Below are 142132 nucleotides of genomic sequence, written 5' to 3' on the forward strand. Positions count from 1 at the left end.
AAAAAAAAGAGCAGAAGCCGCAATGAGAACAGAAATAACTAGGTTTATAGGTCATAGAAATGTCTTTAATATGTAACAAACAATTGTTAGACAGTGTCTATTACGCGTTATCCTATACGCGTATTTAGCCTGGCACTACTTTTGTTGCCGTTCGCTTCTGTTCAAAGCTTATCTGATTTCACCGCATGTCGAACAGAAAAAATACGGACTTTGCGCTTATCGCGAGTCACTCCTCACATTCCTATTAACCGCAGAGCTGTACAAAAAATACGCGTTCTCGTAATATACTGACCGAAACTGGGATGGCGTATATCACACGTTCGTTTTCTGTGAAAATTATACAGTCATCTGATTAAATTTTCTGATTAAAAATGAGGACTTCTTTCTGTAACACCGCGTAAGTAACAACTGTTAAGTTAAGGAACGTCTAGAAATAAACCTGATGATGGCAAGCGGGGTCCTGCTGAAACGTCGTAATAAAAGCATCATTCTATGAATTGCATCTTGTCATCATTGACTGCTTCGACCAACGAAAATTTAATCATACAACAAACACAGTCACGAAATTCAAAACTCATCTACACAGTCATCGTATTATACGATTTTTAATCAATAACGTATATATTAGGGTAAGCCAAAAAACTAACCTATCGAATCTATGGTCTTAAAAGAAATTTTCCATTGAAATAACAAGCAAAAATTTTTTTTTTTTCATATAAAACGCTGTAACTATTGAACCGTTTGAATTAAAAAAAAAATTTCCAAGCATATTTCTGCAGGACATTGAATTCTGTGAAAAAAAAACCCAGGAGTTTATTTTTTAGACTCCAAATTCGTATACTTACGGACCGTGAAAGTCGAAGAAAAGCGGAAATATGCAGTATAGCGTTAATACATAATTATAATCGAACTTTAACGAAAAATAAAGAACAAAAACAATTTATTTTGCAAGTAGTGCAATTACATCGCCAGCAATATCCTAATTGTAACAAAGTTTTATCAACAATTAAAAAGAATATTACTGTTTAAAAGTACAATAAAAAATAAATAAATGATTTAAAACTCTACTACTTTGACGAATCTGGTTTATAAACAACATCTTTCACACGCCTTATTTCATTTTGGTTTAAGTATTTTCATTTAGTATGAATATTTTCGATCGTAGAGCCCTAAAATTGTATATTTCTGCTTTTCCTCGACTTTCACGGCCCGTAAGTATGCTAATTTTAGAGTCTAGAAAATCGACTACGGGGTCTTTATTTAGAGAATTTAACGCACTACAAGAATATGCCTTGAAACTTTTTTTTATCTCTAAACGTGCAATACTTACGGCATTTCTAATGAAAAAAAAATTTTCTTGCGTCTTATTTAAGTGGGAAATTTCAAATGGCCAGCTACACCTTTCAAAATTGAGCTACCGTTGTTATACACAATAAGTGTGCGGCGTAAGGATTAAGGCACAGCTGACCCGGCTTGTAAATTTCCATTCCGTGAGGTCGTAAGTACTTGCAACCTCGCTTACAACGCTTCCGAACGTTCAACGTTCAACTAAGACCGCTGATTTCATTGGCGCGTTTCGTTAGTTCCGTCCAATGAGGTCGCTTACAAGTAGACACAGACTTCTCGTGGGTCGTGAAAAGGCTCCTGCTACCTGAAAATTTCCTCGTCCAATCGTGTCATATTTACGAAAAGCTGACCGATGGAACTGGTTTTCCCGAATCACGTGTCTGCCTTTACACGTCTCTATCTCCGTGCCGGAAGTGAAAGAAATTCTGAAATCGTAGAAGCGTTATCGGCGATCTACGTTAGCAACGACTGAGATAAGTACGTGCGCTTTTATTCTAGCTACGGTTTAAAAATTTTCCCAGTCGATTCCTACCCCCGTTCTCGCACGATTCGACAAGGAAATTTCCCCGCTTCTGACCGCACGAAATATATAGATATATATATATGTGCAAATATATATATATATGAGAGGCCAGGTCAGCGGGGCCTCAACGCCCCAACATAGAGCGTCCGAAACTGCTGTGCCGGGACCGGGAAGAGAAGAGAGGCGCGTGAAACGCGTAGGTAAATCTCCGATAGCTTGTAATATAATTATCGCCTGTATAGTTTAGACAGGCAGGACACGAGGAGGAGGGGGGGGGGGGGGGGGGGCAGAGAAGGGCGTCGCGTGCTACGGGGATAATTAGAGGGCGACCGGAAGGGGTTAGAAGGGTAATGTCATGCAAATATACCTCATGACTCGGTGCTGCACCGGGAATAGAGTGCATTAATCCGCTAATGCACACGGGCGCCAGAAAATTAGATTCGGCCAGATTTACCCGCGAAATGGAAATGGCACCACCGCCTATCCGTATATATACGTATACACCCGGCGGACGAACCTGCACCATGAATATATTTCACCTCGATGTCGTCCGAACCTTCGAACGCCTGATATATTGCGTAAATCATCGTTTAAATAATCACGAAGCTCACAATCGAACAGATCCCCGCCTATGCGATGCGTTTTAATATGCGCAAAACCTGCCTAATCCACGCAGTAAAATACCCGCCGGGAGTTTATTCGTTCTCTTAGTTTCGGTGTAATTAAAAACCATCTTACCGCGGAATGAATTGCCGCTGTATTGTTTTCCTCTGTTTACTTTCGAAACGTATTTTTTCTCATTTTTACGGATCACGATACCGAGTCTCGGTCGTTCATTGTCGGCTCGACCACCGCCGTAAACCGTTCGTAAGCAAAGGCTTAGCCGGCCACCTGTACACATAATACAGCTAGCTGAATTGGTAAACAGGAATTCTCGATTGGCAACAACTTCCGTGTGCGATGGTGGTGTAATGGTCAGCATAGTTGCCTTCCAAGCAGTTGATCCGGGTTCGATTCCCGGCCATCGCACGTCTATTTTTTTATCACACATTTCCATTTTGCTCTCTTATCTTCTTAATCATGTTCGCATCGATCAATCTCCGTTGACTCGACCCCTCATTCATCGAACATCGAACTTTTTTTTTCGGAGTTCTAGCTTCCGTTCGAATAGTTCTAGAGTTCTTTCCAAGTTTTGAAAATAGTTCTGTCGATTTTGGTAATGAAAATCGAATTTAACACTCGGGGGGCCAACTTCACAAAACGAAACCCTCGGTCAATCGAAAGAAAGAAAGAGAATGAATATTCTTTAAAAATTTGCCGTGTTTTTATATCAAGTGTCAACCGATTCCGATGTGAGAGAAACGTTGCACGATTTTCGACTACTCTTTTTTTTCTCCTATCCGATAGAACCTTAGTTCATCCGAACGCTCAATGATCTGAAGGTTGGCGCGAAAGATACATTGTTGCTCACTGCAATATTGCAAGAACTGCGCGTATAATCGAAAATTGACGATTTTGTAAAAAAGATATAAAAAAAAATCATACGACGTCTTTCAGACGTTTTGATTATCCGAACCAGTCTCGGTTCAAATTGCTTCGGATAATCTAGGTTCTACCGTAGTTAAATTCTTCGCAGTAAATAGATCCGAGTCTACTCTCGCCGTTCGCGGTAAATACAAGGAAAAACTAGTGAACTTCCAATGTCTCTGCGGAACGTTCCGAGATGCGTCATATCCGTGAGATACACCAATGCATATCCATATAACACATCGTCTTATATAATATCGTAGTAAATCTTCCTGGTATCGTCCGAGAATCTGCTAGAGGAAAAAAAGAACGTCCTTTCCGATTCGCAAGCCTCGGTAGACAACTAGACAAGTTTTCATTGAGTCGAGGAAAATGTTATAATTGATTTCCTTTTACTTGTACACTCAAGTCCACACTCAATTATGCCTGTAAACTTATGCGAAGGTTTTATCGTGGTGTTATCCACGTCGGTGGTAACGAGTATTTCGGCAGGATGAAAAGTGCGGAATACGTGGCGTATGTGAATAAGATATTTCGAAGCGTGATACGTACCTTCAACCGTTGATCATCCGATCCGATCCGATGCGAAGGAAGCCACTTCGATGCTGCAGAATTCACTTTCCACCACAAATTCACACTACGCGATAAAACATACCGAGAAGAAACACTTTTCAAACCAACACGTAAAACGTTAATCACCAATCTTATTGCGAACGCGAATGTGCGGCGTAAAGTTCGCCGCAAACCGAATAAACAAAGCACTGGCGATGAACGAGTCGTAAACAGAAGCCGATCGAAGCGATTCGAAAGAGCGACTTCACGGGACTGGCGAGTCAGCCGAAGTTTCGATTCTGTTGTTTGTTTACCTGTCGCCCTTTTCGTTTCGAAGACCATAAATTTAGTGGAAATTTACATACTTGTATTCATGATCGACGCAGCGTCACCGTTCCGATTGATTTTACAACTTAATTCTCCACAATGTACGATCGTTTCAGACGAAAGGTCGACTACGGTCCGCCATCTTACGAGCTGCTCGCAACCGCATCTTGCAATTGTTTTTTTGGTCATTGGTGTAACTTGTGTAGATGGCTGAATCACAACTCGGTTTAGATCTGATACCGGAAGTGGACGATTTATGAACGGCGCTGTATTAGATGGTCAAACTTCGTACAAAACGTGCTGTTGCGGAAAAACTCAATTCTCGATTCCACTCTGACTAAATAATGCAGAGACTCGCACAACACTGACAAACGGATGAGCCTTTGATTTTATTTGCCTTTGATTTGCATCCTGCTTTACCCTAGAATCTTAATCGGGATTTACCAATTGAGACGAGCAGAAGTTTCTACGCATTTTTGGTACCAACTACATTGCTTTATATGTTTGAAATTCGAATAAATTTATTTAGCAGGAAAAAATAATATCGAAAATGTAATTATCGGAAGAAAAAGCGGCGACGAGCATACCAGATTTTTTCAAGAACTTCTACCTAATTTATAATTTCATGCGAAATTTGATGCCCTTTCATATGCCGATGAAAAAAATATACCTTCCGTTAGCAAAAAAAAAACCCTAATAGGCCTTGACCCGATTTTGGTGGCTCCACTTAAGAAATATCTGGTGCATTCGTGTTTTTCCCTCCTCTGAACTTTGAATATATTGTATGAAACGTTAGTGTCCTGCTTAGCTTCGGCGTATTGGCCCGGGGCGATCAAAACGGGTACCCTACATACACACTCACCGATATGTGATTCGCGACTTGTTTTGCTCTAGCCTCGTTGCAGGTATTACAAGTCCTATGACCTTCAATACGACTGATAGGTTGTAGATAGGCTTAATATTGAAAAGTGAAACTTTAAAAATCCAGATATAATCAACGATAGCACTGAAGGTCAGGCATTTTGAAACTCGTCTTATTGTTAGGTTATCTATAATCGGCCTATATTCAAAAGACTTCATTCGGTGACTCATATAGTGATACATTGAGTCAATAATTACAACTTGGACCTACACGACAGAGCTTGTAATGCTTTGCTGAATGAAATGTAATTTACAAAAGTCGATGTAACGATCATTTATCGCTTATAATCTTTGTAAATATAAATTGAAATGAGCTTCGGGAAGCCTGAACAAACGTTGACGTTGCAGATTTTCTCAGATATTTTAGAGGGCTAACAATAAGTTATTATCGGCATAGATAACAACGTGACTAATCCTGTATATGTTCGATTTGTGGAAGATAACACGTTTGCCAATATTGCGGAAGCGAAAGAGGACCGTTCACCTCGTCTTCCGTCGAAATACTTCTCGTTATTTGTGTTTCGGAATGTGTATTGATGCGGCATTGAATACTTTAGATCGTAGCTGCTTGCCGATTCTACGCCTGAGACTCGAATATTGTGACTATTAAGAATGTATATACTTTCAATAACTACCGGGGACGCTCCTTGTGGACACCACGCTTTCAGGGCTTCTTAAAAGACGTCAAATGACGCGTGCAATGACGTGGAATAAGATAAGATGCACAGTACTTACATTTCTACTTGCAGCTGGTAAACTTAAATGTATATGCAAGGTTGCCAGATGTCCCTGCAGACTCTATTTTAAGCACGTTTAGTCAAAATAAACTGACCAGCGTACAAACGTTGTTTGTCCAGTTTTATAATAATCTGACAGGAATAAATACTGACAGGAATAAACATAACTGGAATAATATCTCAACATTTCGCGAAATAATATTTTTAACAATAAATTAAATTGGGCCGAAATACTTTTGACAATTGTCATCCACGTGTGAACGCATCTCTTTTAAATCGATTAGAAGTTATTAACAAAGAATCGCGTGACTCGTCGTACGTGTTAGATGTGGCTCTCGAGGAAAATACAAGACAAAAGGATTACTTCGATGTAGAATGTATGTGCATGTGTTTACCGTGAGTCTTTGCTGATTCCGATCACTCCATAATTTGTTCGGAGTATACGGGATGCAGAAGTTGCCAAATTTCATCCAATACCCACGATACCCGGTCACGTACGCAGCGCTAATTTATGACGCATAGGTAATAATCGAATCGAAAAAATCTAAAAATCCTCTGTTCTAGGAAACAAACGACGAGATTGGAACGTTGACGGGATAAAAAGAACGCCAAGGCAACGAAACGTAGCGAAGTGAAGCGCGTGTCGCCATCTGCCGGTGCATCGCAGACTCGGCTAGATGCCTTTGTCTTTTCTCTCCTACCTTCATACCCCGTGCCAAAGCTTCCCCCGGCGATGCATGCATATTCAGTTGCGGACGGACCGTCACAAGCGTTGCACGTAAGTGAGGGTATCGACTGTGTAAACAAAGTTGAGTGAAACTCGTTGTGTTTTGAAATGCGCGAAGTGCAGAGAGGGTGAAAGAATCGCTGCGCGTGCGTTTAAAAGTATAAAAAATAATAATGAATTTACCACGAACTTCATCAGCAGGCGGCATATTTTATTACTTTAGCTGAGCATTATCTGACGCGACCTCCTGTTCGACGCCAACGCTCAGAGAGGTAAGTTCTTGGAAGAATTCGCCAGAAAAGTACAGTTACGTTTGTTCCCTCTTACGTCGGAGCCACGTATGAATTTAACCACGCTTATGCAAAGTCAGAAACCGAGTTTTTCATCTCCGTGCCACCGGCACGAAGTCCGTTCATTGACACCTGATCACACGGGTAGAGAAAGGTCAGTGCGTTGGCCTTCATCCCGAGTTTCTCTACTCCGCGCGTGGGTTACTTTGAATTTCCGGATCTGAAACCGATGCGTTCGCGACACCGGATAGTCACCTGTAGCTGAAGACACTTGAAGATAAGAATTTGCCGCGCCATTTTGAAACGGGATTATACATATATATTCGTTGTATTTTACTAAGTTTTGAAGTTCGCAGTATTTACAGGTACACTGCCATTAGTTGAGCACCTAGATTTTAAATTAGTCACTACATGTCGATAAAAGCGAAAAATCAGTTATCACCGATAATCAGGGTCACCATTTGTTCATCGTATTTTGTTGTGTTGGCAGCACTAACCAGTGCAAACGAACGAAGCTCACGTGCAGGACTCCACTTTGTTGGAGTCCGCCTGATGGTGCGGCATGTGATTTTTATTCCGTTAGGTAATGCCGGTAATGCTAAGCTGCCCCTGACATAAGCGTTATTGACAAAATTCACGCTTTGATGGGGCAATAGAACTACTACAGAGTAGAAGAAAAGATTTTCCTTTTGTCCGGCAGTCTGATAGAAAAAACAAGACAGGGCTTATCAGATCTGACGTTTTGTCGTTTCGAGACTTTTCCTTGTGCAATGTCGTATAGCCTAATCCGACCGCAGCTTCGTAATCAACAAAAATTACCTTACTCACCAGACCAATTGTATGACATTTGCACTTTTCATTTCACAGCTACAGTCGCATGCAAAAGTGTCCGCCCAAAGATAATCTTATGATTAAGTAACGCTTAAAAGATGCAAAATGGAAACACAAATATATCGTCGTAAAGTTCTTTTATTATGCAATTAAAATATGTAATTCAAACATTGTTAATAACGGTTAACAATTATTTGTAACAAAAATAACACTCTTAGCTTCTTCATAAGTGTCCGGCCAAGCATAAATTATGCACTATATCCAAAGAAAAAATATAGTAACTTGAGAGAAAATAATTGAAAACGGTAATAAATGTAAGATTTTCTAGTACCTTTTGGTCATCGAATTTACCTTCTACCAAACAATTTAATTTTAGTTTCGTCTGAAAACAGCACTTTCTTCTAATCTTCAACAGTTCAGCTCTGATATTTTTCTGCGTATTCCAATCTGGCCTTCTTATTCTTTTTACTGATGCGCGACTTTTTTAAACCCTTTATAGAGATCATCATACCTATTGAACCAAGGCCGCACCGATGTTCTGCCATGATAGCTTTGAAGTGTATGCCTACCAAGTATTGATGAAAATCTTACATTTATTACCGTTTTCAATTATTTTTTCTCAAGTTACTACATTTTTTCTTTGCATAGAGTGCGTAATTTATGCTTGGCCGGACCTTTATGAAGAAGCAAAGAGTGTTATTTTTGTTACAAATAATCGTTAACCGTTATTAACAATTTTTGAATTACATATTTTAATTGCAAAATAAAAGAACTTTACGATGATGTATTTGTATTTCCATTTTGCATCCTTTAAGCGTTACTTAATCATAAGATTATCTTTGGCCGGACACTCTTGCATGCGACTGTATAGTATATAAGAAGAATTTTAAACAATCGAATGGTGATGAAGGATACTCAAATTTTGTACACATCATACGTCGGATATTCCAATTTTTTTCCCCTTCTGCTCACAATTTCAAGCGATACGAAACATTGAAACTGAACTGTATATTACGAGTATATGAATTTTAAGTTCTTTACTCAAAATATGACAGCGCACTTCTGGGACATCCATTTTTTTTACACCCTGTACGGTGATGTGTTTATATCTATGTGTGATATATCTATGAATTTGTTTCAAGGCTCCCTTAGGAGTCTGTCCTGAGAATGGAAGAGAAACATCGGAATATCCTACTCCAAGTGCAACCAGCGATCGTCCGTGATCTCGACTATCAGAATGTCCTTGACACGCTGGTTGCAAAGAACATCATCACCTTGGCATCCAATGAAGAGATTCTTAATGCAGGAAATCGAGAGTTGCAAATCCGGAAGCTGCTATCTCACCTACCGGGGTAAATTGCTCCTTGGAGTTTTTTTTTTTTTGTCTATTTAAAGTCTATATTAGTATTTCTTTAAAACATGTTTCCTCTTACAAACCTTACTCATATTTCTTCAAGCTTTAGATTAATCAGAGAGAACATTATCACCAACTTTTTTTATTAACATTGTTCAAACTCAAAATATTACACTTTTCTGCATGCATTGAATTGTTTCTCACAATTGCACCTTTTTTGTTTGCATAATCTTTAGACGCGGTCCGAAGGCTTATTCCATATTTAAAGAAGCTATGCGACTAAATTATGATTGGATCAGCAAAGAAATGGATGAGCTCGAAGAGAATTTTGACAGTGTAGATTCATTAGATGCTCCCGTAGGACAAAACGTCCCACACCCGCATCTTCCTGCAATTCCATCGCTAAATGTGTCAAGGACAAGAAAGGTTTATTAATTTTTTCACTTTAGTAATCTCATTATACTTTTTTAAAGACTATAATCTCTCAACTCATCAACATTTATCTTTTCGAATACTTTGAAATTTAGTTTAACTTACTGTAGATCTTTATATTATTGCTGTGTAATGTTTTATATTGTATGAATTTTCTTTAATCCTGTGCTTTCAAATGCGGCGTTGATAAAATCGGTAAGTTCTTATGGTAAATAAATTAGGTACATGCAAAATTGTAATTCATTATTTTCTGAACTATGAATTCAAGAATGCCGGTACCCAGTCTCAATCTAATTTAGTCTTTCTATTACAATAACTGGCATTTATTGCATAATATTTTTGACATTTTCGAGTTCTCAGGTTTCAAACCCCGATAAATTTACCACAAAAAAACAATATCATCAGAATATATTTTACTGTTATTTAAATGGTCAAAAACTACAAGCTAATCAACTTAGGTAACCTTCTTAGACTTCTATTTTCTAATCTGCAAGTTGATATATGCAATAAAAAAAATTCAATGGACTACAACATCAATAATTGGACATGTATTTTCAGATGGAACAGTTGCGCAAAGGACTGAAAGAGTTGAAACCAAGTAATTACCTGGCTCTCCATGCGCTGCCAGGATATGGTAAATCAACTTTGGTCAGTGAAACTTTACAGGACGATGATCTTGCTACTGATTTATTCCAGGTAATGCGATTGTCGAGAACTAATTAGTCAGTCGCTTGATTATATAAACGAAATTTGTACCAATTTTTAATTGACATTTACAAAAAAACAATCCTAATGCAATTAAGTTTTTAATATGAAAAAGGCTAACAAATTTTCTGTAATCAAAAACCAACTTTTATTCATTGCCCATGACAGAAGGAAATGTACTGGATTAAATTTGGATCGGAACAATCAGTCGCAGAGAACATACTCACTCAGTTGAACATGCTTTTTCACCGAGTGAGAAATCTGGATCTGTTGACAGAACCGACTAGTGAAGACTCTCTCAAATATTTTCTGAGGCACCATTTTTCCAAACATAATCATGCCCTGTTAATACTGGACGATGTTAATCGGCGCGAAATTATCGAAGCATTTGATTTTGGATGCAAGACTCTTGTCTTGACAACTGACACAGACATACTGAGAGGAAAAAAATGCGATATCATTGAGGTGAGTTTTCCTGCCTTGATAATGTTTGTACAATGCAAAAATTTACTATTGCCTGGAACGTAATTTCAGTTTTCTCTTATTTATCTATTTACTTTTTGTGCCGTCATGTCTAGCTTTGTTTTGATAATTCTTTTTCTCAACTTGTTTCAGATGAACGAGGGCTTCACCCCGAAAGAATCGCTTGCCTTGTTTGCCAAAGCTATCGGTGTCGATGCCTCGGAGCTGCCCAAACAGGCTCGCCAGATACACGAGGAATGCAAGGGAATGCCTCTTATGATCGCGATGTTTTCAGCCCAATTTGAAGATGTCAAAGAGAGTCTTATCGAAGGTGATAAAAGGGCTGACACGTGGTCTTACTACCTCGATGCATTGAAGAAGAAGAAATCTGCGTACGTATCATGAATAGCCAAGTGTTAATTTTTGTCTTGATTAAAAAAAAGAAAAAAAATCGTTACATCCCTGCAATATTTTTCGCGTTAAATTGAGCAACTAACAGCCACTATCCATTCATGTATTTCTTATTCATTGCAGCGTTTTGCAAGAGAGTCTCGACAAGTTGAAAGCGATATTCGAAATGTGCATAAATAAGCTTTCCAAAGACGAAATACATTACTATGAAATGTTTGCTATATTCCCTGAAGACGTGAACATCACAACAAAGGTTTGTTAATGAAAAAAAAAAGAATATCCAATTTTAATAAACTAAAAAAATGAACTAACTAATCTTACCATCCTCAATTATGCTCCTTGCAGACATTGTCAATATTTTGGGATCTGGATCCACCAGAAGTCGATTTGATAATGTCTAAATTTTGCAAAAAATCAATGGCCGTGAGACAGTGGCATGTACATCTAAAAACATATATATACGGTGTTCACAACTTGGTGCTGCGTCACCTTCGAGACAAATTGACAGCAGAATCCTTAATGAATCTCCATAAGACTTATGTGAATAAAAATTTTGAGGCATGCAACTGGAAATTGTCAAATCTCCCAAAGGACAATTACATCTATTCTTATATTGGACACCATATGGAAGAGGGAGAGTTACTAAAAAAATTTCCGGAAGTTTATCTTAATTTTAAATTCATCGAGGCAAAAATCTACCATATCGGTCCTGGTGATCTTCTAATTGATTTAAAAAAGTACAGAAAACACATTACCCAGGAATCTCCAGAGCTCTTGGATAAGGTTACAGATCTTGAGAAATTCCTCGTACAACAGGCCTCAACCCTCGCCGAATATCGAAGACGGAACTGCCTCGACCTTGTTCAAGTGGCCCTGAAACACCCATATTCGGGCTTTGTCAGAGACATGGCTGAGTCTCTGGCAAATGAGCGACAGAGCAGCCTCTATTTAAGCCATTTGAAGAACAACAATCAGAATTTGAATTCTCTGAGCGATGAATTATACATGCAGGTGCGATCTGTCGCTTTTACTAACGAAGCTAGTGTGATCCTCATAGGAAATGACATGGGAGAAGTTGTGTTGTGGAACTGCCACGACGGGCACCACGTTGTTTTTTATGGGAACAATAGGGATTATCCCATCAGAAAGATTATCACTCCGAGGAACGGAGAGTACTTTGTCTCTATTAGCGAAGACGGTACAGCAAAGTTATTCGATCTCAGCAAACAACGAGAGTTTTACATGAAAACTCTCAATCCTCGAACCAGGCAGAAGGACTGGAAAACAATGTACGAAAACGATATCAACCAGGATCACAGTAAATTTACTTTCGCAGTCAAGGATCAGAAAATTATGGATATTTCTATTTGCTCAAGTAGCCAGAAAATTGCTGCCTGTACCAAGAATGGGAACATCATGGTATGTTGGCCATTTTATTAATTTCTTAATCTGATATTTTGTCCAAGAAAAGCACTAGGTACTAAATTAAGAGAGAAACATGAACAAAATGATTAAAACCTGTGTCAAAACGTACAATGTTTGAAATTTGAGGTCAATGATTGAAATTTTATAACAGAGTTCATTCCTTGTTGTACAATATCGACCGTAATAGATACTTGAACAACTTTTTTCCTTCCTCAGGTATGGAAGTGGACCGGCGAAGTTTTAATTGATCAAATTTCAATGGCAGGGTAAGTTTTGATGAAAAATATCAATGTTTGACGATTGATCCTAAATTCGTTACAGACGTTTTGAGCATAACGTTCTGTATCATTTTTATAAAATGAGCATCATCCTAGCCGCACGATCGAATAATTGCAACTTCGCTTTCAGCAATTCAACGTTAAACTGCATTCTGTTCACGATATCCAGTACGAAACTTCATACCGTAAACCTAGAAACAGGAGCTCTGACTATGTATGACGCTACGCACGGCAATTACGTGACGCAATGTACCCTCTCCTCTGAGATGGTAAAAGTGATATCACTCCTCTCTGTTCCGGGGGTTGCCAATATTATGATTGGTTTGTTGGATAAAAAATTATTCTCCGTCACCTGGAAACTTGACGAAATCACAGGCTATCCTACATATCACGAATTTGCCAAACTTGCCGATGAAACGGTGACATATACTTGCGCAGCTTTGACTCAAGATGGCCGGTACGTCATCACTGCGGACACTGGCTGCTCTGTTACTATTCACAGTCTTCAAAACGGGTATAAAACAATAAAAACGTACAAGAAATCTGTTACTAGCCTTGATACTCAGTGGCTAGAGAATGAACGCTGTCACATGGTAAGTGATTTTGTTGCTCAGTACTCGATAGAATTTAGTTCCTTTATTATTTCTCCATTTATTTCAACAGATCTGTGCCGGCAGTCGTGATACACTTGTGCCAATGGTCCACAGGTGGAGATTTGACCCTACGGAGAATCCTGTTTCTCAAAGGTAAAGCATCCCCGTAGTACAAGAAATATGTTAAACTGAAACGTAAATGAAGAAAGATTGATGGCAATTTTTTATTTTTCTTTCAATTTTTCACTTTATTTTTATAAATTTTGTTCATCGGTCTACAAATTAATTTCATCGACATATTGCTTTCCTGCTTTCAGACTGCCCCTGTTTGACGCAATTGTCGAATCAGTTGAGAAAAATATTATTGCTGTAGCGACATCCAATAGAACAGTGCAGATTATTCAAAATGACAATGTTATCGCCGAGGCACCATCGGTTAACGCGAAGATAACTAATATAATGTTTTTTGAAGACAAAAATCGAGTCGCTTATGCGACTGAAGGGGGTCAAATATTCTTGTTTGACTTAAAACACAAACATTATGATCAAATATTGCAATTGTCGTATTCCGTGAGATTTATGACTATACTCGGAATCGAGGAGAAAAATGTAATCGTGTGCAATAATGGACCCGCGGATTTGCAGGTGCGAGATTTTCCATTTTATCTATTCTATATTTTCTATTTTTTTCTATTTCAGTTGTTTACTGTTCAGTTTAGACGGTTGATTAAGTTTTTCTTTCTGTTTTGTTTTTCAACTTACCGTTCTCCGAGTTTCAGATCTGGGAGGGTCCTGAGGATAACCAATTAATTGAAAATAGCGGATCTGTGATATTTTCCAAATATTTAAAAAACGTGAAACACGTGTTAACCGTAGCCAACGAAGTTGCAAAACTATGGGACCGGAAATGGCGGCTTCGAGTTAAGTACGTGCCGACAAAGATGGGTAAAGTGAGCTGCTGCTCTCTCAGCGACGAGGAGAATTATTTAGCACTAGCCAACGCCTCGGGATGTCTCACTATTTGCAAACTGGTGCCTAAGAAAGTTGGTAACACTATAGCGTTTCAAGAAAATACCGTCCAAAATTTGCCTGATGAAATAACAGCCTGTAATTTTTCACCCAACGGAACTTTACTCGCTGTCGGAATGAAAAGGGGTAAAATTATGGTAAGCAATTTTACTATATGATTGTTTTTGTTTTTTTTTTTTTCACCTTAATTTTACCACAAATTTGTTAATTTACATACGCGTTGAACAAGATGTTGAAACTGCGAAAGTTGAAACATCTTCAAAAGCGAGAGGAACAAGACTGATATATAATTATACTTTATTCTCAATATCCCCAATCAGATAATTGATGGAAAATCTAGTAAGGAGATACAACTATTAGATCTCCATCGTCGAGCTGTAAAACAGCTATATTGGGGACCTTCGAGCCTCAACGAACAGATTCTTCTCTCTTTGAGCAACGAGATGGCCTGGTGGAACATATCTCGAATTGGTGAAAGCTCGTCGCAGAATAATATAGCAGGTTCTAATCGACAAATTAGTCAAAGCTACACAGACCTGACGGTTTCTTCTAATTTGAATGTAACCACTGATCTCAATTTACCTCGCGAGCCTTTGAAGAATAGCCAAAGTTTTCAATTCAGTAGCGTTATACAAGAATCTGAAAATAAATCCTTGAACAACAACCATGATGATGCTACTGAAGAGGTATCAAATTCAACTGGCAGTGCGGTTTCAGCTTATTCGTCGGAACAGGACACAAATGAGATTAACGGCAATGGTCACAACTCTCCTTCCTTCTGTTGGTCTGATAAACGGCCAAAAGATTTCGATACACCCGGTTTGTTGAGCGTTATTAAACTTGACGGTAATTTAGCGACTAATGTATGCATTTCAAAAAACTTTAAAAGGTTCATTACCATTGATGGCGAAGGCTCAATTTATAACCTAGCTGTTATTGAAAAAAACGGAATGAATAAACATCACACCATTTCATAACAATCGATGACAACTGCCGTTAACAACGGTGGGCATTGGTTGAAACCAATTTTATTGTATTTAGTTCGCAATATCGCATCCCATTTCCTCAGATTTATAATACTTGGTATAAAATCACCGCTTCTGAGGTAACGGTGTGATTACTATAATTTTTTTTAATCATTCAAATCTTTTTTCTAATCTCTAGCAGTTTTATACAAAAAAAAAAAAAATTATTCAAAAATACACAGCATCATTCATTTCTAGTTTTCTCATTAAAACTAAAACAGAGAAAGAAAGAAAAGAGTCTTACTATTTTCAATAATCTCTTCAATCTTAATCACAAATTACTTTTTACCACTGCCGATACGTATTTCGAACAGTCAGATTCAGTTTATTTTTTTCTCCCAATTTTTTTTCATGAACAAATTACATTAGCCATTGATTTATGTATATAATACTGTATTACCTCATTGTATGGTGCATTTATTTTATTCTTAGTACTTTTGATATAAAGTTTTCCTTTGGAAACTCTATTTGTACACATCCTAATCAATCCTTTTTGGATAATGTATACTTTTTACTTGTATTTTACACTTGATTTTGAATAATTTTTTTACTGCTCTTGTCTAGGGTAAGATTATTAAAAGTAAATGAAACGAAAAGAAAAACATTGTGATATATACATATATATATATATACACATGCGCATACACATATAAATATGTATAATATATATGTAAGCCAATAATTATATTGTTGGGAAGGAATGAAGATTAGGGTGATAATCCACACATGCAAGATGCAGTTAACAACTGTAATATTAAAAATATGTACAAATTAGTGAAATACAGAGATATTACCATTTACTAATAATCTTATAGCTAACCTGAATCTATACAATTGCCGATAGCAAACCCTTGTGTACATCAATATAATAACCTTGATGCTAACAGCTCGGAGTCTTGTTACATACTGACTCTCACACGCGTGTCAATAAGCGACGCAGCCAAGCTTGATTACGCACAAGCTTACATCCCCCCTTTTTAAGACCGAGGGTATGTTCCGTCGGTGTAAGGAACCAACTTACTAGCATGAAAAATATTTGATTCCCTTTTTCTCAATCCACTGTCTAACAAGAACATTACATCAGAAATTTTCCCTTTAATTTTAAACGGACCTACTCTAATTGGATCTATTTTATTTTTATTTAATTTATTTACATTTTGTACATAAGCTAAGTCTCCTACATTGTAATTTATTTTCTTTACATTCTTATCATAGTATTCTTTATTTTTGTTGTGAATTTCTTTTGATTTCATAAAAGCTATTTCTCTATTGTTGACTAAGTTTGTTAAATTATTGTCGTTCACTTCTTTGGGTAAAAATGAATCGTTTAATCCTGTCAGCAAATAATTAGGAGTGAATCCGGTCGAACTGTGAATTGTGTTGTTGTAATCCTTTACACATTCTTCCGCCACCTGAGGCCATGATTTATTTTTATCATCATAAATTTTACACCTTATTCTGTTTACCAAAGTCTGATTTGTCCTTTCGTTTAATCCATTAGAGAATGCGCAATCCACTGCTGTAAAAACTAATGTTATTTTCTGTTTTTTTAAATACTGCTTAAACTGTGCTGAATTTATACCAGGATACTGATCTGATAAAACTAATTTAATGCTTCCATTTTTTTCTACTTTCTTGATTAGATTTATAAAATCTTTTGCAACTTGAGTCTTTGAGGTTATTATGTATGCAAATCTTGTGAAATGGTCCACCGCCAAATGTAAATATTTTTTTTTTTTTTTATTGCCTTTGAAACCTCCTACTGTGTCTATAGACACTATTTCGAAAGGTTCTTTTGCTGGTCCAAGTTGAGATAAAGGGGCTTTAAAGATGCCTATTCTCGATTTGTTTTTAATACATGTTTCACAGGCTTTACAAGTTAATTTTATGTGTTTATACATATTTTTGAAATAAAACTTTTGGCCAAAAGTTAAAATTAACTGTTTTGTGCCTATATGACCTTGATCAACATGTACCTTGATGATAAGAGACTTTCCAAATTCTTCAGTGATCCATATTTTTTCTCTATTATTTAGAATTTTATAAATTATTCCCCTTTTAATAACACATTTATCATCAGTTTTTAACTTTTTTTTATTTTCTTTGATATCCTCCAATTTTAGTAAGTTTGTAGTTTTTATCACAGAATCACTTATTGTATCCTCGTGTGATTCCAAAACCGGATTTCTAGACAAGCAATCGGCTTCAATGTTTTCTTTACCTGGATTATACACAATTTCAAAATCAAAATGTGAAATGTAATTCAAAATCTGAACTAGTTCCATATCATTACTTTTTTTTATGTTGAATTTTTCCAGTGGTCTATGATCAGTGAATACAACGAACTTCTTGCCTATCAAATGAAATTGCCAGTATAAAATGGCTTCTTTAATAGCTAAACATTCTATAAAGATAGCTTTCTTCTTTTTCTGAGCTTCTGTCAACTTTCTAGAAAAGAAAAACACCGACTTTAACGAGTTATCTTCCTGAGGCTGCTTCAATATTGCCCCAACTCCTTCGATACTTGCATCAGTGAAAATAAAAATTGGAGCCTCTGGATCAAAAATTGCCAAAGCGGGAACTGTGTACAAATATTCTTTTGTTGAATTAAAACTGTTCCTACACTCTTCAGACCATTCTAAGGATACATTTTTCCTTAACAAGTTTCTTAAAGGATCTAGTAAGCCAACATGATTTGGTATAAACTCCAGATAAAAATTTATCTTGCCTAGAAACTGTCTAATTTGTTTTTTTGTCGTAGGAATTGGAAACTTCTTAATAGCCACTAAATTATCGTTTATTGGTTTAATCATATTCTTTCCAATTTCGTGTCCCAAATAAGTTATTTTTTCTTGGGCGAACTGACATTTATTTTTATTCAATTTGAAACCTTGTTCATACAATGCTTGCAGTACTCGCTCCACATGATATAAATGTTCTTCGGAGGTTTTGGAGAACACCAATATATCATCTATGTAGTTCACTGTGAAAGCATCTAATTTATTTTTCCTTATTACGCTTGCTAAGACTCTTTGAAATATAGCAGGAGCCGATTTCAGACCAAAAGGTAAACATCTCCATTGCCAGTGTCCATGATGGGTTACAAAAGCCAATTTATATCTATCTTTTGCACGCACCGGGATCGACCAAAACGCCGAGTTTACATCAAATTTTGAGAAAAATTTACAATTTCTGGCTCGTATTGTGAGATCATCTATCCTTGGAAAAGGTTGTCTTTCTGGCACTACAATTTTGTTTAGCTCTTTAAAATCGATACACAAGCGTGATCTTTTTCCTTCTTCTCTCTTAAAAACCATGGTTACAGGAGCTGCATAAGGACTGCTTGACTCCTCTATTAAACCTGCATTCAACAAATCCTCTATTTGTCTCTCAATCTCTAATTTATCTTGGAAAGAGCATCTGTAAGGTTTCTTTGAAATATATCTATTTTCTGTCAATTTCACTGTGGCTTCATAATCTTTTACTATTCCTACATCAAACTTTGATTTGGCAAATATTATTTCATGTTTCTTTATCATATCCTCTATTTTATTAGTACTTATTTCATTATTGTTACTTTTCTTATCTAAGTTTTTATTTTTCTGTTGTTTCTGTGATATACACAAATTTTCGCTCTGACAGAGTTTGAATTTTTTTATTGAATCCAATCCCAGTAGAAAATCACAATCAATACCTTCCTTAACTATGAAAAACGGAAAATCTTCTTCTAAGTTACCAATTTTAGTACGTATTATTGCAATCCCTTCTGTTTTCGCCGTTCCAGCTACACCTTTAATAGTATCTCTCCCACCTATTATTTGTTTAAAATTTCTTTTATCATTCAAAAAAGAACCGTTAACCATAGAAATGTTGGATCCAGAATCATATAGACCGATTGCTGGGCAACCATTTGCAAAAAGCTTAATTTTAATAAGTGGGAGAACTATTCGTTTTTTGCTTCCTCATAACTTGCTACTACTTCCTGTAATTCATTATTATTTGTAACTTTTATATTTTCATTTTTAAAATTTTTAATTTGCCTATCTTTATTACGGCATATATTTTCTGGATGTAATCTATTTTTGAAACCCAACTTCTCACAAATAGTGCATGGTTTTTTTTCACTTTGCATTCTCTTGTTTATGTTATCATTTTTCGGATCGTTGATTTTACCTAGTTGTTTTAATTTTGACATTAAGTTTTCTATATTTGCGATAGATTTCCTATCTAACTTATTTTGAATGAATTTTGGTAAACTGATTACAATCATATTAATTTGTGTGTTTGTAGATAAGCTATCATCCGCTTCCAACAACAATCTCCTTTTTTTTAACGCATATTCTAATAACGAGCCGTTATAGAATTTAAAATTATAGGCATACGCTATATCCGTCCAGGATTGTACAGAGAAGGTATCAATGAAGGCGTTATTCCATGCCTCCCAATTTAACAAAGAGTTCTGCCTAAGAAATACATTATACCAATCTAAAGCGGATTTCTCTAAAAACAATCGTAATACTTCAGCGTATTTATTTTTTACAATCCCTACTCTGTCACATTCCTGCACAAATAAATTAATCCACACACTAGCATTTATATTTTCCGTGTCGAACTTTTCAATCACTATATCTTTTATCAAATCGCTAGTTTTTCTTTCAAATGTGACCGTTGACCGTTCGTTTACCTCTGACTCTTGCTCTGTTGTGATTTCTTCTAAGTATTCATCAAACAACACGACGTTTCCTTCTGTATCCAAGTAAATATTCTCAAGGTCTTCAGATAAGGTCAATACCACATTGCGAAATTTATTGCGGATCTTCAAACTTTTAACAACATTCTTCACTATTGGGTTTTCAAAAAGCTTTTTATGTTGAGCACTAGTCTGCTTATCTGCCGGAAACGAAAAAATTTCCTCTTGGCCGAGCAGCTGTATTCTTTTCACTTTAACTACGGTGCTTTTTGAATCCACACCGGGCTCCGAGACAAAATAAAACTTTGCTTTACTCTCCATTGTATAGATTTGTAAGCCAATAATTATATTGTTGGGAAGGAATGAAGATTAGGGTGATAATCCACACATGCAAGATGCAGTTAACAACTGTAATATTAAAAATATGTACAAATTAGTGAAATACAGAGATATTACCATTTACTAATAATCTTATAGCTAACCTGAATCTATACAATTGCCGATAGCAAACCCTTGTGTACATCAATATAATAACCTTGATGCTAACAGCTCGGAGTCTTGTTACATACTGACTCTCACACGCGTGTCAATAAGCGACGCAGCCAAGCTTGATTACGCACAAGCTTACATATATATTATATATATATATAAATATATATAAATAAATAAATATAAATTTATAACTATAAATAGGTTATGTATAGACCAGAAGTATGATTATCAATTTTTTTTTTTTTCACATCGCCGCCCGAATGAAAAACATGAAAATACATACGTCGATGGCTGATTGTAAGCACAAAAACATTGGATCTCAAAATTTGGTTCTATACGATCGTATCTCTAATAACAATGTCATTCGAAAATTTTTCCGCTTTTTCGCTACTGAAGAAATATTGATACTGTTCAACACGGAAATGCGATTAGGATTTAACTTTTATTTCCCTCATCATGGCTCATTTGTGGAGCATAATTAATTACTACAGTTGTTATCTAACACGCTCGATTATTTTCGTCAATTGCTCATTGATGATGATTAATTAATCGTTATTCTCAATTGCGCGATTCAAATATTTAATATCTTTTGGCACATGACTGAACTTAATCACGTTTTGTAAGAACCAGCAACAATAATTTTAATTTCAAATCGCATGCACGCAGCTGCGGGGCAGCCTTAGGAAATGTTACAATCTGAATTTTAACTCGATATACTTAAAATTGAAATCAAATCTAAAGTACAATAAAATTCTACGATGCAATGTTGTTCCGCTGAGCCATCGATATATGTATAATTCACTTATCGACAAGATATAAGCTTAAAAAATGTCATCTAATTTAGATAAAACCGATTATCACTGCACTAATACCATCGGTGACCTCGATGTGGTTTTCAAGGATAGGAACCTGGCTGTTATTGAACAAAGAGGAATGAATAAACATCTCACCAGTTCATAACAATCGATGACAACTGCCGTTAACAACGGTGGGCATCGGTTTAAATTAACTTTATTGTATTTAATTCACAATGTCGCATCCCATTTCCTCAGATTTATAATACTTGGTATAAAATCACCGCTTCTGAGGTAACGGTGTGATTACTATAATTTTTTTTAATCATTCAAATCTTTTAGAATCAAACAAGAATATTTGACCTCCTTCAGTTGCATAAGCGACTCGATTTTTGTTCTCAAAAAACATTATATTATTACATTATTATATAAATTAATTTGTAGACCGATGAACAAAATTTATAAAAATAAAGTGAAAAATTGAAAGAAAAATAAAAAATTGCCATCAATCTTTCTTCATTTACGTTTCAGTTTAACATATTTCTTGTACTACGGGGATGCTTTACCTTTGAGAAACAGGATTCTCCGTAGGGTCAAATCTCTACCTGTGGACCATTGGCACAAGTGTATCACGACTGCCGGCACAGATCTGTTGAAATAAATGGAGAAATAATAAAGGAACTAAATTCTATCGAGTACTGAGCAATAAAATCACTTACCATGTGACAGCGTTCATTCTCTAGCCACTGAGTATCAAGGCTAGTAACAGATTTCTTGTACGTTTTTATTGTTTTATACCCGTTTCGAAGACTGTGAATAGTAACAGAGCAGCCAGTGTCCGCAGTGATGACGTACCGGCCATCTTGAGTCAAAGCTGCGCAAGTATATGTCACCGTTTCATCGGCAAGTTTGGCAAATTCGTGATATGTAGGATAGCCTGTGATTTCGTCAAGTTTCCAGGTGACGGAGAATAATTTTTTATCCAACAAACCAATCATAATATTGGCAACCCCCGGAACAGAGAGGAGTGATATCACTTTTACCATCTCAGAGGAGAGGGTACATTGCGTCACGTAATTGCCGTGCGTAGCGTCAAACATAGTCAAAGCTCCTGTTTCTAGGTTTACGGTATGAAGTTTCGTACTGGATATCGTGAACAGAATGCAGTTTAACGTTGAATTGCTGAACTGCATAAAATGCAGCAACAGACTTGTTCCATTTGAACAAAAAAAAAAATAAAAAATACACAGCATCATTCATTTCTAGTTTTTTCATTAAAACTAAAACAGAGAAAGAAAGGAAATAGTCTTACTATTTTCAATAAGCTCTTTAATCTTAATCACAAATTACTTTTTACCACTGCCGATACGTATTTCGAACAGTCAGATTCAGTTTATTTTTTTTCTCCCAATTTTTTTTCATGAACAAATTACATTAGCCATTGATTTATGTATATAATACTGTATTACCTCATTGTATGGCGCAATGACACATCTATTACAGAATCTTGGTGATCGGTCAACTAAGTAAACGTATTTTTAGTTAACGTTTCGACCCGGATATGGGCCCTCCTCAGAGCGATTTATTTATTCAACTGTCAAGAACAACAAAAAAATTCTTTTTAAAATAATAATACTAGAAGTACAATCAGACAATAAATATTGTAGATGTAATACTCTTAGGGCTATTATATATTATTGGTTAGTAAGAACAATTTAATTAATTGAAAAAAGAATGGCCCAAAGTGTTATTACCTTTTTTTATAAGTAAGTGGACTAAGATGTAGTCGAATTCACAATTCACAATTGGTGGAGACAATGTTCTTTGAGTGACGGCAGTCAATGTCAATCTTCTAGTTATTTTACACGTAGGAGTTAATAGTTGGAAGTCATTAATTAAAAAGATTAAAGAACTATGTTTCTTCACAGTCAGTATGTCATTGTGTTAAAAGGTTTTTAAAGAAGGTCTTTTTAGCAGTAAAATTAATTTGCAAGTGTCCAAGAAGTGGAGGTAGGCTCTTTATGACTATGTTCCACATGTCTAACCAAAAATTATTGTTAGTTGAACCGATTCGGTCAACAGGTGAATAACGACTGATGGGAGAAACAAATATGATCCAGAGTGAAGGTGAGCCAAATATAAACAATTATACAGAAAAACAGCAAATATTTTGTGAAAAAAATTTATGTAGAAAGGACTGTGTAATGGGGACAAAAAATTTTTTTGTATCCAGTTAAGGTTAAACAATATTTGTTGTGTTGTCTTACTGCTGTTCCTAAAGAATAAATAGATCACACTCTTAATACTTTTAACCGATATCATCCACGATTACAATTTACTATCGAAACAGAAGAAAATAACGCCATCAATTTCTTAGATGTATTGCTGATACACAACAATAATAATATCAAAACAAATTGGTTCCACAAAAAAACCTGGTCACAAAGATATCTGAATTTTAATTCTCACCATCCAATGTCCTACAAAATAGGCACCATCATTAACCTAGTTGACCGAGCCATCAAACTTGCTGGTACAGAGTTCCAGAAAAAAAACCTGTCGCTCATATACAATATACTAAGATGGAATGATTATCCTCATGGCCTATTACACCAACATATTAATAAGAGACGCACCTACATCAACAACGTACCTGACAATAATATTGACTCTGCTCCCGCAGTTAACCGTCTATTCGCCGAACATAATGTCAAGTTTGTTGGAAAAAATTCAAAAGATTTACAACTAGTTTTTGATACGGGAAAAGATAAGATCCCCATGGGCAAACGATCCAATGTTGTGTATAAAATACCTTGCAATGATTGCAACCAAGTTTATATAGGTCAAACTGGCCGCCACCTTAACACCAGAATCAGGGAACATCAACGCAATGTACATGAGATTGAAGAACGTCACACGGCTCTAACGAAACATAGTATCGATAAACAACACACTTTTAATTACGACAATACAAACATCCTTTGTGAAGAACACAATTATTATAAAAGACTATTACTAGAAATGTGCAACATTGTAGGTCACACCAATTCCGTTAATCTTAGACAAGATGTTGAACATTTAAGTAATATTTACAAACCTCTAATCTCCGCCCACACAACAAATATTGTTTAACCTTAACTACATACAAAAAAAATTTTTTTGTCCCCATTACACAGTCCTTTCTACATAACTTTTCTCACAAAATATTTATTGTTTTTCTGTATAATTGTTTATAATAGGTTCACCTTCACTCTGGATTATATTTGTTTTCTCCCATCAGTCGTTATTCACCTGTTGACTCAATCGGTTCAACCAACAATAATTTTTCGTAAGACATGTGGAACTTAATTATAAAGAGCCTACCTCCACTTCTTTGACATTTGCGAATTAATTTTATTGCTAAAAAGACCTTCTTTAAAAACCTTTTAACACAATGACATACTGACTGTGAAGAAACACAGTTCTTTAACCTTTTTAATTAATGACTTCCAACTATTAACTCCCACATGTAAAATAACTTGAAGATTGACATTGACTACCGTCACTCAAAAGAACACTGTCTCCACCAATTGTAATTGTGAATTCGACTACATCTTAGTCCACTTACTTAATTCAAAAAAAAGGTAAATAACACTTAGAGACATTCTTATTTCAATTAATCAAAAGGTTCTTACTAATCAATAATATATAATAGCTCTAAGAGTATTACATCTACCATGTTTAAGTCTGATTACTTCTAGTACTATTATTTATTTTATAAAAAATCTTTTTGTTGTTCTTGACAGTTGAGAAAAATAAATCGTTCTGAGGAGGGCCCATATCCGGGTCGAAACGTTAACTAAAAATACGTTTACTTAGTTGACCGATCACCAGGATTCTATAATAGATTACATACGAGGTCGAGGATTCTTATTCATCAGTATGTATAATATACATATTACACACACACACACACACACACACACATATACATACATATATATAAATAAATAAATATAAATTTATAACTCTAAATAGGTTATGTATAGACCAGAAGTACGATTATCAATTTTTTTTTTTTTTCACATCGCCGCCCGAATGAAACACATGAAAATACATACATCGATGGCTGATTGTAAGCACAAAAACATTGTATCTCAAAATTTGGTTCTATACGATCGTATCTCTAATAACAATGTCATTCGAAAATTTTTCCGCTTTTTCGCTACTGAAGAAATATTGATACTGTTCAACACGGAAATGCGATTAGGATTTAACTTTTATTTCCCTCATCATGGCTCATTTGTGGAGCATAATTAATTACTACACTTGTTATCTAACACGCTCGATTATTTTCGTCAATTGCTCATTGATGATGATTAATTAATCGTTATTCTCAATTGCGCGATTCAAATATTTAAAATCTTTTGGCACATGACTGAACTTAATCACGTTTTGTAAGAACCAGCAACAATAATTTTAATTTCAAATCGCATGCACGCAGCTGCGGGGCAGCCTTAGGAAATGTTACAATCTGAATTTTAACTCGATATACTTAAAATTGAAATCAAATCTAAAGTACAATAAAATTCTACGATGCAATATTGTTCCGCTGAGCCATCGATATATGTATAATTCACTTATCGACAAGATATAAGCTTAAAAAATGTCATCTAATTTAGATAAAACCGATTATCACTGCACTAATACCATCGGTGACCTCGATGTGGTTTTCAAGGATAGGAACCTGGCTGTTATTGAACAAAGAGGAATGAATAAACATCTCACTAGTTCATAACAATCGATGACAACTGCCGTTAACAACGGTGGGCATCGGTTTAAATTAACTTTATTGTATTTAATTCACAATGTCGCATCCCATTTCCTCAGATTTATAATACTTGGTATAAAATCACCGCTTCTGAGGTAACGGTGTGATTACTATAATTTTTTTTAATCATTCAAATCTTTTAGAATCAAACAAGAATATTTGACCTCCTTCAGTTGCATAAGCGACTCGATTTTTGTCCTCAAAAAACATTATATTATTACATTATTATATAAATTAATTTGTAGACCGATGAACAAAATTTATAAAAATAAAGTGAAAAATTGAAAGAAAAATAAAAAATTGCCATCAATCTTTCTTCATTTACGTTTCAGTTTAACATATTTCTTGTGCTACGGGGATGCTTTACCTTTGAGAAACAGGATTCTCCGTAGGGTCAAATCTCCACCTGTGGACCATTGGCACAAGTGTATCACGACTGCCGGCACAGATCTGTTGAAATAAATGGAGAAATAATAAAGGAACTAAATTCTATCGAGTACTGAGCAACAAAATCACTTACCATGTGACAGCGTTCATTCTCTAGCCACTGAGTATCAAGGCTAGTAACAGATTTCTTGTACGTTTTGATTGTTTTATACCCGTTTCGAAGACTGTGAATAGTAACAGAGCAGCCAGTGTCCGCAGTGATGACGTACCGGCCATCTTGAGTCAAAGCTGCGCAAGTATATGTCACCGTTTCATCGGCAAGTTTGGCAAATTCGTTATATGTAGGATAGCCTGTGATTTCGTCAAGTTTCCAGGTGACGGAGAATAATTTTTTATCCAACAAACCAATCATAATATTGGCAACCCCCGGAACAGAGAGGAGTGATATCACTTTTACCATCTCAGAGGAGAGGGCACATTGCGTCACGTAATTGCCGTGCGTAGCGTCATACATAGTAAAAGCTCCTGTTTCTAGGTTTACGGTATGAAGTTTCGTACTGGATATCGTGAACAGAATGCAGTTTAACGTTGAATTGCTGAACTGCATAAAATGCAGCAACAGACTTGTTCCATTTGAACAAAAAAAAAAAATAAAAAATACACAGCATCATTCATTTCTAGTTTTTTCATTAAAACTAAAACAGAGAAAGAAAGGAAATAGTCTTACTATTTTCAATAAGCTCTTTAATCTTAATCACAAATTACTTTTTACCACTGCCGATACGTATTTCGAACAGTCAGATTCAGTTTATTTTTTTTCTCCCAATTTTTTTTCATGAACAAATTACATTAGCCATTGATTTATGTATATAATACTGTATTACCTCATTGTATGGTGCAATGACACATCTATTACAGAATCTTGGTGATCGGTCAACTAAGTAAACGTATTTTTAGCTAACGTTTCGACCCGGATATGGGCCCTCCTCAGAGCGATTTATTTATTCAACTGTCAAGAACAACAAAAAAATTCTTTTTAAAATAATAATACTAGAAGTACAATCAGACAATAAATATTGTAGATGTAATACTCTTAGGGCTATTATATATTATTGGTTAGTAAGAACAATTTAATTAATTGAAATAAGAATGTCTCTAAGTGTTATTTACCTTTTTTTTGAATTAAGTAAGTGGACTAAGATGTAGTCGAATTCACAATTACAATTGGTGGAGACAGTGTTCTTTTGAGTGACGGTAGTCAATGTCAATCTTCAAGTTATTTTACATGTGGGAGTTAATAGTTGGATTTAGGGGGACCTTTGGGGTACATTAGGCTGTAAAATTTTCTTCTAACCTAAGCTCTTCCCCCAATATTGACGAAGATACAGTCGATTATTCAAAAAAAGGCAAAATGGCATTTTTTTGCTCTTTTTTCATGTTAACGCTACAGGTGGAAAAAAAATTTTTTTGACATCAACCATGACAGATTTTTGTAGGAAATTTTCTGCAGAAAAAGAAACTGCCCTTCGGCTCGCTGTGCGACCAGTAGTTCCAGAGATATCGGCAGTTGAGTGAAAAAGGATCCTTTGGCATTCAAAATTCGATATCTCGAAGACAAATGGTCGTATCGAGGTTTAAAAAAAAGCATCTTGAAACTGAATAAACAGGCTATGCGACCTATGCATTGGTTTAGCTCGAAAAAATTTTTCCATGCCCGTAGAGCGAAAAAAAAAATTTAAAAAATTTTGAAAATTTTTTCTTCGTGCTTTATCCAAGGATTGCATGGCTAATAGTGCTTCGAAAAATTTTTAACCAAAAAATTCAAAAACTAGAGTCTTCAAGCTTCAAAAGCTTTGTTTTTTTATTTCTTGCACGACCATTTTTCACTGAAATACAGCCTGTTGAAAATCACCTAAAAATTTCGAAAATCTTGTTGTTCCTTTAATTTTTGCGAGAAGTATATATATAAATAAATAAATATAAATTTATAACTCTAAATAGGTTATGTATAGACCAGAAGTACGATTATCAATTTTTTTTTTTTCACATCGCCGCCCGAATGAAACACATGAAAATACATACATCGATGGCTGATTGTAAGCACAAAAACATTGGATCTCAAAATTTGGTTCTATACGATCGTATCTCTAATAACAATGTCATTCGAAAATTTTTCCGAGTTTTCGCTACTGAAGAAATATTGATACCGCTCAACACGGAAATGCGATTAGGATTTAACTTTTATTTCCCTCATCATGGCTCATTTGTGGAGCATAATTAATTACTACACTTGTTATCTAACACGCTCGATTATTTTCGTCAATTGCTCATTGATGATGATTAATTAATCGTTATTCTCAATTGCGCGATTCAAATATTTAATATCTTTTGGCACATGACTGAACTTAATCACGTTTTGTAAGAACCAGCAACAATAATTTTAATTTCAAATCGCATGTACGCAGCTGCGGCGCAGCCTTAGGAAATGTTACAATCTGAATTTTAACTCGATATACTTGAAATTGAAATCAAATCTAAAGTACAACAAAATTCTACGATGCAATGTTGTTCCGCTGAGCCATCGATATATGTATAATTTACTTATCGACAAGATATAAGCTTAAAAAATGTCATCTAATTTAGATATAATCCATTATCACTGCACTAATACCATCGGTGACCTCGATGTGGTTTTCAAGGATAGGTAATTGGTAAGTTTTTATTTCCGTGACAAAAGACTTTTCTCATAAGTTAGCCAATCTTAGAATAATTGATTTTTTTTATTATGTTTTTCACTCACATATTTTAACCAATCTTTTTTAAAACTAAAGCAACAACATACCCATGTAAATGTGTTTGAATTTGTTTAACCGAAAATGCTTTCGTCACGCCTAAATTTTATCTTTTTGGAAGAAAAATTGTATAAATTGAATTAATAAATATTCAAAGATTTACTTATAGGTATATCATGGTTCGATTTCGAATTTTCAAGTTGTATATGTAATTGTGTCAATTGCTCATACTTGTATAGGTATGTACATACACTTGCGGTACGTGTATTATTTACCTTGCAGGATATTGCGATAGGCTACAATTGAATAGTTCAGTGTGTCGTATGCAATTATACGGACGATGATTTTTTGTTCCAATTTAAATAGTATATTAAATGTAATTGTTAAGCTATGATTATACACATGAAAGTATTAACGGAATTTCCGATGACGTTTTTAAAGAAAGAATTGTTTACAAAATAGAATGATATGGAATGTATAATGATAGGAAAAAACTGATTACCAATATACTATTAATAATGTTAATTTCTCGGTGTATTTGATGCGTTGCCCAAGAGATATAACTATAGTATTTAGCGTACGAATAACCATTCTATTCGTCAATACGATACATACAACCACGTCCACTCGCGAAATGTAAATTGGAACGTAATATCGTATTCTTTAAAAGTCCAAGTGTAATAGTGTAATAAAATCGAATTGTAGTTTAGAGAATTAGTGTAATGATATAGTTTTGTCTAGCCTTATATTTTTCATATTCAAATATTTTACGCACGTCCTTATTATACGAGTAATTTAAATGTCAAAGCGAAATAAACAATTTTCGAATGGTTTTTAAATAATTGAGAAGAAAAATTCAACTATGTAAGTAGATTAATCGATTGTAACTTGTGGATAGTACGATAAAAAATGTTGAAATGAAATAACGTATCCCTGTTTGAAAATAATTAATATGTTTGTTTCTTGCCCAGATAATTGAAATACTTTTACACGTATGCAATAACTGATGGTTAAGAAAATTTTTACGTGTTCGTATTTAACATATTACAACGACTTACATAAAACGAACGTTGCGAATTTCGTGGATTTCTTTTTTTTTTCTTCTCTTATAAGTACTTTGTTATAAAAACCAAATGTTCTATTTGAAAAAATAAAACAGGACTAATTCTTTTGGAAAGATTTTCACAAGACGATTATTTCAAATGACACATCATCTAGATCTACCTGCGATTGAGTATGTGCATCGTTCGAGAGCCTCGTGAGTAATTTGACGAACTTTTACGTAACAAAGAAGTAATGGTTGGATGTGCCTTCGACTATCTCTGTATCCGTGTTATTTACAGTCAACCATCGTATCTACAGAAGATTATTATTGCAGAGTGAAGCTTATTCGACCACGTATGACCGCAACAAAATATTCGCTTGCAGTACGTATTTATACAGCGCGTAGGAATAAACAATTTTTTCTTCAAGTTCATTCAGCGGCTTTAGAGTTTAATTATCTTACTTGTGATAAAACTCGGAAACATTTGCATTATTTTCGCACGAAAACTTCATTATTTTCATGTAACAAACACTTCTCGGTAAAATCTAGCTTAACACGCAGTTCACTGGTAATCTGTAAGTTTCAATCTATTAATCTTGTTATCACTCGACGAATTGTTCATTATTGATCACAAGATATATTATGCATATAATTAGGTATGCCAAAATAATCAGAGTCAAAAACTTGGGCACAAAATCTGTGGGATCGGTTGTCAAATTTCCGTTTATCATTTTTTGACGTACCAATTTGTTGTTACAATAATGAGATTACAAAGGCTATTCTGTGTCTTCCCAGTACGTACGTAAAAGAGTCGAATAGTTATTTTAAAAAAAAAAAATGTCACATTTTCGAAAAGACTTATTTTGTATCATTGATGAATAAAAAGAAAAAGGTTCTGCGATTTCGCACTCAAATGACAAATGTTCCGAAATTTGTAATCCAAGAAACCAACTCAGCGAATTCTTGGATGATCAGCGTAAAATTGCGTATATGAACTCGCCGTACGTACAATTCGTTTAATTTTAAACACCAAAGTGAAGTTATTGTTAGGCTTTTCGACCTTCAATCTTGACGATGAACGAACGTACGAACACTACCGACAAACGGCCAATACAGAGCACAATGGTACGGTTGTTAATATTTATCGTTAACTAATCAGGTCTTTAATCAGTGATCAATTGCTTGCATCGGGTGCTGGAAGTATATTACAAACCACGGTGAATTTCGCTGTCGATCTTGACCACGAGCCAACGATCACTCGTAACGTCGTTTCTCAACCTATTATTCGTTCGGTCTTTTATAATTTTCGGTGGCAGTGTCAGGAGCTGAATTGTTACCAGGATGGTAATTTGCGAAGGAAACGAAGCCGAAGGAGACGCGACTCAGGGAGAAACGATCCTGAAGGATGTCAAAGTGTCGGATCGGAAAGGTGAGATCCAACCGGACGTCGACGTGTGCAGCATGCTGGCGCACGCTGGGGATTTTGGGAGGTACCAAATACTCCTGATGATGCTCTTTAGTCTGGTGAACGTTCTCTCGGCTTTTCACTACTTCGCCCAGACATTTATCACGATACAACCCGCCGATTTACGGTGCGATTCGATAAACGGGGACAGTAATTTAACCGATATTCTCAACGTCACGCAGGGACTACAATTAGCAGATGTAGGTGGAACTTAGGTGACGTATAAACCGACTTGGGGTACCGAGTGGACAAATTCCTTTTCTTTTACTCGTAGGATTTGTAGGTTTTTTTTTTGTTTGTTTTTTGTTTTTCGTTGCGAACAATTTGCGATTAATTGTCGGTGTGTCCGTGCACAGGTTCTGAAAATACGACCGAAGAACGGTGACAAATGCAAAGGGTATTACTTAGACATGACGGAAATCATCACCGAGGAAGAGACCGTAGAAAAATCTGTCTGGAAACTCGAGGAGTGCACGGCCTTTGACTACGACAGACATTTCGGATACGAAAGCATCGTCACCGAGGTGAGTTCAGCTACGGTTCTGGTACTAACATTAGTCACTGACATGGGGTCCAGTTGTGTAAGTAAAATGAAGAATGATTGAAGAAACGTTGGGGTATCAGATGGCCCATGTATGTATTGCTTATTGTTTTACTTTTATCGCTTGAAGAATTTCTTCCAAATTCTTAATCGTTTTTTGCTAAAACTGAGATTGGCGTCTGTTTCTGAATTGTTAAATTTTGTCTCAGAATTTTGTTCAAGTCGTAACTGTGCATAACGTAACGTTGTGTACGATAATAATGTTCCAAAACTGTCTCGAGGTCTGAGTAACCCCGTGTGAGTAATGTGGACGTTTCCATAGGTGTAAATGACTAGGGTTAAAAAACAAACGTTTAGAGGGAGAACGAAATTGGTAGAGCAGAAAATGAAGTAGAGAATATTCAGAGCTACACACTTCTCGAATATTCAAACCGTTCCAAATTAATATTGGACTTCGATGTACTAGCGAAATTAACGAATTATAAAGAACGATATCCTGTAGGTAATATTCCTGAAATTCCAGCCACACTAATTTCTCGTAGCTAGACTGGGTCTGCAAGGATGCTTGGAAAGCGGCGTTGGGTCAGTCGATGTACTTCGTTGGGGCTGTAGGTGGGACATTTATGATGGGCATTGCGGCGGACAAATGGGGCCGAGTGAAGGCCCTGATTGCCGCCTTCCTTTTTGCGATACTCGGCAATACGATGACCATATTATCAAGCGGCCTGGAGCTCTTTGCCGTTTCAAGGTTCATCGCTGGACTCGCAACCGACACGAATTTCGTTATGATGTATATAATCGGCAAGTAGCTTGAGGGTAGTAGCACCTTTTTTGAAAAGGTATCCTCCGTAATATAATTTCTCTCTGTTTCTATCGCCATTTGACACTCAGTCATGGAGTACATCAGGCCCAGCATGCGGACCTTTGGATTGAACGTTTGCATCGGTGTGTTTTACTGTCTCGGATGTAGCGTCGTACCTTGGCTGGCGGTTGGCTTTGAAACGTGGAGAAAATTCTTGGTGAGTTCTTTCACCCGAACACGAGTGACTCGCCATATTTCGCCGCTTGATTCACCTTCATTTCCTATTCTATCGTTTCTTTGGAATATTATTCACAACGATGGAGATGAGCGTCTCGGTCCCGATGGTACTGGTTCCCTTTTACTACTTCATCCTGCCCGAAAGCGCCTCCTGGCTTCTGACCAAAGGACGAGCTGACAAAGCACTCGAGGGCTTTCTAAGGATCGCCAAAATTAATGGCAAGGTTATTCCTGACGAGGTCGTCGCACGGTTTCAAGCGGTCCACAAAGACGGGGGAAAACCACCTCAGACGAGCTTGCACGAGCTTTTTAAAACTCCGAACCTAAGACGAAAAATGTCCATTCTGGTGTTCAAAACGTGAGCAAGTCTTCCTTACCGTTTCCTTTTTTATCCGTCGTTACTGCTTTTCTCTTCCGCTAACATTGCGCTTACAGGATGACTTTGACACTTTGTTACGACGCCATATCACGAAACGTGAACATAAGTGGCACCTCACCGTTCGAGATATTTTCCCTCGGTTCTCTCACCGTGTTTCCAGCCTGTTTGGTGATCCTGACATTGCAGGACAAAATAGGGCGGAAGGGACTTTTCTTCATTGCCGTTTTGCTCTCGGCATTTCTAACGTCTAGCAGCGGTTTGATGCATGCGTTCCTGAAAGATGCAGGTAACCACCTAGAATATCTGCTTTGTAAAATTTAATCAGAAATATGCAAATACCGTACACTTTTATGAAAAAATTATCATCGCAACGAAAATTTACCTAAAAACTTATCAACCGTTTCTTCTTTATCTGCGTCAGAGATACTATCCACAGATCTGATGGTCCACATGAGTATTGGTCTATCAGTGACTGCTAGACTTTGCGTTGTTATTGCTTTCAACTCCGGGTCCCAATATGCTGCCGAATTAATACCTACAGTGATAAGAGGACGAGGAGTAGCCCTGATTCATGTTGTTGGATACGCCGCCAGCTTCCTTAGTCCACTTCTCTTATATCTGGTTCGTATATTAATAACGTCTATTTCTTTACTACCGATAAGGCGGTCTAGGTATCATCATCGTAATTATCAACATACGCATCGGATTCTCGCTTCAAAAGGCAACCCTGGTTGAAAACGATTTCTACGATTTACTACGAATTTTTAAAGAATTTGGGATATTTCGTACAATTTTGTACAAAAAATTTATTTCTTACAAAATTGTAAATTGTATGCATAGTTTTTTCTAGGAACTTGTAAATTTTCATGAAAATTAGTATTTTTTCAGTAAAAAATCTATAAACTACTACAATTTTTAACGAAAATTAACAATTCTTTACGAAAAACCGTGCATATTTACAACTTTGTACGAAATAATACGAAATGTGCCAATTTCTATAAAAATTCGTGGTGGTAGAAATTTTCACCCGAGAAGAGTCAAAGTAATATCTGCAACTGTATTTGCGGGAATGTATGTCGGGTCACCTGTGATTAGGCGCTTTTCCTGATGGCGCGCTTCGTCGTGTCGCGTTTCGATTGCGTTTGGTAAACACGCGCCATATACCTATGCGTGTATTCTTAGCTCGGATAATTTTGCATCACCGTCGTTTAATTATAGCTTCGTTGTGCACGCGACAACGATGACGACAAGACATGCGCATCCCACCTATAATGTCAGTATTGCACAATCGGAAGTGTCAATTAGCGATGCGTCGAACAGTTTTGGCAGCCCGTCAATGTCAAATGTCAATGGCAAATTATGCCAAGGCCGGCCTTGAACTCGACCTTGAGAAGCGAAATCGCATTTCCGCATGGATAAGGTTGCTAGGGATGTTCGATCTCCTGTAGAAAAACGATCTTTGGATTGATTCAAATCGATCTTTTGATATCATGTGAAAAGATCGATTCTCCCGAAGATCGAGTCAGAACCGAACATCCCTAAAAGTTACAATATTTACGTCCACGTACGAAAAAATCGGAATTATAATATGGGATATAAAAATAGTATGAGCATCATTTCAAACTTCGTTTTCTCAAAAATTTTGTCAGTTATTAATAGTAAATTGTTTTGTTGTTATGTAAATCTCGCAGTCTAGGTTTTGGCAACCGCTGCCTGATCTTCTTCTCGGGCTGCTGTGTTTCATCTGTGCATCGCTCACTCTTTTATTGCCGGAAACCCTGGGACGAACACTTCCGGCAACATTAAACGACGGCGAGGTATTTGGCGAGGAGGATAGACCCTGCGATTTTGCTTGCTGCGGCGGTAGGACGAGTCGTCGTGGCCGAGATGAAAATCGGGACGAGCAATAAGTAGCAGCACCACATTGGATGCAGCGTAGCAAAACGTACCTGTATAAATAAAAATAATTCATCCTGACTGTTTCATTTCTGAGACCGGATTAAGAGGAGAAAATACGTGTACAAAAAAAAAAAAAAAACTAACATCCGCACAAAGTAAAATAAAACATCTTTGAAGTTGAATTTCTGTCTACGTATTTTACACTATAATTCGAGTTGACGATTGGTGTGAAAATAATCGCGAGAGACCCGAGCGAGCGATTACAATTCGTTGATCCAGTTAAGCTAAACCGACTCTGCGACAATTCCAGCGCGATTGACCTTCCGAATTGATTAGGTATCGCGACGCAGCGTGCTTCCAAGTTTCTAACGTCTGCGTCGTTTCACCGCTCGCCGTTTTGGCGCGCATGCGAAGTTCGGTTTGCTTCGCGAAGCAGCGGCGAAGCTCGCGGGGCAGAAGAAGGGGGGGGGGTAGGAGCGGGAAAAGAAGGGGAGCGCCGTACAAACCACTACACGAGAAATTGTCCATTCCGTATCCCACGTTATCCGGGCCGTGTCGGAGCTCCAGGGACACGCCGAGCGTATCTCTGCTGCGTTAGCTCCGAAATAAACAAAAATTATAATTTTAATACATTAGCTGTAGTAATAGTAAGAAGAAAATTACAAAAAATATACTAAATCAATGAGTACGTAAAATACGATTAAAATCAACGAGCAGAGTGCAACGGGGATACAAACGTTTGGTATAAGAAAATTAATATTAGACTGCAGGTGAAGAGAATTGTCAGGGGACTATTGATTAATTATAGTTGGGAGAAAAAAATTTTTAATATATAAATTTATTTTACATCAATCTGAAACAGATATGTCGGTCATATACAAAACTTCTATGGGTGTGATTGGTAAATTCGTGCCGGAGAAATTGCAGCCTTTGTGGAAACATCCAGCTGGTAGGTATATCCGGAGTGGATAGTGATTTGTGATTATTATATTATCTTAATTGGCTGTTAATTATTCTGTCAGATATTTGTAGAATGTTAATAAATAAGTCGTTAATCCGTCGATCAAGAAAGTTTGACAACACACGTCATAGATTTGCCAAAATCCTCGACGTTTACGCAACAACCGCATGCATTGAATAAATCCGAATTAATCACGATATATCGTTGCACGGTAGATAAGCTCGATAACGTTCTTCGGAAAATATTCTCATTCAAAACGAACAGTTAATTATTCGTAACCTCGAATGTCACCGCGAACCGATGCATCGCAGTGACGAGTGTCAGAATGTCAGTGTTATTCCTCATTCGTCGATGTCAGGGTCACGTGATCGCGCGCGTAGCGTTCCAATATCATTATCATTGTTCTTGCTACAACTCGACCAACTCGACTACGCGAATGCCGATGTATGTACTATTATTGTTATTTATTCATATTTTTCAGGTCCGCAAACGATCTTTTTTTGGGCTCCGGTATTCAAATGGGTGAGTGTTAAAACGGTTTCTATGAGAAGTAGTAGAATATACGCAATATCAGTATTTCGCTATCTCTAGTTTATTACTATCGTGAAGCTACATTGATATTACATGCTTGGACCGAAGAATTTCGGCATGTTTAAACAGACTGTACCGCGTACTTAAAGGTAGCGATACACGTGGAGCACGTCTATCTTTATATCGTTTCGTGTGTGTAACACATGCATTCGCAAAATCAAGCTGCATGATTGACAATAAGTACGATAAAAGACGACGTATGATAATGATACACTGCGTTTTATTCGATAAGAGAGAAGAAAATTAGGAATAGAAATGATCGGTTAAACACAATAATATGCATGTAAAAATGTATAAACTTTCAAGCTGGTTGGTAGAAAATTCCTGAGGCACGATTAGCTTCCGATATTTAATTACTCCAGTTGAAACTCGAACTACCCTCGTCCTTATCGAATGCTTAATATTAAAATACACGCGGGTTTGACTGACGAGATAAAAATACGCGAAGCAGCTTCTGTATGTATGTATACATACGTACTTATGACGTAGGCGCACAAGTGGTGCGTGTATGCACGTGTATATTGGTAGAAAAAAAAACATGATCTTTATTTAAAACAATTATTCAGCGTCAAACTCGTTGACGTAGACGCTCCGCCGCTTACGTAAGGTATGCTCGTTAAAGCGGTTTGTCAACTGGGCTGGGAATTATTGCCGGCCCTGGTGGAGGTGCGGATACGAAAGCCAAAAGGTGACGTTTCTGATTACGTCGCATTTTGATTACACGCACGTGTAGAATTCTACGATTACGCATCCTACGGTGTCTCGCCATTTCGATCTTCGTTAGGAGAATAGTCGAGCCGCCTGATTATGTTGCGAAACAGACCGTTATATAGAAACGACGGAAACAAGGAACGAGTTTCGCAGCGAATGCCATTCGTGCTGAAGTTTCGCCTCAATTCTTTTCTCTGAAAATCAACGATTATTGTGAGGATTCTGGATTTAAAAATATCTGGGTTGTGGATCTTGAAAGACTGATAATCCATTCCTGCTGCATTTAATAGAGTTCATTCGTTTGTTCACTAGATTACAGTTCAACTTGAACTTTATCGACAGATGTGCTGATCTGAAGTTACACTTTCCATTTGTAAAAGTAATAATCAGTTCATCGTACTATCAGTTACATGTCAATTTTGATTGATCGAGCAGTTTTCTATAAATTGTGATAAAATTGATACAGTTTAAAATATGTATGTATTTTTGATACCGCTGATTTTTGACATCTTTTTCTTTAAATGAAGCTTGTCAACATCTCTGTATTACGCCGTGAATATTTTTTGATTTGAATATACGCCTTGACTAAAAGATTGATAATCGTTATCGCCGAGTTCGTCTCTTATTTAACTCGTTATTTTTCTTCAATTACGTTACTTGTTTGTTTTTTTTTATTTTCCAGGGTCTTGTTATCGCAGGTCTCAGCGATCTTAAGAGACCAGCTAGTGAACTCTCGATATCACAGTCAACTGCTTTGGGAATGACGGGATTGGTCTGGAGTAGATACTCCCTTGTTATAATCCCGAAGAACTACTCTCTCTTCAGCGTTAATGTATTCGTCGCTTGCACAGCGCTCTACCAAGTATCCAGAGCAATAAAGTAAGCGTATAAATAACAGGAAATCGATTTCCCTTAATCATACACCTGTCTATAGACATCGTTAAGCTTTATTTGATGTTTCAAATTTCAGATACCGAAGAGATTTGGCAGCTCAAGAAGCTTTGGAGAGTAAACAACAGTAATTAGTAAATTCATAGACGACGAATATACGATGAAGGCATTCCTGGCAGCAGAGATAATGCTCTGGGCGATAAAAATGGACACAGACACACGCGCGCTCAAACATACCGACATACGTAAACGCAGGTAACTCTAGGCAATCGTGATAAATTATTGACCCTGAACTGTGAAAAAATTTCCAACTGTCGATCGAAGAACGGCAAACATATAAGAGTTAAACATACAAATGTACGCATACTGCATAGTGAAAATAATGTGTATATAATATAAGATACCGATGTGTATCGGTGTGTTACTTGTATTTTATACCTATACGGCAATTTAGTAACTCGTTGCCGGAAGCTGGTCTTCCCGCAGGTAAGATATAGACAAAGGTACATAATATAATATAATATAAAACATAAATATAATTATCATAGGAATAAAAATTCGATGTGTTCAATCCTAGATATAATCTATCGGATATACATCGCATGCATGCTTAGGTGCGTTACCTGAAAATTAAAAAAATTAAAACAATGGAACAAAAGACAAGAAGAAGTAGGAAAGAAAATAATAAAATTAAAATTGAACTGTTACCGCGTTGCATTTCTATTATCCTCTTGCCAAAATTGATTAAACGGCATTGTACTGAAACAAATTCGTAATATACAGATTTCTCCGCTATTCCAGATTTCATCCGGTATGAGTATAATAACAATCCTAATGGTTTAAATAATGTTCAAAGTATTGCTTTGGATTAGGATAATACGAACTGTTAGTAGTTGTCTCGTAAGAGTATTTTGTTATGATTCTGAAGAACATATGCTTCCATTTTACATGAGACTTTTCTCCGGTAGAAGAAAATGAAAGAAATTAGACTCTTATCACTTCTTGAACGCAAATTCGACATAACATAATTCGGTGACTATCAAAGTTCTAGGGGTTCAAGGTAACACGGATGTCACCCCAATGGACTAGTTTTTTTTCTTTCATTTTTCCCCAGTATTAATCGTAAGCCATGACTTGAGTGGAAAAAAATAAAAGCGCATCGTTCTTGTTGCCGATGATTTAAAAAAATTGTAATCCTGCCGGTTACCAACGAAAAAGAAATTCTCTCAAATTTCATTCAGACGAGATATAAAATATTTGGAAGAAACACCTCTAGTTTTAAATTTATTATCGTTGTCACGCATTCATCGACGCGTAATAAAAAAACTGCTCTAGTGAAAAAGATAACTCTGTCGGTAAGGTAGGAGAGCGCGCAGTTCCATATTTGGCCGCGGAGGGCGCGGCGTTCGTTTCGTCGCGGTTCGATGCGAGATGCGCAGAGTGGATCGAGTGTCGCCGATGCCCGGAGTTCGTGGTCCGCGTTTCGTTCGGTTGCAGTCATCTGTGTCGCCTTGGCCGTCGCGAGACGTTGATACAGAGTGTGGAAAACTGACCGGGCGATTTCCCTGGCAGTCCGAGATCGTCGAATCCTCGTAACCTCGTCAGCTGATCCTCTGGAAGCAATTGATCGATTACAGTGTCGTGGCGACGGACGAGCCGACTGACGACTGACGAAACGTCGTCCCGACTAAAAAACACACCTTAGATATTAAGTGTCAGATTATCCGACGCCATGTTCTCCGGTCTCACCAGCCAGGTGTCCAACTGGATGGGCAAGAAGAACGACGACGGCACCGAAATACCCGCCGAGGAAAAGCAGCCAGCCGCCTCATCCCCAGGGGCCGAACCCGAGTTCGAGGCCGACAAAAAGGACTCTAGGTATACACGCCGAGCTCGCACTCATCTCGCCCTAAGGACGAATCACGAAACGCCGTAGAGCCTCGGTAGTTTTCGCGACAAAATTCAAACGATATCGACGTATAAGAAACGCGACAACGAGTCGCGATTACGTCTTATTTTATTCCGAAGAAGGAAACCGGCGCATCGTCGATACCCTTCTTCGATTTTACCTTCTCTTTTTCTTCGATCTAAATCCGGAACTCCCAAACGAAGAAAAAAAATCATTAAACACATCATGCGCACAGCCTGTGCTACGATGTAATATCGTAATTTAATTCATATTATTCTAGTACAGACTATCGGATTTAGGGCGTAATTCGCACCGTTTGACTGTCCCTAATTCATCGTTAGTGAAACACGGATTACTTTCATGTCAAACGTTATCTAGTACGCAGTCGGGTGTAAATATTATTGACGAATCTGCATGTAAACTTTTGCATTATCAGTCGGTAATGGAGAGTGACGTCATACCCGACGATACATGTCAATAGTAGCGATAATCGTTCGTAACAAATAAACGTGCATATCTCTCCCTCTCGCTCTCATATCCTTCCTTTTTTTCATAGGGGAAAATTCTGCTTGCGCATTTATTCACAATTTTAGACTCGTGGTTCCCGAAAAAATCTTTTTTGACAATTAGTATTCAAAGCTTTGAAAATTGTATGAAATTTAGCGAAAAAATAGGTTGTTATTCTTTCATAAGTGGTTCAGATTATTATAACAACCGAAATGAAAAAATAATATATTCGTATCGAACGACCGTCGCGTCGTCGTCGTCGTCGTTCTCTGCAGCACAAGTGTTTTCTCGCATTGATTATTCAGTTTTGCAAACGTTAATTTTCTCTCCCGTTCTCTTTTTGCCCTTTTCTCGCGTTCTGTATTTCTCCCTTTGTTCCTTCTACGAGCTCAAGTATGAACAGCCCCTGAATACGATGATGTTACGTAAAAGGTATCGATTCATTCAGGAAGCGACAGAAGAAAAATTTATTGCCCATCTATCGAAGGGTGCAGTAGTTCGACCAAACAGCACAACGTAGGGAGGACAATATTTTGTGTACCAGATCGATCGTTCGCCAGATTTCAATCGATAGGTCTCCAATTGTATGGAATATAAGGAACTTCTATTGCGCAATCAGGAAATATTACAAAAAAAATATTTTTTTTTTTGCAAATTCATAAGTCTTCAAATATTCAACATAAACTGTAGTATTCTAGTTGAGACAAACTTTTTATAAAGGTTTTTCCTCTTCGTGGAATCATTAATTCCCGATTACCGAAATGCCGAACTAATCGTTCCTCCGAAAAAATGTAGCATTTTTAAATCGTGCAAGATTGAGAAGGGTACGACATTTCGCTCTTGAACTGTGCCGAATCTCGGGGCAAATTCGGAGTGGGGGAAGCCTGTCGGCCAGTCGTTAGCGAGCCGTCGGCCAAGGCGCACCGTCCGCACCTTCTTTTGTTTCCTCTTACCGACCTCCCTATCGATTGCGTTTGGTTTTCATCAAGATTCTGACCGAGTCGCTTTCTTTCTTTAAAATTTTCAGCCCAACGAAAGGAAGCAAGCTCGAGATGCTGGCCGGAGTGAAATCGCAGATGTCCGGTTGGCTGAGCGGAGGAATTCCGGGGCTGAGTCGCGGCGCCGGAGTCGCGGGACAAGCAGAAGGTGAGCTTCCGGCATCCTCCGAAACCGCAGAAAGCCAAACATCGCGGGAAAGCGTTCAGGGTTCCGCATCTGACCATGTAAAAGACGATGATGCTAGCAGGTGGGTTGCTGGGTATGTGTGTGTTCGGTGTTCTGGAATTAAAATCTAAGCTATTACGGTGCCCCGGACCAAGCAAGCGGAAGCCCCACCTTGCCGCTCAAAGTGGCGAAGAAAAATTGATAATTCAAACAGGCGAGAGCCATTTTAAGGCCCCTGTCAAGCCCGGTACTTAGAGTCTGATCTTTCTTTCGCTTTTCTTTACTTCTGGCTTTCCTTCCCTTGCACGGTTTTAAATTTAAACTTGTAAAGTGAAACATTCGTTTATCCTTGCACCATCATAAGGAATCCAATTTACTATTTGATATTTGGTTTCTCACCTCCTCTCACTGCACGATTTCTCTTCCGGTCATTGAAAGCACATCGAGCATGACCCTTTGTCTCTTTCCAATTAAGAATCCATCTGGCGCACGTACGGTCTAAACAATAAAGTATCGAAATTGAAAATAATTTATAGAACAAAGGTTCGAAAGCTGCCGGTTGCAGTCAATCAGACTGAATTCTATCGATACGGTACCTTTTAGACGTAGAAACTTTGAAACTGATGAATTTCAACTAGAGAATAATCCAACTACTGTTAACTTTACACAGGAGCTCGGGTCCTTCAAAATTAACTGTATAATATGATTCTGGTACTGAAAAAAAAAAAAACAACGGAAAAACGTTTCCATGGTCTTCCCAAAGTCATTAGCAAACTGAAATTTCTTTATTTGTATTTCTGGGTTTGTATTTTACCCTGCTAATCAGTGATATTTTTTGATAAACTCAGATCTATCGCAATGTCATATCTTTGTTAAACTTTGATTTTCTTACATCTTTGGTTCCCAAATTATTCCATTGAATTGTACGCCTGATGCATTCTCAAATCCTCCACAGTAAGTACTATTATTGTCATACAAGATCGTTGGCGTTATTCTGATAATTGTAGTCCTTGGTGTTTTTACTACATAATACCTTCGTCATTACTCTGAATTTCCGATTTCAGATAAAGCTTGCTTGGTCCGTTTCCGGTCTCGGATCGGTTATCGCGCTTGCTAGATTAGGGAAACAAAATGATTGCGGAGACTGACGCTGTTTTCCCGTTTTTCTCTTATTTTTCTTCTTCTTTTTTTTTTCTTTTCCTTTTAACGCCCTTTTTTTCTCTTTCGTTCAATTTCCGTTTCGCAGTGCGACTGGTGGTGCCGACAGCGGACCTGCCAGTCTCGAGGGAACTCCAACCGACGACAAGGACGGGCAGCAGGCATTTGGTGCTGGTGAGTTTAAACGAATTCTTTCCTCTTCTCGTAATTATCTTTCTCATTTAAGTATCCCTCATTTTTTCCACCATCCTCTTCCTTTTAATTCAAACTCGTTTTCTTGTAAGCAAATCCGTGGTTTGAGTATCAAGATAGGCGGAAACGAGAGCAGAGGGAGAATCTCGAGCTGATCTTAATTTACTCTGATTTACTGCAATCTCTTTAATCCCCGTAATCCGATCGCGTTCCTTCTCTTTCCTCTTCCCGAGGTCGGAATCCGAAAAATAACAATTCGGTACGCGGCGAGATTCATGATATTTATTTTTCATTACCTCGCCAACTTCTCATACAAATTCTCCCACTTACACCCTTCTATAATTTATTACACTCCCTGAAATTTGTCTAATTTCAAATTGCCGTGCGAAATTATTCTCCACGGAATAAAGTCGTTACCTAACCCATTCTTTCCCCGTTTAGGGTTCATCCACTTCTTTGTCCCTCGAATCTCTTTCTGCCGTTTCTCTCTTTCTTTCTCTCTCTCTCTCTCTCTCCCTTTTTCATTTGCGGAGAATCGTTTTAACGCGTCCACTCTTGGTCAGGATTTGGCGTTATATACACATTTGCGGGCCTACGAAAGCCTGAATAACGGGCGTGTACCTACGTATTAAGAATGAAATAGGACCTGGGATCTGGATCTCGAAGCGAACATCAACGCGGAATTACCCGGTGTCTCGTTATATATTTTTCTCCACGATTTTCTCCTCTACTCGGCAATTTTCTGCAGGCGACATTCTGCAGTCCGTTATTATTACGATCGTTTTAGTTTTCTTTTTCACCGCCGCCTCTCCATCTGATCACAAATCACACTTTCAGGTTTTTACAGAGTGCGGAGATTCCTCGAATCCGAATATACGGAGAAATATCAGGGATGGCCGTTATTGGTCAGGGAACATTTTATTCTGAAGACCCTTTCGAGAGTGGAACATACATAACTTAGTAAGGTTAAAAAATTTATAGGCAATCGGAATAGATCTACTTTCCAACATTTATACCTCAACTAATCTTAATCGTACGTGCGCTTATCTATTTTCTCGATTCGCAGTACGATCTTTATCCAGGTGGATGTTACGTTTTCAGACGCAAAAGTTATTATACATATATCTAGTTTCCAGAAAATTTCTTCCGCAGCTATGTAAATCCCTGCGGACGTAAATCTGCCGTATTTCTGCTTCTTCTTATCGTCTTCGCCATCGCTCACGCGAAGACTATTTCGCCTATGTTTGATCGTAAATTCACATCTCCGTAGTATGTTTAAACATAATTGAACGAAAGCCTTTACTGTCGAAAAAAGCAATCATTGTCGGGAAGAAAAGTCGAAAATAGAATCGACCGAATATAATTTCCTTGATGTTATCTCCGAGCTCATTTTCATCTCGAATGTGTTGGGACGAAGAAGGGAATCGACTCGGATTATCGACCTCAAAGTACAAATACCGGCAGTATGTAATTTCACCACTAAATTCTACACGGTGTTATATCAAACCCGACCGCGGACTGCAGACAGAGAGGATAATCATCACGTGCGACCTATTGATTTTGGCTACTGTACAAGATAAAGGGCAGCAGCCTGGATAAATTGGCCAGACTCGCGGTGAAGTTTGGCGAGTCGAGCTGATGCTTTCTTCGCCTTCGGAAAACTGTCAGCCTCGAAATAATGTCTCGTTTTCGAATGTATACAGATCGAGGCGAATGCAACTTCGTGAAAAAGTACTTCAAGTAGGGAAAAAAAAAACAACGGGGCGTAAAATTGTTCCGCAGTTTTAAATTTCGGCGCAAACCTCTCACCGAACGACTTTTCAGCGTCCATAAAACCTGGCACCGTGGGTAAAAAAATAAGAAGCACCTTAGAGAAGCAAGTCCGTGCTGTAAGCACCTCCGTAGTTCAGATATATTGATTTCCCTTCCACCCGGCTATAATGCATCTTCAGCACATTGCATAACGTCGATGCCTCGTTGCCGTATCCTACATACGTCGGAATTACACAATAGTGCCGTGATTCACGTACATATAACTGCGATATGCGCAGACCATTGTTCTTCCGATGCTGTTTTCAACTTGATTTGTTCTTCCGGCGTACGAAACTTGACTTTATTCTATCGTAAGAATGTGGCCCAGCTCAAGACGATTCCAACGACACCCCACAAGGTACCGTTCCAATCATGCGATCGTGAGATAATCGACGGAGACGCCGCGCGCCGCGGAAAACGGTCGATGATCGGTCGGTCGCTGCGCTCTCGCTGCGGACCGGTCGTGCGCGATGATAGCTCGCTCGGAAACTTTGTAACTTGATAACTCATCATTGAATTATTGCAATGGTACCTTGTTTGGTATCGTCGGACTCGTCTCTTTGTCCGCTAAAACTTCGTTCACATCAAAAGGTGGTCAATTTTAATTAGATTTTCACCTACTATGAACCGACAGACGTAATTGTTTGTACGAAACTAGCGAGTACGTCGATAATTGAAAATGTTTGTTGCAAAATTTTATTACAGTCTTAATTGAAAATCCCCTCGCATATTTCTACTTTAATTTTTGCCTTTCACTTTTGTATTTCTTTTTTAGTATCAACCAAAGCAATAGCCGGAGCGAAAAGCCTCGGTGGATTTCTTTACAGCGCAGTCAACAAGGCTGGAAAATCCGTGGTCGAAGCCAGTGCAAAGATCAAGAAAACGGTCGAGGAGAATGTGAGTAAAGAATTTTACCAGTTTGTTAAATTCTCGCTTCAATTGCACTCGCGATTAAAACTTTCTACACGACTGTTCTCCAATAAACCCCTCATCCTCTCTCTCTCTCTTTCTCTCTCTCTCTCTCTCTCTCTCTGCATTCGTAAAAATACTTTTGCGCAAACTTTGTTCGCATGTTTTTGCCAGGTTAATTTCTTTTCTCTTCATCTGTCTGCACTCCGCGCACGTAATATACGCACAGCTGCGTTTTTATTTGTTCTGCTCGGCAGACATCGAGTATGATCGCGCTCTGTCAAAATCACCTATGTCATCAGGAGTGTTATTGCACTTTGTGCTCCTCCTGCTGAATCTATTTCTTTTTCTTTTATCACTACGTTTCACTTATATACGTTCTCCGAAAGTCAGCATGATCCTCAGCCTCCCTGATAATCTTTTAAGATTTACGACCTGCAACGCCTCTCGGGAATGGAAAACTTATAAGACCGCCTCAGTCACCTCGGTATATAGAATAGGATAAAATACGTACTCATAATCTGGTTTAAAAGCTCGGGAAGGTATTATTTCATGGTACACGTGTGCAAAGGCTGTTATCGAATAACGGGCACATAAATAAATCATTAAAGGTGTATAATATATGTTCGAAAGTTGATGGTATCCAGATAAAAGTCTTTGTAGAAAACTGCAAAATTATAAATATGTATTTTCATTCGAAACTTGAAAAATCTGTATGCATAAAATTCTATGACAATAGTATGTTTTTTAATTTTTGCTCAGTTTTACGGTATATTTTACTTTTGATTTCAATTTAAAGAATTTGTACGAAATGTGTAACTTCTGTAACATTTTTGTTTTATAAAACTAGTCCAAATTTTTATATCGAATCTTTAAAAACCTTTAGAAAATTTCACCGAAAATTTATCGCCTTCTTTTCGAACATCAATAAATTTTTGATAATATTAACCTTGATATTCTCTTCCGAATTATTTCCGTGTTCTTCGCGTCAGCGAAAAAATAAAAAGTTACTCGTGCAAGTTCCGTAGAAGACCGCGGAACTTATCGGCTCTGAATTTTTTATGACTTTTTATTTTTGGGGGGTACTTGGGTGTGGGATAAACGTTGCTGCAGGCGGTTAAGGGACTGTTAAACGTACAGTCTAGGCGAAAAACTGCCAAGTCAAATATTTGACGATGAATCGCTACTTCAATATCACCATTATAAATAACTTTAAAGGGATGACACCATTGTTTTATTTCTTTAATGAAAAAAGTGATCGAATTTCGACGAATCGAGGCGTATTTTGTTCGTGATTGAATTCTCTATGAAAGTCGTCCGAATTCTTTTTTGTCCTCATCGTCAGCACCGCCCTTTGTCAGAAATAAATAACTAAAAATAAGTAACTTAAATCGAAACACAGTTCATTTGATATTTCATCAAGAAATTCCTGGCACGAAAAAAAAAAAAAAATTGCCATCTCGGCGCTTTGTAAAAAATTTAATCACGAACAAAGTAAGTTTTGGTTGATTGAAATCGGTCATCTGTAAGAATTATAATTCAATAATGTAATCTCTTATCGGAACAATTTATGATGATTGTTTTCAATTTGTATTTTTTTTTAAATTGAACGGATATTGTTTCTGATAAATTGAACTCAATCAACTGCAGCCGCACGTTTCAAACCTACCGCTATTTTATGTTTGTATTTCAGTCTGGACAACTTTCCTCCTTGATCGTAATTTTGATATATTCTTGAGAATGAATCGGGATTTCGTCTGAATCAAAAATTTGGAAAATAGAAACAAACCGAATGAAGTAACATTCCTTTAAGATGTGACAGAAACGATTGTAAAAAAAGATTCGAACAACACAAGCCAACAAAAGTAATCAACAATCTGAGAAACGGTTTTACGATTAAAACGCTCGAGGTGACAAAATGACTGGTATTTTTAAACCGATTCTCCTGAAATTTTCGTCCGCCATGTTGGATCCGCCATATTGAATTTTTGAAATCTGATTTCAGATTCGTAATAAGCGTTCCCAAAAACCACTGCATGCAGTGTTTCGACCGGGTATGGTGAAATAAAAAATTATCTTCCGCCATTTTGAATTTTTGAAATCTGATATCAGATTCGTAATCAGTGACCCGTAAAACCGGTCAACCGAGCACAATAACTTGCGACTCAAAGGGTTAAACGTTTCAACGATAAATCCTTGTATCAAATTCTGATTTCTTAACCTCTAAATGGTCGGCCTGGCTCTCTTAAGATTCCTCAGATAACTCGTACGTGTCGACTATTTATATCCCTAAATCATGCCTCTAAAAAAACATCTAATTTGAATATAAAAGTACCGGCCCTCTATTGGTTAAACGACATTGCTGGATATTTTCTAATCAATTGTATTTCCCCAGCGTGTTCCTGCCTTTTAATTCGTCGCGTGTGTACGCGCATCAAGCGTATGCAAGTCGCGTCCGTGAGTGCAAAGTGGGGTTTGCTGAACGAGAGGGATGAGAGGGTTTTCTCATTGATTTCAACAAGTGGAGCGAACCGATGCCGAGCTTCGTCACAGCTCGGTTTACGGCCTCGCATGCGTTCTGTAGACCTGCGTGCGTGTGTCTATCCTACTTGCCTGCTTACGTACAACTGGAACCAACCGTTACGTAGTAGGATTGAAACGGGGCGCAAACTGTACCAAAATCCTCCACCGCCATCGTCACACCGCGTATTGATCCGTGGCGTCTCCTCCTCATCCCGCGGGCTCCTCTCTCTCTCTCTCTCTCTCTCTCTCTCTCTCTCCTCATGCTCCCTTCCGCTAACTAACGGATGATACATATGTACGCGGATTTCTCTTCCATGTTCCTTTTTTTTTTTTTTTTCTCTTTTCTTTGTTCTCTTTCTCTCCTTCTCTGTCAACCCTTATTTTACTCGCCTCCATTGGATTTGTTCATTTTTTATTCAATTCCGACAGGGTCAGAGAGTCCCAGACATCGTTATACGTAAAATGGAAATACAATGGGGCGGGATTTGTATAAGCGAAATTCTTTAATCACGATTGACACAGTGTTTTATGTAAAATGTGGGACAACCGGGGAAAGAAATCGCGGAACTTACACCGGACGATTTCCTCGATGGTTTAAAGAACGCTTCGTCGCCGACATAGGACAGGCAAGAAAAGTTACACGTTTCAAGCCTGTGCTGCAATTTTTAAAAATATTACTTCGCCAAGTCAGTTGAGAGACATTTTTTCACAATCGGCAGTACGTATGTTTGTGAAATTTAACTTGTGTTTTCTGTCTGCTGGCGAAGAGTTTAAAACTGGAAGGAAATCGTCTGGTGTGTTTCTTCTTTCGAGCAAAAAATTATTTCTCTTTTTAGTTTAGTTTATAGTAGAAGATTTATTCGTTATTGTAATAAAGACGTTTCACCGTATCTCTGAATTTGTATAAACAAAAAAAAAAAAAAGGCAAGTTCTATTATCAGGGCTGTTACAAATATCGGAAACGACTGTAATTTATCGAGAAAACAATACCGAAGATTTGAATGAACAGCTTTCGATACAATGGCGCGGTAATTACCTCACGTTATTATCTTATCATTCCCCGATCGAATCTGCACGCGTATAGCTTGATTTCGTTCGTATTGTGATTAATGTTATCCACGATTTCATTTTATCACCCGGATGCGAAAGCAACGTCAAAGTATTGGCATTGTTGTTTCCATATTTCTGTTTTCATATTCGTTATTTCTATCAGATTATAGCCTCCGGAATATTCGAGTCGCTGAATATTAACGAATATCTAGTCAACTTTACCGCGGTAAAAACTTTTATCCAGTTTCATTAAAAACATCGAATTTGCAACTGACATTAACAATCCTGCGGTATAGAAATTGCAGGCTAACTCTTTAGTTTAAAATAGAGAATTTATTACAGTCGAACTAAGTATCATGCAGAATACAATGTCTGTTTTTCATTCAGTTGATGACATTTCAAATTGCACATCGTTGCTTGTAAATACTAGAAAAGAAAATCATAATCGAATGAATCGATCACTGAACCTGAAGAATTTTATTATTTATTATCTATTTGTTATCTGAATTTATTGCACGCATATTAATTAGTCACAACATCTTCTCCAATCGCATGCACTTTTGTATAAGGCGGAAGCTTTTCTTTGCGCGTGACACTTTCGTTACACATGTATATAAATATACCTACCCTAATTCTTACATGTCTATCAATCGATGTTCAGGTCAGCAATCAGGTAATCAATGCATTTAGTTAATGAAACGGATATTCGTTTAAAAAGCAATAAAATAAAAACAAACAGTATGTGAAATATTTCGTGGAAAACAATTTTCGACAATTGTAATTTCAGTAGAAAAACATTTCCAATCTATGGGAAAAAGATTGACGATGTTTTTTATTCGCTTTGTAAAACCGTTAAAATTTCAACAGAATTTTTCAAAAATACACATCACACGATACACAAAACAGGGCGAATTATTGACTACGACCACTAATTGTAAAAGTGAGCGCAGTTTGCCGTTGAATCATCAGACGGTATAATCGGCTAATTCTTCTTTCCAATCCTCTCTAAACCCTGATGTAAAAATAGATCGAAACCACCGTGCAGATTGACGGAACTTTGTTGAATTTGAAAAATAATTGGAGGGTTGTTTACCATCCGAAAAGGTTCGAAAAGCTTGCGGCACGGAACTTCCGGAATTATAACCAGAATTCCCCGCACGTTTTAAGGGTATTTTTATGACGTCCTGATCGACTGCTGGACGAGGCATCGAAAATAAGCCGACGGTATCGGAAAGCGTTTTCGCTATTCGAGTGGTCGGCAAACCTCCCTCAGCGTCTCCTCCACCGTCCCTCTTTCACTCTCTGCTCTTCTGCGATTCCAGACTTAACTAGAATTCGAGGGGCTGGAGGGCAGAGGAAAAAGAGAAGAGGAGAGCTGAAGTAGGGACGGATACCGATGACGTCACGGCCAACTGGGTCAGGTGCACTTCTGACCTACATTTTCGGTCTTTGGCTTTTCGGAAACATTTAACGTCGCGAATATATTTGATCGTTTGTTATTTTATTTATTTTTTTTTCTCGTTCTTCTTCTTCTTCTTCTTTTTCCGCCTCCCGTTCCGATCGATCGTCGACTAAATTCTGTTAATAACAAATATTTATCAGAAGAATCGAAAAACCTGGCATGGTTTTATTCATTCACAGAATTTCTATTAGTGGTGTATAATAACGGTTTTTTAACCCCATCAAGGTGCTTTATACGATAATGTTGTAATTGTTAATTGAGGATGTAATGTGTGTGTGTTTTTTTTTTTTTTTTTTTATCGTATACTTGTGTAAAACTACCGCGGAACGATTGATCCAAGCGTTTAATTTACAGCAGTTTGTTTGTTACATGTATTTTTAGATCATACTCGAGGAAAACGTGAGGCAGGTGAGAAAGCCAATTTCGTAAGGCATATGTTTTTTACTTAAAAGAGACGCGGGTGGGTAGAAATGAAAAAATGGGACGTTCGAAAAATACGAAAAGTCAAAATCCGACTCTTAGATTCGTTTGTAAGGAAAGTTTTTAATGGATGGGTGAAATTCTGCCGGTTTATATATTTTTCTTCGACGAAGATATCGCACTAATTACCGGAAAAAAAAACATTCCGCGAGCCAAAATCTGGAGAAAGTTGGAGGGGGGTGAGAAAAGAAACGGTGGACGGGAATTGAAGACGTGAGTTTGACGGTTCGAGGATCGTTGTTTTTGCTGTTTTTCCTTTATCACCCGGTTCCAGGGTTGAAATCAAACGATGGGAGAATTAAAGGGTGCCAAGTCGTGGATGATGGGTAATCCTAGCGTCTGACAATCAACGTCTCTTCACGACCCCGAGTCTTTTCACAGTCAAACTGTCCGATCAATACACCCCTTTTAGCCGGTTTAGCAAGTCAGGGGCTCTTGCATAACTCTTCGCGACGAGAGAAATGGAAATTTATCATTTTGCGCTAGTTTGCATTACGCCTATATACCTATATAATAAAAGAGGAAAATAGTTAAGGACTGAGCTGTAACCGGAACTAAAAATTTCTGTCAGTCTATCGGAAAAATAATCATGAATATTTTTTTACGCGCTCCCTAACTCATAAAACTCTGCTCTGAAAATCGATGCCGATGGGTGTGCATGATACTTATGACCAGTATATAACGCGGTAGGTATACTTACATGTATATAATTCTGGGGTCAATTTTAATGCCCATAATTCATGCAAGGGACTACTCGGATCATGCATTAAAAATCTTTTTACACCGTGATTTAGGTGATACGTTTTTTACCGAACGAGAAACAAAAGCCCAATAATATCCGAATTCAATCGAAACACTCGCCTCGGTAGTTTTTGAATCAGAGTGATTTTAAATTCTAATTGAAAAGTCGTCGCTTATCGGAGGTTTCCGTAACGAAATTACTGTAAAAAAATTACACGATAACAAGGGAAAAAATTGACACACTCACGCTTGACACATAAAATAACACGAGAAAAACAGACACGGATACGAAACATTTTAAATATTAATTTTTATCTTTATTAATCGCTTTTAAGATTTGCTATATAAAATTAAAAAACAGGCTTCGTAAAAGTTACCCGTGTAATTTATATCCTGGTAATAAATTAGCGCGGGTTTCAAATTCATTGATCCTCTTTCCACAGAGTCTCCTCGGCGAGTTCAACAAGGAGCAGGACGCCTTCATCGCGAGTAAGCAGGGTGAAAAAGGAGAAGCTGTTGCGCCCTGGGTGGGAGCGCCAAACGAGGAAGCTCTTCGCGAGGAGTGCTTAGCCCTATCAACTGTGAGCGCATATTTCGCATTTTTTATCACCATCGTACTCGGTCCTTCTTTCGACGTTCACCGCTGTTTGTTGCGCGCCTCTTTGTACGATTGAATTCTTCATCGGAGTTCGATTCTGTGGGGAAATGGAAGAGGGAAAAAGAACCTTTGTATTCCTTACATATCTTGAATTAGTCCCGTCCGGAAGCGTACATTCGAAATTGCGATATTTATATACCCGCACAATTTCCTTTTCCTAATCGTTGGGAGTTCATCGGTAGTCTGTATCAAAAAATTCAAAAATTTCAACCCGATTCTATGAAGCGGAAATTTGTAACGTTGTCGTAACGATGCATCTTTGGAAATAGTCGTTATTTTCTAACTTCAGGATTACTTGAAATTTAGCAAACCGTTAACACAACGGCATCGACAAACTCAAAATTTTCTAAATTCAACTTCTCCGGTTATTCCAAATGTGCGAAATAGTAATATTTTGTTTCAACGTTTCGACACGTTACCGTTGCTAACTTCAGCCTCGTCAGACTCTGCGGCCGCCATCTTGAATTTATGCGTGACTTTGTTTTCGTCAAATAACTCGGCCATTTTCAACCTTTGACTGAAAACGATCGTGAATAAAACTTGTCGGAAATTCAATTCTCTACAACTTCATCACACAATCGATATTTTCCGACTTTAACTGTAGATTCAAAATGGTGGCTGAAGCCACTGCGGTATCTGGTCGAGTGTTCGGATTCAAACTATCCGTGAGCCTCCCAACGATCGGACAAAGAAAATTGTGGAATTTAAAAATTTCTATTTCAGATGTCTTTCTCTTCGCGTACTTCGGAGTGAATTTCGATTACGTTCGACCTTGTCTCCTTAAAATTAACCCCCGGTTCACCGTCTTCCAGGGGCGAAAACGGTCCCCGACTCTCACGCTCTCTAGTCGCGGATCAATAATTGGGGAGAAACGCTCGGTGATCTTTAAGTCGCGACGAACTAGCCCCGAAGCCCCGGAGGCAGAGCGGGCTTCCTTAAAAATTCATGCGCCATTTATCCTCCCCTGATTCATCTCGAACGGATTTTTTTATCGCCCGACAAATGGCACCGACCCGCCTACCCAATTTCAGTTTTTTCTTCCACTTCTTCGTCTTCTTCTTTTTGTCGCCGTTCTCGCTCGGCCACGCCGTACATCCTCTTTAACACTTTAACACCGTACACTTTGTATTGATTTTTATTCCTCTTTTAAATATTTTTCTACAACGTTTTTCGGAAAATTCTACTCTCGTCGCTCGTTGATGATAAGTATGGGAATTTTTGCACCGTGAGAAGTAATTGCGATGCGAAAAATAACCCATCTTTTTAATTTTGTACAAAAGTACTACATTAATATTACGATATTAGATTTAATAAACTTTTAACCATGCGATCAAAGTAGCCGTAATATTACCTTTGTACGTATAGAATATTTGTTATAAACTACCGATACATTTTTTTTTTTTTTTATTGACATTTTTTGAATCCAACGATTTTGGCGTTACCATTTTACCGGGAATCTTTACATTGTCGAAACATTCACTACGAACCAAACACTTCTTTTTTTTTTTTAGTTTATTTCTCATTAGCTATATTTAAACTATTTGAAAATTGGACTGAATTTTCGAGAGATTTTCCAAAATCTGTGAACTTAATCACGGTACAAAATTATGTTACGCGGAAAGTATCGAAAACTCTGTCTCGACGAATATTTAAATATCGACTCTTCAAACTTTTCGTCAAATTCTCTACAATCGTCGTGTAAAGTTTTTTTCAAATTCAAGAAACATATTTTACGCATAAAAAAAGAAAAGGTTGAATCAAAGTAGTAAATAAAATCGACAACCTCGCAGATAATTGGAATTTCATTTATTTCCCAATAATAGTTTCCACAAAATAACGATTTATAGGAATAAAAGTGCATTCTTGCGTCACCGTAAAATACAAATTTATTAAAACCCAGTTTGTTTCCGAATGATATGGATGTGGAACCGTTATTTCAGGATCGACGTAATTTCGTGAGAGCTCCACCACCGGGTGTCGAATTTGTCTGGGACTTCGAGGCTGCTCAGCCAGTGGCGCAAGCCACCCTTGCGTTGGATCCGAACTTGGAAACAATGAGGTTCGAGCTGGTGCCCAAAGTGTGAGTATCGCCGATATGTGATAATGGCCAACGCTCGCAGGCCAGGCGGCCATAATTACCTTGGACGGGGGTGGAAATCTAAAAAGATTAGTAAACGGAAGGGTCACAGTATCGAATCTTCGAAGACGCGAAAGCCTGTGTCATATACCGACTGAAATTTTTAGTTCCGGTTACCGCTCAGTCCTTAACTATTTTCATTTTTCACCACAATAGAAAAATATAGTTCTAGGTAGACGGTGAAAATTAGTTTTCTAAATGTTACCGGAAATTCTAGTATCCTTTACTCAAAACCTCAAAAACTGATTTTGCGTTGCAATTACCAAAAAAATGATCGACGATAGTGCGAAATGTTTACGCGTGCCTAGTTTTCTCGTAATTCCAACAATATTCAAACAGTTTTCTTTAAACGATACCTGTTTTACTGAATTATTCTAGTTACTGTAACAAATGAAATTTTACTCAGTGTAGAATTTCAAAATATGTAGAATGCGAGAAAATAAAATCGTGAATAATGGACAAAACTGTAGCTACTCAAAACCCAGAATCGTCCGAATTTTTACCGTACCAGTTTACATTTTGATTTTTTATGTATCTAGTCCGTCTACATTGAAAAATTTTCCAAAATCGCTTTTCGCTTGTTCAGTCATTCGTATACGAAGGTCCTTCCATTTTATAATCCTTATAAATTTTCGCACCCAAACCGATATTTCCCACGAAATTTTTTTTACCACACCTTGCTTCCGTTGGCACGGAAGCATTTCCAACATTTGTTATCCGTACCGTTAATATTCATATACCGCGAAACATATCACGAGAGTCTAACAGAATTTTGGCAATCAATCACTGTTTCACGGTTTTCTTTTGCTGCGATAAACGCATTCATTCGTTCATTCGTAGTAGTGATAAATGTATTATTATTATTGTTGTTGTTGTTGTTGTTGTTGTTGTTGTCGTTATTATTATTATACATTGTATATATTTTCAATGGCAGGATATCGGAGGAGAACTTCTGGCGCAATTATTTCTACCGAGTTTCACTTTTGCGCCAGAGTCACGAGCTGAACGCAATGGCTAGTCAAACGGAAAGCAATCAGAACCTTATATCGTCAGGCAGCATCGATCACACTCAAGGTAATTATTACGCACATTTATTATTCGTAGGTATTGTATTTTGTTGATACAATTTTTTACTCGTTATATACCGTTCGTTTATTATACCTTTCGGTGTGTATCCAAATTCACACTTCGCAGTCACCTTCTGTAGATAAACCATCGTCTCTTTGGAACTATCCGATCATAGCAACGCGCTTGAATTGCTTGAAAACTTGATCTTTAAAATACATATCGTAATACGGGTCGTACGTTGACGCACGTCGAGGCAATTATTCGTCTGCAATTGCTATGCTTTTTTAGCAAAGAGAGTGAAAATTTATTTCAACATCGACACCTGTGCAAATTCAACATGTCGATCGTTTTAATCTTGCGAAACGACGAATTTTCTATGAATATTATTACTATTATTGTTTCTTAATTTTTATGCGCACATAAACGTAATCAAAAGTAATTAACGCCGGTAGTTTCCTTCCTTCCACAGTTTGCAGCGTATTTTTCTTCTTCTTAAATCGTTTTTCTTATCTTCCTTCCACTCGGAATCGATCATTCTTAAATACACTTTGATATTTTGCGTGGGTTTGCAAAAGCACCTATGATCTGCACACACACACGCACGCACACACATGTAACGTGGTTAGAAGGTAAGGGCGAAAGAAAAGAGGAAATGTAAAAAGGCGATGAGGAAGTGAAAGGAAAAAAAAATAAATAAATAAACAAATAAAATAAAAAAATAAATAAAACGAAACAAAGTAGCTGTAGAGAAGGAAAAAAGAGTAGGCAAAAAAGAAAGAACATGTAGAAATAAAAGTAAGAAAAAAAAAAAAAACTGACTGCGCCTGCCTTTTATCCTCGAGTGGTGTAGAAACCACAGGTGGCTCCGCGTTCGAGAATTTCATAAAATAGAAGAAGAAAAATAAATCTCCCTTACCCTCTGGCTACGCACGAGTTGTGAAGCTATCCTGATATAAACACCAGCCATCTCTCAATCTGTCCGCATATAGCAACGTGTTGGAAACATCCTCTACGTACTCGACTAAATTACACTGCAGGAAAAGGGATTACTTTTTTTTTTTTTTTTTTCTTTTTTTTAAGCACACTGTTTAAACTCGAGTGACGTAGAACACTTTTCAAGGGATGTACGGCAGCGTGTATCACGTGTATTTTTATATTATTTCAAGAACAGCCGTTTTCAACGCGACCAAGATATTTCAATATTTTTCCGCTTTAGTCGGTTTGATTTTTGATCCGCGCAATCTTTGCTTTCGACAGCTAACTTTGTTGCAAATAATCGATGTTTCGAAATTTTGACGGGTCTTGGTTCGTCAGAAAGTGACTTTGAAAGTAGGTAACGAGTGTAGTTCGACCCTAAACTTGTTGCACAACTCCTGTATTTAATGTGGGTTTTTTTTTTTTTTTTTACCCTTTGGCTGAAAATTTGGTTGGCTTGACTCGATTCTCGGCTGTTCCAAAGCTGTATAAATTTGTGGTGTAAAAATTGAGAATGGAAGAGAAATCGATCTCAGAGACTAGATGTTTTAAAAGCTTGTCTAAACAAAACTGAACTGGAACAGCCGATCGCTGATTGTAATCGGTCTCTGCCTGGTATATGTAACGAGCAGAAGGTATTTTTTTTTTTTTTTTTATTAAAGTAAAAATCACGTAGCCTTGTCAAGCAATTGCTGCTCCTTAGTTTAGCCATTAGTGTTGTCTTGAGATTAGATGACCAGGTGAAGAAGCCCGAGGATCGAACTGCATCGGCGCCCATTGGCGAGGATCGGGAATCATCGACAGTCGATTCGCCAGGTCATGAATTTATATCAGACACAATGAGGGCCTCCGATACGGATATTCGAGAGGTCAGAGAGGGGATGAAGAAACTTGGAATGCAGCCGCCTAAAGGTCAGTAAAGTAGAATCTCGCAGAACGGTCGAAGAGCAAAGACACGATTTTTTGCAGCGGTAATTTCCCCCTGTTTTCGCCGAGCGAAGAAGATATCGATGGTTTGTTGCGATTGTAAAAAACGATCGAATTGCGATCGATGCATGCTGCCAATTCGTTTGTCTGTCGTCGCGTTCCTACGTTGTGAATAACGGATGCTTTTAAATCGCACGTCTGTCCTCTCTGCGTCAAGTTTAATGCTTTACTATAATCATCTTCACCAACATTCATCTGTGTGTACAATCATCGCCTCGTTGTTTTTCTATTTAGATTCGTTGACGCGTACCGTAGAATAAACTTTGTTATCGCACTGTAGATTTTATGATATCTCACTGTCCCAAGTCTCTCTGTATTAGCAATGACTTTCATCACCGATTATCATGTACACTGTACTCTGTCTCGCAACTGTGGAAATTTCGTTTAAAATTGTTTCAAAATATCAAAATTATGAGCATCGCGTTTCAAACTATCGCATCAAAACTAAAACAACAGTTTGAATTCTTGAAATGGATCTAAAAAATACTCGATTTCATTGTAAACTGATCATAGATTTTGCGTCGTCACGAACTCTCGACAATTCAATACGAAATTTCTCATGCAATGTGAGCTGTTTGTTTTTTTTTTTTTTTTTTGTTAAATGATCAATCGTTGAATCGATCAATTAAAAAAAAAAAAAAAAAAAAAAAATACTCAAAACAGAAAACGGAAGAAAAGAATGACAAATCTAAAGATATTGTTTTCATTCTATTTTGTCAACAGCCTAAGAAGAGGAGTGTTAACCAGTATATACCCATTACTCAAGCCCCACGACTTAACAAATTGGTCATAGAAATGAATATTTTTACCTACCGTATAAAATTTTTATTTCTTTAATTCCGTTTTAATCTCGATTCTTTTTTTTTTTTTTTTTTTCTTCTTCTCGTTTGTACTTCTTTCTTCACGTTATCATCGTTGCCCCGGTTTACAGTGCGTCTCGTTTCTTTTCCGTTACACGTTTCACCGTTCTCACATATATTATACGATTGTTTATCTTATCACATCCCATCGCTTCGCCTATTTCTTTTCTATCTTTCTTTTTTTCATTAATATATCATTTGAATAGTTATATTATAACATTAATGCCGAATCGACGGTGTTGCATACGATAGTAGTATTACGACAAACATACGTGTATAATGAATCTTAATGAATACATCTAAATATACGTATGTGTATAAATAAAATATACATATATTTAATAGTCAGGCGGAGATGCGGTATTATAAAAAGCAAGTCCTAAAGTACCTAACTTGCGGTTTGTCGGGAACGTATATTGAACGATACACAATATACTTATACATACTATACCGTACAGTATAGTTAATAAATAACGCAAGATACTTATACGATAAACAATTATATGATTCAAGTATTACCATTGATAACAAATAATAATAATAATAATAATAATAATCCTAATAATTCTAATAACAATAATAAACAACAATACCAGTAATGATAATATTATTATTAATAACGATGACAACAATAATAACATTAATAATAATAATATTGATTAATAGTACTTACAATTGATTGATTGATTAATATCGAAAGTTTAGAAAACGCTAGTTGGCAAGGAGAGGATTAAACCGTTAGATATAAACCGTTAATTATAGTCGATCACTAATTGATTAATTAATTAATCAGCTAGTTAATTAATTAATTAATTAATTTATTAATTTACTCGTAACAAATAATCGAGACACGGGAAAAAAGAATACAAGATGAAGATAATATATTTCACTATCTATACGTCTGTCTGTCTGTCTGTCCGTCTGTCTGTCTGTCTGTCTGTCTGTCTGTCTGTTTCCCCATCTGTCCTGTGTCTTCGTTGAAATGCCTCATTGTATGCACGTATACATACAATGTATGACATATATGTATATACATCTGTACGTGTTCTCTTTTTCTCTCCGTACTCTCTGTGGTTATATAAGATTGAAATTTGATGATGAAAAAAGTAACGGGGAGGGGGAAAAAAAAAACAAACAAAAAACAAAACAAAAAAAAAAAAGCGACTACGATAAACAAATAGTTACAAAAAGATGAAAATCTCTTAAAGTTGTAAATCTAATGTAACGGAAGATTGAAGAGAGAATAAAAAATCGTGAAAAAAAAATTTAAATTAAATAAAATACGTGTAACAATGACGTAAAGAAGATAAAAAAAAAACGAAAAACCAAAAAAAAAAACAAACAAACAAAAAAGAAAACTCTAATAGCTATACATAAATATGTGTACACGTGTATAGGGTACATAAATCAAATTCGTTGAATGACAATACGTGTTTAAAATGATAATTAATATCACGACTTGGAGATATATGTATAGGGAATTCGATTGGAATCGGATGGTATATTCTTTCAATGTGTCGTTTCTTATTTTTCTTTCTCCTTCGTCGAGATAACGCCAATGGCGAACGGTGCATCGAAGTACACGGGCATCTCATTGATGATCGATGCGATGTAAAATTGACGGGATAGAAGTAACGTGCTTTCGCACTTTATTCTGCTATACAAACGAATGCGTGCAATTGACGGCTACGACTCGGATACACTAGTCGTGAAATTGATACGGATACGGGCAGTCTAACTTGAGATACCTGATTCTTGATGAAAATAGTAGACATCCTGTTATGCTTTTATGATGAACATATTTCCACGTATAAATACTCTGTATTATATACACAGCGTTAGGAATTTCAGATTACTACATAGGGGGGGGGATTGAAAAATACAGTACATTAAAATAAACATTGATTTTTCATTACATTAAGGTAATGCAAAACTGTAAATTAACGGTATGTTTTGGTAATGAATAATTACCGTCTCTGGTCGAGGTCGGTATTCATCGTCAGTTTGCACAATCGCGCCTTGAAGCATAATTAAGAAAGCAAACTCAAAAGTGAGAACTGACGACGAATATCGGCCTTAATATAATACCATTTCTCATAGATTTGCATCGCCTTAACATCGCGATGCATCGGACTCCATTCGGAACAGTAACAATTAACCCATCGTCATACCGGGAAGTGAACTAATTATAACGCATCAAGCATCGCTCATAATCCCATCACCCCGATCTGCTTTTAATTCACGTTACAAACTCTTTCACGCTTTCGTCGACAATTTGTATTTTGCATCTAATGATCAAGTATGATCTCATTAAGAGCAATCGATCATGGAACTGCAAAATCCAAAATGCTACGTTGCTTTTCTTATTTTCATCGCTTATTCGTTATTACACATTGTCCGTTGAGTTTTCTTTCTTTCTTTCTTTCTTTCTTATTTTTTTTTTCTCAAGATTTCCTTGATCTTTTTTTTTTTTTTTTTTGTATGTTTATTTTTTAATCCTGTGCCCGACGTTATTGAGTCAAAAGATCAAAGCATTGCGGAAGAGAGCCCGGAAATAAAGAAAGAAAAAAAAAAACACAAAAACAAATCTTTGGATTCAAATACAATAAAAAAAAAATTCACCCAATGACCGGGGAATCTGCTAAAATCTACACGCTGCTTGTTGTGTGACTCTCCGCAGAAGAAGAATGGGAACGAGAATTGGAAGCGGAGCTTCGTGACTTCGAGGTCGTACCTGGACAGGAGAAAACAACGACGAGCGGAGGAACTGGATCTTTGAAAGATGGTACATTGGGGAAGGACGACTGGGAGGAACAAATCGACGAGTTGCTCGGCGAAGAGGATGATCTCAAGTGAACTGCCTAGTCATCGACGAGGATCATCTCTGCCCAGTAAATTGACCTCGACGCTTCTTCACTTACCTTATTATTCCTTCATCCATTCATACGCAATAAATAAGAACGAGTGGTTTGGAAAAAAAAAAGAAACAAAATAAAAAAGCAAAAACAACAAAATCAACCAACGAAAGAAAGAGAGAAAATAAGGAATGGAAGAAAGTAACGAATTATCGTTTTTCATACTTGTTTCACAAGTTAGGTTTCAGCTACGAGATACACTGCAGTTCATCGCGGTAAATGAAACGATATTATGCCCTCGCGATAGAAGGGCTCGATTTTGTCGCAACGGTGCTTTTCTCCAGGGGTGTAACTTCGTATCCACCCCCACCAATCCCATCCCCTTCCTCCCTCCTCCCTCCAGTTCCAGCCACCACCAACTACCATTCGAATGAAGATACGATAAATAAAAAATGCAGTCGCGTTTACGTCAGTCAACGATGAAAAAAAAATGGCTCGTTCATTAGTTCCATGAATAATCGATCATTGGTTTGAATTTCAACGTGAGAAACGCGAATATATGGTAAGGAGAGTTTTCGGAAACGCTTGGTACTAATTAACGAGTATCGGTGCCTATTTGCTATTGATTTGAGCTAAGCGTATTTTTGAAAGCCAAGAATGAAATATGGCCTAAAATTGTATATTCACGTATTTATACATATATTACCGGATGGATTACTTTGAATTACAGGTAGTGTGTTTTGAAATCTCAAGAGACATTTGATGGAACTCTGTGAAAACTGTTGTAAAAATTCTGTTTACTTTTCTGAATGTTGATCATAGCGTGGGTACTTTTCTGTACTCTTTAAATATTTCTCCAACGACAATGTTTCACAAATTTCTCTCGAATTTCACAAAGCCTCACGTATTATTCAACTCGCCCCTCGTTCATCCTTATCTGTATTCGAAGAAGCATCGATTAATTTTGAAACACACGAGTAATGAAATACGGAAGATGAAATGAAAATCAATGGCGATAATTTTCAATAATACCAGCAGCAGCACCCCCACCAAAATATAATACCTGGTTATGTGTTTTCTTTGCAAAATGGTCCAGCGCAGGTTACCATGACGTTAATTTCTTTGCGCATTTAATCTCTGTATTCTTGAATTATAAGCGAGATCTGATCAGGTTTGCTAGCTCAATGTTATTACAAGAGAATGGTAATAACCGGCTGCTTTTTATTGCATTTGTGAAGTGGGGTCTGAATTCAGATCCAAGTTTCACTTTTTACTTTCCTATGTATAGCCTACGGTAGATATTAAATTGCCAATATTAAATTTGTCCAGTTAGTCGTTGGTCAAATGCGACCGATTGCGAGGCCTAAGCCTGGTTGAAAAGTTAGAAGTTTAAGAGTTGAAAAAACAAAATGAGATATTTAATTAATATATAAGCTGATTTCATTTAACGTTATATATATAACTATACGTATAACATTATTATATGTATATGCATTCTCAGCGAGAGATTTTGAAAATGTCTATAATAATTATCAGTTATGAAAAAAAATTAATTATATTGTACCTGTGTTGAATATAATAATAACAATAATAATAATAATATACACATACAGATTATTTGGTGAGTTTATTTACACGATAATTGTAGTTATAATCAATATTGTTATTAATCAATTTATTGATTTGTTGATTACCTTGAATTCGTTCGCAATTCAAATCATAGCAATATGTATGTACGTACTTATATCAATTTCGGATGAGATAGAAAATTATTGACTCCTTATATTATATATATATAATATATACATACTGGTATAAATAATATTGAATCGATATTCACGATGAATGTTCTACGACGCAGAAAATTTGGAAGAAGTACATAAATTATAATTATCACTCATAAATAATGAACATACACCCGATTATAATAATATATAAATTTAAATATTATATATATAAATATAAAAATACGAACATACATTATATATACATATATACCTATATCTAGCGGGAAAATTCAAAGGCCATATATCTAGCGGCAATATCGAAAGGCTGTAGGTATATATATGTGTATGTATATATATATATATATCTAGTGAAACGCCTAGTCCGACGAAGATCTCTGCTAGTAATGTTCAACATATATATGCTGTTGATTCTATTGAAAGTATGATATATAATATATACCTATATTATATTATAAACTAATAAAAATACGATACAAATTCAACCATTAAATATTTGAAAAAAATAAAGAAATTATTAAATAATACATACATACATACCTATATATATATATATAGAGCTACGATAATGTAATCACAGAGGTCGTGTACCTTGTGAAAAAAATATGAAAATCAATGAATCAGTTTTATTTCTGTTTTCATTCGCATACTTCGCACGCTATGTATTCAAATCTTGCATCTTGTTCAAACTAGGTGATTGTTATTCAATCGAAGCTATTTTTATACTTCGATGCATTCCTTGATATCGACGGATTATTCTTAAATTTGTCGTTTCCGCATTTCGCAAGAGGATATACTATTCATGAGGAAAATAAGTATGAAATAATTATTTTCACTTGTTACATCGCGTATACAATAATTTTGATTGTGTGGCGTCACCATGGACAATCTCACATCAAGATATGCACACTGCCCTATCCTTATCATAACGTTTAGCCGAAATTTGCTCTGACAATGAGACTCGCTGGCATACTGTCTTTTTTTTACTAACAATCCACGGGGAAAATTGTAACAAATTTATCAAATCTTTGTACAATAATCAATATTAAATTTCATTCACACGTAATTCTCATCATGCGACCGTAGCGTTTTGAACTGGCTACACTGTTTGCCTTGAGTGCGATTTCCCTAGTTTCCAACCAATAGCAACGGTGGAAACCTAGGGAAAACGTCCGCGGCGCAGCCAGTCAAAATCCCTACTAATGTTTCTAATGGCGAATTTGGCTCGCAGAAAAAATGCGCACTGAGTATATATTCCCGAGCCTTGAGCCAACGAAAAAGCTAGAAATCTGCATCGAGTGTGCATTTTTTCTGTAAATCGAATTCGCCATAAAATAACGCACATACAAGATGCTGAAACGAGCGTTGATTGAAGCCATTAAATCTCACCCTCACGGGAGTTTATTGTCACATTTTCAGGTATGTTTCTCAATTGAAATAATATTTCACGCAATTTGATGTTAATTAATGATGAGAATTTGATATTCTTTGTGAGCCTTGTGATTCCCGGGCTGGTAGCGCCATCTATCATGCCGCCTATGTTTGGATGGGGTAGCACACAAACAAAGCCTTAAAAAATACGTGTGTAAAGTGTCAGTTGAACGGGGTTGGAATTTGTGCATTTTATTTATTAAAAAGGAAAAAATCCCAACAATCAGTGAATGATATTGGCTCCAAACCCTCTGACCAGGATTGAATGCGAAGGCACGTGAATTACATATGACTAAAAAGTGAGTAAAGAAGAAAATACCACGAATTACCTGTGCGGCGTTTCTCGCCGAAACCTGCAGCGTCGTTGTGCATGTATGCGTATATCATTAAATCACATCAAACAGTTTGGTTAAAAACTTTTCTACGCACGAGAAACCGAGTCTAGGGTGTTTCAGTCGCGTAATTGGTGCGTGATTCGTTTGTATAGTTGTTTATCATTCAAGCAAACAAGTATACACCTTCCCCTTACAATTGTTGACAGAGAATAAATTCATTCTCTTTTTAATAACAAGGGTTAAAAATGCGTCTTGTATAACCTTCCTTACCAACTATCAGCTCTATTTTTTTCGCTAAAAATAATAAATACAACATGGCGGTGTTAACGCAAGTCGATCTCGAACCTAACCTCTAAAAACTTAACCAATTTCTCTTATTGTTATTTGTTGACAAATTTCAAGCCGATTTCAATATAAGACTAATTTTTCATTACAGATTTTTGGGAAGATGTACGATGGAATAATCTTACCGAAGCTTCCCGCTAATGAGGCTTGAGTCATTGTTAAAATACACATCAAAGTGCAAAACAAAAAGCGTGCGAAATCATAATCATGGAGCAAGACACAGAAGCCGTCTCAGCGACTGACGACTCGATTGTTCCTAGTTCTACGGAAGCTCAACCAGAAGCCGGGGCATATGTAATGGATGAAAATGCCGAAACACCCGAAAAAGATGGTCTTACAGGCTTGGAAACAACTCTAGCAGTGGTTGACGATAAAAACGAAGACCCCGTACCCCCTAAAAGCTGTGAGACAAATCTAGAAGATACTCCCAAATCTGATGCAGATACAGCGTCTGTTCCTAAGCTAGTTGACTCGATAGAAGACAATAGAGTGATTAAGTCATCTACTGTAACTGACCTAGCGTTCCACAAGAATGTTGAATCTAACGAAAATTCCCTTAGCTTAAATCCTCTTGACTCGGAATGGAAAGATACTGATGTATCTATGACAAGTGTGAGTGAAAATCCAACCTCTGAGGCAGAAGAATCTACTATAGTTTGCAACTCTCCAAATTTAGAAAAACCTTCAAAGCCAGAGAAGAGAAACTTGGACACAGTAGAGGAGAGTTCAAAACTACAGTCTCCTGAAAAATCAGATAATCCTGACGTAGAAAAGGCTTTAGATACTTGTGCTGACGACACAGCGATGGAAGAAAAACCTGACTCCAAAAAGTGTATGGACAATATAGAGGATAGTTCAAAACCTCCATCCCCTCAAAAATCTGACCATTCTGATGTAGAAAAGGCTTTAGATACTTGTGCTGATGATCCAGAGATGGAAAAAGAACCTAATTCTGAAAAGTGTGTAGAGGTAGATATAACAAAACAAAAGGTATCTGAGCCTGAAGAATCACTTTGGAATTTGAAAGTTGGCGGGGGTGTCGAGGCTGAGAAAAAACCTGAAGCTAGTGAAAGTGCTGTGGAATATGATACAAAAAAATTTGACTCGTTAAATTCAGAATCTAGTCTCGATGGCCAGGAGAAAGATGCACTGGTAGAAAAGAATGTGTCTGTCATAGAGCCTGAGAATACAGAGTTTGTGCAAATATCGCAAGAGGATAAGCATGACGAGTCTCACATAGAAAATCAGTCCATAGATAATGCGGAAGATCCATTCGGCGGTGACAATGAGAACTCGGAACATCCAGACGACGATCATATGGAGGCTGATAATCTTGATGGGGAAATTGCTGACCTTCAGAAGCTTGGAGACCAGGCTGATAACCTCCAGGATGTAGTTAAAGCTAAGGACAACTTTCAGCCAGACAAATCTAAAGATGATTTGAGCAATGAAATACTGAGTAAAGCTGACAGTGGTGACTCTGTGGCAGATGTTATTTCCGATAAAACTGTTGACGAAATTGTAAAAGTGCAGAAGTTAGTTACGACTCCTTCGATTGAGAGTGAGGACAAATCGGAGGAGAACAACAAAGAGGCTGTTGAAGAACGAGATACTGGAGAAGCAGCTGAAGGAAAAGAAAGCCCCGGAGATGATGAGATCCAAAAAGATGGTAAAGAAGGAGAGAAACTTTTGGCTAAGGCGAGCCTTCCACCTTTAGGGGCCGAAGACATATCATCTGATGTTCTTCCTGGGCAGGATGATGAACTATGTATTATTCCTGATAGTATGAAGGTCATTTTGCCTGGAGGAACAGCAGAGAAGACTAGCGAAGGCGTAGAGAGTCAGAAAAAGCCGGAGGAAGAATCGGTAGAGAACAATGCGGTAGATTCGGAAAAAATTATGGATGACGATCAAAGTCTGACTATTGTGAAAAAACCGGTTGTAACCAAGGCGATATCTGGACAGTTGGTTCCCAAGAAGGGAAGAATTGTGACCGTTAAGTCGAAGGGTGGCAAGCCTTCTTCTGCTGATGTTATAAACCTAGATGACGATCCACAAAATTCAGAGTCTGAGGGAAGTAAGCAGAAAGAGAAGTGTAAACAATGCAATAAAGAGCAGTCGTGCAAAATAAAGGTGAAGATAGGCACAGAGTGCTTCAATGTTTGCTCAAAGGAATGTAGGAATTCATTTAAGGCAGCTAATAACAAAGCAACCGATATTCCGAGCGATGGAGTTAACTCAAAACGGGAAAAGAGATGCGCAGGGTGTCTCTTGATCGTCGATGCGAATGACGAGAAAAATCTTTCCTGGGAGACAATGGAATTCTGCAATGAGGAATGCCTGGGCAAATTCCAAACCAAATACGGAAGCTATTGTAGGAATTGCAATGGCTCCGTCCAGGCGGTCAGCCTAGGAAAGTACTGTGTACGCTTTGGGTATGACGTCAGACAGTTCTGCTGCTCAACATGCTTAGAGGAATTCAAAAAAGGATTAAAGGTATGCAGCTACTGTCAGAAGGATATCAGTTCTGGTACAGAAGGATTTTTAGCTCCTGTGGGGGATAAAGGACAGTTTAAAGACTTCTGCACTCAGGATTGCATGGAGAAATATTCCAGAATGAGCTCCAGTGAACCTCCGGCATCAGTGAAAAAGTCTTGCAGTGTTTGCCAACTGGTGAGATTTACTTTTTACCATTCATAGTCTAGTCGAGGCCAACAATAAGTCCCCAGAATGTAGATCTGTTCTGAAGAGAGCAACTTTAGATTTGCTTACTTGGTTGGAAGAGTATAGATTGACTTTTGCTCTTTGATCAAGTCCTACATCTTCAGAGATGAAAAAGACACGTACTTCGTTACATGTATATGTATATTTATAACCCTCTTCACTACTTTTTTGTAGGAAAAAATTGTCCACTGCGAAGTACAAATTGATGGAGGGACTCCAGCAGCCATATGCAGTGATCCTTGTTTTGCAGCATTTAAATTTGTGAACAAGGTTGACCCAGATCAATGTTCGACGTGTAAAAAATTCTTCCAGTTGTTGAGTAAAAAGAATTTTGTTGTCTTCTATGAAGGAGAGGCGCACATGTTCTGTAACAAGACATGCCTCAACGTTTTCATAATAACTAACAGAAAAATTGTACCGTGCAACTGGTGCAAAGTTAAGAAGTACAATTTCGATATGATAAAGAAGGAACTTAAATCTGGACAATTAATGATGATGTGCAGTTTGAATTGTCTCACCCTTTATCAAGTAAGTAGACCAAAGATTATCTCAATTGAGACCTAATACCGAACAAATTTTGTAGACGAATTTGAAATTTAATCAAACTAATACTAAATTCTGCAAATCGTGTTTACTTTTCAGGTTTCCATTAACGCTGTATCCGCAAGGAGAATAAACTGTGACTTTTGTAAAGAGTTTTCACAAGCTCAATACCATCTCACGATGTCAGACGCAACAATACGAAATTTCTGCTCCTACAAATGCGTGATGAACTTTCAAAGCCAGTACACGAAATCTCCGATCACCATTCCATCCAGCGACGATCCGGTACCAACTGGAAATCCTAAAAGATCAATCGCCCAGCAGCGATCGGTTGTACAACCTAGTCAAAAGCAGCCACCTGACCTTCAGACCAAAAGCTTGCCAATTATTTCCTCTGTTACAAGTCTTGCCTCAATTGCAAACGGGCAAACTTGCAGCCCGACTACACAGCAGAACCAGACCAACAATATAGGCACAAATGTCTCTGTCCAGAGTCAGCCACCTCAAGTCCTTTACACGCAACAAATCATAAGTAGACCTGCTAGTCCAACAAAGGTCCACAACAAAGTAACCCAATGCAAGCCGCTGATGCACACAAAGGGCGTTTCTGTCCGACCTCACCCCTGCACAAAGTCAACGCAAACCGATGACACACCACAGATTTTGATACCAATCCCTGTTCCTATTTACGTTCCGTTTCCGATGCACATGTACAGCATGCCATTTCCCGTACCTTTTCCATTTCCTCTACCCATTCCAGTTCCAATATTTATTCCCACTACTAGAAATAGCGCCAAAGGCATATTCAAGGAGATAAAGAGAATACAGGAGAAGATACCCGCAGATCCGTTTGAGGCAGAGCTACTGATGATGGCGGAAATGGTTGCAACTGAGAAAAAACGCAACGAGAGTGATTCAGATTCCGAGGACGATAACAGGTGCGTTTTTCTGATGGGCGCATTGCATGATTATTGAAGTTATGAAACAAAAAATTCTGCAGCTTGGTTTTTACGTTCGTTTTATTTTAATATGACAATCTTTATCCCCACAGAGACGACGTAGCCGATGTACCTGCCAACTCGACTAGCGATGGTTTCAGTCCTGACGGTGTAGATTCGAGCCATGCTTTTGGAGATGATATGCTTCAAATGGCATTAAAAATGGCTACTGGAGAGCTGGACGAGCCTGCAGTTGATCTTGAAGCTGCGTTGACCCCAAATACAATAACTGCTACACAGGCTCCTCCCCAGCAAGATTCTACAATAGACGGAGATGGTAAATAAGCAAAAATTATGCGCTAAATCAATACGAGAAATGTCTTATTCAACCTTTATTTCTCCGTCCTGTAACAGTTCAACCTGAGAGACTGATAACTTCAACTCGCGGCCGGAAACGCATGGTTCCCTATAAACCACGCTCTACGCCAAGTAAACGTGGTAGAAGAGTGTCTGGGACAAATGATATACCCCTAATGCCTCCTCCGGAGCCGCAGCTGCCCCCGCAACCAAGAATCATGGAACCCATAGAAAAACCAGATGCCAACATGGCTCTAAAATACACTTTTGGAGTCAATGCTTGGAGGCAATGGGTAAGAGAACGAAGAATAAACATATATCTGACAAAGGAATAAGAATTTGAAAATTTTCGAGAAGATTGTATTAGTTTTTTTAGTGTGAATTAGGGACCTTTGAAGTGTCTCTGACAGTAATTCGACAGTAAATAAGATTCTAAACTTTTTAAAGAAGTTCTTTCCACGTTGTTCTTAGAGAACTTTAACTTCGGTATTTTGTCAGATATTACTGACCAAGTTCTGCTCTTGCCTGTGCTGACTAGTCGTTTAAATAGATATTTTTGGGATTTTCAGGTGGTAGGCAAGAATGCTGAATTAGAGAAGCAAAGTACGCCTGCAAGGAGAGTGAAATTATTTAAAACTGATCTATTACAATTGACGGCTGATGAGTTAAATTACTCGTTATGTTTGTTTGTAAAAGAAGTGAGAAAACCGAACGGCGCTGAATACGCACCTGATACTATATACTATTTATGCCTAGGTAAAAAATTTACTCATTTTAAACATAGCTTGCTTACAGTTCCCTTTCTTTACTTTTGATACCCTGTCTTCCTAGTTTTATTTACAATTTCCAATATGACTAAGGTTTGATGAATTTTCAGGTATACAACAATATCTATTTGAAAATAATCGAATAGACAACATATTTACCGATTCTTACTACGAAAAGTTCACAGAATGCTTGAACGACGTTGCTAAGAAATTCTCTGTGTTATACAATGACGCTCGTAAGTAATAATTTGGATTTGATGTATGAGATATTTGGAGAACTTATAAACCGAGTGGTCGATTAAATATTCCGAGAATAATCGACCTTTTACTTATAGGTAATTATCCCTTAGGTTTTTTCATTTTATTTACACTTCTCAATCTGTCTTATAGAATACATTGTAACTAGAGTTGAGGAAGAACATCTATGGGAAAGTAAACAGTTGGGAGCTCATTCCCCTCACGTACTACTTAGCACACTAATGTTCTTTAATACGAAGCACTTCAATCTGGTGGTAAGATAGAGTTTAAAATTTATTCAGATCTCTTCGTTTAAACGGTTAACCGTTGAACGCGTTGCTGTAATGTGAGATTATAAGAATTTGGTTTCCTCTCTTTTTCTCAAGTACGTCATATCTCTACTTCCAGACCGTAGATGAGCACATGCAGCTATCGTTTTCACACATAATGAAACACTGGAAGCGAAATCCTGCTGCTCAGCCTGCGGCAGTTGCCGGAAAAGCTCCCGGCTCGCGTAACGTCTTGTTACGTTTTTATCCCCCACAATCTGCCTTGGGTAAGATACATGTTTTGTCCCATCTAGAAAGATGCATTTATTTGTTCAGCACGTTGGTATTTATCATCTTTGTTTAAAAAATTTGTTTCACAGAAGCGAATTCAAGGAAGAAAAAGGTTTACGAGCAACAAGAAAACGAAGACAATCCATTAAGATGTCCTGTCAAACTTTACGAGTTCTACTTATCAAAATGGTAAGATTTACTTTTTTTTCTACGATCGTTAGTTTTCGAATGTGGGAAGCAGAACAATCATATTGATATCACAAATTTAGTAGGATATTTGGAGACTATTGACATATAAGTAAAAGTCACACATTAATAGAAAATTCATAAACTTTTAGGGAGCAATTGTTCTATTAATTTTTTTTTTCATTATTTGTTTTTCTGTTGTTTTTTTTTAGCCCAGAGAGCGTAAAAACCCGGAACGACGTGTTTTACTTGCTGCCAGAGAGAAGCTGCGTACCAGACAGTCCAGTGTGGTATTCAACGTCTGCTCTAGCAAAGGAGCACTTAATCAAGATGCTTTACCGGGTAAAGATGGTAAAAGAAATCAACGTGGCTTTGTTGACCAGTTAACTCTTCCAATTAAACATATTTTATTTTTATTAAAACGCCAATAAAAAAATATTTGTTTTCCATCGATATTAGTTCGAACTAGCTGCTGAAGACTTTTTGCATGTAGGATTTGTGTTTGTCCTCATCCACATCTTAACGATTGATAAGAGCAGTACGCCTAGGGATGCCGATTGAAAGATGTTATTAAAGATTATTAGAACCCAAAAACGAGATTCTTAATGTGTAAATTGTCGGACGCTAAAATTTTTGAAAGACAACAAATAGATTTGGAAAAAATTACGTTGCATCAAATTTTACTCGATAAAGAAATGGTTTCACAGATATTAAAAATTTCAAAAATTGTACAATGATCGTAGCGGAATTTTTTGACAAAATGACGCTAGATTCATAAAATTTTGTACAAAATAGAGTCATTAGTAAATAATTTGAAGTATATGAAATTTATCATCAATTGGGTGCGATTAGATAGAAAAAAAGAAATGGAAATGAGAGGTCGTTTGTGACAAAACATAACGTGCAGATATGTATTTATTGTTATGAATTTTCACATCACTGTTGTTGTCCGCATTGTTCAGACCAGACATGCCAAGGATGACTTTGCATAATGCCTGTTGTAGTTTACTATTCGTACAACTTATTTACCCATTCGCTATTATTCACCATCATTTTTTACCGTTTATGGTTTTAAGTCAAACTTAGTCTTTATAAAATAGAAGACATTATGTTACAAAATCTGCTATATTTTCACGAGAGACTGCCATTCTGTTTTTGAAGGAAGTGAAACGAAGCAGAGTAGAGCGAAGTGAAAAAAAAATATCGACCTTTGATCCATTGACTATTATTATTATTCGACATAAACAAAAATAAGAAAAAAAAAAAAAAAAACGTATTGTTAGCTACTACTCCTCGGTGATGACGATAGTGATTACAGTAGTTCTAACAATAAACCTAATATACTGTAAGTCTACTTCACAGTATAATTTACTTGTAAAACTTAACTTTAAATATAGCATTATAACAATTTTGTATATAAAAAAAATGAGAGAGTCTTGGCTTTATTTTCATACGTAACGAACAGTAGTAATTTTACACTCTGTAAGGTAATCACGATTGTTCAAACGGAGCCGTCACTACAATTGTATCCGCATATAATTGGCTTGGGAATCTTTTTTTTTTTGGTTTTGTAAAAAAGAATAGCAAGTTTTTTCAAAAACTGTGAGAACAAAAAAATTTTCTGTGACGTTAAATCACCTCCGTGCGCGGGAAGGTTTATGAAACTTATATCATCCTCGAAAAAAACAGATATTTGACACATATTCAATCACGTTTTTATTTTTCATTTCTGTAATCATAGAAATGATAGTTTGTATTTATTTCATCTACATGTTAACATAATTGTGTGTACATTCGTATTTTAGTGAAATTATTCTACGTCGGCTTATCGGGGCGATTGAATTTGCGCTTACGGGCCATTTTGCGTCTTGTTATCTCAAGCTTGTGAAGATCTGAATATACTTCAGCGAATATGTCCTTCTGATCTTCCATTGGTATGGTTTGACTGAAATATTGGTAATGAATTTTAATCAAGATTTTAATTAACCAAGGTAGTCGCGTAGTTGTTATTTCTTTGCTTTTGCAAAAAAAAAAAACCTTACCGGTAAATTTTCATTAGATCAAATTCCTCCCAAGGTGTCTTATGCTTCTCTGCTTTCCTCCTACGTTTTTCGTTAACTTCAAATTCTTGGACTCCTTTCAAATCCTGTCTCTCCCATCTCTCAAGCCATGGCGGAGGCTTTAAGGGTACCTTGAGTGTGTTAATACGGACAGGAGCTGTTTCGTCAATGAGCTCTGGTTCCATATCAAATGGAAAAGTGCTGTACTCAATAGGACAATCACGTAGGTAAAGTAATTTGTCATCGAGTCTTTTCTCCAACCTGTAAATGTGATATATAAACATTACCTTCGGTTTAGGCTTGAAATGATTTGGTGTTTTCCTTCTGTTAAACTTACCATAAGTTTCACTTTAAAGCAAAGAAAATTGATAAATCAACCAACAACATACCTGAGGCATTCTACTTTTTGAATTGTCGGATCGTACATGTTGTATACGACTTCCATTCCCTGTTTGTCAATGGCGTTCCTTAGTCTAAAACTAGCTCTCAAGCCACAGCCCTTTCTTTCTATACAAATGCCAACAAATCTGTTTGTCTTTCCAACGGCGTGTGAATCGGAAAGTGTAACAGCAAGGATAGAGCCAACGTAGAATGTTGGAATGTCTATGTGAGCCCTCCGTGCCATCATATCCATACGCTCCAATCTTTCTCTTGTTGAATTCCTATAGGCAGCATTTGGATCGGGGAGAAATTCGGGGTACTTGAATCTGAATTCAAGTGGGGCAGTGTTTTCTCTGTCATCAACCTTTCGTTTATCATCGGCATTTTCCTTTGAGGATTTTGCTTGGGTCTCGATAGCCTGGGACGACAACCAGCGACAATCTTTTCCAACTAAATAAAAGGCGATGTAACGGTTTAATGGTTTTCTCCGGTATTTTTTGGAGTGTAGATATTGAGGTTAGAAAACAAAAGTCAATGAATCATAACTGCCAAGAAGTATTTTCGGAGAACGTCGTTACGATTGGTGACTAAGGGGGTTTATTAATGTGTGTCAAACTTACATAGCGATTTGAAATTTTGTATATTCTGTCTTATATCGTGGGACAAAATCCTGCCGACAGACGCCATGTTTTCAGGCGACCATCTACACACTCAAATCAGGTTTCTCTCTGCTCAAATCACTGATCGCTGTACTATAGAGACAAGAGATTGAAATATAATAATACTGGAACGCTCACTGCGGTTTTTTAACGTACCAGATGGAGTATAAATAATTTATGGATGATCAGGATACTGATATATCTGCAATTAATCGACGACAATTATACTCGAATCCATCTCCTTAGGAATAATATTTGTTTTTGTGGTGAAAGGCATGCAAATTATTCGCGAATATAACACGTGTCGAGTTACGTTCATAATTATACGGTGCGTGGTACTATATTTAGTCAGTATATTACCCAAATAACATCTCGCAGTGATGGGATTCACTTTTTACGGTATGAGGCGGACCTAAATTTGAGTAAAAATTGAACTTGATATAATACGGTTTTTTCTGTTAAAAATTCATTTATGAACTGTATTCGCCGGGTCCTTAGAGCATCGGGTCGTACGAACGCCTGAGGCGATGTGTAACGGCAACCCGACGCACACGTTCAGGAAAATCAGTCTGAACTTGTCAGCGCATCGTGTCATTCGTGTTTGGTCGTCGAACGGAGAGCCACGCAGCCGAGCGTCGCGGCGTTTAAATCGGAATATTCGGAGTGTATCGTGAGTAGTATTATACAATACGATGAGTGCAGTTCCACCGAGTGAAAGAAGTTACATTCGTAAAGTGTAAAGTGATTCTTGAAGTGAGTTCGGTGTAGGAAGAATTGGTTAAGGGGGTGCTGTACTCGATTTCAACATTGTTGATGAAACAAAGAAATAGCATAAATTCTACGAATTCACCATCACGATTTCGTAGAATCCGTGCCGTTTCTTTATTTCTGCGTCAAATGCAAATGCATTGGAGTGTTATTGTTTATTATTGTGGGGCTGTTAAGCCCTTTTTCGCGTTTGAGATACGTGGACTTCGATATTTGGAGATATTTGAACACTTCAAGGATGAGCTGTGCGATCTTGATATCACGGAAGCGGGAGCTGCAGATGACAGTCGTACGTATTATTCGAGTACGGTGATGGTCGGCGAGGCTGTATTATGCGTAAGTTATGACTTGGCGTTTAAATTGCTATTTAGCTATTTCTTTGCCTCATTTGTCCACACACACACACACATTTATGCAACGAGGACTTCAGGATGTGTGATGGATGCACGGTTATGGGGATGGTGCTAAGGAGGTCGACTATGTCTGCCGACCTCACATTGAGGACGATCAAAGATTCGTTAACCTCCATATCACGAATATTACGATCTATCTGTTGTAAATGTATGTTGTGTCATTGCCGTGCCTTGTATGCATTTACAGGCTCGTATTTTTTCATCAGTACATCTCATATCGATTTTATATCGTTCGCCAACATATCTCCGCCCCTACAATTCTTCGCATATTATCGTTGGGTAATGTTTCATTGAATCTGTTTACATTTGTGTCTTTCGACGATTTCTTGATGCCAGCTCATTTATCGTAAATCAAGTGATGTTTACAAATATGGGCAGCTCAAAGCGCCCGGATCGTTGGCTTTGTTATCGGATATTCACTGCCTTTTGTTTCGATTGTCAACATTTGTTTGGAAAGTGACTATCGAAAACATTTGAATGTCAATCGAAGTGCCATCTACGTTCACACAGCTCGACGTTTTCCACCGCGTTGTTCGCTTTCCATGCGAATCAGCCGTGCGGCGTTGCTCGTAGGCGTGACTATGGGATTGCTTGTTGCACGGCTCCCGCCGATAGAGAAGCTACCGGATTCATAAGACGATTTCTAATGGCCCCGGCCCACTTACCCGCCGAGTATCAGTTGCAACAATTTGCCCAGGGGTAACCGTCTCTAAATTCTTCCGTCAATGTCGTAATGACGTCAGCGTCGCGTCATCCCAATGCCACCTGTTATCGAGTGCGTTATTTGCGTACACACGTATGGATACCGTTGAACCTGTTTGTTAGTGTCAAGCGCCCGTAGTATTATTTTGATAATCTTAACGACAATAACAAAGCGGTACTCGCAACGTGATCGAATAGCCGGAAACAGCTGAAGTATACCAACTATATTGTCGGGGACAAATAATTTCGCGTGATTGTTGCGTCGATTTGAAGAATGAACAGATGACTAGTACCAGCGAATGGTCAGCCGGCTGCTTTAATCTTTAGTGTAAATTTTTAAAATACCTGACCATAACCATAGTAACTATAATTATGGTAAAGAGCAATCGCGGTTGTAATATTCACTGTAACATTATGACAATCCTTGTAGAACAGCTGCAGTGACACGTGTTTTTTCTACTTTTTTTTTTTTATTTTATTGTAGTTACACAGTTTTATATCTGTCATTGGCTATACTTGTCAATAAATTATTAGTTACCTAGTGTAAACGTCTACATTCTACATCTGCCAAAGTCTTTCATCAAATAGAAACAGTTCTGTCGTTTTATTCTCGTCATGACTTTTTGTCAACGTTATCTCAACCCTTCTTGTCTGGCCTCGTTGACTCTTGCGGTTCTAGTCAATCTGTCTTCTCAAACATCGGTGCTGCAAAATTCTCAGGTGAGAAAAAGCTTACGAGCATCCTGTAACAATATCGTGTGAGCTGCATCAGTTATGCTCGATAAAATTATCTTGGGAAATTTTACCGGTTTCGATTGATTTTACAGATCAAGACGCCCTATTTGTCTGAAAATAAATTTCATTTTAACGATTATACCGATTATACTGACAACGACAATGGCAACAGAAACAGAGTAAAGGACAAGGAAAGAGGACCACAAGCACCGCCGTGGTCTCCGTTACTTAGCAGAGACGTTTCATCGAGTCAAATCTCACCTGGCTCAAATTCATTTTCGGAAAAATTGGATCCGAGTGCGTTTGTAACAGTATAATTCAAGCTTTATACAAATTTAGAGAACATTAATTTATCAGAATCTGCGAGGTCGTGAGTCTTTTGCAGTTGTGTCTAAGAATACTGTGAATTTATCCGAGCCACAAAACAGCTAAATTTAATTAGTCTATAATCTGGAAGTATTGATGGGAAATTTCGTAAATGTAAAACGTACGTATTTCTTCTATACACAGGTATAGTTTGGGACGATAAATGGGCTTCAGATATAACATTTGGCCAGTTATCCGCAGTGTCTATTGACCCAGAGGGTAACGTGGCTGTGTTTCATAGAGGAAGTCGAGTGTGGAACATCGGTAGTTTTGGAAATGACAATAAGTTTGACAGAGAAGCAGGGCCGGTAAGGGAAAACACTATTGTGCTTATAAACAGCGACAGTGGACAAAAGATTTCGGAATGGGGTAACAGCATGTTTTACATGCCGCATGGACTTACCGTAGACCACTTGGGAAATTATTGGATTACGGACGTAGCCATGCACCAGGTTTTTAAGTTTGATGCCAATGATCTGGCTTCTGACAAATTGCAAAAAGTGAAAACCGGTAGAGAATTTGACGTCGAATTGAAACTCGCGGACAGTCATATGCTCGAGGAAAAGATTGGCCGATACGAAATCAAACCGTCTTTGATTTTGGGCGAAGCTTTCGAACCGGGCAACAGTAACACAAGGTTTTGCAAACCTACGGCAGTTGCCGTACAAAAAAATGGTGACTTTTATGTCAGCGATGGATACTGCAATTCAAGGATAATAAAATTCAATGGAAAGGGAGAGAGAATATTGACGTGGGGTCGTCATTGGGAAGGGACAGGTAAAACCTCTTTATGCTCTGATTTCTTACAAAAGAAACTTTTTGATCCATTCGGAGATGTTCGGCTTCTCTCGCAGATACTTAGTTTTTACATGAACATCTGTGACAGTTTTTGCTCGTAATTTAAATCTGGCATAAGAATTTGTTTGGATGTAAATAAAACGAGCTTCTTACGCGTATCACTGTATATAATCAACAACGGGCGATAATAATTTTGTCTACAGAGAGCCGTTACTTCTTGCCCCCATCGAACGCATTTTTAGTACCTCACGCGTTGGCACTGGCGGAAGATTTGGATTACATATTTGTGGCAGACAGAGAAAACGGGAGAATATCGTGCTTTCATGCTAATAATGGAAGCTTCCACAAGGAATACAAACACCCTTCAATCGGTGACAAAATATACAGTGTCGCTTATGCTAACGAGAAAATTTACCTCGTTAATAACGGCGCACTAAAATTTGAAGAAAGTAGGGGCTTCGTCATTGACATAAACAATGGCAGCATTCTATCGCAGTTTGGTCCCCATCCAAGCTTGCAAACTCCACACGACATAGCTGTTTCTAGTAACGAAGCACATATTTACGTTGTTGAGTTAAATCCGCACAAAATTTACAAGTTTTCTCAAGGTAATTGCGGTTTACTCTTACAAATATTGAATGTAGAATCTTAAACGCTCTCTATCAAAATGCGCTAGTGTCAAATTCTGTAAAACACGAAATCCATCCATCGCTTGCAGTTTGTTTCATTCGTTAGTTTTGTGAACGCTTTCATTTTTTTCCATAATAATCCAGAAAGAGGTTAACAACTGAATTCACGTTTACTTTCGACAAACAGCAATTATTACTGTTTTGCTTTTTAGTAAATTTATTGGGGACGGTGATCGTTCAGCAAGTTATTATCAGATTCCAAGCAATTTTCTGAAGATTTTGATTTCGAAAGAAAGTCAATTTCACTTGGAGATCCGTTTCACCCATTTCTAGAAGACTGATTAGGTAAATCTTCTGTACTGATTTATCGTTATTTCCAAACCTCTTCCACAGTGCCAAATTCACCAATTCATCAGCAGCAGCAACGTCGCAAAGGAGAACTTTCGTCTTCTGTTATTCGCTCAACTGTGACGCCTCCGCGTCTCGACAGTGTTCCTTTGACTGGCATCGACAGACCTGTTACTGTGAGTCACAGAGGAGTGACGGCGACGACAATCGTCTTATCTCTCGTCACCGCGGCTGTAGTACTCGTGGCACTCTGCTTTGCGATAGCGGCTATTATTGCCCGATGCAGGAAAAGAGGTAGAGTTGACAGATACGACGACACTGATGTCGAGTTCACTAAATTAGTTCAGGAAGATTGATGTCTAGAGAGACTGTATGTTCTCTGCTTCGTTATTATTGATTTTTCTGTATTTCGTACGACATTTAACTGACTGAAACTGAAGCTCTCGATTATTTCATTCGCTTTTCTTTTAATTGTGGATTTGGTTACTAAGGAACGTGTTATTAAGGCAGCGCAGATTCACTCCGTGTATTCACCGCTGTATTTCACCAGTATCGACAATTGATTTCACGAATTGCGATTAATTTCTACGCCTTACGGTTGTTTTATTTTATTCATCTAAATGCCTTTCTCAAGGTGGCACAGTCTTTTTTAATGTATTTTAAACTGACTGATGTTGAGTACTTACTAATTTTACATTGATTGTAGAATCACTGATATTCATTAGTCCAAGTAGCGTCTTGTCCAATATTATATGTTTATAAATTTTTCAAGACGTAATTTAGTATTAACCAGTACACACATGTACTTAATTAATTTTTCGCACAGGAATACTCTGTTCTTTTAACATTTAGTTTGTTTAATTATAATTCTTATACCGAATATGGTTGATGTTTTGTCGATCTGTTAAAATCTAGATTTATTTTTTGTATATAATAACTTGATGGGTTGTTTTTCTTCTTTTGTGCTACTCAAAGTTTCACAGATAAGTATTCGTCAGTGACCGTGATCAACTACACTGTTTTCAGTAATATCGTTTAATTTGCGTTGAATATAAATTTGGTTCCTAACTTTAAAATCGATGCTGCTAAAAATGTGATGGACTATTTCAAACGTTTGTTCTGCTGTTTATTTATTTTTCATTTTTAATACAAGTATTCAAAAATTTTCACATCGTTTGAAGAAAATTCCTAAATCAAACAGTTGATTGTAACTGCTGGTGAGGAGCACATTATTTCATCCGTCCATAGTTTAAACTTTGCGATATTTAATTAGTTTACTGTACAGTATTTTAATTATGTTACATATATTATACATTCATGTTTATTATTTATCGTGGACAATTATTGTTTATGTATCCGCGTATTACGTAAATCAAGTAAAAATAAATTATACCATTTTTATTTCATTCGGTTTGGGTTCCTTTTTGTTGCATCATTTACATTCCGAATTCGCACTTTGATGACATATTTTTAGGCGGATTTTTTTTTTTTATACGTAATTATTGTTTTGTACTTTCTTACCGATCGAAATGATCGTCTCGCGTCATACGGTAAATATCTTGTCTCACCGTCTGTCGACGCTTTCTCTTCCGTACTTCTCTCAAATTCTTATCCTTTGCATGGTTCCAGGAGCGGCCAATTGCATTATCCGCTGGAAATCCGTTTTCTCTATACCCTTTACCATTTTTACAGGCTGCTTGCTGACCGTTCGCCGAGATATGCGTGGTTGGGAATCCGAGAGGAGAGAAAATTTCAAACTTTCGAATTTTTCGGAAAACCGGAAGAGCAAAGGCAGGAAGTTTTTTGACAAACGGCCAAATACTCGAGACTTTAGCAAATTAAATACCGAACCCGAAACATCCGACGATGAAAATAATCTCACTAAAGTAATATGAATATTTACCGAAAAAAATTTGCCCCGTTCTGTTATTCATTCCGGAACAAAGTTCCATATAAAATGATACGGTAACCTTGATATTAGTTAAAGAAAAACAAAGTATGTCCCGGAAAAAAGAGGTGAAGAGTTTTCAAGAAACGCGTAATGAAAATTTGTTTTGAGACTTGGTAATTTCCGCGTGTATTTTTTTTTTTTTTTTTTTTTTTTAACTTTTTTTACTATCCCCCAATAATATACATATTCTTTCGCGTGCCTAACGTTACACATATATTAATCGGATGAGTAAAATTAAATGGCGACCAAAAGAAGTGCGTGTTTTATATTGTATAAGATTAGTATATAATGGATATATGAAATTAACTGTAACGTAAGCAAAAATTGCTAAAGTGCATATAGCAAGTACATTTCAGGTTTGTTTATCGATCGTGCGAATCATTTAATTAACATTGAAGATTGACTATAAAATATCATGCTGATTAATCATTGTTACAGTGATCGTGATCGTCAAAGCGCTTTCGGCTCATCGTTGCTTTTAATGTGACACCGAAGGGTTCGAGATCCCCGTGTTTGTTTTTTTTTTTTATTTTCATCGCATGAAATTTCGAGACATTGGTTTTTTGATATTATCTACTATTCGACTTATTGTGAGGTTTGATTCAACGACACCAATTTTTCGATATGCATCGAGGTGTTTTCGTACTTTAAGAAGTAATAAATCGAATCGTCAAGTCATTAGGATTGTACTTCATTTGCCGAATGAGTCGAATATCTAATCGCAGGGATGAAATAATGATCGAGAAAAATCTTCACCGCACTTCTACGTGACACTTTGAATAGATATTCTCTCCGTGATTTATTTCGCCCGAACTCTCTCTGCACTTGATCCGAATTCTTCTACCGATTGCTGCTAACGGGAACTGATAGTATTATATACGACAAATACTTGTATCTCATACATATGTGTGTATTAGAGTGTTTAAAAAAAACCAACTATTTTTTTTTTCGAAGAACATTGAACAATCTTCCGAGTGTCCCTCAAAAATGACCTCGGTAAAATATGAGCTCTTAATATTGATATTTAGAGGTGGCGATTCTCAATTTTCTATTTCCCATTTAAATAACATGGGAAAATTTTTTTTTTTAATTTAGAATTTTATTGCTCGAAAATAAATCGGTGTGAAGATATAAACAAAACATATTCTTGTAGGAAATTTTACGCTCTGCAAAAAAGGTCTGAATAAAGATTTGCGCAAGGTAAGTCGTTTCGGAGTTATCAGGCCTCAAACATCGAACCGTTTGAAATAATGATGTTATTAATTTATAAATGCTACAAAACTGACTCATATCGTTGATTAATGAAATTTATTAATTAACATTTCATTGGAAGTCTATAGTTTTAATTTTAAAATCAATAATATTGTGTATTTAAGTGATATGAGTCAGTTTTGTAGCATTTATAAATTAATAACATCATTATTTCAAACGGTTCGATGTTTGAGGCCTGATAACTCCGAAACGACTTACCTTGCGCAAATCTTTATTCAGACCTTTTTTGTAGAGCGTAAAATTTCATACAAGAATATTTTTTGTTTATATCTTCACACCGATTCGTTTTCGAGCAATAAAATTCTAAATTTAAAAAAAAATTTTTCCCATGTTATTTAAATGGGAAACAGAAAATTGAGAATCGCCACCTTCTAAATATCAATATTAAGAGCTCATATTTTACCGAGGTCATTTTTGAGGGACACTCGGAAGATTTTTCAATGTTCTTCGAAAATAAAAAAAAATAGTCGGTTTTTTTGAAACACTCTGGTGTGTACATATATCGGAAGATTTTCGCGTCCATTGAAACCCTTCAATTTTCTTCCACCACGTGATCCTCGTATTTTATAAAGCCAAATAGCGAGGATTTGGGATTCATCTTGAATTCGAAACGTTCGTACCTAAGTAAGTTTCATGAAATGAAATATCTTCGACCGTGAGGTATGAGGAAGACCAGAACTAAAAGTTGGAAGAAAAAATGAAAATAAAAGACATTCACGTGAAAAATCTTTATACGCGTAACACATATACGTACCTATAACAACAAACATGTCTTACTATGCAAATTGTATATTTTCAATAAAATTTGGGTGTTTGTATACCGTATTGGACGCAGTTACAATTTCGACGTATCCTTTCTTATTCCACTCAGAATTACATTTTGTAATCGCTGTCAATTACACCTACAACTCGAAACGTGAAAAATTCGCGATGAATGCCACGATCGTTATTTAGAATTGTTGTAAAGATTTGAGAAATTACACGGGACGTAGTTAAAATGCGTCGGTAATTCAGAGCTCTACACCAGGTGGTTTTTCTGCGTCGGTAAGGCAAACCAGTGACCATACCGACCGTTTTATTACCGACAAACGGTAACGGGCTTGTAAACCCAGAATGACAATTGACTGCGGAGAATGTGTAACATTACGTGAATGAAACGTGAGGGAATGCGCGGGACAAGAGACGGGTCGGTTTAACGTAGTTTAAACGGCGCGAATTAACGCGTTAATTATTTTATTAACTGGAAATATACGATGCTAAAGAACCACAAATATGCTCTAATCATTTACCCAGTGCGGTATTTATAGTGCGAATACAGCGAGGTTCGTAACACGCGGATGAATCCCGTTATTACGTGCGTACAAATCCATCGAAACGTGTAAAATGAATCGCTCGCGAAGCTGTATGCGGATACGTATAACCTCGTACGTGTGAATTTCGTTTTCTTCGTATCTTTTTTTTCCCTCCTTTTCACGTACGACTTTTGACTCGACTAACGAGCTTATTTTACGACGTTGGACACGCGTAATATACAAGTGTACATTGGCTCGTTGCGCGCCAAGCCCAGTTTTGTAACGATGCCGTTTTTCTGGACTAAATACATAGCAACTACCGAATAACTCACCTGCACTGTTTGCCTCGGCAATTATCACCTCCCTCGACTAAACCGTTCGCGACTCAATTCTCGTAACGCGTTCGAAAGTTTCTCGATCAGATTTAAAAATAAATCAATCCCTCGGGGACGTGACGCGTCGCGGTACCAGAGAGGTGAGCAACTATTTGCCAATTTGTTCCACAATATGCGATGTATCTATCACTGCGTAGTTGGGATTTTGTCTATTGATGTATTCTCAAACTCTCGCCTACATCGTTTCCATTATCTTTTCGTCAAATTAACCGCTTTGTCGGTACGTTGAATGTGTTACCACGAAAATTGGTTGGTAAAATAAATATTGATGAATGAACTTGAGGAAGAATATATAATAATAACAATCAATAGACTCGGTGTATTTTGATAATCATTTATTTTATACACACTCAGTTGACTATACACAACTATACAACGATATAAACTTAAAATTTCTCTGTCTGCCCATTGCTGTTGATTTATTTTTTCCCCACGGTTCTTTTTTTTTTTTTTTGTCTTTTTTCATTTCTTTCTTTCCTAACAGTTTTTAGTCGTTTCTCAGTTTTGTTTTTTCCTATTTCTTCTCTCGTTTCTTGTTATCTTACTCCTAATATTTTTTCACGTCCCTTTTTTTTTTTTTTTTCACCTTTTCTTTAGTTTTTCACATGTTTTTTGAAACGTTTCTTTCTTTTTTTTTTTCTTCCCTGTACAGCATAGACGTGGTATCGAGGTTACTTCACAGCAGTAAACCCACGTCTTGATATGCGTACAACGCAAAGCTAATGAACGATTAACAATCTTGTTTATTATTATTATTCATGTTTTTTTTTAATCCTGCAACAGGCTGAGATATGCCATCTTTTGCAAGTAATATTTGAAAAAAAATCAGGCTTACCTCCAACTTTACGCATTCAATACAACGTATCGCGACAAATCAAACACGCGAGAATTAATTCAAAAAGAGCGACGAATAATAAATTCGAGTGATAAAAAAAATAGAATCCTTCTCTTTTCTGTATGGAATAAGATATTTTCGTTTAGCGATTGGTATACGTGATATGGTTTCGTGTTTTTATTTTTAAATTCGGTAATCGGAGGGTGCCTAATTTTTAGAATTTGTATTCATTTGACGAAAATCCTTTGCCTTTTACCCTTCTCTCGATCTTTCTCTTCTCCGTATCTTTTTCTTTCGCACACGTGCGTTGTATACATAGGTACGCTTTTTTTTTCTTTTTTTTTTTGAATCGCGGAATACTAGCGATTACAGTTATTTCCTTTTTAGCGCCGTGACATTTCCTCCCTTGAGTTATTCGACGTTTCATTCATAGGTGCAGGGCGAGCAACGGTGTCTAAATTTCGCCTCGATTTATGGCCAGAAATTTTCCATATTTTTGCAAAGAATTTTTTCGCAAAAAAAAAACAAAATAAAAAAAACAGAAAAATATTTGAACACGATTTTGCTATTTACGACTATCGCTTTCTAACTGAGAAATTGTACATAACCCAAATTAGAATGAAACGGAAGTTTCAATCCTGCACCTACAGGAACGTAATTACGCGTCTGTGTGTATAATGTATTTAATATACTTATAATATATATGTAACATATGGTTGTAAGTATAATATATAATATTTTGTACATTAAAAATCGTATACGTTGTAGCTTATTACATCGACATAACTAATACCTGTGGCCTAATATTAATTAATGCTATATCATTATTCAACTTTATCTATGATAGTTTCTTTCTTGTCTGCGCGTACGCGTGTGTGTTTGTGTGTGAGTGTGGCTGCGTGCGTGCGTGTGTGCGTGTGCGTGTGGGAGGCGTATGTGTGTCAATGTTTGTCTTTCTCGTTTTAATCATATTTTTCAAATTTTTATTACAACTTTTATTAATATTATTATTGTTATTTTTAATATCTATGATAAATTCGTAACTAGAATAATAATAATTATTATTATTATATTGAATTCACATCCCCGTTACAAACGTGCGATTTCGTTGCCCGCGGGTTTTTTTCCTACATGTGGAGTATGTTTGTTTTTTTTTTTTTTTTCTTTTTTTTTTGTTTTTGCTGTCATCGTTTTTAATACCATTACGCATGGATTTTTATTGAAGGGTGGGGAGGGAAAGGAGAAAATATGAGGAGAAACAAAGAAAAAAAAAAAAAAAAAATCAACGACAAACCGAATACATTAGATGTGCCCGCGAAAATATCACAATTTAAAAGCATACTCTTGTCTTTTACTCTGCTTGCACTTCGTCATACGTTATACATACATACCTATTTTCCGTGCTTATATACGCACGTATTTACGTACGATAACAATAATAATAATAATAGTGATAACAATAATAACGATAATAACAGTTAGTCGATACGCTGCTCTTTATTTGACGATTTCATTATGTTACCGACTCCGCCATGGTTTTTACGTATGTGTATGATATGACAATAATACGTTAGAGATAATTATCCTTGATTTTATCCCTGTGATAATTAATTGCTAGATGAAATTTTACATACCATACAATAATAATAGTAATAACGATTATTATTATTATTATTATCGTCATTTTTGCTGTCCGTATCGATTACCAATTTAACATGAGTAGATACAACTTACCCCTGGAATTATCGTGACGTGATTGACGTAGGTTATAGGTACATAATTTATTTACAAAAGTTCCATCTCATATATATATATATATATATATGTGTGTGTGTGTGTGTGTATTTTGATATATCGAGACAACGATAAAACATTTTATTATTCGTCAATTCACAACGCGCTATAACATAATATAATCGTATATAATTACAGTTAACCAATTTCTCAGACATTTCTCCTTTCTCGTCTGTTGAAGTGATAATAAGTAGGGTATCGAATAATGAAAATTGAATGTGTTATCGGTAAAATTATTACGAATTGAAATTCTTATGCCAATTGAACAATGAGATCCGTTTACGAGAAAAATCGTGCAAGAATTATGGACCTCATGTCTGAAAATTTGTTTAAACATTTTTTCGTCTCGATTCGGCATTTTTTTACTATTTTTTTTTTTCTGGCTTCAAAATCATACCCACGAGTTGTATACAATTACCAGCTGATACAGTATGATTAATATTATGTGTTTTATAACGTCATATTTCTTGACTCTATTTACAATGCCTCGTTTCTTGCACTAGGTATCATACATCTACATATCACTACATATTGTTATACTATAGATAAAATATCGTACCCGCAGTGATGATTTTCTTTTATCATTATTATTGTTATTGTTATTGTTGTTATTATTATTATTATTATTATTATATCGTATACCTCAACTTCGGAAAATTGCAGTTCATTTAAATACGCTGTATAATTAAATTACGTTATTCACGTCCTTTTCGTTTCTATTCTCTTTTAATTCTTCTTGTTTTATTTTCTTTCCTTTGTTTGTTTTCTAAGTTCGATTTAGCGAAATAAAAAAAAAAAAAAAAAAAAAAAAATTACAACCAACTCAACGGCACCTCGTTGAACATAATTGTAAAATAAAAAAAACATACGAGAACAACGTATCCTCGCGAAACGACAAAGAAGCTTGAGAGGGAGAGAAGAGAAGAATATCGTTAAAAGTATGTATACGCATTAACGCATACATGCATTGGTGATAAAAGTACCGTATCATTCGTAATCAGACACGGTACAAATCACACAACGATATTATTCAATTTTCATTACAAACTCGTGTTACTCTGTTCCTTTATTTTTCCGACATATGTGCCTCAGCCAAAACACGATCGTCAGGGCTGTCGTGCGGTAGGTAAAAAAAAAAAAAAATCACGAGAATCGAGGGAATAGAAGAAAATGAAGAGAGAAAAAGGAAAAACAAACAAAAAACAGAGTAACAATAAAAGAGAAAAAAATCGTATGAAACAAAGTCAAAAACGAAACTGAAGAGGGTAAAAACAATCCGAGGAAGTAAACGAGAGCAGCAAGCGAGTAAAAAATGTTGGGCGATATGGGGGCGGATAATTCGCCCTAGTATACCGAACTGTACTCGAGATCGTGGCCGGTGTACTGAGGGGGTCCCGGGGGTGGAGGCTGGGGGCTGTACTGCTGCTGGGAGGCGTCCGACGCCCGGCGTCGCAACGCCGCGATGCTATGGGCGCCCCGCCAGTCGGTTGCCTCGCCGCTTCCGTCCGTACCGACGCAGGATACTCCACCGCCGGAAGCTGCCCCCGGGGAACCCTGACCGCAGTTTAAACCGGGACCCAAGCTGCCCGGTTGACCACCGCCGACCGACGAACTCCCGGGTGGGGAACCTCGAGACGCCGAGACGTGAACACCCCCTGTAATCAATGCGAGTGATCCGAGGGTTAGTGGATGGGTGCCGGTTCCGTTTGAGAGGATTCCTGTAACGGGGAAATCTCTTGAAAGTTGAAAATCAACCGCGCATGCGCCGAATAATTCGATCTCATTGGTCGGCGAAATCTTATTCTTGTCTGCGACGCAGGCCGGCCAATCTACGCAAAATGTCTACGTTTGAAGTTTCAAAGAGCATAAGCGTTGAGTTACGATCGCTCTTTGAAGAATCAACTTTCCGACCCGATAACAAATGCTTTCCAAACCTCGCCGAGTCGCTACCTAAATTATTTGAGATTCTAACCTCGAAAATTCGTATCGAAACGGAATTTGACAGCTGAAAACTCGAGATGGCCAGCCTGCACGAACAGCCGATAAAAGTCGCGCATGCGCGGTTGATTTTCAAGTTTCAAGAGATTGTCCAGGTATGTGAAGTACAGTCAGTCTTTACAGGCAGAGTAAGATATCACTTATTTTCACTGTTACCTACGCTTGCGCATCGCTTACGCGAGGAAGCTACCGGTAGCGCCGTTCTACGTAAAGTAATATTCATTAATGCCTTCCCTTTCCGGTTAACTTTTTCTCGCTCCGAAACAAAATGCGAATTAGATTCTATACGAATTATGTGAAAATGACTAACGATGAAGACGACGTGAATAATGGGAGTCATTGTCACGTAATTCGTAGAGAATTATGGAGGGGAGAGGTTAGAAATTAGGAGGACTATCTCCGTGTATAGAAAGTGTCCGTAAAGTAGAGGAAAATTAAGATGGCGTTGCTTCAGCAAAAGTTCTTTGATTCCTAAGCGCCAATCGGATTGTTTCGCTTATTGCTATGAGCGACATTGCGACGACCCGTTGAACCACTATTTCCTGCTTTTGGCGGACACTTTTCCAGTTCAAAATTTGTTCTCCGTATACAAAATCGAAGTTGCATTTTGTTAACTAGCCGGAACGGGAAGGCATTAATGAATATTACTGTACAACGCAGGATGCGAATATCTGAGAGAAAGTTTTATTTACGCGACAATAATGCCAGGAAATGTATTACCGTAATTCGAATTACTACTTATCGTAGGAATACATTTTCTGGCGTTATTGTAGCTTGAAACAAAAAAGTTTTCGGACGTCTTTGACCGGCATTGCACACAGAATAATGCTATAAGTAGGGTTTTTGCGTTAGTGATGCGTGATCGTAGGTAATTGTCAAAGTAAGTGAAATTTCACTCAGTCGGTAAAGACTGACTGTAGCATCCTCTTAAGACAACCGAATTCGGGCCGTGCGTTGCTTCGCCCTAAATCGATCGGAACATTTTCATTCGGTTTGTTACGATACGGTGGAAAATTCGGTATTCGCCAAATTGTTATGCACACACCGAGAGAATAGAAAAATAGATTTTACGCAAAATTGAAGAAAAATATAAAAACATACTTAATATTAACGTATCCGAGAATATCTGAAATAATCGTATGCGCAAAAAAAGGTTTTTAAATCGCTCTTGATTCGACTTCGATACATTTTCGCAACCCAACGGAAAATTGGACACTGAATTACTACTTTACAACTTGCGAATTACTTTGAAGATTTTGAGTTTACAAAATACGAATAATACCATGGTTCTGTTTTACTATGCTCACCGAATTTTAGATAAATTTAAATTTGCGGTAGAATCAGTTGTCCTGTGACATTGCATCGTTACCCCAACACTACGAACTTCATCCTCATAAAATCTCAGGTTTTAGGTTTACAGACTGATTCTTGTCGGAAAAACAAAAAATTCGCTTTCCATACGATCTCCTCACTTTCATATGAAATGTGTCCGTGGAATAAAAAATTAATTTTCATCACCGCTGCAGTGATGGAATTGAAGCGGACAAAATAACCATTATACCCGGTAGTATAAAACAGCAAAGCAGAAGGAACTGAAGAAAATCGTACAAAGCCGACTCGCTACCTGGGTCAGCTTTTAGAGCTTCTCTTAAAAAGTAAAAAGAAGACACGAGCTAAGATAGAGAAAAAAAAAAACCAAGAAAAGAAAAAGAAAAGAAAACCGATTCATCCGCACGCCGCATGCAGGACGATCTCCGCGAAGTCGTATCCTGTATAAACAACGTGTAAAAACGACGCGTATATCCAGGAACACACCACTTCGCGTGTTCAAGAAGCCTAGGTTAGCTTTTGATGTTGCACATCTACTCCACACTCGCAGCGTCTCTAGCGACGGTTGCGCTTATGGGGTTTGGGAAGGGTTGATTATGCGGCTCTGCGCCACGGCAGCAACAGCAGCAGTCGTAAACACCTTGTGGGGGCGATCGGGCCCACCGACGTTGAATGGGCCCGTGAAAATGATTTTATGATGCTCGCGGTAGCCGGCGGCAAACCGGTGGCCATGATACAGCAAGCGGGCCCGATAGCCCAGCTGCTACGTACGAAAAAGAACACTTGAAACTGCAATTTTCAGATACCACAATTTTCTTTTTCTATCCGTTGCGGGGGTCGTTAGTAATCCTGAGGTCATTTACTACTCCCACCCTTACCGACCGAGCAAACTCACCTTTTTTCATCCTATATTAAATAATACAACGAACGGGAAGGGTTCACATCCCAAAAATCGTCAAAATAATTTGTGGTTTTTAGACACGCGTCACTATTGTCAAGTTTCCCGCATTTCAGGGATCAAAAAATGCACAATTGAGATACTTTCTATCATTCCGGAAAAAAATGAAGAGTAAAATGAGCCATCGTGAGACTATTTTCATGTAATATTGACGTCGCTAGATGGTAACTAGGAATTGCTATAATTTCGTAAATAAAAAATGCACTCACGGCTAACCAAGGAACGCTCGGCCTTCCTGGAGAGAGAGACTTTTGATATACCACAATTGCAATGTCAAATTTACATTTCGACCGAACTACCACGGTTATACCCAACCAGAACCACGTGAAGACATCTTCCCCGGTTGATATTAGTCATTCATTGACTTCCGTGACTCAACATCTCGCGATTTCAGCGAATAGGAATACCGAAAGAGCTGCAGGCGGGATTCTCGCGAGATTCTATAAATGAATAGTCCGCGCTTTTAATAGTTTCAACGAATTCCGAAATTCTATTGGGACCCGTACAATAGAAGTTTCTTCTTGCAATACGTATAGATTCATACACAATCTATGTTTACTCTTGCCCAACCTTTTTCAATTTGGCTTTTGAAAGGACGTCGAAGATTTCTTTTACGTTAAGAGAAAGACAATCAATCGTGTAGCTAACTTCGTATAACACGGATATTGTACAGTTTTTGTCTCTGACATGTTCATAAAACGCGTTACAAATTGACAAGTCAGAGTCTTCATGGGTACTGTATTTTTTGTACTGTAGGAAATCTTGAATTTCAACGTTGACAATTTTTTTTCACCTCTATATCTGCCCATTAAACATTGTGCAACGCTTTAAATTCAGCTCACCTTTCAGCTTTCGTGCACTAAATACTGACGCACCAAAATTGTATCTCTATCATAGGGAAAAATGTACATTTTTTTTATAAATTGTTTTTAAACTTCAATTATACTTCGTAAATTCAGCTAAGCTATCATTGGTCAATGGTATTGTTCGATTTATAATTATTTGTGTGAAACGAAGCAATACCATGTGTTTTTGAATTGAAATTTATACATCCAAGGTGCACAATTTCCGGACCTGTTAGTCACGGAAGCCATCCAACATTACTTAAGTCTTGTGGAAACTTATCAGGGAATTCTGAATTTCTTCTCGGGAAAAATCAGGGAATTTTACTTGAGCAAAATTGTCACCACCCTGTTTCAGTCACGTTGATACCAGTTGTGGACACATTCATTGGGTACTTATAATCGGAGATCATGTCCAGAGGCGCGTCGATGATCTACGTAAATCCCAATTTTCAAACAATGAAGTATGCCATCGAGTGCCAAAACTTGTTCGAAGTCGGATTTTAGTAATTTTGAATTAGATAATCGAAGAGATTGAAAGTCAAATTAAAAGATGCCCATAAATGGTATACTTGAGGACATGAATTCCGATACGACTAACTTTTTCGACAAGTCAGTTACGATGTCTGGCGATGCAACCATTGTCACATAAATCGTATAGAATCGAACTCGCATTTTGTCTCGTACCGATAACAAGTTAGCCGAAAGATCAAGGCAATTAATGGATACTACTGTACAGTGATCTGCAAAAAAATGGTGCATCTAGTTACATCACACATTGCAGAATGCCGTGAAGTGCAGAAGTGGAATGACTTACCGGGGCGAGTAGGATGAAAGATTTCATAGGTATGGGATCAGAGATGCAGGTAGACCGACATGCGTTATGCTTATTTACGTACGAACGTCGGTTCGTATGTATAATAACTCGAAGTGCCGACTACCGTGGTGCCCGCCTGCCTATACTCGGCACTTTGAAATGTCTTAATTCACACCTCATAGAGTCTTGTTTGCATCGGTAGAGAGTCGATACAATCGGCGCAAGGAACCGGGAACGAGCGCTCGGAATATTTCCCCGCGTCTCGTCGCGTTGCCTCGGTTTGCTCGGTCGTCTCATCGTCCAGGGAGTGCTAATCATCGTTGAAAAACGAAAAATAAGACCCGCTCTAAAAACTGTTTGCTCACCGAGTTACCGAGCGCTGCGTAAAGGCGGGTGCCACGTCTCGCACCGATCCTCTCGCCTCTCACCCTCCCACTTTCCACCATCTTCTTCTTACACGTACTTCCTCACCTTGTGTGCACATATCTATAAGCCTCGACTATACTTTCCTAACCTCTTCATCACGCGCTTATGTATAATGCTTGTGCCTATTTGCTTATATCTGCACCGCTTTTGCTTTCGCTTCTGTGCGACATGGTGTATTAAACGATTTAAGACTCGGTAGCGCGACGGTCCCGTTTCGTTACTTAGCTCCGGTTAGATACGATCCTTCGAATCCAAGGAGAACCCCCGATCATCTATGCAGGAACGCGATCGCGGATCTCTGACGGAGTTTCGTTCCGGACAATCCGTAATTGGTCAAAGTTGAAGCGACACTTTGATTGGAACATTGACAATTATGTAGCCTGATTTGTTTGAGGGGAGATCATTTCACGGATCCAATTATGACAGACATTCACCCTCTGAAATCCGTCTTGATCGTTTTTTATAAAATATACTAATTGTAAGTAGCAGGCATGCGCGCAGGTTGGAAAAATTCGAGAGGCAGTAAGCGATCGAGTTCATTATAATTCATTCAATACCATTGGAATGGATTTTTAATTGTCACGGTCAAATTGTTCGTGCATCATTCAAACACTTATACATACGGTATATGTATACTCGTAGGCATCTGTGCACTCTCTAGGCGGTAACGAGTGGTAATTGGTACGAACCTCTGTCTCATGAACATGTGATGTACGTGTACTATATACCGTATCTATTACAGGTTACATATATATGAAAATAATATATATATATATATATATATAACAATATGTAAGGTACACGAATGTCAGCATGTTTTACAGGCCATTTTACATTCCGCAACGTTTGTTGGAAATTTGAAATATTTGCTGAATATAGATTCTGTTTGATTTCTGAAAGTAATGATAATTATACTGACAATTAATTTGTATAACACGCACATGCAGTAATTGATATATACGTGTACATTACCAAAGAAAGAAAAGTATTTTTGAAAAGTCACTCGTCACATGTAATTGATCAACAAATTTTGATATATTATTCCAACGGAGTCGAGGATTTTTGGGAAATGCATGTTGATTTCACCAGGGCCAGAGAAGGTAGTTTTTTTGTTTTTTTTTTGTTTGGTTTTGGCTGTATATAGAGGTGTAAAATCGAACGATAAGTAAAGATTTACAGTCGATATTTGCATTACAACATAATATCGAAGAATGACAACGTTGCAATTGCGCGGTAAATATGTATACCAACCATGTCTAGATGAACGTGTACATTTTTTTTAGATCCTTTCAAGGAACATTCTTTCATGGAAGTCGTCATCCTTGAATCGATCGTTACGTTGTATCGATTTTTTTTTTTTTTTTGTCATTAGTGAACGATTGTAACGAGTCCCGGGATCAATTGCCCAACTCATTTTGTATTTCGGATTTCTGTTAGAGGCGTTGGTTGCATACGGCGTATATGCAAATGCGTGCATACGCCGAATATGTATACACATATGTATACACCTATATACGGCGTTTATGTAAAATTTTTGAAAAAAAAAAAAAAAAAAGAAACAATGTATATATCTATACATGTATCTATATGTATGGATATATGATGTGTACATATGGTGGAGTATATGAAGCGTGCGAGAGAATCTTTGAGTGGTGATTTGAGAATTCGAGAGTTCAAGAATTTGAGACAGAAACGTAAAGTTGGGTCCGTATGTTTGCACAGTCAGACCTCAAGGCGATCGCACCTAGGTGCGAGGTCTCTCCGGCTGTGTGCTTACCATTACGCCGCGGTGCAGCCATCTCTCTCCCTCCCTCCCTCCCTCTCTCTCTCTCTCTCCCCCCCTCTCTCTCTCTCTCACACACTCTCTTCCTCCTTGCCCCCTTGACTCGGCAGTTAGGATTTTTCACGTTTTGCTTCGCTGTACGACTTTAGCTCGGGTCGAGATGGAGAGATTTGGGCCTTATAGATGTACCGAGGCAAAGCATCAACGACGGTAGAAAGTTTGATGAATAATGCAGAAAATAGAATTGAAAGAAAGAGTTGACGATTAGCAGGAAAAACGATGAAACTGGGAAATGGATGGATTTTTTTTTTTCCAGAAAATACGTCGTTGCAGATAAATTTTTCATCACAAAACGTTGTTGGATAACTATAGTTTCAATTTTATTCAATTGAGATGACGAACGTTGTTAGACAGGGATATGAGCGTAAAGTTATTGGTTTTCGGTACTTAAAATTGATCGAGAATGAAACGAATGATTCAATTTTATTCATCCCAATGAGGTATTAGCTTCCTTTGCAACAATTAGGTATGCCGATGATTATAAACGGTTGCAATTTATAATTCGTTTGTTATCCAAAGCTAATTCAAAACCTGTGATTCCGTATTAGAATTTTCGAAACACCTTCACCTGACTTGTGAGATGAAAAAAAGTGATTGACGGCAAAAAAGAAGAAAAAAAATAAAAAATTGACAAAAATTGAACTTTGCTCAAAGAAGCGAGGAAATGGTGCAGAAAGATTCAGGGCTGTACAAAATTTCTGCGAACATGGCGTAAGTTTCTTACGCAAATACCTGATACGTGTGATTAAAATTAAGGTGGGTATACCTACCGAGGGAGTTTAGACCGTAGCTAGCCTGGTATACCGTTTGCGACGGACTGCTTATTGGGAGACCAGAGTTACCCAGACCAAGCGACGTGCCCAGACCTCCGCCGCCTTGCTGCCCTAGCTGACCCAGACTTTGGCCGAAACCGCCCATCCCCATCCCGCTTTGACCCAGCTGCCCGAGTCCTGCGGGAAATCAGTGATCGTTGTAGTTATTGCCATTGGCCTTATAGGCGGGGCGATTCCCCTTCTTCCTTTAATTATTACTAGTATTTATTACGCTTTTGATTTATTTGCAGCCTGTTTTTTTTTTTTTTTTTTTTTTTTGTCAATATCTTTGATTTCTCACAAATTTTTATACGCACAGTTGTCCGCAGTTACGTCTGATACGGCCAGGTTTTTTGGACAATCGGTTACGTTGGCCGTGAAAAATTAACCCGGATCGGATGCGAAGCAGGCTCAATCTTTGTCAACACAACGTGACCAATGACCGTGGAATTTAATCCAATAATAAAAAAACTCGATCGTCACGGGTTATGTTTACAAAGATTGAGCTAGTTTCGCGGTCCGCCGGCGGTGGCGCTGCGGGCTGATTATGCATTGCCAACGTAACCGACTTGTCTGACATATTAACCGTCTGAAAATCGGAGATGCGGCCATCGGTTAGTGATTTTGACCTTGTGAGTTGGTATTTTGTGTTTTTACTGACCCGGGCCCATTCCCCATCGATCCGTAGGTGCGTGGAACATCCCAGCGGCCCCGCAAAGCTCGGCAGCAGAGCTCATCGCCCCGAATGGCGGCAGTCCGTGGGATGGCAGCAACGATCCCGGTGACCTGAAGACGTTCGTTGTTTTCTTTCGCTTCTTCCATTTCGCCCGACGGTTTTGAAACCATACCTGAAAACACCGTTAAATAGTAGGTTTTCACTTTTTTTTTATCATTGTCAGTCGGTGTTCGGTATCAATTCGAAAGTTTTGATTTACATTTTGCTCATATCTGAGACCTTGATCTATCAAGCTTGCTGGTAGATTCAAGTTTTAGCTGATACTCAATTATAGCAACAAGTTATTGCGGGTTAATGAAACTTGGTAGCCTGTATTTTGGGAGAAGGAAATGGCGAACTTGAGGTTACACATCGACTGACCTGTTCGGTCACTGTATAACCAAAACTCGGTAATACCGGCGATTCAAGTTCGATCACAACTTCAGGTAGATAATTATTCGAAGATCGCAATGAAGGTGGACTGAGTGGGTAATTCATAAACTGTTGTTCAAAAGTAGTTTGAGACCTGATGAACATGCGTTGTACCGAGAAACCGCCCAATAGTTGAGAGTCCTGATGTACAAGCGTTTTAGATTAAGCGATTCTCTGATCAGTGGTTGCAATAATTGCATAAGAGAATAATTGCGGAAGAGAACGAAGAAAACGGGAATTGCGACGCGTGGTTCAGTATCGAGCGTTTGCGTTCAGAACTTTTTCTCTCGAAATCGAAACGAAGATACAAGAAACTTTGCATAAAGTGACATCTCTTCCCCCGTACGGTGGCATTGCACCGTATTAATCCTTTTCACGTTATATGGGTACAAGTACCGATATGTATACACTAGCGGATGTAATATGCGGTTGTAAATAATAGATGATGTATCGGGTGTGCGGCGGTGGCGAGGACGCGGTTGATTTCAGCCACCCCCGAACCACCCTCGACCCCTAAAAGCCGGCGGACTTGATTTATTGATATCGCATGCAAAGCCGGTCTGCGTTCTCCGAGAACCCCATCCCCATATCGGCGGCACCGTTGGTCTGAACGAGACCGTGGCTGACCGGGTATGGACCTGGCGTACCAGACGTGAACTTACCGCGAGTGGTGCGATCAGACATGAGAAGAGCGAAAAGGGTGGATTCCGCAGGGCGGCGAGTTACTTCGGAGGCAGTTCCGCTACTGCAGGAATGGACAGTTTCGCTCGTATGTAAAGTCGTAAATTAGTACCGCAGCACGGCATTACCACCGGCTAAGGTTGGTATATGTTTGCGGGGGTTGCGATAGGATTACCCACGGCTAATTGGATATATGGGAACCGACGGTGTATCCCGTTGAACCGTTCACTTCCGCCGTCTACATCCCTGGCTCGTATATACCTACGCTGTTCTTTACACCATCCGTTGCGTGAACGACCATCTTCGAGGAAGTTGACGCTGTACTTACCGAAATTTTACCGAGGGTGTTACTCATTCTCATTCAATTTGTGAAATTCAGCCTTCTTGGTGAGTCGGCAACTTCCGTTGTAATGCTCGATACAGCCTCTGATGTTTGTTCGTGACATCAGAAATACTGTGCCGTTCGGAGCTGATTCTGTAATGGGGTTCGAAACAGGCTAGGGATGGATTCTGTACTCAATCTTGACATTCGTAGTCGGAATCTTGAATAATGGTCGTTATCAAATAACTTTATATTAGGTAAGTTGTACTAACAAGTGGAGTCACTCTGATCGAGGAAGAGCTTATTACGTTCATTCTACACTTGTATCTTTATCCCAGAGGTATGTCTAAAAGTGTGCTGGATCGAATGCATCTAATGAAAAAAAAAAAAAAAAACAACTATTCCGAAACTGTTGTTTGGTAGTAGAAAAGCTAGAGAGTACAAATTCCTCCAACTCTAACCATCACCGCGAGTTAGTGGGATAAAATTTTTGGAGCAAGCTCGATGCCGAACGATTTCGTTTAGCCAGTCTCACTAACCGCGTTCGAGAGTTGTCCAATTCAACCAATTTCAATCGAATTCAACCTTTCCAGTCCAGCGTACGCAGAGATTCATTACGAGTTGTTTTTTCTTCTTTCTCTTTTTCTCACCCCTTCATGCGAACCTGCTGACTTTTAGGAAGTGATATTGCGGCGGGCGGGGGTCAGGGGTCGACTGGGAACGACCGAGCGGTTAGCCTTGCGTATTAGGATGCGTGAGGCGCGATCCCGCACCCCAGCAGCTAGGCGCCCTGGGGTTCCTTCTTTCTCTCACTCGCCCGATCCGCCTCCCGTCCACTCCATCCCTCTCTCTCTCTCTCTCTCTCTCTCTCTCTCTCTCTCTCTCTCTCTCTCTCTCTCTCTCTCTCTCTCTCTCTCTCTGGCTGCCACCTCTACCGCAGAGCAGGGTGGGTGCGGTTGCACTGATTTCACGCGCGAACACCGACTAAAAGCCAACGCGTTTTGTGTGCCTACAACCCCGAGGTTATCCGCCTCGTGAACAACCTAATGGAAAAGAGCGGAAGGCGGTGGCGTGGCTCAATTGATCGAGAAGCTTCTTGCCGGTTTTTACTCCCAGCTCATCTTTACCCTATATACTCGAATGCGGAGTCACCTGATCGCGTTCCACTCTTCGAATCCAAACATCGGCTGCGTGGAACGAAAGCAACCGGGTATTTGTTGTCATTCCAGCGGCGTGTACCCGAAGGATGGTTCTTTTTCATCACGGCTAATCAATGGCCGTCAATGATATTAACCATCGGTTAGTCGAGGTTGACCGTGATCGACAACTTTGGGGCGACCCAGGTGAGCTTTCCGAGGACTCCAGTAACACTGTCTATAGGTATAACCGGGTGTGTATCGATTCGGGCGTAGATAGAGGCGCGCACCTTTCGATGACTAACAATATGCCCGAGAAGGGTAGAACCCAGCGGATCCCGGTCTTCCCTCGGGTCCGAATCGAGTCTGTGATACGCGTATATTGAGTCAATTAGGAATATTGCTTTTTAAAAATTGATCAATCATCCACCGATTAGGCCGACGCACGCGTCGGTCGGACAGCTGCGTCCGCCAGCCGCACTTGGAAAGGTGAATTGGCCTCCGCAAGCGGTACACCTGGACAAAAAATCACGGCTCCATAGTTTTCGGGACCTCGGACGAAACTGTTTAATCTCTCGTTTTTTTTTTTGTCTTCCAAGTCATTTTTCGATCGGTCGCGGAGGACACGCGAGCTTTCCAAGCAATCGCTTAACGGATTCGAGTAGGATAAGTTTAGACGGTTACCTCGAACGTTGGGGAGGATCGAGGCTGGCGGCCCATGCCGAGAAGGGAGAAACGGGAGAGAGGCAAATGGGGGGGAGGGACTCGTAAAGGAGGTTCAGCGGGCGTTGATATAAATTGATCGAGCCATCAACGCAAGCGGGAGGATCTGGAGCTCGGCACCCTCGGGAGATATACGACCCTATAATATACTTGTGTTGGTGCGGGATACGGAAAGTCCGCTGTACGGGATCGAAATCTGGTTTTGGAATGGGACCTTTTGCCGGACCAGATCCGCGGGAGGGACCATGACGAAAAATTTTCACAGGCACAGCACGATTAGTTATTATCATGGATTATTGTTTTTAGTCAAATTGGAAACGAGGCAAAGAGGCCACATCGAGTGTTTCACCCAGGAAACTCCAATTTCGTGGTATCTTGATCTTTGAATTATTCGCCGAGTTTGAAACTGATTACCTAGAAATCCCACTGCGAAACAATGGATCGTCATAGTAAGCAATTCAATCGTGAGCTGATTGTGAAGCGACTCTTCAATTTTGCAGAATCCACATTCGAGGGTTGGAGTGTATCGGTACTTTACAGCGCACGAATGAAGGCACTCTCGACCCCATTGATTCTGACAATATCTGTTAAAATAGTTGACAAAAGTCCTTTGATTTCTTTCGAAAAGGTTATCTAATTTCTGTCCAACGAATGTGAATTTGCGTCCAGTCTTTGAAATTTTATGACTTTATTGTCGAAAAGCACGGTTTTCTTTTTTTTTTTTTTTGTTTACCATATACGATTATTGCTGCTTTTCGATGCACGTTCAGAGGGTATGCGGCGAAGTGAACAAAGCAAAGGGTGCGAATCAGGCGACGCGAACCGACTCTCGCGGTCTGATTGATGATGGCAGACGGGAGATCTTCGAAGAGGGGGGGAGAAGAGGAGGTGGTGAGGTACCGGCCGAGGCGCATTACCCAGACCACCCTCGGGGACTCCCGGGGTTTCGCGAAACTCTCTCTAGAACCATCCTATACCCTCCAGGACCTCCTAAGATAAGGGAGGATAAATAGCTGTCCAAATTAAATTTATCCTAGAACCGTAGAACAGCTACTGTCTTCTTTCTATTTTCAGACACCGCTATTTTCGTGCCAAATTTTTTCATCCCTCTCCTCACGTTACGTTTTTTCACGGATTTCACAACGAAAATGAACAAGAACAAGAATAAGCACGAAAAAAGAAAGAAGAAGGGAATATACGAGTCGATCCGTCAACTTTCGGACAGATTTTTAGTGCATACTTTTCGATATGGCTGTCATTTGGATATGTTACAGAGGTAGTGTAGACAAAGATACGAAAATCCTCCAATTTTCAGATCTCAGCGTTTACAAGAAACACGTTAATCATTGAATTTTCGGGACCTTATCTCGTCCAAAAAAGTCTGACATTTGTTTCAGCGTGAAAAAGACCGGTTTTTACGAATATGAGATACATTTGAAGATAGAACCAGAAGAAGTGTAAAAATAGAAAATACACATTCTATTCGACATTTTCGGTCCTGTATATGCGAAGGAGTAAAAACTACATTGATCAAATTTTTTCTTACGAAATGGTAGACATTTTGGACTGGGATAACACGAGATTACAATTTAATCAGTACGGATATAGAATGTATTTAGAAAATTCCGGTTCAGTGATGATTTCATTTTTATCACAGTCTACAAATTTCAAGATATACCTCTTTCCATATCTCGGAGCAGCCGAAAATCGTTGGTATCACTGCGATTATTATAAAACGATAGAGAAATTGTTTTCTCGTTGTCGGTACGCATGCAGTGAGCGTTTTAAGGACGTGCCAGCTGTAACGTGTATATATAGACGCGTTCCCGCATTACTCGCTTGCCGGTTAAACTTGATCCCTTTACGTTTTATCATTATTTTACGTTGGCAATATCTCCGACTTAGTGCTCACACTCCGCGCGTCGTGAAATTAGTCGTAACTACCGGTTAAACCGAAATTTCACGCTGCATGGAATTAACCTCACCGCGGATATGTATAAACAGCGGAAAACGATGCTTGCAATAGCCATGCACAACGGGATATATAACGGATGTAGCGTCTCTTGGGAATAAGGAGGTGAACTATCCCTTGATCATGGGAATTGGTTGAATGGTTTTTGGACCGTTTGCAAGTGTGTCCTTTCATGGGACATTCGGAACGTCGAAACCAGGTCTGAATTAACTGTCGCGGTAACGCAATTGTAACGATGCGTGCTTAAAAGATTCCCTATTATTTCGCAACTTTGCAATTGTTCGAAATTGAGTAAACCGTATCGTGATCATATTTTGAAAACACAACACTTTGTAAGTTATTTTTAAATTCCAAGATACTAATTGTTTTCATCAGCGTTTCGTTACGTTAATGGAAACGTTATTAAACCTCATCCACATCGGATCTTTGAAAACCTTGGTTTCCATTCATTGTGTATAAATTAAACGATCGATGGTGTATTAAGCGTTACATTCGGTATGCAATTTTTTTTTGTTATTTCAGTTTCGTTACACTTCTACGATCCAATGAAATATTTTCTGGGCAAAAATTGTTTGCAATTTCTCTATTGTGAAATAAAAAAAAAAAAACAGAAAAAATCGTATCGGAGAATCCCGGTAAAGAGTACAAAATATCTATGTAGAAAAAATTGTTCCATCCTCGTTCGTCGATAGTTTTCTCAATCCTTTATCTCGTTTCGTCTTCTTCTTGTACCGTGTTGACGTTCAGAGGTCTAAAGAGAGTGCCATCGTTTTCGAATTGCGGTGTTTATCGCCGGTCCCGTCGCCTTATTTCCAAACCTCGAGCCCATTAATACGTCGGGATTTATAAAATGACGAGGCTCCGCGAAAGAATCGAGGGCTGAGGGAGGGGGGGGGGGGGGGGGGTTTGATATGATACGGTGGAATGGGCTCCGGATGATCCAATTCTCCCGGGATACTGTGGCAACACAGTTTGTCCATTGAGCCAACATCCCTGTGCCCCCGGACCCCCTTTCATCCCCCCACCCCTCAGGAATCCTCGCGACGTAGGTGGCGCGTATAGTTTCGGCCGACGACATGTAAGGGCCAATATCGTGCCCTATGTATATTTATACCGCATTAAAATTCACCCTCTCTCAAAACTGCGAGCCTCCGCAATCTCATACGCCTTATGTATGTGCGTATATATAAAACAAGTCGAAAAGGAACAACGGAAAAACAACGCCCGATTTTTTTCACGAAAGGTTATTTAATTTGAAATAGATGGAAGAAAGAAAAATAATTTTAAAAAACAAAGAAGGAATGCTGGAATCATTGTCCACGTTTACTTTCTCTTGTTCTGATTTTTTTTTTTTTTATCCTAGAACAGGTGTCGCGTAATGATTTTCCCTTGTATACAGTAATTTTGATTATTGCCTTAGAATTTTCGTCTAACTCGTTTGCGGTCAGAAAGAAAATGCGAGTTGGATTCTATACACGAATTATGTGACGATGATTCCCAATCTTTCGCGTCGGCTGCGTCGCCGGTCGTTGTCACATGATTCTTATATAGAATCTAACTCGCATTTTTGCCTCGGATCGAAAACAAGTTAGACGAAAGCCCAAGGCATTAACGAACATTACTTTACGTATGTATGTACAACACTCGCGTCTCGCGGTGGACGAACGAAAGTAATCACGGTGTATAAATTTTCGCAGAGAGGGAAGATCGAGTGGGCATGTATACGGATCACGAGGAGAGTCGCATATGCGCTGGGAATTCGGCCCAGAAGTCACCTCGAGTCTGACTGACTCCATCTACAAAGTATTGCTTTCAAAAGAATCCCAAGGGATACGGGTGAATGGTGTCATTGCCGAATCCCGGGGGAATGGACAAGTGACGTATATGACTCGGTGAGAGATCGAGTCTCCTTGTCTTTACCTATATGTATACTCTAAATCATTCCTGATCATACGTATTGCTACGTTTATAATGTTGAAATTTCGCAGAACCGAGCCGAGATTTTGTGAATCTTTTTTTTTTTTTATTTTTTTTATTTTTTTTTTTAATCTTGTAAGTGGAAAATTCTGCCGAAAACACTTGTCAGAATTTCTAACTTCTTTCGTCTTTAGAGAGAGAGAGAGAGAGAGAATTCAAGTTTCGAAGTTTTGGCAAAGTGGAGGAAAGATTCGATTTTTTAATTTTTTTAACTTTTTTTTTTAGTAATCAATTATTTATCCCTTGTTAGGTATTAGTATTTTCAATTGACTTTCGGCTGTTAGACGTGGAAAACCAAGTCGCTTTTAGATTTTTTTATTTCCCGAACGGTGTATCAAATTTATTTTAAATCGTTAGAAAAACGAAAGGCTCAAATTTAACATACAAAGGTACGAAAAAATTTGAACATTCCTTTACCCTCCGTCAGCACGTTTTTTTTTTTAATTTCGTCCGCAAACTGATCAGGCAAACTTTCAGGGTCATCGGTCCAGGTTTTCAGTTTTCACAGCTTCTCCGGAATCAAAAAAAAAAAAATAACAAACTGGCGAAGACAAGAGTTTGAATTTATTTTTTCGCTTATGGGCTGAGATTGATATAACTCGAGGATAAATTCGAAAGGTATAATTTCCATTTTAAAAATTCATTTACACTCAAGCACAATGTCTACAGTACAGAAGTTTGAAATTTAGTTTCTCTCGACTTTAAGATCGGTTCAATACTTTCCTAATCCGATCCTAATGAAATTGGCGTAGAGTGGTGCTCGGGTGTAATCGAAGGGACGTAGACCGGTATCCCCGTCTACGAAAGGGACCCGTCCAACGGTTACCTGGCGCAGTTAACTTAACCGGTAGTTAACTTAACCAAATGTTAACTGGCGTCGTTCCGCCGAGCTTATTGTACAGGGCTAGAAACGCGAATGGCTATCCAACGGCTCGCTGCCGACACAAAATTTTATTCGCGTATATTTGTAAGGTACTTGTGCGTATAACGTAACGTCACGTGCAGTTTCAAACGGCGTTGCACAGCCGCGAAAATTGAGGGCAGGGTTTAATCGACCCTTACTTAGCAATTAAAGTTGGAATTAAATCGGTTATCGTCGCTTCGGCAAAAAGACCGCACCGCGGTTGATTAGCACTCAGTTCCTGAAAGCGCGAAAAAGCGCGTTTCTCCAATCGCAATTAAAATATCGCGAAATCTAGACTCGATATTCGCCATCGAATTCCATCGGTGCGTTGACATTTTACACGTATTCAAACGCAATTATATCTCAGCGATTCAAATTTCCCGCGTATTATATATATATATATATATATATATATGTATGTATGTATAATATACGTATGATATATTTTCAGGATAGTGCGATCGGTTATATGTATTATATATGTATGTAGGTACTCGTATATCTTTTTATTTCTATTTTTTTTTTTTTTTTCAAATCGTCACCTTCGTGTTTTTACCCCCGTTGTTTTGTACATCCACCAGGCTCCTCATTTTTATTTAATCATTCGTTATTTCCTCTTCTCGGATTTCAAGCCGGACGGTTATTTCTAGTCTGTGAATTATTGATCACGCGCAAGTTAGCCGATAATGCATTTTCTGTGTACAGAGCCGGAGCTTTTGTATACTCGTACACATTGCCGACGCGATCGAACTCGCGAAATTTTCTGTTGAATTTTTCAAGTCTCGTTGTTTTTTTTTTTTTTTTTTTTATTTTTTTTTCTTATACTTTACTCGGAACCAGTGACCGCGAGCGACGAGTAAATATACTGACAATACGATGAAGAATCTTCTACCGCGAATTCTACTAGCCATTCGCGTGAAAACTCTGCAATTGAACTCGATTTTCACAATCGGGCAAATTTCCGACGAGTCAGTACGCGAATCCCGTACAACGAGATGTATCCGGAGAAAGAGAATATTTTTTTAGTCTAATATGACAATACATTGTCTTACACTTGTCTCGATTTTTTTTTTTTAAACGGAACAGTTTCCTCCATTTCTTTTTTTTTTTTCTTTTTTTATTCTTTTCAATGTTTTTCGTCCCTATATTTTCCAAACGCGTTTGCTTCGGTTTCCTGTCTCCGTTTTACCGTCTGGCAAAAGTTTTTCGACAAAATGTCACATCTCCAGCCCACGTTGGATCGATTGAAATTTGTAAAAAAGGGGAATAATGTTGTTGCCTGTGTTTTTGTTTAAAAAAAAAGAAAACAAAAAATAAAAAAAAAACAAAAATAAAAAAAATGAGAAATAAAAAAAAAAATATAAGCTTACGCCCCCTCGGTGGAGGATATTTACGACCTGGCAATGGAGAGCGAAGAAGTAGCCTTTGATAGCCGCGCTCGATATCGTCGCGACGCCCGGCGCCGGCGCCTTTCGCGTCTACCGATTGGTCGCTCAACCCTCGGCGTGCTTCAGGTACACGTTCCCTTGGAAACTGTGGAAAACGACGGCCTGCCTACCCTACCCTGCCTTCCCACGTACATGCATACCTATACACGTGCCTGCAGAGAGAGAGAGAGAGAGAGAGAGAGAGAGAGAGAGAGAGAGAGAGAGAGAGAGAGAGAGAGAGAGAGAGAGAGAGAGAGAGAGAGATACCATGGCCACGCTTACGTCTTGGTTACGAACATGGTTATTCTGTATGGGTGTAGGTGTATATAGGGGGTGAATTCCGCATGTATATATATGCGCGTAGAACTCGATGGAAATTCTCTTTCAATTACATTTCGACGATTTGAATTCACCGAACTGCCGCCGCGCTACTCCGAGGACGACTTTCATTTTGTTCCTTGCTCTGTCTGCCTATAAGTTGAGTGCCAGAAGACGGAGGGAATGAGATGATAATACATGGTTTATATATATATACATATATATATATATATATATATATATATATATTTAGGAGGGCTTGTTGAAACGTCTTGACGTATTTTCATTCCTGCCATTTCGGAGATTATGATTTTCTTTCTTTTCGTCTTCGGAATATCGCAGGCTGTGTGTATTTTTTTATTATTAAACTATGTTTAAGTGATCAAGGTAAAAAAAAAAAAAAAAAAAATGCTACTCTAGCAACGTATTTCGGTGGCGATACAGAGACGGATACGATATTTGTTGCAACAGATAGAATTTTGCAAGTTTGAGTAGCCCGTGAAAAATCTTTGCTATCGGAGCGATAATCTCTGCTGTCTTTATATCGATACTAAACTTTAGCTGGATCAGCGAATCATTCATTTTCACGTTGATGAAAAAATGTTTAAAAATGTTTTAGCGTGCTAATATTAATCGTTGATTATTGTTTTCTTTAATGAAAGTGTTGAGCAATTTGGATAAATGAAGAAACGAGCTGATATTTAATCACGAAAGGTAAAGAAATTAATGACTTTGCTTTTTAACTTTACAATACATTGTCGTTTTCTACAAGGGACAATCTGAATTAATGTTCTTAAAAAAATGAACGGCTAGATATTTTTTCTAATTACTCGTCATGTATAGTTAATACCAGTGAGGAATTCTGAAATAAAGATCGAAATATCTCAAGATCTACAGCCGTTGAGTAGAGAAATGAAAATTGTTCTGTCTTCTGAATGAAATTTCAAAATTTTTCGTTACAGCGACCAAGATTCAATCGCGAACGCTTTTCTTCATCGATATAGGATCTCGAACAAGTTATTTTAGGACTTTTACTATATTTTTCAATTTTATTAACCATGTATAATTATCGATCGGATTTTATTTTATTTTTTTTCCTGCGTTCGAAAAGTTTTAGTCTTTGGATTGACTCTCACGAGCCTTTTCCTACCAACCGAGATACCGCAAACTCATAAAACGCCTTAGACAGCAAGTCCTACCAGCCAATTCAGAAATACAATAAAATTTTCACGATATTCTCTCGCAAGCATTAAAACTTTATCAGAATTAACATCATCAGAAACCATTTAGCGTTATTTATAACTCGGGGAACTCAAAAATGACTACAGAAACATCTTGAAACCACCGGTTTTGAAAATGTGTTCAATTTATGGAGTCTTTATAATTGCGGGTAATATTAAATTTTCCGATTACAACTGCAATTCTAATTTGTTCGTTACGTTTTCGAGTGTGTTATTAATTCAAAACGGTGAAAAGTATTATCAACGTACCCACCTAATTTACGATATTAGTAGTGAGAAGAAAAATTTGTGTAATAATTGAAGAAGTCTTGCCGATTAAGGGTTTCGTATAAAAATATCACCTCACACTTTCGCACGAGTCTGTCAGTTTCCGTGCTATATAAGTGAGTGAATTTCGCGCAGCGCGCGCTTCCACCCTCATTTTATATGCAGACGGCACACGTTGGTTGACTGACGGTTCGAGCAGGAGATAAAATTTTCATGATATTCTATTAGTCCGGCGTTTTTCCCGACGTGCCGGGCGGCTCAAAAAACGGAGGTCCACTTTTTACGCACCCCCCGCGATTTTCCGCCCTTTCACTGAACGGTTCCTTTCGATGAAAAAACGACGCCTCGAACAAAAAGAAAAAAAAGGAAAAAGAGTAAAAAAAAGCAGTCTCGGGTTGGTCATTAAATTGTCTCCGCAAATGAAATGCCCGCACGAGTTAATCGTTTGCAACTCGATCAATCGTCAGGATCGTAATCAAACTGAACGGATAATCGCGTTTAACGCGTTCTGGATAAATTTTCCGAACATCCTAAAGCACGGATATTAAACGTGAAATTGTCATTGATGCGTGGAACAGGTTTACCCAGACGGGGATGAATAGAATGGGAGAAAGATGAATGGTTGTGTTTAGATTTGCGTCTGCTAATTCTCTTCGCACACGAACATACGACACCATCAACTTGTTTTTGCGCATGCTTTTCCCTTTTTGAAGATGATGTAATGCTTGGGTGGACGAAATCGCGGCGCAGCGTGCAGTATGGCGGTCGGGAAAATTCAACCCCCGTAGAGCATTCGTCGGAGGGCTTAGCAACTCGCAAGTTTCGCCGCATCAGTTTAATCCAAAAAGCCGCATTAGGCCTCACAATTGATTCTCAAACAACTCCCGTAAACTCCTTATACACGTAGCTGCACGCCGGCCTGCAGGAATTTAACCGACTTAGCAGCATTTACCGGCTGATTAGCTGCTTATAACGTTAGCGTTTAGGGTAGTGGTAATTGTAAATGAAGTTGAAGCTAGCAGAAAGAGTTGGCAGCCAAACGAGTTAAACTCTTTGAGAATAGAAGAAATGCAATTCAATTTTACCCTCATGATTCTATAAAAGTATTGGGGGTTCAAGGTGTTTCACAAAATTTTTATTTTCGCACTTCACCACCTTGTTCAAATGAATATTGGAACGTTTGGCTGCTAGTTCTGGCAGCTAGCTTCAGCCTCGGGTAATTGTAACGGTGATGGGATGGAACAACCTACATTGTAGAAGAAGAAAAAGAAGAAGACGACGACAAAGTAGCAATATTAGTACTTTTAATGGGACTTACTTGAACGCGACTTTCCGTCAGTCCGATTCTCATTGCGATTTCTTCCCGCATGAATATGTCGGGGTAATGCGTTTTGCTGAAACACCTCTCCAGCTCGTTGAGCTGCGCCGGTGTGAACCTCGTCCGATGCCGTTTCTGCTTCGCCGGTTTGTCGTCACCTTGACCGATCGACCCCGAGTTTCCTGAAATCATGAAGCACCGGGTCGGGGTCGTTCAGTGTATCGTCCACTGGACGTCTCCGTTAGAACGAAGTGAGAGAAAAAGACAACGGACACTCGCGCATGGAAAGTATACTGGTAGGTGTGATTAGGAACATTGAGACACTTATAGGAGAGCGAGGCCATTGCTGCACACACCGTCAATGGTGAACGCGTCTGATCCGAGCATAGTTGATTGCAACCCGTCGAAGCTGAAGTCACTTAAATTCACCCCCAAAATGGGTTTGATTCTTGCTTGCTAAGGTGCGGGAGATCTCTTATTCCTACGGAGGGTGAAAAGAAGGACTCCAGGTCACAAAGTTGCCAGAATGGTGCACCGGCTCCTTTTCTCCTTATCCAGCGTTACATTCGCCGGTGATTTTACACTCCGTTCCGTATTTTCTCCTCCTCCTCCTCCTCCTCCTCCACCTCTTCCTCTACTCCACCTCACTGCAATGCATGTTTGGTTTTACGCGCAGTTTTTGCTTATCCTTTTCATCCACCGTTCCTCCGTCGCACGGTTTGTTCTCAATGTTTTCCTCCTCCTTTTTGCTCTTCTCATCCTCCTTACCGTTGCTGCCGCCACCCGTTCGTTCGGTCCTGGTGCAGTTTAAATTTGTATAGGAGCAGTAGCTCCTACGTGCAGTCCAAGCGGCTAAGGAGCGAGTCGTTCGCGCACCCAGAGGTACACCCGACGACGGGGAGGAGACGCACGAACGCCGGTTGGTCACTTAGCATCGAGGTGTTAGAATCGTCACCGGCCTCTGCTTCTAGGCGAACAAATACCACCACACATTTGTCCATCCCCACGTACCCCCGACACTCGACTAGTCGTCTCGGAGTGTGTGGCTCGCTCACAGGCACGACCACCACAACCGCGACTCTTGAACCTGCCTACCGTTGCACCATAAGTATGCTTATTACGCAATGAACTAGTTAGTACAGCAAGAGCATATGGGGTACGTTTGCAAACCAGCAGAAATAGATTCTTACATGCCTACGTAATACTCGGGCACGAAAACGATCATGTAAGTATCTGCGGCACTCCGTCTTCACCACGTGAGTCGTTTCCATTTCAGCTTATGATTTTCTAACGTACTCCACACCCGGCTACCGGTGTTACGCTAAAAGCGCGGCCGGTCTCTAAAGTTTGTGATATATCGTAGATAGGGACACGGACCACCTCGGAGGGTGTATCGACTCACTAAACCACGGGTGTATAGGGACGGTATCAATGAGAACCGAGTTTACAACTCGCCTCTTTATTCCTGTTTTATTTTTACGGTCATCTCTGATGGTTTTATACCAATTTTATTGGCGGGCAAACCTTCTTTATTATACCGCCGGATGTTCGGCGCGCCTTTTAAACCCGTAGGTCATTACCGCAGCGGTACCTTCATCCGATACCGTCTTGCAGAACGATGCACACTGACGTGCCAAAAGGGGTGAAAACATCACCGTGAAATCTCGCAGCGTACAATTGTTATATGGTGGAAGTGTCGAGTTGGCACTTGAACCTACAACCTCATCGTCTGCACCGCGTTACGCCGGGCACGTAATTCTTCCACTTCGAGGTAAAGGAGTGTCGCATGGTAGCAGCAAGTAGCCGAGGTGGTGTAGGCAATGGGCATAAATGCACATAGGAGTGCAGCACCCTCAGGAGCGGGGTAACGACGGCTAAGTGTCGTCTGGTGTGTGATCTTGAGCGTATGGTATACGATACGTGTGTATACGGGGTATACATAATACCCGAAGTGAAGAAGTTTTAAATCAAATAAAAGGACTCTAACCAAACTTTAACTCACAGTAGACTTGTTTAAGTAGCGTCTAAGAATACTAATTAGACACCGACACGCCGATGCCTTTCATCGACGCGCTTCCTCTCGTGTACCTCCGTGTTTTACGAACACATGACTCGCTACTACTTTTCAGTTTTTACACCATTTCTATACTACCGCGGCAAGAACTGTTCCTCCCGGGTCAAATGTCGCGCGGTGTTTCCGGTGGATCGAACATTCGACGCACCATTGATTCGTCGTCGCACCTCCGTCGATGATGATATGTTTTAATAACGTTGCGGTCAATTCGCGGATTTATTGTCACACGCGGTTCAGTACGTTTCTCGCAAAAGGTAAACCGTGCGAAAAGGTTGAGAAGATCGATGGTTGGGTTAAAAGTGAGAAAAAGTAACGTCGAAACCGCGAGTAGTTCGGGCGAAGTTAACTGTCGGCCACATCCGACGGAGACCGAACCGACGGCTGATTGTGAGGTGTGTCTGGCTCGAGGTCGAGCAACTCTACTGGTTCCTTAACTTCTCGGCTAATTTAATCTGAGTGAGTTAAGTTAATTACGCTTATCAGACCCGCGAGCTCATGGCCCCGTGGAGGGAATTAGAAGGACCCGTGCAAAAACACGCCACGTGCGTTCGCTACCGCATTGCTGAAATCTGTCGCATTTGAATTTTTCTTGTATTTTCTGTTTCTCGATACTCTTGCTGAGTATGGAATTTGAGCATCGGATAAGTAGAGCAAAAACGTGATGCCAATATTAAAGTCACCCCAAAGATTGTTTCAAAACTGTTCTTATCTTTATCGCTGATCAATCAAAACCGTAGCTCCGTTTTCACTGATCAGTTTGACGGACCTTTATTCTTTTGACGGTTCAAATTGTTCTTCTTTCCCTACAACCAAGGTAGGGACTCACGAGTGAACTTCGCTTTGGCATTGAACCGATAATGATACATACTTGTACGATATTCGTCGGTGATTTGAACGCACGGAATATTTTTCATGTCGCGCAAGGTGTGAGTGTGTACTTAATAAACGACGACACACTTTATCCTACATCTTAATTTCAAGATCATCGAAGATTTGACGACAGTATTCAGTATACAGTCGATACTATACTCTCCATGTTCTAATACGTTTCTCTTATTTCATCAACGAAATTGATTCGGGGAAACTTTTACCGGAATACACTTTTCTTCAACGGTGGTTTGCCGTATCAAACATGTATATACATAGGTAAAACCATATCGGGTTTGATCGGCATGGTGCAAAATCTCGATACTCCAGACACATGTGAATACATTAGTCTTTTAATCGTGCACCCAAGCCTTTCCGGCTTGCGGAATCAAATGTCACACCGTTTCGAGGTTTCTCTGTCTGGACTTCACTCCTCTTTCGCTCGGTGGATTTGTGTTTTTATATCCTCTTCGTGTCCTTGAGAATTTTCAACACTAAGGAGCGTCGAGGTGACTCGAGGTATCGCAAGTGAAACGGTCCCGTGTGTAGTGAAACCGTTGCAGGTTTTGTTCTCTTGGGGTGGAATAAGAAGAAGTAGAAGTAGAAGAAAGAGACAAAGATGAATTTATAGAACGACGATTGGGGGGATGGTGAAACTGTGTTACAAGGGGATGATGAGAAGAGGTTGAACAGTGAGTAAAATTGTAGAGAATTGATCTGGTGGTGAATTTACCGGGGATTCCGTGTATGGAGCCGCCGGTGGAGATGTTGTTGAGCATGCCTTCCCAGGAACGAAACTCAATCCTGGTAGAGGTATCTTCGATTGTAACACTGTTTCCTTTAACGAACGTCAGAATGATATTTGATCCCCGGTAAGGGACACCGCGCGACTTTTATCGGTGGTATTTTACGGGGTCGGCACGACGGCGGCGGTCCAACTTTTGACGCAATAATTTACCCAGTGAAACTCTCGTCGTCGATTTATTGCGCCCTGACGATACACTCTCATCGATAACCGGCCCGAGCCTTTGAAAGGCAGACAGCGGACTGCCCGCCGACTGCCATATCGGCCCTCCGACTCCCACCAAGACGACCATTCGCCCCCGCCTCTTATCCCCCACGTAGACGATCCCCAGGTTGTGGGCGGGATATTAAATCGCGAGTTTCCGACCTCGCCGTGACTACCTCGACGACGATGCTTTGCGTTCCCCACCGCACGGATACACCTTCACCTTATACCTACCTACTTACCTATCTACCACCTATCTGCGCTTCCACGACTGTGATACAACGAAAACATATTCTTTATATACACCCTTCTACGCCCGAGAAGCACGCCCGGGTAGGTACTCTATGCACTCAATATCCACCCTTGATTCACATCCTCTACTCTACAAACTGAGGGTCAACATTTTTATCATGCAAATGCAACACTCTTTGTTCATGATTGTGATGAAACAGTACAAGCTGTTCAGTAAAATTTTTATACTAAATCGACCAAATTCTCATGATTCTATGGATTGATCAGAAGTTAGGTTCTTATTTTGCCTGCGTTCATCAATAGTTGGATGAAAATTCGATTCGAAATCCGACAATATTGGAATCATTTGAGACCGACCAGTACCTACTTAAATAGTTCGATACCAGGTGGTGTGCGCGATCAGAAATTTACATCATCGAATAGCGTTGCTTCTGTATGATTCATGCCAGGCATCTTGTAGGCATTGATTGACTTAGCGTTCGAAGTAACTGCGCAGAAATGGATCAGCGGATATTTCTTAAAACACAGATAGACAATCGACTACCGAGTTTCGATATTCTTTCATCTTTCAGTTGCTCGATTAATTTTCACAAGCACTCGTTCATCCTATTGACCACGAAGGAAGTCTGACCAATTGTACGTCAGTGAATTGACCCTCAATCGAATCGATTGAGTACGAATGGGTCTTCATTGGTATTATAGAAGAAAAAATTGTAAATCGCAAGCACAAAATGTTATAAATTGCATGAGAAAAAAAAAAGAAAAAGAAACAGACACAGAAATATAAGAAGAGAGAAAGATTCTTTCAGGTCTGCTGCTGGCATCCTGCAGAGCGAAGAAGAAACTTGCAATTTTTGTCTTCGTCTCTTATATTTCAGGGTAAGAAGAACGTCGCGTCGGGAGTGCAGGAGCTACATCGTGGAGATCAGGTATAGCCGGGCGCGGGAGGAAAGAAGAGAGAAGGAGAAGGCGAGGGTGAGGGTGAGGGTGAGAAGGACGCGTTCATCTAGGGGATGAGGGTATCTCTGTTTTCTGTGTAGGCGTAGCCTCCGGGCGTGGATATCCAATGGGCAGGCAGCCCGCCTCTCGCTTTCCCCACTAGATTCTCCCGCGAAGATTTATTGAAATTTTATTTTTATGGCTCCGTGAGCTGCTGCCGCCGCTGGTGCGCCGCTTCTGCTTCTGGTTCTGCTTCTGCCGCTGATGCCGGAATGGATTCTACTGTCTTTTATTTTCAACGTCGTTTTAATTCAATACCATTTTTACTCGACGCCTCGCGTGAATTTTCTCTTCCTCTTCCTATTCCTCTTCCTCTTTCTCTTCATCTTCGCCCGCACCATCTCATCATCGAAACTTTCGTCGTCTGCAACCTCACTGCACATATGGTACAAATCCATCCATCCATAGAGGTGCACACACGTCGTGTGCGGTCGCCGCTGTTTAAACATTTGTAATACGGTAATGCAGGGCATAAATAATTTGTCTCACTGTGAAATTTATATCAGCCGCGTTTAATCGATTTGCGAGGAAGGAACAGAAACGGGGAGATGAATAGAGAATAGTCTGCTTATGGGGCCATTCGTTAATTACGTAAGGACGATTTCGGCAATTTTTGAACCCCCCCCCCCCCCCCCCCCGCCTCCAAGATAAGGGCACGTAGAGATTTTTAAACCCCCCCCCCCCTCTCCCCCTCGGGACCCTTACGTAATTAATGAATGGCCCCTATATGGGGAATTTCATGCGAATCCGACCAGCGTCTGACCCTCGCCATTTCTGATTTTGTTTAAAAAATTATCGGCAATTGTCCCAACTCTGCAACGATATCGTGAATTTTTTTAGATTTTTTATTCAACCGTTCAATTATTTATAAATATTTAAAGTGATTTTAAAAAGGATCTTTTTTTTAAATTTACAGAAACTGTATTTTATGACCGGGCCCACGATGGGCTGATTTTTTACACTTTTTTCAACACTTTCAATTATTGTCAGCTAAAACATTGTTTGAACGTTATGGAAATTCCTGGAAACTTCCCAAAACATTTCATTAGAACATTTCTGAACCGATTCCATTGCGGAGCGATTTTTGTCTATTTTTTTGTCATGTTCAACTTTCTTTATTTCATCAACTTCATAATGAAACCGGTCTCGAAATGTCCTAAGTGAAAAATGTAATTTTCAAGAATTCTGTCGAAATTTCCAGACCGTTTAAACAACAACAGACCGTTTTAATTGACGAAAAATATTAAAAGTGCTAACAAAAAAAAAAAAAAATAAATAAAAATTAGCCCATCACAGGCTCGGTCTTGAAATGTTTGAAAAAGAAAATACAGTTTTTGAGAATTATTCTGAAAATTTTAAAACAGATACTTTTCAAAATGAATTGTTTACTATAGTCAAATTTTTTCGTTTCGACGTGTATTTTCACTTTCCTAGCGAGTATTGTTATTATTATTCTTGAACGCTATTATTTTTCCCTAAAAAAGAGGCAATTCCTAAGCTTGTTGTAAATGTACGTACAATTGTCATGGTGAAAAAACGGAAAGAGAACACGAGAGAAAAAGAGCGAGAGAGAGAGAGAGAGAGAGAAAGAGAGGGTGAGAGAGGAAGCGAGCAGGGGCAATATAGAAATTTTCAGCGAAATGCTTGGCAAAGAAATTTAATAAACATGGAAAATATGCTTCACTAGAGAGGAAACTTTCCCCCGTCTCTCAGCCAATCCCCCGTTTTCCCATACCATACCTACCTGTATCATCCTCATCGTGAAATTCCTCAGTTAATTTTTGAATTATTTTCGCCAAAAGGATCGCCATCCTTACGGCAGAAATTTCAGTCCCTGTTTTACCTCGCGTTTCACCTCTGTATGAAACAAAGTTGCGGAGCTTCTTGAATTACGCTTTTCAAAAGCGGGGGGGGAAAAAAAAAAATCGTAGAATAAAATGAAAATAATTCAAGCCAACAGAGAACTGTAGACTGCAATTTTATGGGCACCTGGTACGCGAGTATGATTAGTCTCGTTGTCAGCTCTCGATGAACGTTGACAAACATGTTTGAAAAATTCATCGCATTGAATTCAGGGATAAATAATGCTGCCGATCGGGTCGGCTCCTCTTTCATAATATATTCGCACACTAAACCTGGACACCCATTGCACGTGTCGGTATGTGTGGAAAAGTGAAAAGTATTCTGGCCAACGATATATCCTACATGCATACAGCCGGCTCGCTGATTGATCAAATTGTAATTATTCAGGGTTGTTGACGAAATCGATGCAAACTCCGGGACGTCGAGGATTCAGAAATATATATCGAATTTGCAACGGGTACGATAATTGTGACGCAAAAGCCGTTGACTTTTGGGTAATACGGATTTCACTTGCGAAGCACGTATAATTTATGCAACGATTATTCGCAGCCAAATAACGCGGAAAGTGTATCTATTTTCATTGTTTTATAGTTTTTTTTTTTATCATTCAGAGTTGCTTATGTACGGTTGAAATAGAATTTCAGACCGTTTACTCATTTCGAAGTTCGTCAATTTTGTTATTCGCATGTAAAAACGACGAACGTCAAACTTGTCGGTTAGTCAAAATACCACGAAAAATCGATCACGGGGTTGAAAAAATGCATTCTTCGGTTTTCCGAATTCAGTGAGCCTGATATTAATTCTAACTACGAGTTGCGACAAAAGTTTTTCTTGACCAGGATGTTTTTTCATATTTTTTACCTTTGATGTTAAATTATAGGAATTCAAAATCGAATTTCTGGCAAAGCAATTGCTACTCTATTAATTCAATTTACGTGATAAACATTTCTCTTTCACGTCCAGTGTTGAACATAGAAAAATAGAGAAAATAAATCACTCGAATCAGATAGATAATTTCTTTCCTTTTTTCGAAGTATACAGAAACTACTCTAAAATTCTTTCGTCGGTAAGTATGCGTGAAAAACAAGAAAACAAAGTAACTAATAAACGAGGGAAGTAAAATTGGGAAAAACAAACCCGATGGTAAATAAACAAGTCGAAAATGAGAGTAATTAAAAAGGTTGAAAATAGGGAGGCGTTTTAAAATTATAATTATCGTTCAAAAGACGGTTGCGCATGTATGTATATGTGAATCGTTTCATCCCTCCCGCATATTCTGCGATAGTGGTCGACCATTTTCCCTACTCGTAGCTCAGCGGCGAATCGGCCGCAGGTCTGCATTGCACATCGGCTGTCTCTCTCCGTCTCGATATTGCATTCTGCAAAACCGCGGAATCCGCTATGGCAGCTCGCTAGTGGATACAGAGACACTACTTTGTGCCCCTTGCCAATCCCCGCGTACCTGCAACACTTCCCGTCTCTTCAGCCCCCCTTCTTCACCTCTCGTTCATCCGTTTGAAATATAAGCGCTGTCATTCCTGAAACGCGTCACGGATACCTCAAGCACTCAACTCTCCCCGTTGTTAACCCGCAGGAGCACCGAGAACGGTGACTTCTTTCCATGGATAAATTAATTTTGCTTTCGGTTTTTATTCTACATGCACTGGCAAAAAAAATATTGATCTTACAACCACACCGTTCACCTTCACCACCTCGAGTAGAAATTTAATCAGGTTAGCCTAATGTCCTGGCAGGCTCTCATCGCGTTGTCATCAGGCATATCCGACAATGAGTAGGGCATGCTCAGGTCAGACAAATTCTACTACAGCGCACCTGGTCTGACTCTGAATAAATCTGATACGTTGCAAGTACCGTGAGCAGCCACCAGGCGTCGTGGAAGTCCTTGGCGTTCTCACGATGAAAGTATCAAATAACTTGTATCAGCAAAACAGTACAATATATCAATTCGTAGCTTATGATTTTTGTGGACATCTGTCCACAAATATCAGATATTCAATTTTGGTAGCCTTAGCTTAGGGAATTATATAAATTTGACAACTTGTCGTGTGATGTCAAAAATCAAAAAATCTGAATTATAATCGTTGCCGGAGTCTAATCAGCACCTTTGACTTGCCTGATGTGGCCCTGATCCAACCCTGATCAACGTCTGATTAGCGTATGACCATCGTTCCTGAACTCTGTCTGATCAGGGCATTTTGGAACGGCACGTTACATTTATAGTCAGAACCTGATAGCTGTGAAAGCTATTTGAGACTGTCTAGAGATCACTTTCTTGCTTGAAAATAAGATCATGTAGAAATGGAGGAAGTCTGTGGTGTACGCTCTTTCGTGTAAGTAGATAACGGCATAGAAAGGGAAGTAGTAAGACTGGTTCCTTTCTTCGTCCAACGTACCCGTAGAAAGATAGTAGAAATAGAGGGCATCTAGTCTTATTATTGCGTCTCTCTCTCTCTCTCACTCTCTCTCTCCGGCTAGAACACTTTTTCGGCATCGATGTTTGCTCCTGGAACGATATATTTTGCTGATTCAACTAATACATTTTTCCAGTTTAGTTTTCCGCACCATTAACTCCTCCGCAACGATGACCCAGTTCCTTATTCCAGAGAGCACCATCATTATCAGATACGAGCCCCCGGGGCCAGGGTGACAATGACGCCCGCAAGGGTGTCGCGGAGGCGTCAATCCACGTCGCTTGGTGCCTGCGTGGGACGTATTGTGAATTCGTTTGGTGCACGAAATCGATTAACATCCTTTCCCTCCGGGGAAAAGCCTCGGGTTCGCAGATTCGGTAACGGCGCGAGTCCAAAAGCCTCGTCGATAAAGGCTCAAGGATCCTCGCAAGGTTCGATTCGTTCTCATCATCCTCTGATCATACGGTCACCGCATTCACGTAAACAGCTTCGCAGCAATTCTTTATAATGTTTCGCGATGCTTAATGTTCATGTACAACATCTACAATCGTCGGTTTGGATATGGATGAACAAATGTTTTTGACTCGTCGATTTTACCGATGGAACGGTTATGGTCGTTGGTGAAATTGATGGAGGTTTGTGGAAAAGTAAAAAGCTCGATGAAAATTTTTAAGTCGTCGAAGCGACAGTTGAAAGGCTCCGGGGTATCAACCTTCGCACAGCATTGGCATGTTTTATTTCTGTTTTCACACGTGTTGTTCATATTTTTCTGGTACCATAAAGGAGACGGGTAGAAAGAAGGATACGCGCGCCTTTGAGTTGCTTCGAAATATCGTCATTCGTGATGGTATATTGTGAAAAATAAAGAAAAAGGTAAAAAATTCTTCGCAAATTCATTCCAACAAAACGCTCATCTTATTCGTATGCGAGGAAAATATACATATACTCACTTTTATACGGGGCAAAAGGATGGAGGAGGAACAACAACAATTGCATTCCAAAGCCAATATAACGTGAATGGTGATCATTCTTCATTTTTTATTATAGAAACGAACGAAAAATTACTCATAGGAGAATTATCATTCAAAATCCAAGGTTACGAGGCCTACACATCGTCAAGTGACTGAAAAACGTGGTGAATTAATGTAGATAAGCATCAGAATGATTTGAACAATTACGTGTTTGTGATTTTAAAGACTACAATGCCTGACTGAAACAAGAGATACTCTTCAAAAGTCAAGTGGCTCGGGTCATCTGGCGATTGGTAGGCAAAGCAGTCTGGACGAAACAAAACGTATACATGTATGATTAATATATATTGAGAATATCGCGGGGAAGTGGGACCTTGTTGGAAACTAACTATCGTTGTACCTTAACGAAATTCATGGTGCAATGGGTACGCGGTGAGTGTAATTAGTAACCACTATTTTCAAAGTTGGACAAAGTCACTTGCGAGGCGTACGTACACCTCTGAAATTCGGTAGTGTTGTGTATGGGTACCGTTACGGGGACCGTTAAAGTTAAAACCTGGCAATACATCAGACAAATTACTTCTACCTGAAGAAATGCACCGTTCGAGAGCCCGAGAAGCCAATATAAAACGTATTTGTCTCGATATTCAGTAAAGCGTATGATATTGCCTGTCGCTGGTTACGTAGCTGGTATAACTGCGAGGAGCAGGGAGAGGAGAAGAGTAAAAGAGAATATTATGAAAAAAGTACCCTTTGCCATTCCACTCTCTTTCTTCCTCGTTTAACCGTCCGCCAGGTATGCCTGACTTTGGCCATACTCGCATTATCACCTGGCCTACTTACCGCTTAGCAGCCTCCGATACTTCGGCCACTTCAAACGTCCTCGAAATCCATGGCGCACTGACCGCTGTCGGATCGGGATTTTAATTCGAATGATGACCCGTGCAGCTAGGTCTGTACATCCATCGCTGCAATTCTGAAATTAGTAGGTATATCCACGTTCTAGTGCCCCGGTGGATATTAGTACTTGGGGTGCGCGCTTTTCATTAGACGCTGTTTCGATGGCTCGCTGGGCCCGATGCCCTCCTGCAACAACAGCACCACCACCACCACCACCACCACCACCACTATCACCGTTTCAATTTGACTGAACCCACTTCGCTACTACTCCACCATCCATCCCACCGTCGAGTCGGCAGGTAGACAGGAACCCACACCTTCCTTCGCGAATGGTGGATACCTATCCCTTCCAATCAGGCACGTGCACGGTACGCTGCTGATCGCCGGGCAATAACACGAGGTATCTTTATTATTTCATAGATTAGAGAACGATCGTACGCAAGGTTTATCACTTGCATCATCAGCCTCTTTGTCTTTGATCCAAGGGTCCAAGTTGTGCGTCGGTCCTTTTGTTCCTTGAAATTGATCAAGAACAGTTAGCTAGGGTTCTCAATTTACGGGGAAAACCCGTCTTGGCCTCTTGGTGATTTTCGTGATCAGCGGATGTGATCAGCGCTGATAAATGGTCGTTGATAAAACATATTTTTCGAGAATATTGGGGGATATTTTCTTCGGTCTTATAAAAAAAACGAGAATTTCGAAATCAGGGCTGAAATATTGCTACCCTGGGTGAGGCACACCGCACACGCATTATATATGCAGGAGTATCCATGCGTGTTTGTAAGGAGTGTAATATATCTGGCTATATCTAGTGAGTTTATACCTGCTTCCCTGAAGCGTGTAGCAGCGCCCTTCTCGTAATTCACGATTTAATAAAAACACAAAGCAGAGAAAAGATGAAAAACCAAAAAAAAAAAAAAAAAATTGGCTGAGCAAAAACAAAAAAGATAAAAAAAAAAATTAACCTCAGTTCTTCCTATGCATACGATATAAGCGAGAAGGGTATAATGGGGCACATATAAGGTGAGATAGGGAATATACTGTAACTTACACGTTGATGTAACGCGGAGGGGTGGAAAGGGTAAAAGAAAAGAAAAAAAAAAAAAAAAATTGCCACTTGAGATGCACGATGAAGAAATGAACGAAAAAAAAAAAAAAAAACGTTTCGAGAGAATGTTTCCTGGAGGCGTTGTGCGAATACGCAGTCGAACGAAGCGACGTCTCACTTTTAAGATTCTTTTCAAGAATCGTGTTAATCCAGCGTTGTTTATATACTTATACAAGTACCCGAGTCGCCGATGCTAGGCGAGCTTCGTCGTTGAACATACGTAGTGTACAAAGTTTAATTAGTTTTTAGACCCCGAAGCGAACGAGGAAAGTTAAGTTTAGTGTGCAAGTAAGTGTACATATACATACATACACGCATAGATATACATGTATACAAGTGTAGTGCGGCGGGAGACAATTTCAGTTGGAAGTTTTTCAATTTCCTCAGCTTATGGGGGCTTACGGTGAAACTTACGCGGGGTAGAGATATCCCAGTTTCTACCGACCGGAATTGTTACGTCCGCCGCACTTTGTTTGTCAACAACAAATCTCCTCGTCCCTTATTATGTGTAGGACTTCGCATCGCTCTACAGAGTATTTCTTATCGCTTTCGAATCGGTCCAGGAACAGCAGAGATGCGTCTCTTTTTCACTTAACGGTTAAAACTAGAATACCTGTCCCATGTAGATGTATCATTCAATGCATCCTCTGTTTCCAAACTCCCCTGGCTTGCTTGTTGATGCTCAAGTAATTTCCAAATTTACCACTTGAGACACTGGCGGGCCCATCTTTTGAGTCTTATATCTAAAAATAGCAAGATTTAGCCGACGTTGAAAATTGACAAGGAATCGATTTCGACATCCGTTACACATGGACCGTGAACTTTAAGCCAATCAGCAGTAGATTCAGCTCCTCGTTTAAATAAAAAAATGACTTCTGCCTTTTTCCAGTACACATAAATTATACTCTACTGTGAATGCAATTGCTGACCAGTAAAGTCTGATAATTCGTAGACTAATGCGATATACAGAAATATGCAAGTATACATTGCTTCGTGAAATATCACGTCGCACGTTGCTGCGCATGAATTCAGAGTCAGTGAAATAACTCCTATATCTATTGCTGACGGGATAGGGGAACGTCGGTGTTTCACTCGGTCCGGTTAGCGAATGATCAGAACTTCATTATTGGTGCAGCGGAAAACTCTCTTGGAAAGTATCCAGCGCAGAGACGCGGACTTTATCTCTGGCTCGAGTTTTGCGTTGGAAGGGGGGAGGGGGGGGGTGGTCGCTCCTTCTCTCTTTCTCTGTCTCTCCGTCTCACCCTATGCCCGGTTCTTCTAATGAAAATTGATTACCAGGTAGAGGTGATATCTAAATCATGTTGGAACCTTGGGTCTCTTTCTCTTTTTCTTTCGCTTCTTTTCTCTTCTCCCTGTCCCCGCAGCTGGGCGGGTTCAATGAAAAACATTATACCAACACATAAATACGAAATCCCTCTCGACAGTGCAATCTTGGCAAGGGCGCTACGTCTCTTCGACCTCCTGCGGAAAATCCCAAACATCGGAGCCGTCCGCGGTTCGTTTCGTTCTCCACGAGACGTAAAACTTACCGAGATGTCGACGGTCTTAGGGGGGCGGAAAAATTCCCGAGCGTATTGCTAGTCCGCTCCTTGAGGCAAATACCGCGACTGTTACGTATGTCGGGATAGGAGACGGGGGAGGGAAAAATAAATAAAGAAAGAAAGAAAGTAAAGAAGACATTCAAAGTGGGTAGGAGACTGTACTACGGTGGCATACAACGTATAGTTACATAGACTTTACTGATCTAGTATAGGAATTAGGGTGAGCCTAAAGGACTTACCGTTAAAACGTGTCGAGATTTATTGCCCAAGTTAAGACCGCGGTTTCAGATTTATCGCCGTTTTTGAATCTCAGGAGCCCTTGGATCTGCCCCCGAGTTCGTCGTCTAGTCTGAATTTTTATAAGGACGAGCATAAGGAGGACCTAACTGCGGTTTCTGCAAACTCTGGCCGTCCAGACAAGTGCGGAAAGCTTGTGTGATCAGCGTCTATCACCCGCCGTTTCACTCTGCCCTGAAGACAGGACGTTCTGATCAAACGGCCATCAGTTACGGAAGACACATTACCGCGTGTACAGTACGAAATCTAAAATATACATACTCCGGATCAATTACCGATGAACGTTCTCGTTTGCGACTAGGCGTACGCCTGGATTTCATCGAGAAATCAATGAATTGAAAGTGGAACAGTAGCTCGTGACCAAGGTTTGAATCATTACGCAGGGTGCGGTGATGGAAGAAAATCCTTCACACGTTCTTATTTCGCGCATATGTATATTTTCCTCTGACGTGAACGGTTCTCACGTTGGGGTGTTTTTTTTTTCTTTCTTTCTTTCTTTCCTTATCGTCGGGAGAGTGTAAAGAGGAAGGAGATGGATGGATGGATGGATGGATGGGTGGATGGGTGGATGGATGGACGTTATGGGAGACCAGTCACGAAAGTACGAACGTCGCGGCGTCTGCAGGAGATGATGATTCCGTGTGTAGCTCGGCACGGTTGCGTGCAACCTTACAACAGTGCAAACAATGGCCTTCCCCGCCTGCAGGCGCACCCCGCAAATACCGATGGCCGGTTTAATGTTGTCCCAATTTTTGTACCGCACCCTTCGTCCACCGACGGTCAATTTCTCCGCCGCGCCGAACGAGCGTTTGGTCATTCCACTTAATTGGGGCTTCTGGTGTGAAAAGTTCACAAGTCAAAAGGCCTACGTTCCGTGCAAACGTACCCGCATAGTCCACCATGCATAGGTGCCTCATATACACGATGTTATAAGTTTGGAACTTTAACGTGCGACAGAATAAACGGTATCTTTGAACGTTTGTCGCATCATCGAAGATACGATAGTTTTGGAAATTTGAACGTTGTTCCGACGTTCTATCCTCCGTTAATTTTTAGGGTAGTTCGCTTTGTCAGAAGTGCGTGCGCTGTTCCGCTGCACCGTGGCCGCGTGGTGGAAGGTATTGGCTTCCTTTAGTCCCGTGTTGTTGCGGCGTGCGCCACGAAGTCTACGAGGTCTCGACGGTCTCTGCTCTGCACTGCCTCCGCCCCTCGGCATTGGATTAGGAGACCCCATAGAGGGAAAAATGTAATATAAAGGGCTTAACGGCTAAGCCGTTAATATGTTATACCACGGTGCTCCCTAGAAACTATGTATATATTACCGGCGTTCAAACATATGTCTATACTGCACCCTGCAATCCACCCTGCGATCACGACACGCTGACTCTTTGTCCCCCTCCAACTCTCCTCCACCTCTAACCTCTACCCCATATCATCACGCCAGCCACATATAATCTTCCGACAACATGCGTTACTGCCATTTTGCGGCCGGTAATGTGCCCGGACTAACAAAATTTCGATACCTTCTATTTTTCCCCGCTACGTATCCGACCTTTTAATTAACCGCACATCGACCAACGTCTTTTAAACGAATTTTTCAGTATTCTTTGCACAACGTAGACGGTTTTACGTAATATTGAATATGTACATATTTGTGTTTTAGGTGGATAGATTTTTCTTTGTTCTTTATAAATTTTTATCTCGATTTCAAATAAAGTTTCTCTACAAGTCGTACAACCGCTAAAGGACTTTTTTTTCTTCTTCCATTGCAGTTAATCAAATAATTGCAACTTTGTTATCGTTCTATTGTTGGATCGATTATGGCTGAAGTACCGATTTTCTTTTACCTTTTTCGAAAAACTTATTTACTATTCGGGACCAGGAGCAGGATTTGTCAAAGTTTTGTCTAAAACTCATTGAAAACCTGCGCAGTTTGTGTATTTCTTTAATAATCTACAGAAACCTCGGCTAACCCGAGACAATTTTGGAGGTTTTTATGTAACTCCAAAAAATATGGAAACCCTGTAAAGTAAAGACAGTAGATAGAAGAAAAAAGAGTTTTTGAATATATTTCTTCGGGATGGGATGTAGGTACTTTGAAAAAAATAAATAAACATATGCATATGAATATCGAATGTTCCGTTGCGTGATCTCATCTGTAAATTATTGAATTTGAATGACTAGTGTGAAATTTTTCTTCCCGCGAACTTTCACCCTCGCTAAAAAGTGTGTTCAATGCTTTTGATACCTGTCTCTAACGCTCTTCCCGCATCTTTAGCGGCATACGCGAGTCATTCGTTTAAATAAAACGAGGCGAATGCGCCCAAACTATCCGGCGCTATCTCCTCCACCCTCCGTCCAACGTCCCGTTTCCCCGCACGGATCCACGCCTGGCGTTTAATATATTTGCTTTATGAATTACGCCCGAAAGGAGAATGCTCGGTACCTACCAGGGAAACGGGGGACCCACGAAGCGTGTGCGGAGGGAATGACGGCCGCGTGTCGACACGTGACCGAAAACTAATTGAGATGTGAAATTTATTTGGTGCCAACTTGTCAGCGCCAATATTCGTATTTCGACAGTATCTACGCTGCCGTTGCAAGCTTCGAGCGCCGGCTCGTTCTGCCCTAGTTTGGAACTGACCTGGAATTTCATCAGTACGAATATTACTATAGAGAGAATTTTTAAACGTGTAACAAGTTGATTCGTTCATAACCGTAAGAATGATGCTGCATAGCTATTGTGTCGGTTTAAAAGTACATCCGACGTCAATCTGCAAACACTTTTCGACGTTTAAGTTTCCAAACGACCATGAAAATTGTTTTGCGCGTTTTTTCATCCGTGTTTTCCGTACGCAAAGTACCCGTTTCTGTGACGGTCGAGTGAATTTGCGAATACGCATGCGCGGAGTACCGAACAAACCTCTTTTAAGTCCTAGGAGTTAATGCGCATGCGCCGTCACGCACAAATCTGATATTACGCGATCCTATAACCTCAATTTCGTGCTTCTAGTGAAAAAACGCGCAACATACTCTTGTTATATAAAGAATCGTGTAGAACAAGGAGGTGACGGTCTTTTCACCTATCGTATTTGCAATATTCGTCTTCGGTTCATCTATTACTGATACTGCAAACTTACGCTCGGCCCGAAAGACCGAGCTTGCCTCCTCGTTACACAATATACTGTTTTTAGTACACCAGCATTTTTTTTTTTTTGTAATTCTCAAAATCTTGACTCTGAGCTTAGCACAGAACACTATGAAATTTCGCATTTCGCAACATTTTTCTAGGCTGACCTTCATTCTACGTGTCGAGTCTGCAACTACTTATCGCAAAACAACGGATTGCAGAATCGCCGTCGAGCAGACTTGATCAATTTCTCCTACAGTCCATCGCGCCACCCCTTCACGTATCCCACGCACAATGTGCCGATATATTCGCCTCTGAATCCCGCAATTAATTAATCTCCGAGTGCCGTACACGGCTGTCGAATTCCACCAACGATTTTGAGACCTACAATGCACACGACGCAAACATTCTATAATGTTTAATCAAGCGTAGCGCATTCGTACGTTTTGGATAGGAAAAAATTCCCCCGGAACTTCAAGGAGGCACGAAAATGCTTGTTTTTAAAAATTAATATACTGTAAATTGTAAGTGCGTGTTAGGGTGGTACGAAGAAGTTATTTTTTTCGCCCTTATACCCTGAAATGTTAATGTTTGATAGAAAAAAGGTTCGAAAAAGAATGAATCGGTAGGTTTAAGACGATTTTAATGTGTGTTTCAATAATGATAACTATGCTTTGATATAAAGGTTTGGAAAGCCTGAAGAATCAGGTTCAATAATCTAAGCATGAATTTAAAAAATATCGAACATCTTACGAGTATATTAACCTTTAACGAAAATTGATATTTTCGCATGTTAAGCGAATGGGAAATAAAAGTCAAATAAGGGACCTGTAACACTTGAACTAGAGAGCTCATCTTTTCAAAAGATCTTTCTTCGATCAAACGCTAACATTTGAGGAGGTAAGAGCGAAGAAAAAAAACTTTGCATTACAAAGAGGGAATTTTTCAATGATACGCAATCAGCATTGCGATGAACAATTAATGAATCACTTCGATTCAGTCGATAATTTCACAAATTTCATGTCACATGGAATTCATCTGAAAATTGGGCAATTTTTTTTTTTTATTTTTTTATTTTTTTTGACACAGAAGCACGTTCGCTTGCATGTGTAAGGGACGACTGAATCGATGTAAATTTTTTCTCCTTATTTTTCTCGAAAAGACTATTTTCTTTCACAGGAGTGTACCGATCACATAGAACTAGATTTTCTTTACTCTCACAGTATCTCGTCCTTTCTTTCAAATATTCCACCAAGTGCACCATCACGTTATACGGATTGCTTCCACGACGAGTTCCAACGCATCGGTATCTAGTAGTTTGCTGATAATTGGACGATCACCTTTATCGGGTGATTCTCATCCAGCTGGAATGATCATACGCGTGTGGTATGGTACGTAGGAGTATGAGGCGTAATGGTGTTATTTTTTTTTTTTTTGATGTATAAATATACAGTCGCAAGGATACGCGGGAGGGAGGCGAGGACGAGGTACTGCAGGGGTGGCGGTGGTGAATGGTATAGTTGTCGGTAGTCTGCAGTTAATTTAGAGGCTATTTCCTCTCTAAATAGCCAATAAAAGCGCGGGTCCCGGCTCGAGGGACGGGGGAGGGGACGAGAAGGTGGAAGTGGAGGCGGTGACCCGACCCCGGTGCAATATTATAAAATTTAATGTCTTGGTTTACGGGGTGCAGAGCCGTATACGTCGTTGCTGGGTTTTCACCTCGCTCCGATATTTACTATGTAATCGCGGCAATATCGCCAGCTTTTTCCCTTTCTCCGCTTATACTCATACATATATAGCTTTCTACCTACGGGCTCAGATTCTCTGCCTCTGCAGCTCAGTCTTGCAAAGATCAAACATTTTTATGCAGCCTTTCTCACGTCGCAGCACGCGATAACACGCCGTGGAAAAATTAAACTACCGCCATTTTGTCATTTTATTATATATACGGTTAGAAAAGAAATATATTAATATATTTGGGTTGATTCGACGATTTTTTAATCTGCTGATCGCTTGTAGAAAAAACACAAATTGCAAATTAAATTTTGACATCGCAATTTGTATGTTGAAATTAGAAATATTTCTGGCATATTTTCTAACAGAAATGTTACAATTAACATAAATGTAGGGCGGAGCTTTTTGGATGTTATGTTTGGTTAAATTTTTGTAACATTGATACAAGAGCGGGGAATTAGGAATGGGGAAAAAATCGTGCTTGAGGGAAAAAACCGATCATGTTTCGAACTCGAGACTTATTATACTTTTCTATTTTTCTTTGTCAATTCGAAAATACTGCGTTCGTTACGGTTTTGAAATACTTTGATCGACGATCAACTCAAAGCAAAAATACTGCGGAGAACAGCCATGGACTTTTGTGTTTATAATTCATTCGGCTAGTTGATCGCTTGCACTTGTGAATAATTAGAATTAGTTTAGCTTAGCGATGTCAGAAAATAAAAGAATCTGAAAATTGGATAATTAATATTTGCTTTTCCGAATCTGAACATCGATATATCGGATGAAAATAGCAGCATCGGTTCTGAATAATCGACAAAATATTACTAAAACAAATGAGCTAATTTAAAATAATGAATAGAACGTACTATAACAAGAATTTGCCTAGGCCGCTTAGCAAAAGTGAACTAATTAATGACAGCGTTAGTTTTATTATTCAGTGTGCTACTGTTGACAGCAAATAAGTGGTATTTTGAAGGTTTCTGTTAGCTTTTTGACGTAATCAGATAGTGCGGAGTCGTTATTTATTAGAATATTTCAACTCAATATAAAATACAAACTAGATACAACGTTAAATTTTTGTAGCAACTTGTTCTTAATGACTCAATTAGGTAACAATCAATCGATTTGTACAGAAAAAGAAGCTCTTAATAATCAATAATATTTGAAAAATGGATTAATTTAACGCCCGAAAGATCAATTCTTCAAGAATCGTCAAAGAATTTCGCATCACTAGTTTAGGTTCGAATTGCCACGAAAGAAACGATCTCCGGTTTTGCGTTGGTGCTCCACCTCCCAAAGAGTGTCATACATAACAGTTCGTTACAGCTTGATTATTTTCTCTAAATTTTCATGAGTTTTGTTCGTAAAAGTGTTCCGTCGGTGACACAATCCAGTTCTATATCCATGCCTCTCGGTATACTGGGAATAGTATTCCAGGGCGTTTTTATGTCCCGCGTAATGGCTGAGCGCGCCCTTTTCTCGAAAAGCCGTACGCGCGCGGTGCCGGAGGATGATTGCGGAAGAACTCTGTGCGCGTGTCTGTGCTATTCAAGTTTCGTCCTGCGAATATCCCGGGATTCGCGCTGCGCTCGACACGCACAGGCACACGCACGCCAGGATCCATATTAGTGTGCGCGAGCGGAGCAACGCGCACTCACACAACGGCCACTGCGGCGTTGGCTCTCACGGACACTGGGTACGGCAGAAGGTGGTGGTTCCCCGCTCGCTCGGTACTGTAGCGCAAGACACACGGGGTGGCCGAGAGCTGGATGCCGGCGACGTCACCACGGAAATCAAGAGTAATGCCAACACGAAACTGCACTACCCCGCAGCTCCCGGCGTCCCGACACCCCGCCCACCTCCGCAACAGCCACCCACGGGAATAACACCTTCGCCCTCCTCCTCGCCCTTCTCCTATCCAGCTACCGACGCTGCTTTCATCCCGATCCCCGATTCGTCTCTCCTCTCTTTTACTCCTCTCGACTCGTCCGCAGTTTTCTGCAAATCTCGCGGCAGCCGCAGCGGAGGTAGGGTACCTTGTGCCTATCGGCCCCGAGGATATAAGGGCGCGTTTACCGCCCACTCAGATTTTCACGGAGTCGTAACGATTCTGGTGATGTCTTTGTCGGATGTACCTGACTACTCGAGCGATTCGCGAAACACTCGCGGGCCCCTTCTCTGACTGCTTCTTGACTCGAGTCATCGAGGATCATCGGGGTGCCGGCACCGCGTCGTCAAATTGATACCGTCGCTCCATCTTCTAACGATACCTTCTAAGGATAACTGCGACTATACGAAACTCTATGCAAAGGCTATCGCATCATTGGAGAAGTTCTGTTATCTGGTTTATGATCATGCTCAGAGAATGTGCCGATCAAATTCGATGAGGTGTTGTCGCGACTTCGTTAAAACCTGAACTCATGAAGACATCGTAACAAAGTGTCGATCAACTTTGGTTTCGAAAACTTTTCAACCGCGACTTTGTAATCAATGACCATCCTGACAGTGTAGCATGAATGAGTTCAAGTGATGGAAGAATTCCATCGCCGGATGCTTCGGAACGGAACAACGGAAAGAATCTTGTGGTGATACAAGTTCGGCAGCACTCGGGGCGCGTGGTGGTCGACGAATTGCGCGGATCAGATCCACCGCCCTGCCCCCAACGGACTCGGAAATCACGCCATTTGTATGATCGGCTGTGATCCCCTGCGGGTGATACCAGCACTACAGCGGAACGTCTTTTAATATACACTATATCTCTCGGGGTGATGTTGCCGGGATAAAGAGATACGTCGGTATGTATACCGGGGAAATATTATGTATACGCGTTGTGGTGGAAGGAGGAGGACCTATTCGAACCAAAGCTGGAAATCCATCGCTGGCGGATGTTGGGGAAGGACAGTGACAAATTGTTCCGATAACGGATTGTCGATTTTCGAAACAGGCGATACCGTCTGCGTACTACTCGTATACTGTGAATCAATTTTTCAATTATTCATCGGGATAGGGATTTTGAACTGAAGTTAAACTGGATTTAATCTGTTCAAGTTTGAACGGAGGTGGCTGCTGTATGGTACAGCTGAACAACAGACTGTCTTGTTCATTAGCAGCCTTCGGCATTTGATTAGAGTATCCGAGAATGCCACAACTACCCCTTTATAATAGTGGAACCTACCTTGATTGCTAGCTGAATTGTAGTGAAAACTGCAATGTTTAACAAAACTAACGTCACTCTGACTTCCGACTCTTTCGTCGTTTAATTTGGTCTGTTCTCTGATGGATCCAATCGGTTGTACTGTTCACCGATATCACGAGGTTTAAGTTCGTAGAGTTGATGTAACGAAACATTCAAGGAAAATTACTATTCGCAATTATGGAATATGAATGTGTAGGAGTCAAGTTTTCAAAATATGGTGTATGCACTGCTTATTTACGGTTTACTGAATTTCCGAGAATGATAAAGTTGCAAAATAAGCACGTTTCCTTAATATACATCGTCGCAATAACGTTACTCACGATAATTTCAACTTACAACGACTCTTTCATTCGATATCGATAGATGACTCGATTCTATTCGACAAGGAACTTGAAAAGATGTTTCAAATCATCGACAGCTTGCCTCGGAATCGCGTAGAGCTTTGAATCAAGAGACCGAAGTTAATAACGTTGACGTAACGAAACAGAGAGAGGCAAAATGACTATTTTGCATTTTATAGCGACTTTGAAGTAGTCAAGTTTTCCAAACATGTGTGTATTTTTTCTCATTGTAATTTACTGTATCTCAGATATTCCTGAAACTGCCAAATAACGATTTTACCAGAAACGTGAATCATTACAATAAGTAATAACCACCTTACCAACTTCAGCATCGTTTGACTCTGCATGTACCGTTGTTGGTAATTGCACTCTCAAGTAATATGGTCACCGGTGTTTTGGAATAGTCGTATTTAAAGCCAATTTGCAACTGACCAGTTAACTGAATCCCCGTCGCATTGTCAGCAGCTGTTTATATTGGTACAGATTAAATTAATCCCCCGGTAAATTATCCGGCTGTTAGGATATTTAGCGGTAAGCGTCTTAGAGTGTAAGGGAGAGAGAGAGAGAGAGAGAGGGAGAGAGAAGGACTTCCGCCCGCCACTTTTCAAGCGCACGAGATGCAGTCCAGAATTACAATTCTCGTATTTTCGATCACCGCTGATCCTAGTGTTGAACTATTCAAAGTTTGAATTCACGCAAGTGTGCCTCTACCTTTCTTTATCGCTCTCTCTCGTTATTTTTGTTGATTTTTTTTTTATACACATGACGCGCGAATCGGGATTGGAAAATCTGATCGGTGGTTCATCAGTCGAAATTCGTGCACTACACCTCACGCGGATTGTTGAAACATCGTTAATTGATGTGCCTTGATGTCGCTGCTGCAATGGCATTCAGAAATAAAATCTGGATCCATCTGCTCGTCACATCTAACATTTGTGTACCTACAGTGACGGTACGTACTGCAAATTGCAAATGTTTCTCATCGATTATTCGTGAATATCCGAATTTTCCACGCGAGGTTTGTTTCAGGAAACGCGCCAGCCGAGCTACCGGCTCGGAACCGCAATCCGTAAATGATTGCATAACGAGATATAAACTTAATATGAATTTTACTCTATGTCAGGATGTGTAATCAATTTATTTTTATTTACATGGCCTTTTGTATACACAGCGACGTATGAAACATCGATCATGTAACAATATAATACAATAAATTAAGTAATAGCTAAACGGGTAAAAAAAAAAAATATCTTGGAAAGACTAATCTACGGGGTTCAATCTTACAATATTTCGATATCGCAAGTGAACGTTTATTCATTTTTTATTTTATCTTACGTGTCATGCGTAACACGAGTTACAGGCATTGGTTATCTTTTCTTTTCATTCACGGTAGCTTTCCGTACGTCCCATTAGCGTACTTGTCGCAAAGTACAAATCCACCCGAACGTATAATTCATACTTATTGCTGCCATCTGTCAAATTCATCCTAGAATTGTACACGTAGTTCTCTTCCGTTCCGAACCAAGATTATGGAACAGGGTGAATGAGCTTTTGCCATCCCTTTCAACAAGTCTGACTGTCGGTACCGTTTGAAAGCTCGAAACTCCGCCGAGACTCTCGATACGGAACGTCGTTAGTTCGGGGCTCTGCTTCTGTCGGTAAGGCAGCGACCTTCAAGCTACCCTAATACCTGCTACTTGCGTGTCGAATCTAGGTTGACCGTTTTCTTTTTTTGTGAAACTCGTTTAAGTACTACAAAATATAATCTAATATTGTTTAACGCTTGAAACGATTACTCATGGTGGTGATGAACATGCACCTCGCTTCTACCGCGCGGTCATCACTCGATGATAACAGTGTTTGTCCAACCGCGCGTTTCAACACCGTTCACGGACATCGCACTGACGGTTGTAAGGGTATATTGGTACCGTACCGACGCTAGAACCAATCTTTTTACCACCAATTGCCGACATTCACATTTTCAGGCATGGGAGTGATCGTCTACACTTCGCCATTCTCGATGTTGTTGTTACTGATCGTCGATAACTCCGCTCTTATCATCTTGGCGAACCTTTCCAGTGCCTGAAATTACGGAAAGCTCACGTTATTGGGAATATTGGGTGAAATTTGCAACCTTTTCTCGGTCTCCTCGCAATTCCGATCGGTAATACGCACCGAATTCATATCCTCGTACGAAGCCTTCGCGAAGCTGGCTCTTATTGCATTGCAGGGCTGACTTGGGTCCGCCATAAACGCTGCGCCTGGCACCAGTAATACTCCGTGGGTAACCCCGCGCTGCATTACCATTCTCCAGGTATCCTTTACCCCTCGGACTTTTATCCAGAGGAAAAAACCCCCGCTCGGTATCGTGAAGTCTGCCAGACCTGTTTAGTCGATCAAACAAAAGACGCTCTTGAAACGCTAGTGTGGAATATTTTCAGAACACATTTTGAACGACGATTCCGAGTAACTGCTTAAATCTTGAAAGAATAGTCTATTCCGATCGTTTACGTGTGTCAAAATAATCTACGACTTACCGTGAAGGTGTTTCTTTGCCAGAGCTGAAATAACGTCTCTCCGTTTTTTGTAGAATACTCTAATCCTGCGAAAGTGTTCCATAAGCCTGTCGTGTCCCCAGATTTTTAGCAGGTTGTAAACTATAACCTGCGTATAATATGAAAGATTTTTAAGAGTTGTCAATGACCGTGTGTGCGCAAATATTTCGTTATGAACTCTGCACGACATCGACGCAAAGACGTGTCGTGTTGTTGCTCTTTTTCTTTTATATTCTCGGAATAATCTTTATTTCACCGAGAACGGTAAGAACTTCAACTGATTTATCACGTAAAATTATAGAGCATCGGACACGCGTCTGAGGTCGCAGAGTTCGTAAAATAACCCGTGATTCGAACTTTTATCAAACTTGTTTCGTCTTTCTTGGACGTTTCTTTTCTCTCTTTTCTCCTCGTTATTTATCATACGCGTCTTAGAAATCATCATTTCTTCCTTATCTCTTACAGCCGTACGATTACTGCGATCGGCGTCTTTTCGTGACGCATAAATAAATTGGAGTTTCAATTATACGTTTGACCTTAATATTTCCGATACGGAAAGGCTCGACATCTAATGAGATAATTTCAAAACGAGAGAAAATGCAATGAGCAAAATTGATGGCTACGATTCGATTAAAAAAGTTTGAAAAAAAAATATAAGAGTCAATCAACGCGATCGATTCAAGCATCTCGACGAACCTGTGATATTGTAGGTGCGTGAAGGTGGCTGCTTTGCATGTGAACTTCGATACTGGCTACGAGAGGTGCTGCCGCGGTGATAAAGCCAAGTCTGAGTCCACTGCTCAAAATTTTCGAAAATGAATCTAACCGTATGACTCGTCCCTCCGTGTCCAGGGACAAAAATGACTTTGGAGCTTCCTGAAATTATAATTTGAGGAATATGATTAAAATTAATTCGATGTGCGATCATCAACGGATGAAATTCTTTGATTAAATTTCTCGCATGATGTGACAATTATTATTACGTAATTATCATGTATGTTGCAATTATTTCTTAATCGCTATTCCGCCTAATCTTAATTCTCAACACATTGCGCCACGGTATAATAACGATAAAAATATCATCTCTGAAATTACACACACATACAGAAGTGTTCAAATTTTGCAAGATTTACGTGAAACGTGCGATAAAATATTTCCTCAAATAATCTCATCGCCGCTGCTTATCAACTCTCAACTCCAACCTCGCCGTGATAGGTATACAAAAATTTCGTCACTTTTTTTCAAGTTTCTCGTGTCGTTAAGTCATTCTTATTTATCGAAATCGTTCGTAATACGTGAATTTAATCAAATCATTCGTTCGATTTTCGAAGCGTATGATTATAAAAGCAAGCTTAATTTTTTTACGAATTCTTTATCAATACCTAAGGAAAAAATACAACAATTTTACGTCGTAAAATTTCAGAGTTTTGAATAGAATTTTCGGTGTCAAAGTAAATTCCTTTTCGCAGCTTTTTCGCCAATTCCCAAGATCCAAAGTTCTAAACATCTCGCTAAGAATAGAAGAGTATAAAAAAAATTTGTTAATTTATCAAAAATTCGAGTCTAGATGACGTTCACTTACATCTGTGAAGTACATGTAGTGGTAGGGATCGTCGTCGAGGATGAGGAAATTGTATTCGCAGGCGAGTCTGTAGATATCCTTGCGTCTCTCGAGGGGCAGAACCGACCCTGTGGGATTTGCTCCGGTCGGGTTGATGTACATTATCTTTGGCATCTTTTTTCCCGCGGCTCTACGGCCCTTCAGGATTTCTCTCAGAAGCGCGGTGTCGACGCCAAACGCGTCCTGGGCGACGGGTATCAGCTCCGCCTTGTGCGGCGATAGCTGGTGAAAACGAAACAAAAACAAAAACAAAAAAAAAATTAAACAGTGCAACGATGATTATTCAAGTGAGGGAAAATTTATCGGGATTTATTTTACCGATCCGACAATTTCTTTGTGCAAAAATTATACCACATGGCTTATATTGCAGTTTACGTTTAGTCAATAGAATAATAAACATGTAAGGTACTAATTTTGTTGTTTTGCCGTCAGGTCTTTTTTATTCTCTCGTACATCTCATTCCAGAATATTTGATCTTATACAAAGATTTACGACGATGATTTTTAGGGGCGGGGTTGAAATTTCGAATTTGAAAAGTTACGAAAACGCCAAATTCTGAACGTTTTTGCGACGAAACTTAGAGTAAAGAAATAAAACTCGGACGAAATATTAAAGTTTCGAATGATCCGAAAATCGAAGCTCAAAGTTCCGAAAGGACAAAACTGAGAAAATTACAAAATCTGAAGCATCGAAATTTCGAATGATCGAAGATTTTCAGTTCTGCGAATTTCTGACTGAGTGAAATTTCGCCACTTTGATCCTTCTCTGTTTCGGATTTTGAATATTTTTATGTTCGGAATCCAGGTGATTCTGATTTTCGGTTTTTCTGACTTTTTACACCCGCTCGTTGAGTAAACTACTACTCTGTGAGTAGATTTAAATTTTCGGAATTTTTCTCTTTGGTGACTCGAATTTTCGGAACTTTAATCCGTCGGGTTTCCGACCATTCGAAACTTTGTTGTTTTGTGAAAGTTTGATTTCTTTACCTCAAGTTTCACCATCGAATAATTAGGATTTTGGCGCTTTCGGAACTTTTCAAATTCGGAATTTCAACCCTGCCCCGTTTTCAACGAAGATATCGAACTCTGCAGAAACGCATGTTTTCATTCTATTTGTCGTTTCTATTTTTTTCAGGATCACTTACCACAACTTCTGTACCCGTGTAAAAGGGGTCCTGGACCAGGACGGGATCTCCTGGTCCGACGATCGCTTCGAGAGCCTTGCTGAGTCCATCTTGGCCGCCGGAAACCACGACGATATCCCGGCTTTCCCACAAAGGAGGTGCGTGATTTTTTCTTTGCAGTTCCCTGAGCGCCTGAAATTTCGAATACGCTTACATTTTATAATTTCGAGATTTCTTTTAAAAGCTGATACATAACAGCGATTCATCGATATATATATGTATATATATATATATTGAAATGGATGTTAATTTTGGCGGGAGAAGTCGCTGAAAGAATTGCTTGATATTGCCGTATCACCGAAACTCGACGAATTTGATAAGATTTTTTTTCACTCTTACGCCACTCGATTTTTCTCTGTCAAAAAAAAAAAACCAAAAAAAAAAAAAAAAAAATGCTGGAAATGTTGGAAAGAAATCGTTCAACTTCTACACTCATCGAAAATCATCATTTTTACTTTTTTATCATCTGTCCGATGAATCGACGATTTTCCATTACGATGTATTCTCTAGCGCTGATTGGGTAAGAAATCAACGTTTCGAAAAGACGTTCAACAATTATTCAGATTTCAATTTCCGGATATCGGAATCGAGTGAAACTGATGACTTGAAAAAAAAACAAAAAAAAAAAAAAAAAAACCAATCAAACAAACGAGAATATAAATAATCAAAAAATTATCCTCTTTATATTATTGCGAACGTGACGAAATAGCAATAATCGCGTAACACGCAGATGGATTTCGTAATATTATAGCAACACAGTTAATACACGCGATACGGTTGACTTCATGCAGATGAAGATAAGAATATTCCAAATACATTCACAAACGCGAATAAAGACGACCGGCAGTCTGCCTTGGATGACGTATTCGCGGGAGAAAAAAAAATATATATTTATATATATATACATATATATATTATCCCAACACATGCAGATTATACTGTTGTATGAAAATTTCATTCTTTGGGAGGAAGGAGAAAAAATCGAATTTATTTCTCAGTTTTTTTTTGTTTTTTTTTGTAATTCTGGACGCATTTCGACGTCGAAACTCGTAGCTTTTTTACACTGCTAAATTATTTTCCCATTACCTGAAGCAACGGGGGGTATCCTTGACTCGGAATATACTGCAGTGCTGCACCGAGTTCCTCACCTTCGAGGGTAAAACTCGAACCGTCTATGAGTTTGAGGCTTATTTCCGTGAACGGGAATGTCTCTTCGTTCGGCATGCCCTCCGCCAATGAAATCAGCTCCATCGGCGCCGAGTATGCGATTTTTGCTGAAGGGTGGAGGCGAAAAGTTTAAACGAACCGTAGTTCGAAATTAAAAATGAAAAATGAACATTTCTTTTTAATCCTGTCAGGATGAAAAATCGTATCCAAATCAACGAAAAAAATAATTATCGGCACAATTTTCGGCGGATTATTTTCCTCATTCGAACCGTACAAATGTTTGTTAGTGTAAAAATAATCTTATTTAGAATCGGTTTCTATTATGTTTTTTTTTTTGTTTTTTCGATTATCAATTTAAACAAATCTGTATTCCACTGTTGAAAGTTTCCGTATCTAACTTTCTACACTGTATTGGAAGTTTTATTGGACACGGAACAGTGAATTTAACCATACGCTTACTGTTTATTCAATCTACAAATAGAATAAATTCACTGTACGATTTAGTAAAGTGAAAAAAATTTCCATGCAAATTTAAGACAGATTTACATCGTATTTTACATCGCTGCACCGAATTTTGTAAATTTGCAACCTGATTTCGTAAATTGACAATTCTTTTGCACAGCAAATGTGTAGTAAATTTACAATAATGTTTGACAGTGTCTGTTGAAAAATATGTTGAAATGATTTGTTTCCTTTTGCTTTTGTATCAAGTCACCGAAATATTGCAAAATGAAGGAGATTCAACCTCTGTAAGGAATCTTGGTTATAATCGAGAGAGAGAGAGAGAGAGAGAGAGAGAGAGAAAGAGAGCTTGATAATGAAAAATTGGATGATTTTGACTAATTTAGGTATGAAATACTCACTCAATTCTCTGGTCGGTGCCGTTCGCCTCCTCTTCGAAACCTCAGTTTTGAACTGTGAATAGTCCATTGTTGGTTAATGATTAGTTTGTCTTCCGCCCTCTTCGACCACTGTATCTTTATCTCATTTCCCCTTTTTCTTATTTTCCCTGAGTTTTCTATCCGTTCATTTTTTGTCAGTTCAATTATACGCGGAAAACCGTTTTTAATTTTTTACAGTTTTACTCGAATAAAACCCGATCCTTGTTGTTGAAAGCTTTGAAATTTGACGCTAGGTGAAGAATCGCTTCGGCTACTTGCTACACTTTATATCGAGTGACTGCCGGTCAAGAATTGACGAGCGCTTTTATATTTCGCGATAGCATGAACATTGCGTCAGATAATCTCGCGTTTACGCTTTGCAAAAAATAAACACAAAATTCATTCAGTTCAATCAAAATTGCACAAGTATGCAAAATTAGCTTCCTGCGGTAAGTGACTTGTTTTTATTCTCTTTTTTTGCCAGTTTTGTATCCCTTCTTTTTTTTTTTTCTTTCTTTTCCAATCAAATTTCTTACCACCGTTCTTATTTTTTCACTCCCCTATCTCTTTTCGTTCATTTAAACGACTGATTTCTTCCTCCTTTTGTTTCATTATCCCTAATTTTCCTCCATATTCTTTTTTATTCCTCTTTTTTTTTTTTTTTTTTTTCCCTTTTGCACATGTTTCCCGCCCCGTCTAATTGTATTCATTATTATTTCACGTAGTCGCGCGGCTCTCAAAGTTTCATTATAAAACTTACGCACGTCTCGAGTGTACAATATAATGTGAAAAATATCTAAAATCAAGAAACGAAGGATTGAACGCCTGACAATTTTTACACAGGATTTTTCCAAAATTTTCACAAATCTTGCAACACTCCCGTCATAATCTTTGACACAAATTTTCTTACTTACAAAATATCCCGCAAACAATCGTATTAGTTTTAGGTTTACATTGTACTTTTTTTTACTTCGTTTTCAAAACTATATTTCTATTTCTACTAACCCGTGCAACGCGTGGTAAATATTTAATACGACTTTACACGTCTCGCGACTCATCAACACGTGATCAAATTTTACAGCATTCAAATTTGACGATTATCAACCGATCTTTCTCGCAGATATCACAATTCTCTTGCATAATTTTTTTCGGCAGCGGTTTTTTATTATTATTTTTTTTTGACTTATCCCGAAATTTTTATCCTCGTCTCTTATATATCTCCCCTCTTCGTGCACGATGATTAAGTTCGTAAAATTATCTCCTAATAATAATATATGTTATCAAGTCAATATTGTTATTCAAAGTAAAGTGCGCCGGTACTCTGATTTTCATATCCCATGCCTGTAAAGTGGAACGATTTTATTCCTATAAACGTTTCCCTCTTTTTGCATATTCGTACGTCTGTGTATAAATCAATTTCCTTTGAATTGCGCATAATTTCACTATTGGCACACTTTTCTTGTATGCCTCTTATTTTCATTTCCCTCTAATATATCATCGCGTCTCCGTTCGCTGAACTGATGCAAGAATTAG

At 38.8% G+C, this 142132-nt stretch overlaps 10 protein-coding genes, 1 long non-coding RNA gene and 1 other non-coding gene across 32 annotated transcripts; 8 read left to right on the forward strand and 4 right to left on the reverse strand.

Moving 5' to 3' along the window:
• The first annotated feature begins 2827 nt into the window (after positions 1-2827).
• On the forward strand, positions 2828-2899 carry Trnag-ucc. Its single transcript has one exon. It is a non-coding gene; the product is annotated as a tRNA-Gly (tRNA).
• A 3777-nt stretch (positions 2900-6676) lies between these two features.
• On the forward strand, positions 6677-16296 carry LOC107218403 (apoptotic protease-activating factor 1). 2 transcript variants are annotated; one of them, XM_015656261.2, is made up of 14 exons: positions 6677-6933; positions 8925-9134; positions 9373-9562; positions 10127-10264; positions 10442-10738; positions 10889-11127; positions 11270-11399; positions 11492-12565; positions 12788-12837; positions 12980-13442; positions 13513-13595; positions 13760-14087; positions 14222-14608; positions 14792-16296. In XM_015656261.2, exons 2-14 carry the CDS (start codon positions 8950-8952, stop codon positions 15446-15448), a joined length of 4221 nt encoding a protein of 1406 aa, XP_015511747.2. In that variant the 5' UTR covers positions 6677-6933; positions 8925-8949; the 3' UTR covers positions 15449-16296. The 2 variants fall into 2 exon arrangements, with proteins under 2 accessions (XP_015511747.2, XP_046597340.1); XM_046741384.1 differs by having other exon boundaries at positions 10136-10264.
• Positions 16297-25331: 9035 nt separating this feature from the next.
• LOC124294722 lies at positions 25332-27370 on the forward strand. Its single transcript, XR_006904649.1, has 2 exons — positions 25332-25391; positions 26134-27370. It is a non-coding gene; the product is annotated as an uncharacterized LOC124294722 (long non-coding RNA).
• LOC124294721 lies at positions 26062-30654 on the reverse strand. Its single transcript, XM_046741392.1, has 5 exons — positions 30520-30654; positions 27554-27678; positions 26803-27292; positions 26650-26732; positions 26062-26202 (listed from the first exon to the last, which is right to left on the reverse strand). Exons 2-5 carry the CDS (start codon positions 27556-27558, stop codon positions 26130-26132), a joined length of 651 nt encoding a protein of 216 aa, XP_046597348.1. The 5' UTR covers positions 27559-27678; positions 30520-30654; the 3' UTR covers positions 26062-26129.
• Positions 30655-30767: 113 nt separating this feature from the next.
• On the forward strand, positions 30768-36474 carry LOC107225525 (organic cation transporter protein). Of its 6 annotated transcripts, XM_046741389.1 has the most exons (10): positions 30900-31081; positions 31451-31507; positions 31823-32171; positions 32328-32495; positions 33055-33313; positions 33404-33531; positions 33638-33909; positions 33987-34216; positions 34352-34551; positions 35622-36474. In XM_046741389.1, exons 3-10 carry the CDS (start codon positions 31848-31850, stop codon positions 35838-35840), a joined length of 1800 nt encoding a protein of 599 aa, XP_046597345.1. In that variant the 5' UTR covers positions 30900-31081; positions 31451-31507; positions 31823-31847; the 3' UTR covers positions 35841-36474. The 6 variants fall into 6 exon arrangements, with proteins under 6 accessions (XP_046597342.1, XP_046597343.1, XP_046597345.1 ...); XM_046741386.1 differs by lacking the exons at positions 30900-31081; positions 31451-31507 and adding an exon at positions 30768-30888; XM_046741387.1 differs by lacking the exons at positions 30900-31081; positions 31451-31507 and adding an exon at positions 30813-30888 and having other exon boundaries at positions 31816-32171.
• LOC107225521 (mitochondrial pyruvate carrier 2) lies at positions 36365-39690 on the forward strand. Of its 2 annotated transcripts, XM_015666026.2 has the most exons (5): positions 36365-36599; positions 36692-36778; positions 37272-37312; positions 38775-38971; positions 39063-39690. In XM_015666026.2, exons 2-5 carry the CDS (start codon positions 36694-36696, stop codon positions 39112-39114), a joined length of 375 nt encoding a protein of 124 aa, XP_015521512.1. In that variant the 5' UTR covers positions 36365-36599; positions 36692-36693; the 3' UTR covers positions 39115-39690. The 2 variants fall into 2 exon arrangements, with proteins under 2 accessions (XP_015521512.1, XP_015521511.1); XM_015666025.2 differs by having other exon boundaries at positions 36365-36778.
• Positions 39691-40416: 726 nt separating this feature from the next.
• Positions 40417-62623, forward strand: LOC107225520 (synapse-associated protein of 47 kDa). 6 transcript variants are annotated; one of them, XM_046741390.1, is made up of 10 exons: positions 40417-40861; positions 42427-42657; positions 43810-43895; positions 46501-46622; positions 50869-50880; positions 53334-53471; positions 55489-55628; positions 56620-56759; positions 58461-58640; positions 59439-62228. In XM_046741390.1, exons 1-10 carry the CDS (start codon positions 40716-40718, stop codon positions 59441-59443), a joined length of 1200 nt encoding a protein of 399 aa, XP_046597346.1. In that variant the 5' UTR covers positions 40417-40715; the 3' UTR covers positions 59444-62228. The 6 variants fall into 6 exon arrangements, with proteins under 6 accessions (XP_046597346.1, XP_046597347.1, XP_015521506.1 ...); XM_015666020.2 differs by lacking the exon at positions 59439-62228 and adding an exon at positions 62256-62623 and having other exon boundaries at positions 40419-40861; XM_015666022.2 differs by lacking the exon at positions 59439-62228 and adding an exon at positions 62256-62623 and having other exon boundaries at positions 40419-40861; positions 42427-42645.
• Positions 62624-65379: 2756 nt separating this feature from the next.
• On the forward strand, positions 65380-73829 carry LOC107225518 (zinc finger MYM-type protein 3). Of its 7 annotated transcripts, XM_046739661.1 has the most exons (13): positions 65380-65594; positions 65671-65905; positions 66378-68959; positions 69185-69538; positions 69653-70491; positions 70605-70828; positions 70906-71141; positions 71418-71604; positions 71726-71851; positions 72006-72127; positions 72261-72408; positions 72502-72601; positions 72811-73829. In XM_046739661.1, exons 3-13 carry the CDS (start codon positions 66494-66496, stop codon positions 72983-72985), a joined length of 4977 nt encoding a protein of 1658 aa, XP_046595617.1. In that variant the 5' UTR covers positions 65380-65594; positions 65671-65905; positions 66378-66493; the 3' UTR covers positions 72986-73829. The 7 variants fall into 7 exon arrangements, with proteins under 7 accessions (XP_046595617.1, XP_046595620.1, XP_046595622.1 ...); XM_046739664.1 differs by lacking the exon at positions 65671-65905; XM_015666017.2 differs by lacking the exon at positions 65380-65594 and having other exon boundaries at positions 65629-65905.
• A 461-nt stretch (positions 73830-74290) lies between these two features.
• Positions 74291-75905, reverse strand: LOC107225524 (39S ribosomal protein L19, mitochondrial). Its single transcript, XM_015666028.2, has 4 exons — positions 75660-75905; positions 75048-75489; positions 74641-74919; positions 74291-74543 (listed from the first exon to the last, which is right to left on the reverse strand). Exons 1-4 carry the CDS (start codon positions 75724-75726, stop codon positions 74414-74416), a joined length of 918 nt encoding a protein of 305 aa, XP_015521514.1. The 5' UTR covers positions 75727-75905; the 3' UTR covers positions 74291-74413.
• Positions 75906-78159: 2254 nt separating this feature from the next.
• Positions 78160-83415, forward strand: LOC107225522 (peptidyl-alpha-hydroxyglycine alpha-amidating lyase 1). 2 transcript variants are annotated; one of them, XM_015666027.2, is made up of 6 exons: positions 78160-78301; positions 78409-78613; positions 78827-79459; positions 79684-80088; positions 80503-80751; positions 82150-83415. In XM_015666027.2, the coding sequence occupies exons 1-6, from the start codon at positions 78197-78199 to the stop codon at positions 82350-82352; spliced, it is 1800 nt and encodes a 599-aa protein (XP_015521513.2). In that variant the 5' UTR covers positions 78160-78196; the 3' UTR covers positions 82353-83415. The 2 variants fall into 2 exon arrangements, with proteins under 2 accessions (XP_015521513.2, XP_046595623.1); XM_046739667.1 differs by lacking the exon at positions 79684-80088.
• Positions 83416-87302: 3887 nt separating this feature from the next.
• LOC107225519 (homeobox protein orthopedia-like) lies at positions 87303-114568 on the reverse strand. 2 transcript variants are annotated; one of them, XM_046739669.1, is made up of 6 exons: positions 111223-111302; positions 110811-111101; positions 110455-110636; positions 97683-97869; positions 96980-97159; positions 87303-89651 (listed from the first exon to the last, which is right to left on the reverse strand). In XM_046739669.1, the coding sequence occupies exons 2-6, from the start codon at positions 110839-110841 to the stop codon at positions 89341-89343; spliced, it is 891 nt and encodes a 296-aa protein (XP_046595625.1). In that variant the 5' UTR covers positions 110842-111101; positions 111223-111302; the 3' UTR covers positions 87303-89340. The 2 variants fall into 2 exon arrangements, with proteins under 2 accessions (XP_046595625.1, XP_046595624.1); XM_046739668.1 differs by lacking the exons at positions 110811-111101; positions 111223-111302 and adding an exon at positions 114129-114568.
• A 19743-nt stretch (positions 114569-134311) lies between these two features.
• Positions 134312-140903, reverse strand: LOC107219196 (kynurenine/alpha-aminoadipate aminotransferase, mitochondrial). The gene is made up of 8 exons (XM_015657347.2): positions 140582-140903; positions 139638-139825; positions 138513-138683; positions 137330-137590; positions 136444-136623; positions 135730-135856; positions 135368-135576; positions 134312-135274 (listed from the first exon to the last, which is right to left on the reverse strand). The coding sequence occupies exons 1-8, from the start codon at positions 140646-140648 to the stop codon at positions 135194-135196; spliced, it is 1284 nt and encodes a 427-aa protein (XP_015512833.1). The 5' UTR covers positions 140649-140903; the 3' UTR covers positions 134312-135193.
• Positions 140904-142132: the final 1229 nt, after the last annotated feature.

The sequence above is a fragment of the Neodiprion lecontei genome, chromosome 5, assembly GCF_021901455.1.
Source record: "Neodiprion lecontei isolate iyNeoLeco1 chromosome 5, iyNeoLeco1.1, whole genome shotgun sequence".
NCBI classification, from domain to species: Eukaryota; Metazoa; Arthropoda; class Insecta; order Hymenoptera; family Diprionidae; genus Neodiprion; species Neodiprion lecontei.

What these genes read in the sequence shown, in the direction of transcription:
- LOC107225521 (XM_015666025.2), top strand. Translation starts at nt 36,694, where the DNA reads ATGTCGGTCATATACAAAACTTCTATGGGTGTGATTGGTAAATTCGTG. An exon ending in GGGCTCCGGTATTCAAATGG is followed by an intron (nt 37,313 to 38,774) that starts GTGAGTGTTAAA and finishes TTTATTTTCCAG; the next exon opens with GGTCTTGTTATCGCAGGTCT. An exon ending in CAAGTATCCAGAGCAATAAA is followed by an intron (nt 38,972 to 39,062) that starts GTAAGCGTATAA and finishes TTCAAATTTCAG; the next exon opens with ATACCGAAGAGATTTGGCAG.
- LOC107225519 (XM_046739668.1), bottom strand. Translation starts at nt 114,174, where the DNA reads ATGCTCAACAACATCTCCACCGGCGGCTCCATACACGGAATCCCCG. An exon ending in TGACGGAAAGTCGCGTTCAA is followed by an intron (nt 97,870 to 110,454) that starts GTAAGTCCCATT and finishes CGGTGTTTTCAG; the next exon opens with GTATGGTTTCAAAACCGTCG. An exon ending in TCGATGGGGAATGGGCCCGG is followed by an intron (nt 97,160 to 97,682) that starts GTCAGTAAAAAC and finishes GATTTCCCGCAG; the next exon opens with GACTCGGGCAGCTGGGTCAA.
- LOC107225518 (XM_046739661.1), top strand. Translation starts at nt 66,494, where the DNA reads ATGGAGCAAGACACAGAAGCCGTCTCAGCGACTGACGACTCGATTGTT. An exon ending in GATTCCGAGGACGATAACAG is followed by an intron (nt 70,492 to 70,604) that starts GTGCGTTTTTCT and finishes TTATCCCCACAG; the next exon opens with AGACGACGTAGCCGATGTAC. An exon ending in CGAAGCACTTCAATCTGGTG is followed by an intron (nt 72,128 to 72,260) that starts GTAAGATAGAGT and finishes CTCTACTTCCAG; the next exon opens with ACCGTAGATGAGCACATGCA.
- LOC107225520 (XM_015666020.2), top strand. Translation starts at nt 40,716, where the DNA reads ATGTTCTCCGGTCTCACCAGCCAGGTGTCCAACTGGATGGGCAAGAAG. An exon ending in AGTGCTTAGCCCTATCAACT is followed by an intron (nt 53,472 to 55,488) that starts GTGAGCGCATAT and finishes CCGTTATTTCAG; the next exon opens with GATCGACGTAATTTCGTGAG. An exon ending in TGGAATGCAGCCGCCTAAAG is followed by an intron (nt 58,641 to 62,255) that starts GTCAGTAAAGTA and finishes GACTCTCCGCAG; the next exon opens with AAGAAGAATGGGAACGAGAA.
- LOC107219196 (XM_015657347.2), bottom strand. Translation starts at nt 140,648, where the DNA reads ATGGACTATTCACAGTTCAAAACTGAGGTTTCGAAGAGGAGGCGAACG. An exon ending in GGCAAAGAAACACCTTCACG is followed by an intron (nt 135,577 to 135,729) that starts GTAAGTCGTAGA and finishes TCGACTAAACAG; the next exon opens with GTCTGGCAGACTTCACGATA. An exon ending in CGTACGAGGATATGAATTCG is followed by an intron (nt 135,275 to 135,367) that starts GTGCGTATTACC and finishes CCGTAATTTCAG; the next exon opens with GCACTGGAAAGGTTCGCCAA.
- LOC107218403 (XM_015656261.2), top strand. Translation starts at nt 8,950, where the DNA reads ATGGAAGAGAAACATCGGAATATCCTACTCCAAGTGCAACCAGCGATC. An exon ending in ACGTGAACATCACAACAAAG is followed by an intron (nt 11,400 to 11,491) that starts GTTTGTTAATGA and finishes TGCTCCTTGCAG; the next exon opens with ACATTGTCAATATTTTGGGA. An exon ending in GATCAAATTTCAATGGCAGG is followed by an intron (nt 12,838 to 12,979) that starts GTAAGTTTTGAT and finishes CTTCGCTTTCAG; the next exon opens with CAATTCAACGTTAAACTGCA.
- LOC124294721 (XM_046741392.1), bottom strand. An exon ending in AGAATGAACGCTGTCACATG is followed by an intron (nt 26,733 to 26,802) that starts GTAAGTGATTTT and finishes TTATTTCAACAG; the next exon opens with ATCTGTGCCGGCAGTCGTGA. An exon ending in GAGAATCCTGTTTCTCAAAG is followed by an intron (nt 26,203 to 26,649) that starts GTAAAGCATCCC and finishes GTTCAATAACAG; the next exon opens with CCAGGTTCCTATCCTTGAAA.
- LOC107225522 (XM_015666027.2), top strand. Translation starts at nt 78,197, where the DNA reads ATGACTTTTTGTCAACGTTATCTCAACCCTTCTTGTCTGGCCTCGTTG. An exon ending in CGGTGCTGCAAAATTCTCAG is followed by an intron (nt 78,302 to 78,408) that starts GTGAGAAAAAGC and finishes TTGATTTTACAG; the next exon opens with ATCAAGACGCCCTATTTGTC. An exon ending in TTCGGAAAAATTGGATCCGA is followed by an intron (nt 78,614 to 78,826) that starts GTGCGTTTGTAA and finishes TTCTATACACAG; the next exon opens with GTATAGTTTGGGACGATAAA.
- LOC107225524 (XM_015666028.2), bottom strand. Translation starts at nt 75,726, where the DNA reads ATGGCGTCTGTCGGCAGGATTTTGTCCCACGATATAAGACAGAATATA. An exon ending in CAAAAAGTAGAATGCCTCAG is followed by an intron (nt 74,920 to 75,047) that starts GTATGTTGTTGG and finishes TCACATTTACAG; the next exon opens with GTTGGAGAAAAGACTCGATG. An exon ending in GATCTAATGAAAATTTACCG is followed by an intron (nt 74,544 to 74,640) that starts GTAAGGTTTTTT and finishes CCAATATTTCAG; the next exon opens with TCAAACCATACCAATGGAAG.
- LOC107225525 (XM_046741386.1), top strand. Translation starts at nt 31,848, where the DNA reads ATGGTAATTTGCGAAGGAAACGAAGCCGAAGGAGACGCGACTCAGGGA. An exon ending in AGGGACTACAATTAGCAGAT is followed by an intron (nt 32,172 to 32,327) that starts GTAGGTGGAACT and finishes GTCCGTGCACAG; the next exon opens with GTTCTGAAAATACGACCGAA. An exon ending in AAACGTGGAGAAAATTCTTG is followed by an intron (nt 33,532 to 33,637) that starts GTGAGTTCTTTC and finishes ACAACGATGGAG; the next exon opens with ATGAGCGTCTCGGTCCCGAT.